The sequence below is a fragment of the Lichenostomus cassidix genome, chromosome 2, assembly GCF_008360975.1.
Source record: "Lichenostomus cassidix isolate B80296 chromosome 2, HeHo_3.0, whole genome shotgun sequence".
In the NCBI taxonomy this organism is placed as follows: domain Eukaryota; kingdom Metazoa; phylum Chordata; class Aves; order Passeriformes; family Meliphagidae; genus Lichenostomus; species Lichenostomus cassidix.
In genome coordinates, this window is record NC_139482.1 from 52,724,691 (window position 1) to 52,868,869 (window position 144,179).

Here is a 144,179-nt window from a genome sequence, read left to right on the forward strand (position 1 = left end):
GAATCCTTGCATGGTGTGGCTGATGTTATGATCTGTATTTGAAACAGGATAGGTTATGGAAGATCGACCAGCACTTTTGAAAAAGTCAGCTAAATAGCAGGATATCTGCTGGGCAAATACATCCGTGTGTCCCTTTTGTGACTGTTACTCATTACTACACAGTTTAAAATGTGTGCATCAAGAAAGAATCTGGGTAGCCTTATGATCTAGCTGTTATACATGATGTGCCTTGTGCCCTTCCTTGACTCAATCATATAGATTTTTAACCATACATACATCATAACAGCAATTATTTGACTCCTCCTTTGGAAAGTATTTCTACATATGCATTTCAAGGGACCTCCAACATTTAGTTCAGAAAATGTTCTTAATCCAACATCTAAAGATCAAGTTTCTTAAAGTCTGCAAAAAGCTCGATGTAAATACTACCTAGAAACCCTTCCTAAGTTAGTGGAAGCAACAGGATATGCGGAATATTCTGGCTTTTGTTTCTTGCTTCAGTAATGGCCACTTTTTGCTCTTCAACACATGAAGAGTTCCTTTAGCCGGGTGAGGCTCGCTGTGTGTTGCAGAGCATTACCGAAGAAGAATGCTGAAAGAGTTACATTGCATTGCCTTTCAGTTTTTGTGCATATAAATCAACCTTAGATCATAAAACACAACCTGTAATAACAATCACAAATATTTAATAAATTTCTATCTAGTTTTAAAACCTGTTCAAATACTTTGTACCACCCACAAAAACATTTGTAATAAATTGCAAAGCAATAAAAATCACATAACACATAATTACTGGCATTATTGTATACGCCACTATTTTTTTTTAGGAGGAGGAGCTGGGTAAAAAGAGGAAGAGGCTGGGTTTAAAGAAAAAAGGAAACTTTTCAATTGTATTTCCTGAGCTAATTAATTATATGAAATTTTAAATAATAAATTTTAAGCAGTGCTTAATACAGAAAAGGGCTTTTTCAAACAGTTCTCTAGGTCTGCTTCTGAATGAGTCATTACTGATCAGTAGGATTCTCTTAAGTGGGGATTTACAGTAAAAGAACCAAAACCTATTTCCGTAGAAATTAGTGGCAAACTCCCACTGACTTCAACAGAGGATTGGCCTGGCAGACTTTCTAGAGCCAGGGATGGAAACATAAGGAAAAGTGTTAGGATTTTTTTCTAATAAATCAGCAAGGATTCTTTCAATTCTATTTCCACAGCTTTCAGCACATTTTATCATTGTCCTAGTTTGCACACATGAATGAGGCATGTACGTGTAAATGGCTTAAATATGTACAAACACTAAATGCATGCTTACATTTGCACTATTGTAAGCTCCTTCTTTCTTATCTATAGCTTGCGGTGAATTTGCAAGAGTTGTGTGTTAGTTTGTTTTTAAGAAGTAGTTTACTGGCCACTGTAAAGCTATTCTGTTGACTCAAAAACAGAAGAAGAAGCCAGTTCTATCAAGCAAGGAAGAGACGAGCAAGAGAACAGAACACCTGTTTTCAGGTGAAAATATCAGCTTTTGTGCTTAAAATAAGGACTGTGCTAATTGGAATGTAACATTTGCAAAGCACCAGAAGTGACTCAGAAGCATGAATCTTCGTGTGGTTGCTGCTGTTGTTGTTTTGTGTTGGTTGGTTGGTTGGTTGGTTAGGGTTTTTTTGTGATTGAAATCTAGCCTAATTCCCACTGAAAATTACAGGAACTTAGGAACTTGCACACCTCTTGGAAAAAGACTCAAAGTCTTCTGAATATATTACACATGAGCATTTCCACATTTGAAGTAAATTACCTACTCAGTTTAGAAAAAAAATCAGCTATAAGCTTTACTTATTAGGTTAATTCGTTGTCAAAACCTGATTTATTCCTTAATAAGTTCCCTGATAATTATTACTTACCAAACATACTAAAAAATAGCAATTTCTTTTCAAGAATCTCAATTAATCTGATCAAAGGTATAATATAGGAGAGATTCAAAACATGGTAAGGATTTACGCAAGCACTGTTAGAAATGCTGCCTCTGGAACTGGATACAATGGAATGGGAGTTGCAAGACATGGCTCAGTGCTTCTGGAAATGTTCTCACTGTCTCTAACCTGGGTTCTGTTTTGCCTAGGATTTTCTGAGATTTAAGCAAACCAGAGTAGATCATGTTTAATTTTGTAAGTATATATAAAGGATTTAATACATCTGTATATATATAGACATAAAAAAATTAACTATCAGAAAAACTGGCCTTCATATACACATACATAAATTTGAGATCTTTCTAAAGCATTGTCTTGCAAGGCCTCGTTGCTGGGTTGGTTCTTTTACAAATGGGGTCTGAGAAGGAGCTGCTGGTACTGTGAGGAGTGGGCAAAGATGACTTGCAGGCTCAGTCCCAAAAATGCTTCTTGGCTCTGAATTCACAAGTGGCATTCAGCCCCTGGGGTGTGGTGATGTTACTGAGTGGAAGAGAAAAAGGCAGCAAGTGAGACCAGGTACTCAACCTTGTCATGAATGTCCTTGTCCCTGGCAGATATCCCAGTACCTCTTTGGCTCTCAGGAAGACTTCCACTTGCTTTGGAGGGTAAACTGATAACTCACTTGAAGGGAAGCAAACTGTCATTACTTCCCTAAAAATAGGATTTAAAAGAGCTCAGTATGTGGAACTTCGCAGTTTCCTACTGTCTTCTTTTTCCCTAATACAGTATTTCTGTCTTTAAACCAATGCTTTGAAAAATTCAGTTAAAAAAAAGTAAAGCATGAAATTAGAAAAATATCTATTTCAATACTGCTGAAATGCTTTTCTTGTCTCTAAATTAAAGTCCTGCAGGTGAAAAATGCAAGAAAAACAATTTGTGGCATTTCCACAGGCAGTCACAAGATCAAGTAAAACAAATTGTGGATGAAGGGAGGAACAGACTCTGCCAACTGCAGCAGCTGAGTTTGAAAGTTACATTCTTCCACCAAGTACTTTTCCCATTGTTAACATGTGTACCAAGGCATTTGGGGATGATATGCATGCACTGCACACAGACAGTCACGGGATTAAGCAGAGCCACTCACAGAATAAATTAGCCTCAGTGTTAATCACACAAACCTGGCATGCAAAGAAATTACAAGTATTGGCCTCCACATAAGGGTTACATTCATCTTCTAACAATAAACATTGTATGCATGCATGGAACATTACTTGTAGATCATTCTGGGATTACCAATGAGCAAGCAGTGGGTTGACAATGTGGTGAAACAAAGAAAAAACCCTCTGCTGAATGGTATTAATCAAAACATGGAACCAAATTTTTAACAGACTGAGACAGAGGAAGCAAATTGGAGTTTAGTGTACACTTGAGATGCAAGACTAATGGTCCCAGAGCAAAAACACTGAGTCCAAATATCTAAGCTAGTGAAGGCATATTTAGACACCTAAACAAAAATGGCTGGATCTGCTTTGTCACTGAGAACCTGCTCTTCCCAGTGAAATCAGTGGGTTTAATGGTATAGCTCTAGGAGCACAGGTTTGAAATTTGTAAATATGACATGGAATAAATAATGGGGAGAGCAAAAGCTGCATTAGCAGATGCACTAGTGTTTGCCATACCAGTGTCCTGCAGATGTTACAGAGACGAAAGCAATTTTCCACGATAGATGATATATCCAATACATATACAATTAAAGTAATGGGAAACAAAATGAGAAATGGGGTCATGCTCATCTGCTCTTTTGAAGATGTTTTTTCCATAGAAAGAAGCAGCTGAATGCAACTGTCATTTAGTTACATCAAAACAACATAACATGTGCGAGCGAGGGAATCCTGGCACAATAATTGGCAGGGTAGCTGGTAATGTGCTGTGTGCTGGACACTGCTGCCTCTCTTTCTCTCCACCTCCCACATCCCCCACCCCCCCCCACCATACTTTTCACTTCTCAATAGGAAAAGTGAACTCAAAAGAAAGCTTCCAAAACACAAATAAGAATTGTTCCCTGGATGGTAAATACATGGGATGTATGCAACAGATTTTATACCACTGGGTATGGGAAGATGAACAAGTCACTGAAGAGAAAGCCAGTATGTTGGACTGACAGCACACAAGCTGCTCTGTAGTAATAATCCTTATGCATCCTGCAGGACACTGCAATAAATGCAAAATACTTCACCTCTCAAAGGATTTGGATGCCTAAAGACACTCTATCTTCATGGGTCTAACCTGTACTGAAATCCATGGGAATCTGGCACATGAGTGCTTTTGTAAACATTACTAGCTCTCCACCTGTAACTTTATGTACCTGAATTCCTTTGAAAAACATGACCTTGGAGTGCAGGAAGGTAATGAACCATTTTCATACTTGTTTCATTTGATGCATGTAGTGCATATAGGCCATTAGGAAAACTATTAACTTGCTTGCCACTGCGGGAGTTTCTGGTCCTTATGGCCTCTGCTGCTGGAGGAAAAGCAAGCAGCTCCTGGGGCAGGTGAAAAGGATCAGCATCCTATTGCATTTGGCAATACAGCTCTTCTACATCCACCTGCATTAAGTCCTTCTGCCAAACTATAAGCCCTATTTTTTTCCTGGTCCAGTTACATCTCCCAGAGTGCAGGTGGACAGGTAATATAGTAGACTGGAATTTCCTCAAGTTCAGCCCTGAAATCAATATGCTCCAGTTGTACCTAAAGGGGCCAGATTTTCCAAGTTGAGCAACTCTGGCTGAAGTCAGGGGACTGAAAGTCAGTCCAACAGAAACTTTGGGATGTGAACCTCTGAGAGAGATGTGTGGGTTCAACCCTCCTCCTTTCATAATAAGACCACTGCTATGGGGTTTGGGGATCCCTGATTCTCTATGGAGTAAGCTCTTTGCTAATGTTTCCTCTTGTTCTTTTCCCGTACAATAGCACTGGTGCTTGCCTTTAAGCAGTGCCTTCCCTTTTGAGCAGTGGAGAATACCTGTGAAACTACAGACACACCAGCACAGATGAGATGACTGGCCCATATAGTTTTCAGTCAGTGTCTAATGGAAGTCTCATAAACAGTATTACAAACTTCTGGGTCCTTGTTGAGGAATGACAAATTAGGAGAGGAACTGGAACAGGAGGATTCAGAAGTCTGAAATTAGTGTATTTCCCACTGCAGATATACTTTTCCATGATATTGTGCCTCACCCAGCTCTGACACTGCCCTCTCAGACTAACACTCTGTGCTAAATAATATTAATATAACAAAAATTGTGAATGTTGCATCAATTAAAGGCTTCATAGGTATTACAGCTAGCACTTATCTTTTCTACTCTGACATAGAACTACAGGACACTGAAAGATGTGACCTTAAAATTTATTCATTACTTTATATTTTTGGAGCATTATTAAATTGGTATTGCGTCTTATGCATTTAAACTCCACTATATACAGCTCCAGTTTAAACCTTTCAATTAAATATGTAGAAAGAACAACAGCAACAACAAAATACAACTGTTGAGAAGCTACAAAACCCACTGAAATAATCACCTTTGCAATGAGAATCCTTTAATTTCTCCTTTAAGGATATTAACTAAGCCTTTATTGTACTACATGTACACCCCCCCAAAAAAAAAAAAAAAAAAGATGTAAAGAAGTATTGCATAGATTATTTAAGCCTGAACCTTACTGCTAAATGCACCTGTGGTCACAAAATGCTGCATTTAATTTGATGGTTTAAGAAGCCTAAGTACAAGGAGATAGTAGCTAGTTAAGGGCATTTTAGCCTTCCTAGTTACCAGAGGAATTTTATCTCTAAGAATTTTGGCACAGATAAGGAAAAAACCCTCCTGTCTCCCATCTCTTAAGCCTGCACTTTAGCCACACATCCATTCCCTCCCTATCTATGTGAAAGCTGGAAGACCACAGTGTCTGGCAAAATATTTAATGATAATAATACTAAAACATTTCCCACTGACTGAGGGAACTACAGAAGTAACATATAGTGTGTGTAGGCCTCTGTCCAGGAATAATAAACTATAGGTTTCAGTCTGGTGGTGAAAAAGATCTCAGATAGCAGTGAAACAAATACATTTATCCGTATAAGACTGAAAGATAGCTGTGCTGGGCCAAACATTAAGTGATAATTACTAAGGATAAGCAAACCCTGTGGAGCCAGGGGTTTTGTAAGCAGCTCAGGCTTTTAATATGTTTTGGAGTTAGGGTTTTATAAAATACTAGGCTTAGGGAAAAAAAATTTGGAAATATTTGGAAAACTCATAACTTTCCTTTTCCTGTCCCTACTCCACTGCTTCTGTTGGAATAACAGTAATGGTCATGTAGGTCCCACAAGGAGAGTAAAAATATGGGTGCTCACCTCTAGCCTCTAAATGCTGGGCACCTTACAGGACACTGAGGCTGATACACTGCCTCTTGCACACCCAAGCAGCTCAGAGTGCTCTTCCCCCAGCTGAGAGTGGAGAATAACCAGAAAACCTCAAGGTTCTCAAGCCTCTTAGTTTTTGTCATACCCATCGTGATAGTTGGCATTTCTTTCTCAAGGTCTCAGCTTCTCCAACTGGCTCATTACCTAGTAATCTTTTTATTCTTTTAGGAAAAAGAAAGAAAAGATAAAGAAATTAAACCAAAATCTAGGTGCCACATCTTCTGGAAGGAGCTGTCCTCTCTTCTCCACTCAAGAGGTTTGCACTGGTGATTGTACCACAGATCTGCACAAAATTATCATGCTACCTATAGGCATATCAGAAAAACAAGTCCTTGCTTGGCTTTTTGAGTCCCACAGAGAAAAGAAAAAAACAAGAGCAGAAGCAAGGAAGTTGTGCTGGCAGCAGCTGGGAGCAGGGAGTTACTGCTGTACAGAGATAGCCAGCTGTCTCAGCAGACAGCTCCACCATGCCAGGTGCTTTGCCCTCACCCACTGTTACCTAGCTTCACCTCTCCTCATTTGAGGCCACATCTGGAAACCTCACTGCTGTTAGTGCGGCTTCATTGCACAGTGGTAAGAGGCTGTACTGAGAGGAAAAATGGTGTGTAGAGCTATTGTAAAAATGCACATTTTTAAGAGGTAGTTTGGACAGCTGCAAAAAAAAAGTCACGTAAATCATCACCTGGGGAGATACACAGGCCTTTATCCTTCCAAAATCTCTTGTCTTCATTTGCTGTGGAAAATGCAGCCTAGTTCTGCAAGTGGATGCTTTATTCTTTGTTTGTTCAGAGAGAAAAAAAGAAAAGAAACCCAGGCTTGCTCTGCTACATAGAAGACTTTGCCACCCAGCCTGAAATTCAGCTGCAGCAAAGGCACAAAGGCAAGGTGTCTTAAGACAGTGAAAGTCAAGGTGCCACCATATACCAGCATAAACAAATGCAGACTGGCTTTGCTCTGAAGTAACCAAGCCCCTGTTTTTGAAGGTGACTGATATCTTGAAGAGCCTAACAAGTCAGTTTCATACTATTGGCATGGCCAGAAACACTTTGCTCAGAGCTGCAGCGGAATATTTTGGCATCTGTACTCCTTTCAGTTGTAAACAGGATGCATTTACACTGCATGCAGTTCATATTCCCAGGCAGCAGTGGCTTCAGTGGCAGCAGCAGCAACAGCAGCCAGGACTTGGGCATAATACTTTTACTCCACTGCCCTCATTTTCACTGGCTTTACTCTGCTCCACCATCCAAAAATGAAATGGAGTTAGTGACTCCTGAAAACAGACCTCTTGAAGCAGATGTATGTAGCAACGCTTTCATTGTAGAGTGGACAAGCTGCCATTACTTCTTCCATTCACAAATGAAGAAATGTGAGGACTACGCTTTATGTCCACAGCAAAACTGGCTCCTGAGAGAATGAGAAGAATGGGAGAACTTTGCAGAAGTTGTAGGGTGCAGTTGTAAGAAGTGGGATCCACTGAAAATACAGCATTTTTCCCCTCTTCATAACTCAGCCAGAGGGAAGTGTTCGGCCACTACTAGGAATTCATACATTGTTAATTCAAGACTTCCTTCTCTTCACAGCAGCCCAAATTGGCATTTTGCCCCCTTTAAAGGGAAAACAAATCTAATCCTTTTGGAGTTCTGTTCCTCATTTCAAAAGTGTTTGAGTGGGTTTGAAATGAAACAAAATATGTCTACCTCTTCTTAGTAATTACAAATTACTGGAGCTGATTGGAGGAAGAAGTGATTGGAGGGCACATTACATGAACTCTGCACAGATTGCATGAAACAAACCTCTCTCTGTGAAACAATGCAGCTCAGGGACCTCTGATTTGACCATACTCCCCTGAAACACCAGGCCAAATATATCACAATAGTATTGCTGTTTTCAAAGGAGCTGAAAGATGCAATCAGTGCATTTATCAGAGAGTATATATTGGAGTCTGCCAGTCTGAATTTTACTTGAATTTGTACAAATTGGGTGTAGTGGTATTTGAATCAATTATCTCATGTCAGAAGAAATGAGATACAAGTCAGAAATAGATTCTAGAAATAAACCCTCCACCACTCTGCTTTGTTTTCTTTTCCCCCTGCCCCTCCCCACTGTCCCAGGCTGAATCAGAGAATTCAGATGATTGGTATCTTGTCACTAGAAAAAATAGCTGAAAACTGCTTCTGCTGAGCTGGATTAACCATGGGAAAATAGCCAAGAAAACCAAACAACAATCAGGGAATCTGGAAGTAAAATTCTCCTATCTGAGGTCTCAACACTGTCTGAAAAGGGCGCAAATCATCCCAATAATTGTGTAGATTGCTTGAATCTTTCTTTAGTGATGCAGCAATGTAGATGGAGTGTGAGCTAGAGAAGAAAGTCTGGAGGAGGCACCAGTCTGTTTGCATTATATAGTCATAGCTGGAGTTGACTTGCAGCATCTGTGAACAGGCTTCTCCTAATAAAGAGCTTCTTTAGAAGGATAATGAAATCCTGCCAATTTAATAGCTAGGATAGAAGTGATGGGGAAGCAATGCTCACACTGGAGAAAGGTATGTGTTTTAGAAGAGAACAAGGCAGTGTTTCTGAATAAAAGCAATATGACACTCCACAGGAAAGCTGGACTTTTAGACAAATAGTATTGCATAATCATTAAAGAAGTACAAAGGAAAAATGGATCCAGAATACCGAGCTGACTGCAAGGATTAATAAGACAAAGATTTGTCTCTTTCTCATATCCCATGCTTTGGCTGGGAGATACAGGAATAATAATTGTCATGATTTTAGGCAGAAAGATACTGTGGACAGGTATTGGGTTTGGGATGAAGGTCGGGAAAGTATTTTACCTGGAATTAAGAAGAGGGTAAGTTAGATATGTGAGTTACACAATGGACTGTTCTGGTATCCATATGTAACTCTGGAGACAAAAAATATTCTCTAATCAGAAACAGCATTATTTGGGAGACATGTGATTTCAGTTTTCAGGAGAAAATATCAAGAGAATCATCCTCAACCCTGGGGAAATGCATACAAATGTCAATAGGACTGAAACTGTCCAAGGGGAAAATCAGAACGGTGACAGCAATTAGTGTGCAAAACAAGTATGTAGATGCAAGATAAAGAAGCCAATGACTCAGGACACAGCCAGACTGAAAATCATGCCTCAGTGTACATACTGTGGGAAGAACACGAAAGGCAGAAATTAACATTCTCAGCCACTGAATACAAGTGTAGGGTGTAGCAAATCTTTCCCAGCATACAGACAGCTGTGAAGGAAAAACAGCTTTCAGCAGATGAAGAGATTGTAAGAGCACAAGAGCTATCAGGATTTAAGGAAAGATTGGGAAAACTAGCATTAAGGTTGGGGATAGCATTAGGATTTGTAAAAGAGCTCAGTTTCATTGCCAGATCCTGCAAGACTCACAGAGCTAGTGGAAAGCTTGCATCACCAGCACTGGCAAAAGGCTTGCTTGGGAGATAATGGGTCAAAAAGTTATGGTATAGCTTCAGGAGAGTTTTAGAGATGTGAAAAGTAAAGATGCAAAAGAGTGTTATTATTGCTACCTCCTTCAAGACTTGCAGGAACAGAAGAAGGAAGAGTGAAAGACGAAGATTATTTCTGAGGCACATTTAGTTTTGACTACAACTACAGTAGCAGCTTAAACTTCAAAATGACAGTGTCTGAAAAGCTGTGCTCAACCCTTTATTGTGTGTCTTTCAAAGAAAAGTGAATTGTTATTACTGTCCCAAGTTAAAGGGACATATGAAGCTCAGGATTAGAATCTGGGAGAGCAGGGACTGGCCAGTATGATTTGCTCCTTGACTGCGAGCTCACCTTGGTGAGGAAATTGATTTGATATGACAGGTGAAAGCAGCTTGTGGCTATGGCTGAATCTTTGGCTGTTTCAGATCAGTGATCACAGCTGATAAAGACATGTAGAGCTTGGATTTAGGAACAAGAATTGGCCTTAGAAAATCAAACCAACAGTCCTCATGGCTCTGAGAATAATCATAGGGAGATGCCTAGAGTATAAAACAGAGTAAGCCTAATAATACACCCTCAATATTCAGCCATGAATTTAATTTTTTTATCTCACCTCATCTTAAGCACATATAAACAGTATCCACAGGTCACCCAGCAAAGGATTCTGTGCCTTAGTTATCCTATCTGAAAAGAATCAACTCCCTCAGTATTCTGAAACATGCCTCTTTCTGACTTAATTTGATTACCCTAGGTTTGCATTGAACAAGACAGTGAACAAATGATCACAATGGATCCTTTCCATTCTGCCAAAGGTTTTACAAATCCTTATCATATTGACCCTGTACCTTCTCCTTTCCAGAACAGAAATGCCTAACTTGCTTATGACTGGGCCTTGTGTAGCCCAGTTCTTTTACATTTTTATTCATAAAGCAATGCTGAGTATCAAATTAAGTAAGAGCTCTTCAGCTTTCCAAAAATAAAGGGTTAGGTTGATACTGCTTTGGAATAAGAGAATAATGTGCTATTGCAGCCTCTGGGTACCTCTCATGCAACCCTGAGAACTGGGGTACAGAGACCAAGAGAACTTGTGGCCATGACAACCTCTGTCCCTGTGAACTTTGCAGACCTAAATCTCAAAGCCAGATCTCCAGGGACCTCCTGTTGAGTTTCCACACTTCCTGCTGCCAGGGGACAGAGGAAATAGAGGTGTGTCTGGGCATCTTATAGCAAAGAACAATAACAAGAACAAGTTGGTGTGCCCTGGAGAAAGAAGTAATTTGTTACTGCCTGAAAAAATGGCCTCCCATGACAACTTGAACAGATCAAAATAGGAACTAGCTAGGAAAGATAACTTTACTCCCTACTGCATGCTCAAGGAGCAGCTGCAGCATCCAGTTACATGTTTGTCCCTATAAAAATCAACCTTGGCCGGTATTTCTGCATAGCCAGATATGTGCCTATGGGTTGCTATAGTAAACTTTACCTCCTTCTCCCAGCTGCTCTCCTGCTGCCTTGCCTAAGCACTTCTGGGGATGCCTAGGGACAAGATGGCACAGAATAGCAGCATAGCCAATGTGTTTCTGGCAAGAGTTGGGATTAGGAAGCAAGGATCTGCTTTCCTTCTTGACCCTTGGATTTTCAAAAAATCAGGTGAAGGATACAGCTTAAAAATGGGAGTTTGCCATGTAAAATGCAATACGCTTGCATGGTAAACTGTCTTGGATTACTGCCTTAAGGCTAGGGTTTGGGTCAGCTCAAGGGTTGCAATTTAGTACAAGGAAAACTAGAATGAAACACAAGCCTCAGTCTTACCTCTGCTGGTAAAGAAGGATAAAGAAAGCAGTCATTAGTATGGAGAAAGGATGTGTGATTGAGTTTTTCTGCCTAGCCTCTGACTGAGCTCAGCATGAACACTATAGTTAGGAACACTCTTAAGAAAACCAATAGAGCTAGTTCTTAATATCAAACCTTGGATTTTCAAATAACTTCTTTTGAGTTGCAAGCATCTCTTTCAGGTGCTTAGGATTTATAGGACAAGAGAAGAAGAAATATAAATTGAGGTTCATTTCTCAGTCTTGCACATCTTGCTATGATAAAGAGGGAATGATGTAGTTAGCAGGAAGAATTAGTTCACAACTAACTCCTGTTTTCTCTAAGGGTTTGTGATTTCTGTTTCAGGACAAATGGTTAGGTATATTGATAGAATTTCATTCAGAAAAGAAGTGAAAATATTACTCTTAGCATCTTACAAGTTGTGCCAGAGTCAAGTGTTCATTTGGCAGAAATTATTTAAGTTTTGTTTCTGCCAGGAGGCAAACCTCCCTTTCAGGGCTGAAGCTGAGGGGAAGAAAGTCTCTAAATAGTTTTATGTTTGTGCCCTGCGAATCATAACAGGTAAGATGAAAGACACAGTTAGCAGGAAGAAGAAAGTAATGAATTATTTCAGCACTTCAAGAACCTGTCTTTTGTAGTACAAGTAAGGTGGGGAAGAGGAAGTCTAGAACTCCAGGGACTTTCTTCTGGGAACTAGACTACAGGACCAACATGAGGTGAGTAGCCTCCAGGCCAAATAATTTGTGATTAATTTTATGGTTCACATGAGTTGCAGATTGTTCAGTCCTAGTGTGTTTTAATCTAGTCCCATCTGATGAGGCATAAGAAATTTGCCATAACTTCTTTCCCCCGATTCACTTCAATGCAACATCTTACCATTTTAGCGACTGTTAAGATTCAGGAACAAATCTAGCTTCACAGTTTTCATTGGCTAATGAAAGGAGAGGCCTTAAGCCCATGACAGGAATCACACTCATCACAGAATCACAGAATCACAGGGTAAGGTTGCAAGGGACCACAGTGCAGTCAGCTGGTCCAAACTTCTGCTCAAGCAGGACGCAATCCTAGAGCACATGGCACAGGATTGTGTCCAGACAGTTCTTGAGTATCTGCAGTGAGGGAGACACCACAACCTCTCTGGGCAATCTTTTCCAGTGCAACAGTAACATTCTCCCCAATGTTCAGGCGGAACTTCCTGTGCATCAGTTTCTGGACATTGCCTCGTGTCCTGTTGTTGGCACTACCAAGAAGAGCCTGGCTCCATCCTCTCAGCAGCCCCGCTTCAGGTACTGACAGACATTGATAAGGTCCCCTCTCAGTCATCTTTTCTCCAGACTGAACAGGCCGAGCTCCCTCAGCCTTTCCTTGTAAGACATATGCTCCAGTCCCTTAATATTCATACTCCTCTGCTGGATTCACTACAGGAGCTCCACATCACTCTTTTTCTGAGGAGCCCAGAACCAGACACAGCACTCCAGATGTGGCCTCACCAGGGCTGGGTAGAGGTGCAGGATTACCTCCCTCACCTGCTGGCAATGCTCTTCCTAACACATCTCAGGACACCACTGGCCTTCTTGGCCACAAGAGTTCATTGATGGCTGATGGACAGCTTGTTGTCCACCAGGACCCACAGGTCCTTCTCTGCAGAGCTGCTTTCCAGCAGTTTGGCCCCCAGCCTGTGCTGGTGCAGAGGTTATTCTTCGCCAGGTGCAGGACCCTGCACTGTTCTTTGCTGAACTTCATTAGTTTTCTCTGCCCAGGTCTCCAGCCTCTCCAAGTATTCATGAATGTCAGCACAGCCCTCTGTCAAATCAGCCACTTGTCCCAGTTTTGTGTCATCAGTGAATTTGCTGAGGAGGCATCTGCCCCTTCATCCAAGTCATTGATGAACAAGTGACACAATATTGGACAAAATAGGAGTCAGTACTGAAGAGGATACAGAGGATGGCAAACTTTTTTTAATCAAACCTAATATATAAAATATGTATTTTTCTCTGGAGCTATTCCCAGCATAGTGATTAAATTAAAAGCAGGCTTCCTGTGGACTGAGAACAAGCTGCACCTGCAGTTTCCACCATGATCACCCAAGACCAGCTCTGAGGCACATCAAGAAGTGCCCATTCCTCTGCTGCCAGCTGAAGTTGGCTGATTTGCTTGATCAGAGAGTCACTGATACACCAGTTCATTTTTTGGCAAGAACTCCCTGGGGCTGTGCTCTCCCTCAGGAAAGAGAGAATCAAAACATTCCAAACACCTAGGCTTTTCCTCAGAAAAAATCAGCACTGCATGCACGTTTCCCTTATTGTCTCAGTTCCCAGAATGTTATCGTTCTCAGAACGATAACGAGAACCCAAACACAGCTGAAGACCTTCCACTGCCTCCTCAGTGCCAGAAGTTTGCCCGCAAGCCTTCCAGCACATGTGGTTTTAACCTCCCCTGTATGGAGGCAAGTATTTGTCTTCATGTTTTATAAGGAGGAAAAAAAAATAATATTCTGGAACTTTTTTAATTTGTTCAATATTGAACCTGACAAAATAGCAAAGTATTCTGTTAATTATGGGCTAGTAGAATTTCTCTATAAAGTTTAGCCACAGATTTTCTCACTTTCTGAAGTTATTTGTAAAGCTAAACTAAATTCTAGCATTCAGGACAACTTATATTCAAACCCAACTGAGAAGGTGTCCTTTCCCCTTGCCAGCATAGGGAAACTGCTGGGTTAGATTTAGCACTGACAGTAGCATGGACTGAGTATTTTAGGTTGCTGTTATCTAGCAGGTCCTATTACAGGATGGAATATTTGCCATGCTCAAGGACCAAATAGTAGAGAAAGTACTGGAAGAGTCTTTACCTATTCTTGGCCTTTATACTAACATTAAGACAACAGTAGCATTTGGAATAGGGAAAGTTTCCAAGCAGGAGACAATATGAAAGAATATTTTTATTATTTTTCAAGTCCTGCAGAAAAAAGATGGTGGAAGCTTAGCAAGAGCATGTAGGTCAGTATTCTTGGTCACTTGGAAATAGTGTAGATTAGGCCTAGGGTTTTGAAGACAAACTGGTTTTCTGTAGATCGCAAGGCTGAAGAGGATTGTTTCTATGTAGGTACTAGAATAAGGATAATGTCAGCATTAGGTATTTCATAATAGATTTTTCAGGCTAGTACTTTCAGATCTAAAGAATATGGCAGCATCTGCCCAGGCTGCCTCTACCTATTTTGTTTCCAGCCCTGGAAGATTCTTGCTCCAGATCTTTTCTTTTCTCATTGAAGAGGAAATTATTTGGTTGTAAAGCCAATTCATCAGTTCGTCATTTTTTATACCCAGACCTCCTCCTAACTATAACCTGCCAACTTATCACAGCCACAAGACTAACCATTCCTGCCACCTAGTTGCAGTTGCACTTCTAACCTTAATAACATCAGAAATTATCCTTACTCATCCAGACTTGCTGTTCATGGGCTAGCATGGAAATTTACAGCAGGTAACTATAAGCCATTATTTTTCAATTTCTGATGTCATCTACATCAAGTCTAACCAATGATATCTCTTAATTTCAACACAGACTAAAGATACTTTGTTAATTCAGGACTAGGCATTGGTTTTCAGGTTACATTAAAAGTTAGGGTTCAGATTAGTTTTTGGATGGCAAGGACTAAAGATGTAGTCTTATTGTTGGACACTGCATGACTTGTAGAACTAACAGCTAGACTAACAGAGACAAATGGCTTGTGATTAATTCTCTTGCTTTTAGGGGTCTCTGGACTATTAACTCTAATTTTAAGGTTAGGGTTCATAAGATCTAGGTCATCAGAGCTAGATTTATTGCTGGATTCTGCAAAGCCCAGAGGGCTAGACTGATGGCTTGAACAAGAATGAGCAAATGATTTGTGGTTTGGGGCAGTTAGGCATGAGTAGGCCATGGGAATAATGTAGCAAACAGTTCACACAGATGCCAATTTTGGCCTCAGCAAAGATTTGGGCTTGTAGCATGCAAATGATAAGTTAAAGTGTCTTTTACATTTAATTAACCTATCACCAAAAAAGGTTTCTAGGAATGTATCAGATTAACAAACTTAACCAGACTTACTTCCAGTCTTCTGGAAATACAACACTGTTATGTAGGTAATGTAAGACAATTAATTTACCAGTTCACTAATTCTTATTCAGTGCAAATTATCAGGAAGAAATAACTACATCCATATAAACAAGAAAATTTAAGAATGCAAAGCTTGGTGTCACTGATAGGTCAACCCATTAACAGCAGGTCAGCTCAAATCATGCAACTAAATCTTTTTCCTTATCATGAGACAAGAACAAGAATAATTTGTTCAATATTCTCTAAGATAGAAAGCCACATTTCAAGAAGACAAAAGACCAGATGAAGCCAGAAATTACACCCCATGTGGAGCTCAAAGTCTGCCCATGATAAAGTCACTAACAGTAGTTCTATGAATGACATTAACCATTACAGCCAAAACCCAGTACAAAATAAACTAGTGATCTAATCAAGACAAAGCCTTCAAAGGAAGGTGCAAGGGTGCTTGCTACACAGTAGAATCCTGAAAAGATTTCCACTACCCCAGTAAGGTGGGGAGTTACTACCAAAATTTCTTTGGGCATAAGGGCTTGGTGTCCTTGATGTTACTGTTGGCTTGAGCTGCAGAACCTATTGCCCATCACCTGACTATTTGCCAGCACATTGGGCATTTGTCATTAGTCTCAATTTTATTGCCAGAAATGTAGCTACTCAAGTTTTCTGACAAGAACTAAACCTGTCATAACTAGTAGTTCACCATAGTCTTGTTGCAGTAGGCAAAGGTAACAAGAACAGGATATTCAGTGAATTCCACAGGAATAGTCACAACCAATTTCCAAGCAAATACCAAGAGTTTAATGTATCTGAATGCAGACAAGGGGAAGCCAGACATCTTCTGATCTCTGAGAGATACTGGTCAGACCTGAGAAAGAGAGAGATAAAAGCCATGCCTAGACCACCAGACAAAAGGGAAAATCCTCTCATTTACATGCATGGCCCTTTGGTTTTCTGGCTATTGCTTCCTCCAAACTCTGCCTTAGACAATTAACATACAAAGATACCACACAGGGGTGGCCCCAAATGGACCTGGAAAAAGAGTAAGAATATTCTGAAGTGGCTCAGTCTGTGGGGCAGAGAAGGCAGCAGCTTTGAGATGGGGGTATCTCACCTGCACAGCTTCAGGACAATTGCAAGAAAGAGGAGGGGAAGAGCCAATTAAAATTTTTCTGTCATTTTCCTGCAGTTTTTCTTCCTTCCTGGAAGCTTTCTCCTCTGCTCTGACAGGCACTTGAAATGAGGGCATTCAGTTTGATCCCGCGGTGGCACAGGGATAAGAAGCTGACAGGACCAAAGGTTGTGTGTAGGTCGAAGGTCTCTCTTCTGCAGCTATCAGATGGCTGCCTGCTCCTTCCCATGCCTGCTTTTCCCTGCACAATGGTAAGTTGAGTAGAGCTGTGGGGATAAGTGCTGGCTCTTGGGTTGACAGCATGGTTAGGTCTAAATTTCCTCTTTTGGAATGTTTTCAAAGATACTCAGCTCAAAGAAGGCTGCTTTGGGGAATAGCTATGATGGCTATGCCTGAAGATTTAGCATAGGTAGCAGATGCAAAGGCAGAAGACAGTGAGGAAGAGACATCCTATGGCTTTGGGAATAGAAATACAGAGAAACAGGTAGGAAGTGATGGTAGGAGCTGGCAAGCAAATGTTAGGAAGGTGGGGGAGAGGTAAACTGGACAGGCTCCAATCTGCTGGCATTTGAAGTTGTACACAGGAAGATATTTATGTTTGTTATTCTTGAGATGGGGCCACTCAAGATGGGGTGAAAGGGTCTGCAGAAGACCAGAGAGGTTGTATGCATAATGGCAATGAAAAGGGAGTGGCAGAAATTAGTACAGGAGGAATGGGGACAATGTTATGCAGACTTGAAGAAGTCTGCAAAGCTGGCAGCTCAGAGCACTGCTGTGAGCACTGGAGAGAGACACATTAAAGGCTCAAAACCAAACCACCATCTGTATGAGCTCCTTTAAATTCAAGGATGCTATCAGTTCACCTTTCAATACTAGCTGGATATGAAATCCCAGTACAAATTGCCACAGGAGGAACTACTGTCTGCTATTCCCAAACAATTAGTAAATCTGGTAAACATGCAGAGCAGGATACCAAGGGTGACAGAAGTTGTGGTCTGGCTTCCATCTAAGGAATGATTAAATATGGTAAGACCCTTTAGCCTAGGAGACAATATGATAGATGTCTGTAAAATCACAAGTGGCATAAGCATGGTAAATAAGAAACAACTGCACACTACTTCTTGTATACAAGCCAGAGGGCATCGAATGAAAAGCAGGAAGCATTTTTCAAATAAAAAGGTAGATTTTAACTTCCTTAACTCACAGTAAAGCTAGCTAACCCCTTGCCACAGGATGTTGTGGGATACCACAAGTTAACTTGCATTTAAAAATTCATGAGCAAATTCACAGAAGAAAAATCCATCAGAGCTATTAAAAACAAAGGCCCCATCTCTGGCTCAGGAATTACCTGAGCCACAAATTCCTGGAGCCTGAAGTGTATTTTGAGGAAGTCTCACTATATTTCCCTCTTCCCACAGCTTTCTTCAGACATCTGACCTTGACCATCCTCAGAAATGATACAGTGAGTTAGGGATACCTTCAAGCTTAACCCAGCCCATTGTCATGGACAAAACGCAAGAGATAGAGAAAAACATGAATATTGCTATGGGATAAAAGCAGAAAGTCCACCCGTTACAATAAATGGAACCAAGCCCAGTATTTGGAAATGCAGAGCTTTAGCCATCATGGAAATATGGTATGCCAGTACATGCAAAAAAACATGAAAACACCACCAAACAATAAAGGGAGGTCAGATAGGATGGAATCAGGTCCTCCACCAGCAGCAATAATTCAACCACATAGTGGGAGTTGCATTTCAAAACCAATATATTTTAACATCTGTGAGACTTATGACGCTGTAATAAGCTGGCAAGACAAGATTCTTTGCCTCTTCTGTGACTTATGTGCTTGTAATGTCTGGCCTCAAAATCAGCAAGTACTGGCACAAAGAACATGGCAACAACAAACGTATTTAAAAGGAAACATGTAGACATGTAGTAACCTGCATGGAGCTCAGAGGGTGGAATCCGGGCTGCTGCTGGTTAGGGGGAGAGAAAGCAGCAGGAAAGTCAGTATACACTGGAGGGATGCTAGCTACAGCTGTGGTACAGCCTTTATGCTCATCTCTCTTCTGCCAGAAGCTTTTCAGTAGACTTCTGATACTCAAAAAGTTCATCCCAATTCCTAAGCTAATACATACACATGTATGTCATATCAGTGAATTCTTTTGCCCCAATTTTCTTTAGCTTGAGAACTCTTCCTTGAAATCCAGTATTGTCTGCTCCCCTTCTCACTGCCCCCATACCTTCAAACCAGCTCCACCTCTTCACATGTATTTATACAGATTAATAATTTCCTGCCTCAGCCTTTTTTTCTACCAGAAAAAGAAGTAAAAGCTGTTTTCATTTTCTCCTATAAGACAGAAAAGGTTCTAGTTTAAATTCATCATTCTTTACTATACAGGGCCAGAAATGTACATGGTGTACCCTTCTTGCATCTGGCCTGTGATTTGTAAGTATTATTAATTCTTCTCTATCTTAACTGAAGTTATCTTTGACATAGTTTAATGGTTTAATTTGTTTTTTCCTGGCCTCTTTCAAATGTCATGAACATTTGTTGTCACCATGTAACCCAAATCCCCCGGCCTTTTTCCTCCTCATGCATAGGGAAATTGATGAGTCCTCAGCCTAGAGCAGAAATTCCTGTGCATTAGCTCTTCATGTGCATGATCTCACAAACAGTCCAGTCCTGAGTGTTGTGTGATTCTTTGCATAAGATACTTGGATCTCTCCTGTTTTTGACAGTGCTTTCCATCTTGAAGTCAATAACAGATTTTATTAGCATACAATTAATTCTGAGCCAGTGTCATTAATGAAAATATTCAAATAGCTAAGGACCAAAATAATCTTTGCAAATATTTGTGTGTTTTTTCTTGCCAGCAGTCCTTCACCTGTGAGCACCAGCCATTCCTGTGTACCCTTTTGCCACCTTGTTAAACCCTGTCTTTCTTCTTAATCCATACATAATGTAGTAGAAATTGTCAGTGAAATACACACTTGACAAAATCCACAAAATATCAAACACAGATACAAAATTATCCTGGCATAATACACCCTGAATGCAACTTAGTTATTTCTCCCACCATTTCTAATTGTCCATATCTTTAAAATATAGACTAAAATGCTGCATATTGAGGAGGTTAGCCTAGAGGGGATGTAAATTCTCCAAATCAGATTTCCTTCCTTTCAGCAGCACTAAACTTGTGCTTTCATTTTACTAAAAATATTAAATATAATTTTAGAGTAATGTGTAATTTACTCTTGTTTGTTACCTGGTGCTTGTCTTTTTACAGTGACTTGGTACTTGTCAGGCACTTGTCTTTTTGCCTGTGACCTGCAGTTTCATGTGCCAGTATTCAGAAATGGAGATTATCCACTCTCCTCACTTGAATGTAGCATGGATTTTGAATTTTGCTTCACATCATTTTGGTTTCTCCAGGTCCCCCTTCCTTCTTGTCAACCTGCCCACCATCACCCATATATGAAAACTGAGATATTTACTCTCTTTTTTTTTGATTATACTTTGAGAATCAAATCCCTGCCATATCCTTAGTATTTAGAGCATTCCAATTTCATCTCCTTTCTTCTCTTGTTCTCTTTTTATTTCTATAGCCAAAGAACTTCTTGCTGCTTCCTTTAATTTTCTTTTCAAGGTTCAACTCTCTCTGATTCCTGGCAGTTCTCACTTTCTCTGTACACTTTCTGAAATCCAAGACATAGCTTTCTTTGCTGGTCAATTCTTTTTTCCATCCCTTGTAAGCTCCCTGCTTAGTCTTAATATCCCTTTCGAGATGGTTATTCATTCAGTTGGAGCTGGGGCCGTCTTGCTAAGTCTTTTCCACCCACTTTGTTGGGATCCAAATTACAAAAAGTTTTTAGTTTTGACTTGAGAAATTCCAAACTTTCCCCACATTTAAATCCCTGTATTTTTCATGCCAGTTGACTTCACTAACCAGTTCACTTAAAATTTGTCATATGGATATTTCAGAGTATATAATGTTACATAGTGCTTTATGTGTTAAAAATACAAGTACCACTAACTTCAGTTGCAGCTGTGAATGCTCAGCACTTTTGCAAACCAGACCCTAGAGTCTCCTGTCAGGACCCCAGAAATGAGGAAAACACAATTAGTGACCACCTGTGTAAAAGTGTGATGCCTGGCAAAGCACAGTGACCGAATGGTAACGGGAAAGGGAGAGAATCCAACTGCGTGAGCCAGTATTCAATTAACACAGCCATATGACTTGTTCTTTTTCTACCTGCAGGTACCTTACACCACTGTACATCTCACTGGGTTTTTTAACAAATGAAGAAAGAGTACTAAAGACACTATCTTGCCCCAGTACTCATTCCTGATTCACTCCCAAAACAGGTCAGTGTATAAATGGCCTGTGGAGGAAAAAACCCCAACATAACAAAAAAAATCCCGTGTGCTTGCAATTTATGATGGCATCAGAGCAGATTTTTGGGATTGGGAAGGGAAACATAATCATGATTGCAAGGTTCAGAGTGCTTTGGAAATGAAAAAATTCCCAGGTGCTTAAATTAAATTTTAACAGTATTATCAATACATATTTTTCCTTGCTTATTTTTATGTTTTCTGAAAGCAAAGTGAAAAAACAGAAGTTCCATCATGAAACTGCTTGTAAGCACTGCACTGTCAACTGTATGAATTTTCCACACAGGTCTAGGTAATTTAATTTAATGGAGTAGCTTATAGCAATAGGTTGTTGACCTCTTTATTGGCAACACTGAAGTGGGATGACACACACTCTGCTAGCATTTAAACAGACTTTTGCTGACAGCAGAGAAACTGGGAGCGGACCTAAATATCACATGTACAATTCCATGTTCCTCAGCTATTTGTCTATGCCACGTCAGCATTACCCCTCCTGTCTCACCTTCTCTGACACAGCTTTGCCTTCATTAATCTCTTCCCTCAGGCATCCAAATCTCTGCCTTGGGATCCAGATTTCATCTTTCTCATGAAACCTTTCCAGTCACTGCTCTCAGCACATCTCTCTCCTTGCCTAAAAAGTCTAAGTCCTCTGGGTGCTTGTGCATGGTCCCTTTCCTTCTCCCAATCCTAGTCTTGCTGTTCAGACAGCCTCAACTCCCATTTCAAATTGTAGGTCCTCATCTATTCATTTTTGCTGCTCTATGGCAACTGTCCCTGACCATTTACCCTTCTTTGTTGCTATGTCTCCCTTTTCTGTGTTCCAACACATAAGATATACACAGTGCTGTACCCACCTTGTTATTACCAGTTTGCCCTCAAATCTTTACCTAACCAGCTAGCTCTGGTTCTCTCTGCTTAATGATCTAGACTCCTCTTTAGCACACTGCTCCCTCTCTTTCTTCCTTCCTCTGTCCAAGTATGTTCTAATTCTGTTTTCATTTGTCAGCCAGCACTAGGTTCATCCAATCTATCACCCACTATCACTTTCCTTCTTTCTCCTGTTGTTTCCTGCAGTGTCCTCATCATTCTTCTGCCCTGAAGCATTGTCCCTTTCCACAGATAGTTGGAGATTTTCTTCTTAATCTCAAGAATGTCTTGTGACAGTGATTATGACAGATCAATTTACACATCCAGGATCAAAACATTTATTTTAATCCATTTTAGAAGTTTTTCTTTTATGCCCAGTATATATCCCAATCTTCAGATAATGTTGTGATGCTTGGTGTTCAAAAAATGTGCATTAAATCCTCTACTTCCCTTTTAAATACATCTCCCTTTTCTTTCTCCCTCTATTCACTGAGATGGAAATAGCTCAGCCTCTTAGCCACACAGGATTTTTTTATGTCTGTTATGTGAATACAGTGAAACAAACTTAGACAGAACATAAAGAATGGAAAATTGGACATCTAAATATATAAAGAAACTAAGGTATTGCAAGAGAAAGAGAGGAAAGTGTTTTAGATGGACAGTTTACAAACCCACAGCACTCTCAAAAGTGACTGCTGCTCCATGGATGTACCTGATCTGACAGACAGCTGTTGTATTTGGTAACTCCATGTTTCAAATAAAATAGGTCACCTCATACCAGTTTCTAACACTTTTAAAGAAATGTTTTATTTTACATGGGTTGCCTTGCAAGTGCTGTCACACTAGTTAGGGTGAGATGTGATAGACTGCAGCATTACTCAGTCTCATTCATACCTGCTATCCAGAATTAGCTTCAACAGTGCCACAACCTATACTTGATTTACTGCCTCTTGCAGACATGGGGTTTCCCTTGACGTACAATCTGCCTATTTTGGCTTTTCTTGTAGTATGAGTTGGTATGAGGAATCCCAGCTTTGAAGCTAGCATGAATAGAGAAAACACAAAAAACACAAACCACAAAAAACCCAATACTGATTTAAGTGTGAGGTAACTAACCTACCCTGCATAAGCTGTGCATACTGTGAAATGACACTATCCCAGCAGAATGCTGCTTCTGCAGAATCCTGCAATGTTCTAATGAAGACAATCTGCCAGAGAACAAAGATTAGCCATGCCTGAGACTTTGGCGGCTCAATTCAATCAAACAAATTCAAAGGCATGTTGGGTGGGTAATTTTGGAGGAGACTATTACTATCACTAATGTAAGCCACACGGCAATATTTCAATTCCAATGCTTTCATCTGATGATAAAACAGTCTTTCAGGAATATAACACCAGAAAAGACAAAAACTCAAAAGCTAAATGTCTCTGTAGTGATTACACACCCCTGTACATTGAATGCTGTGGTGGTGGGAGTTGTTTCAGAGAGATAAAACAGGGTGAAGGGGGGCTTTCTTTTCTAATTACTTTATTTAGGAGTTAAAATTGTCATTCTGTTACTGAGTAACTTAAAACCTTGAGCTCTCTGTACCTTTGGATGAAGACCAAGAAGCCTGAACACTATATCCATGCAGCTCTGATTAGCTAGGTCCATGCCTGCACTGAGAATGAGACATGTTTCATAATAATTTGAAATGGCTTTTTCAATGCTGAGTTACAACAGAGGTTAACCACCTGAGAGGCAGAGAGTGCTAGACTGCACTACAAATTTTGTTCAGAAGCAGTGGCTAAGTGTGGGCTTGGTTCATCTGGTTGGCTTAGCCATGAGGAGCCATCTTCAACCGGGTTTTTAAACATGCCTCCAACCATTAGAAGTGGAGTTAATCAAAATAGGCCCAAAGTCTGTTTGCAAGGTTTTTGAACTTAACCATTTTCTCAATAGACCATCCTGGTCTGAATTTTGAGTTCATAATGAAAGCTGAAACCAAGACAGTGCTTGGTGGTTTGGGATTTGACAGAGAGTATTTCTCATGGCCCTAGTTATTGGATAAGGAAATACAGTATGGCTGTGTCTACAAAAGAGAACTAAATCCCTGAAAACTGGATTGGTAAAATTGCAGCAGTATTAAAAAAGTATAATGTGAAATGACAGACTAAGTATTTTTCTGGTGTTTCTGCAAAAAGCCTGCACTTAGGATGGATATGGCACCATTTCAACTGCACCGTCCTATATTTGTCTCACCTACAGCTTTCATCACAGCTACCTGAAGATCTGACTTTTGGATGAATGAGAAGGTCTTCCAAGAATCCAGGAAGAACTGTGGAAGAGCAGACAGTACTCTTGGGAAAGAAACACAAAACTTTGATAGGTCTGTTAAAATTTCAGGAAGGAAATGAAGGTTTGATACAACAGCCCTTACGTGTCTCTTGCAGCCAACCCCATGCAAAGTTGGTGAATGGTGGTTATGAACTGAAGCACAGCTCTTGTGCACAAATAGTAACAGACAGGATACAGTGCCTCAGTTCTTATATCTGACATTAAATATAACTCCTAAACAATTAATGGTCATTTCTTCAGGGTTTGTAATTAACTTGTACCTGGCATAACAGTGGAGATCCTCCTGTGAAAGGGCACTGTGGATATCGTTGGACACTTTCCCAGCTGTTGCTTTCTATAGCTTTTCACAAGAGACAATGAAGTCAATGGACATCATTAGCTCCAATTATCTTCAATTCAGGGTGTTAGTTCTGATAGAAGAAAACAAATGTATTTCATTCTCTAATATCTGTTCTGTTTTGTTCTGACTCCAGCTTTATAAAGTACATTTAAATGGAGTCTCCCTCTCCTCCACCAATAATTTAGAAAGCATACTGAAGTTATATTGATCAAAGGACGGATCAAAGGATCAATTTGGCCACAGCCAGCGAATAAAGAACACTGAATATGAGCCAGATTGGCTGGTATTAATTAGCTTTGTTCTGTGGGATTCACTGAGGTTAGGGACAACCAGGTGATAATTGGTCTCTAGAACCCTATGCTGATGCCTGCAGATAGAGTCAGATGTGTAACTCCCCCAAGCAAGAATGGGATGTAAGTGTGTAAATCTATGCCTTATGATGAAATATATCCCATGAAAAAATCCAACTTCTATTTTGTGCTTATGTCATAAAACATAATAGGAGTGCAAATTTTAGCTGGAAGGGAACTTTTATGACCTAGTTATAAATCTGTGCTAGGAGCAGTTTGCAATTGAAACACTGACAAACTCTCAAGCAGAGTGGTGCAAGTGGGTGCTCCAGCAACATCCCCTCCAAATTCTACTCCAATGCAGTCAGTGTGTCTCGTGCTAGCATTTAGAATCCACAATGAAATAACCAGAACAAAGAGGATAAAATATTAATTTCTGAATTAATGTCCCTCTTCAGAAAATAACCGTAGAAACAGGGTAATTTTTTTACTAGACTGTTACTAGTGGTTCATATGTTCTAACAAAGCTGTCAAAGAGAAAGCAACATATTCCTTCAGGTATATATAAACAGGAGAAGGGGAGGAGTAAGAAATTGGTTACAACAGTACTGGTGTGACAAAGAGAAAGAATCCTGTGTTGCACTTAGAGACAATGAAATGTTTTTTAGATTCTTTGCCTATTTCATTAGAGTGTCCCATCATTTTTTACCCCTCTTTGTCTGTTTCATTGCTGTTTAAGTTCTATTTCTTGGTTTTACTTTTAGTTTCCTTTAAAAAAAAAATTGTAGACTTGACGCTGAATGAATATAACAAAACCAAGTTTTAAAAAAAATCTCAATGTTAACATCTTTATCATATCAAGGTGCCTTGATCAATGAATCAGTCTTTTTTTTACAGTTTGTCTCCTGTGTCCTTTCCTGGCTAAACTGCTCCTAAGACAGAATGACATTTCTGTTTTATAAACCCACTGATGGAATTAATGACTGTGCTTATTAAATAGGATTATTGGAATTTCCCATCTCTCTGTTTCATAGTAGCACTCCACCTCTGCCTGTCAATCATAACTTCTGACTCTATCTCATTCTGCTTTTTTAAATGAACTAAAATGTTTGGCTTGGCCCTGTGCCAAGAATAGGATCATTCACCAACTTGTAATAACATATCCTTGGCTGATGTTTCTTAGTAACATGTGTAAATAGGAAAAAACAGTTGCACTGCAGGGGTTTAGCTTGGCCACTTGTGACTACAGTTAGAGAACATGGGAAGAAAATCAGTGGTCTTTCCATGATAGCTGTCCAGTTCAACAGTGAGCACACAGTACAGACACAGCAGTGCAGACACAGCCAAAGTTAACCACTTTCTTCACTCAGCAGCAAGCTAGTGCAGCACATCCCTTCTCTGCTAGGAACCAGATGTGCAGCCTTTGCCTGGAGCCGAGGTGAGGAGCTGAGCCTTAGAGAGGAGTCTAGCAAAAACACAAAGTCTACCGGAATATTCCTTGTGATATTTTCTATTTACCTCTGGCAACACTGAGCTTTTGTTACAATTACAATCACATTTTGGGATTAATGACATTTTAAGTGGTTTCTTGGTTGCACCCTCTGGGTAAAAGCAGAATGTTAGTGTCACCATGAGAGATGGGCTAAAGCTGTGAAGTTTGGGCCAGGGTTTGGTTCTTGGATAAGTGAAAATGTTTGAGATCAAGGGTTTTACTCCGACCATTACATAAATGGGCTGCCTTTCAGCTTGGCTTAGACTTTGATACTCCTAGCAACTAAAGTTCAGGAACTCATGAACTGAGGGCATTCAGATTCACAGAACAAATTTGCCCTGTGCGTTTTGTTGCAGAGTAAAATGGAGAAATGGGAGGTTTGATATGGAAATAAAACACCAAGAAGCAAATACGTTAAACATATGAAATTATCTTAAAACTATTTTTTCTTCCAGAATCCCCAGTGACTTTCGTTATTTTTACTGGTTGCTTCAGATTAAGTTGCGTTAACATAGGCATTCTGCAGTGCAAACAGCTGCAGGCAGAAAACTGTTATTCAGGCAAAGAGAAAAAAATACTACAAGTGCAAAACATTTCACTTATGAGGTACCCCATACACATTGCTGGTACAGCAACTGCCCAGCTCTGCGCTGGGCATACTAAATCTTTCCTGCTTCTGACTTGGTTCTTTCAGGACCAGCTACACTGCCTCAGCCTCACAGAACTACCCACCCTCCTGTCTGAAACCTGTAAGTGGGGAAAGCTGCAGGCCACATACCATAGCTCCCCTCTTCAAGGGCCAGGTACCTATGCAGAGGTATGAATTCAACATTTTGGAACCACTGTAGTCAGTCTAAGACCATGTAAAAATAAGGCCATGTAAAAATAACAGGTTTTCAAAGGAAGAAGAAAACCTAAACTATATGATAAAGATGTTTAAAAAGAGCCTTATCTGAGGTTTTTCCCTCCTGGCATCCCTGTGTAATGAACCCTCCATTTGTAACAGCAAAGAATGTGTCATTCCCTTGCAGCTCAGCATAGGGATAACATATCCCTGATCTGCCCATAAGATTTAAACACGACATTGTATAGTTTTCTTCATTAAAAATTTCTCTTTGTCTCTTAGTGACATGAGAGAATTTGTCTAAAAATGATCGAGTACAACAGGGCTGTGTTTCAAAGGCCAAATGAATGCACCATATACTGGGAAGAATCCTTCATGTGTGGTTTGGTGGTTGTGTCAGGAAATTGGCAGACATGGCTCTTGGGAATTGGAGTTTGATGAGATGCTTGTGTGCAGCAAAGTAGATTTAAGGCAGGTGGAAAATGAAACAGCATTCAAAAATTATGTGGCTGGATATCGTTCTTGCTGTGCAATACGACATGAAAGCACAACCTCTGGACTGGTTCAGGATGAAGTACTGAACATTTTGTTTTTCACATAAGCCTAGCAGAACTTTCACATAACTTGTATATGTATATATAAGCAGGTGGCTGCTCTATTTTTCACATACTGTAGAGTTTCTCATATGGGAAACTGGAAAGTAAGTCCAGATTTTGGCCCACGCTGTGGCTGCAAAACTGGTTTAGCAGCATATCCAAATATTTCCCTATCATGGATCTACCAATGGGAGTTAGATGGACATTCATTTCAAGTCAAGCTAGGGTATGCATGAGGCCAATCTCATTTTCATGTGGGGTTAGTCTGAGTAGAACAGATCTACAACTGCCACTGCCAAAGAATATAAAAATCTCTAAATTTTTTTAACATTCTGTCTCCACTTCTCTCTTATTCTTTTATATATTAGATCCAAACTTTCTTTTGCAAGATTATGGATTTTATTATATATTTTTAGTTATAGTAAAATCGAGATAGTGCATTGCACTGCACTATTACAATGTAAGAAACAGTGGCAGTAATTACAAAAAGCTCACTGGCTTAAAAGCAATAACAATAGCTGGAGTTATCCAACTGTCCCATATTCAATGGATACCTCTGAAGATGATACATATGATGTGGTGTGAACACTGCAAATATAGCTACCATTATACTAGAATGGAATTTTTGTGCCATTAAATCAGTGACAAGAAGTTCCAAGTAAGTTAGTAAGAGTGCCCAGCATAAACTGCAGGTTTTCAGAAGCTAGACAGAATACATTTAAGCTGAGTGCTTATCCCTCAAATAAATATGATGTACTTTCTGTGAGGGACAGCACTGCTGACTCTTTTGAGGGGGCAGATATTTTATTCCAGCAAGGCTGAAGCTATCAATCTAGTCAAAGTTCATTACAGCTGGAAGAAGCTTGAGCAGGAAAATAGGATTTTATGTGACAGCCTATATACCCTTCCTCACAAATAAGGCTCCGCCCATATACATAATGACATTTATTCATGTCACCACATGCACTTCTGCTATACACACAGCACTTTCACACGAGAAAAGAATTAAGACCATGTAAGCAGCAAAGTGATCTTAAGAACGATGTCACATATCTGACACCTTTGTCTTTCATTTCTCACCATTTGTCTGATTCATGTAACTGCCTTAAAACTTGGAATTCAAACATGATTTTAAGGGAACCATGTAACTCTATTACAAGGAGATATTCAATGTTTAGATAGCTGCTTGGCATTTGACATAGACATCTTCAAACAGGCAGGACTAATATCAAGGCTCACGTGTAGAATTTAGAATGAATCAACAATGTTGATTCACTACTGTGAAAAGCTGATTTAACCTTGACCAGAGATACTGGAAGGGAGCCTGTGTGAATTAAGGCAGCAGAGATCAGGGCCAAATCCTCAGCTGGTAAAACTGTCAGAGTTGCGCTGAGGTAAATGGTGTTAAATGCCCACAATCAAATGGGACAGTGCATGTTACATTATCAAACAAGGAGTTTAAAGTATGAAAATGCAGATAGGAAGCACAAGAAGAACAACTGGTTTTCAGAGCAGGAAAAGCTCCTATTTATTAAATAAGGGCTAAGGACATGGGCAGTAAACTTCCCTTTATTTGATCCATTATGCTTTAAAATCAAATTAAAACCATTCTTAAGGATACATGAAACAGTTAAAGCCACAAGAATGTCGCTTGGTTGGGTAACAGTAAGGCAGTAAATCAAATCTTTTTGTAGGCCCAGTGAATGCAGGGCAAACAATAACTAAGCAGACAACAGCAGCAGAGCTGCATCCTTTGAACTGGACACTGTAAGAGATATATATTGTATTTTACAAAAGCAGCACAATAGCATGCTGCAGAGAGCATATGGAAAGCTAAAACAAACAAACAAAAATTCTGGCTCCTTTTTACTTTCAGTCATGAAAAACCATGAGGAAGTTGAGATACAAGGACATTACAACTGCTTTCAAACAGGCCACTCTGCTACGTGAGGTCAGCAGTACTGCAGCTATTTACTTCAGCTGAATCAGGGTTTGGCACACTGGTTTTAATTTATTACATTACTGAAGTTGTACACTGATATAAATCTACAAAAAGAAAAACTGAAATAATGCTGTAGTTAATCAGGCCTAATGAAACAATGGTCCTCTAGGTCAGAAACACAGCTGTATCTCTGATGTTAGGGTAAATACTTGCTCAGCTTTGAAATTAGTTAAAAAGATTCTTGCTAGGGATCATGTACAGTGAGGCTAACCAGCACAACCCTCAGATCTATGTGATATGGAAAAAAATGTCTCACAAAGAGATGCAAATCCATAATTCTAATGATCCATCTGCCAAAAAAAATTCCATTGATTAAGCACTTAAATAATAAAAATTCTGCCTGATAATATGGATGAAGCCCAACGCCAAAAATATTTGCAGATTTATAAACCTCTTCCTACAGCCTGTGCCATAGAACAGCAATACTTGTGCATATTACTGAAGAGGAGCAAAACCACACATGTGCCATCTCCCAGTGTCAACCAAATCACTCAGGTATTCTGACTGATCTGCTGCAGATACATTTAAAAAGCTCACTGATGAACTTCCTTCAACAAAGAATTACCTACACTTGCAGAAATTATAAGGTATTCAAAATAAAGGCTGCTGAGTTAAGTCAGTATTAATCCCCTCCTAAGCACTCTCAAATTCAGTATCAAAGATCCCTGAGGAATGAAGGAAGTGATGGATTTATAATGGCTGATGATTTAGCTTACAGAAGAGTTTCTAATTTGATCCTATTGAAAGACACAGGCAATTTTTCTGTATAATAGAGAAACATACGCTGGTTGAATAAACACCAACTACCCAGGAGTCAAAACCAAGCAGAAAGAGCTGATGTACAACAGCAATTTTTTTTACCAGTTCAGACATCTTTTTGCTGCAGCATACTCCTTATGATGCCCATAGCTCATTCCTATGGGAGTATGCTGACTCCAGCCTCAACAATCACTGCTGGGTTACCTCCTTCCACATCACAATTGTCCAGTCTGCCATTGCCTGGCCTGTGCTTACATCCTGGGAGCATGTGAATGAGGTCACTCATGCAATCCAAGCTTGAAATGCTCTCAAGTCAATGGCTGGCACACTCTGCCCTGCAGCACGCAGCACACTGCTATGATGAGGAGAAAAGCTGAAGCAAATACACCACTTTGAGAATGACTGAAACTCTCCCTAACATCTGTGGGTGACTTCAACCATGGTAAGCTACAGAAGAATGTTCTGCACTTACTGAAGATATTCCTGTAAAAAGTAATATTTGTGTTGCATTGAGACACTTATAGACAAAAAATTCAGCCACCAAGAATTCTGTTAATTTATTTTAAAATATTTTTGGTCAATCTACCTTGTTATTTATGCATCTCTCAAAAGAACAGGTATTTTTTGCACCAAAGGCAGTGATTGATTTATTCCAACATCTCTCAACAACACTGCATCCACCTTTTGCTCCTAATTGGAACACAAATACTATGCTTGTATTGATACAGAGAATTTTGGCAAGTTGTTTCAAGCTTTATTGATGCAGCATAATATTTTGCTTATATAAATTAACTACTTTCTAACTGAAGAATGTATTTTACAAACTTTTTTTTGTCCTGAGGTACAAATAGAACACAGATATAGAAAACAATTTAACTTCAGAAGTCCTGTGCTTAGCAAGCCAATAAACAGATCTACACCAACTAAAAATAAAACACATTCCTTTTCATCCCTGAATAAGAAAATTATCACAGAGATGTGTTTCTCTCCTTTAGCTTCACACTAATTAAAATCAACTGCTTTATAAGGACAGAGTAAGCAAAGGGCATTTGCCACAATCTTGGCATCTGAGACAGAAAAAAACAAAACCTTGTACTGTCAGAGGGAGAAATATGATGATTTCAGCAGTTTAAGGAAAACATAGTATTATAGGTATTGAAAAAAGTTAGCAAAGGGCAAGACAAATTTTTTTTTATGGCCTGGGATATATGCTTAGATAAATGACATGATAGTTCCAAAGAACACAAATGAAAAAAAACTGCTTCAAGTTCATGAAATGACAGACTATGGGAAAAGCATGAGAGAATTTGACCTAAAAACCTATTTCTTAGAATATGATTCCTACTCTAAAATTCAAAGGGAAGCCAAAACTAATAAACAATTATACAGTGTCAATGCTTATGCATATCAAATCATGATGTGCAAGGCGAAGAATATCAGCAGTTCAAGTTACTAAGTGAACACCCAGTGAGGTGTATCAGTTGCTCAAAACATTTCATGGGACAATGAGATGGCTGAGAAAGGCTGTAGCAAACTCATTCTCTTAAACACAGCACAAAAGGCCAGTAAAGATGTGTGACTGGATCCAACTGTATCTTTGGAGTGCACCACTGAACAGGACAGGTTTCTTCAGTGCTGATAACACTGAATGTATGAATATGGGTATTGCTGCTCAGGTCATAAATATGTAAGTACAATAGTGCATTTACAGTTGTGTTAAACAGCAAAGAAAAAACTCTGTGAGGAACGATACATCGAAAACTGTCCCCCAGCTTGAGGGTCACAGCCACAATGCAAAGCCAGACTGTCCACCTGAGAACAGACCAAAGATGTCTCAAGTCAGAAGGAAACATCACAATGGGGTTAGGCTTTCAGCCACAGACAGTGGGCATGGCTGTCCCAGCTGCCAGTGTGGGATACTAGTGGCTTCCCAGCTAGACAGCAGTGCAAAGCAAGAGGTGAAACTTGCTGCAGCTTGAAGGGATCATAGACGATGAGAACAGTAAAGTACAATTCAGCAGATAGGAAAGAGTTCATTCCTATTTAAGCAGAAGCATAATACAACATTGAGTTTGCTGAAATGTACATTTGCTATTATAAAAAGGGTAATTGTCGCTGTTGAGCAGCTAGCAGAGAAAAAGACCCGGATTCTCAGCGTGGCATGAAAAGAGAGCTTTATGATTTTGATTCCAACTTATATAGACTTTTCAGAGTTCACCCAGATTGGTCAGTCAGAAACTTCCCCCTAGGCCTGATTGGCCAGGCCTGAACTGCCCAAATCTCGAGACACTGTTTTTAATAACATCCAAACTTTATCTTTGTTATAAAACACAGGAGAAAGTTCTCATGGGAAAGAACTGTGCTAGCCACAGGTAATAGCAGCTCTAGCAGGTAAGAGGGTGTAAGAAGAGCACTATGCACATATTTGCATTTTCCTGGCCCACACTTGTTTCCCAGAGCCAATGCGTCCCAAGAGGTGGTGGCAACTATCAGGAGACTAAGTTTCACTAGCAATAGAGGAAAGAGCTCATATAAGTAAGTTCCTTTCATGCCTTTACCCCTTGGACAGAAATGCTGAGATCTGAACCATCATTTTAATTTATTTCAATAAGTTTTGATTTAAATTCTCTGCTGGAATACTCTGGAATAAATTCTGTTTGGAAATGGAAAAATGCCAGGAGGAATGGGATTATCTGTTGTGATGTAGTTTTTTTTTTTTTATTTTCCAGGTAAAATCTGTTCCACTTCCAACCATCCCTTTGATGAAAATTCAGTCTTGAGTGTTGCAATAAGCAACATATGTTACAGTGAAACAGAAAAAAAGTCACGTGTCAAACATTACACTAATGACTTTAAGTTGTTGCCATCTACTTTCTGTATCCTAATCTGAGTAAAGTAAGTTTAGTGATTGCAGTCCTGTTCACACAGCACAGAAATCTCCATGAAAAGCACCAATCTCCACAAAATGCAACCCTCTGGCTACACCTGGTAGGGAGGTCAAGTATTTAACAGCCATCTATATTACCCTAAGGTCACCTCCAGATAATCCTCCTCCAAAGCAGGTTAGAGAAACAGCAGAGGAATTATGAGGGAAAATGTATGTTAAGCACAATTTTCTTTTTGAACACACAGCTGAGGTTGGTTTTGCTTTTTGTTAGCCAAGGACAACAAAAGCCATAGCTGTGTGATAAACATTTTTTTGAGCAAGCTGGACAGAAATGCCCTTTAAAATTAATCCAAGGGGGAATAAAAACTCTTTCACTTAGCAACAGCCTCTTAGTCCCTCGACCCTTCTGAAAGTCTATCCCTCCAAAAGAGGTGCCTCTAGTCCTGTCTGTTCCTTTTGGGCTGTCAGCTGGGAATCATAGCTCTCAGCTAATTTCCAGTATTTGGGTACTGTTTTGTTATACAGTGGCACCAGCTATTCCCACAGGTCCTTCAAGGGGCCACATGCACTGTTATACTTCTTCATCCCATGCTGTCAATATAACTGTCCATATTTCCTACAATGGCAAGAAAATTACTTCTGAAAAAAGAATGCTTATGACCCTTCTGTATTTTAGACCATAAGTAGAACCTTGTGTCCCAATGGGCATTCAAAGAGCTGCTGGGCATGGCTTCTTGTGAAATTTCAGGGCACGCAGTTCCTTCAGCAATCACATCTGATACGGCTTCAATTCGCATCTGCAGAAGTTTAACACATCTCAGATCTTTTTGACAGCACTAGAGTTTTTGCTGATGTCGAGAACATTTTGCTGCTAGCTTATATTCTTTCCTGAGGAAGCACAGAAAGACAAGTCAAAGCTTTAACTCTTCTAAGCTATTATTTTTATTTTTCTTTTGATACACATTTTACCCATAGGCATCTTGGTTGCTGGCTGCACTTGCCAGTTCCACAAGTACTTTGGAACCCTTCTCAAAGGATTCTTCTTCTGAAATCTCTGTTTGCAGAGAGTTTGCTGAATAAAACATGTTAATCTTTAATTTCTCCTTGCGGTCTTTTCTAGGAATATGTACTATTCCTACATTCTGCAGGCTACTAGGGTATGTGGGATACTACCCACAGCACCACAACACACACTGTGTAGTCTAGTTCTTGAGAGAGGAGGGCTGTCTCTGTGACACTCTTCTGTGCTATTATACCACATCTGAAGCTTAAAGTGCTGACATGAACTTATTGAAAACAAAGGAGAGATTCACAGGCTGGTAAAAGCAAAAACGAATCTGAGGAGCCTATTCCCACACCCTAGGGTGGTACCTGTGCTCACAAGAAAATCTCTTGCTTCTGTTCCTGTCTTTTGTGAAGAGGGACAGAAAGAGACTAGCTGCTGTGATCTACAACTGAAATGCTCTACAGGGCAAAGGAGTGGTAGGATAAATGCTACAACAGACAAGCAGGCTCAGTCAGCACATTGTTGCAGGCAGATGACGTGCCAGCAGAAGAGAACAGCACTCCCAAGACAATTGTGGCTGGCCCACAACCTCAGTCTATGTCAACTCTGTGGCCTGTAAGCCAAAGGTTTGCTTTTTTCCCCACTCCCTTGCATACCACATGGCATCTCCAGCCTTACACAATTACTGACTTCTCCCTGGATCTTTGGGTGAGAGAAACGAAGTTGAGGGCAAACTACAGATAGCAGCAGACAGTATGCTAAACATTCAGACTGAGAGCTGAACAGGGGTAAAGGCTTCTCTGACTCTGAAAAACACTCCTGCCTCATTCAAACCAGCTTTCTTGAACCTCCTGCACATGTGACAGGAATCTGTGTCCAAGAACAGAGCAATTCCCTTTTCTGGCAATCCAGGTACTTTTTCACAGCTATGTAAATGTTGTTCCTTTTTACTCATGCTCTCAAGTCTTTCCTGATCCCTGTGTCAAATGACTGTGGTTGTTCATGCAGTTCCTATTTTGCTGGAATTCATCACTTATAAGAGGCTGAAAAATTCCTTGTGAAAGTTTGAAGGGAGAAGAAAAGTCTCCACTGGATTACAGCTCATTGAATGTAGCAGAAGTTATTTAAATGAATGAAAATTGTATTTAAACCCAGACTGCTCTGCAAGACAATTACTTTCACTGCAAGATCATTACTCTAGCTATTGTGCTGTTTTAAGTTACGTGTCCTCTAATGATGGCAGGATATCCAAACCATGAAATACACACAATCGTTTATAAAGCTGCTCTTGAACAATCTTCCATGTACACCAATATGCAGCTTGCTTTAAATTCCTCAGGTTAGCTGGACTAGTGACTCTCTGCAGCAACACAGACTGTTAGAATCAGGTGTTTGGAAGAGCCCATAGTTCAAAATGATTCTTCATTCACAGAGAAGGAACGAGAACTAAGAGGCAAACCTGTGCTAATGCCTATCTCCATAGACCATCAGAGAAGGAGCTGATGGAAAAGAGCTAAATAATCCAATCTTTCTCCTGGACACTAAACAACATAGCTAAAAGAGGGAAGAATTTTAGTAGGTGGAGAAATGGGGAGGGGGAGAGTATGATAAACTTGACCACACCAAGTTCTGAGTGGTAAGCAACATCCTACAGGCAGTAGGATTCTACCTACATAAACCAGGGCGTAGAATAAAGCTTCCCTTCCCTTCCCCTTCCCCTCCCCTTCTCTTCCCCTCCCTCCTTCCCGGGCCGTAGCCCCCGCACGGCTGGCCCGCACCAGGAGAGGGCGCTCGGACACCAACCAAGCGCGGGCGTTGCTCTAATGAGCGTTCCCGGCTAATTAGCGCTGCGCTGTCGGCTCCCGTTCCGCGGGATTAGCTCGCTTGCACGCACAGCCGCCTGCAAGCAGGACCGCGGTGGCCAGGGCGCAGGTCACAGGCGTGCTGGACTGCAGCGACTGCGGGTCATCTTTTCGCTTTCTTTTTCACTATGCCCGCCAAATTCTTCCCCAAGGCAGGGGAGCAGTAAGGCCATTCCTTGCCCTGTGATGTTCCTGGGGACTGTGAGATTCCTCGTTGAATCCACTGCTGCTCCTTTCCCAGTGTGCAGTAGCTACAGGGATAGACGCACTGGAAAGCCAGAGCTGCTCCTGCACTAGTAACAGCATGCCGGCTTCTGTTCTTTTGGTACGCCTCGCATCCCACCTCTCCATTAGACCTGGCATGTATCCTGAATGGCGAGGAGGCAGCCAAGGGGCTTCTGGAGCGCAGAACCCACACCCCACCCACCTGCTGTGTCAAGCTTTGGCCTCCCGTGGTGCTCAGGATGCCAGAAGCATCTCTCTAATGCCTGCACCAGGAACTAATGTGCAGAAGACCTTGCCCACGAGGTCCCTCTGCCTCCTCCCCCTAACCCATAATCTGATCCATGAGGTCTCACACACCAGACAGAAACGGTGACATCCTGTGGCCCCCCCGGGTCTAACCCCAGGTATAATTCCAAAGTTGGCCTTGCTTTGCTCAAGAAGCTGGGCAGTAACCTCCAAAGGTCCCTCCCAAATCAAATGGTTCTGTGATTGTCAGTGCTGGGTAAGTACAGATAAAATATCCTTATTCCCACTTGACATTGCAGAAGAAAAAGTTAGAGATGGGTAAGTCAATTTTCACCTGATCATACAAGGACTGGGAAAGCTTCAGCCATAGCAGACCCTGTAAGGTGAGAGCCTCAGCAGATCACTGCCTTCCTCTCTACACTGTCCTGTTTGCATTTTTTTATGAGCTCTGTAAACAGTGTGTGGGATGGGTTAAATTAGATTACATACGGGTTACACTCCTGGATTCACTGTATATATGAACATCAGCTTAACTGATGGTGGATATCCATCCTGTACGAAAATTAGACATTCACTGATGGGCCAGCTAGACAAATGTCTAATTTGAAATGATCAAGAAGTTTCTTTCAATGCTAGCAGGTGAAGGATTGTCCCATTGTGTCATTACAGCTGCTCACTAGTGAGTCTGCTGGCTCACTCACTCTTTCAAATTCCACTACCACAAATTCAGAACTGGTTTAATGAAGTCCCTGATTCTTCATCAGTTTGCTTTTATTGCAGCCTGGTAAAAGAACTTGCCCATAGCTCTCAATTTGATCATATAATGTGGCTAGCACAGGTCTTTCCCATGAGAAATCCTTTTGTGTTTTATAAATAAAGGTTTGGATGTTATTAAAAACAGTGTCCCAAGACTTGGACGATGCAGACCTGGCCAATCAGGCCTAGGGGGAGGTTTCTGACTGACCAATCTGGGTGACTTTTGAAAACTCTATATATATGATGAAATCAAAACAATAAAGGCTTTTTCCTTCTTGCCACTGAGAACTGGATTCTTCTCTCTGCTAACGGCTCAACAGCGACAATATAAGTGTATATTTTAAAAACAACATTCTCCGTGCTCAAACTTACTTTTATGTTATTGTGACTATTATGAGGAGCCAAATTTAACTTGAAAGTGGGTTAGCATATGCTAAAGAAGGTTGGTTTTATTTTGTTCCTGCAACTGCTCTGACAGTATGGTGAGAAGATAGGCTTGACCTAGTGGATGCTGCTGTGAATTTGCACTTGGACTTCCCAGGAGTCCCTGGACAAGCTGTGTACCACACTTTGGTTTTCCAGCTGCAAAATGCAGCAAATAGTTCCCTGCCTGGCAGGGTCAGTGGGACTAAAACCCTGCTAGGATTGCAAAACGTGTAAAAGTAACATCGGTGAAGGCCATATAGGTGCCAAGAACAGATATCTATCTACATATTCAGACAGCTACAGACTTACTGTGACTCAATCAAGTTTAAACATTTAAAGATAAAAGCTGCTATTTCAAGCTTCTTAGTCTCAAGGAAATCCATAATAAAAACAAACCATCAGCACAGAAATAATTTGGATTATTCACACTCAGAAGAAGTGCGAGAAATCACTTGTCAAGGTCACTTTTGAGACATTGACAGACTGAGGAGAAAACAAAAAAAATCAAGCGTATGAAATCCATGACAGAAAAAAGACATTGGATTAAAACTTCTTACCCCATTACTTATTCAAATGCAGAGGTAAATCCAGTGTTTTATCTCTGGCTGAATACTCTTGCATGCTGAAAGACTGAAAATTGAGTTTGTACATAACAGGCCAAACTTATCTTTTTTAAAATGCCTTAAGGAACTGGTCTGGGGCATAGATTTAGTCCAGAACATTCACTCTGGGTAAAAATCAGTTAATCTTAAAAGCACTGCAGCCCCTCATTTGCCATACATTGCTGGAGTGTCAGGAGACAACTGTCTCATAATTTACTCTCTCCTTCTCAGTTCTCAGATCCTGGTCTAGTTCAAACTGATAAATTAGAAGAATGGCTAGCTTTTAACTCCTGGCTAGAGATTTTCCTCCCAAGTGCTGGCCCACGGGAAGTTCTTGTTTCAAAATATGCTGGAGTGACACTAGCAGAACCTTTCAATCAAAAAGAAATTTTGATCCAGCAAAAGTGCAAGACTGGTCCTATTGCCAGCTCTCTCCCTTGTGTCGAAATCTTAAAAATGCAGTTCCTTGTACAGACATCAATAAGCACTACCACTGACCCACAGCCTCTTACAACAAGCATAGGCCTGAACTACAAGATTCTGCTCTGGATCCAAAGTCTACCCTGTGTCTCTCTAATTCTGGATTTAGAGATTTTTCAGCCACAGTTGTAATACAAAGAGTCACTGACACAGTCACAGAGACATAGAGAAACATGGACTTTCCTGAGTGGGAACTCTCAAACATGTATAGGCTTAATTGGATCCTTACCCCCATAACTAATGATTGACGGAGCATTGAACTCAGTGTTACACACTACGTGTAAAATGAGCTCTTCAGTACTACCCTGGCCTTGCTAACTAACTATATTTTGTGTGTGTGCCTGTCTGATGTGGGCAAGCTGTACACCCACTGGAAGAGATTATGGTGGTAATTCTGCATCACATACTAGCTGCAGAGAAGGTCTGGGACCTTTCCTTTGGCAGATTTGTTGTTCTCCCACTTCTGCATTTCAGTGAACCCCTTTGGTCTGAGTCTTCCCCCCTACCAGGTTGCTTCATTCCTCTGCGTCAGGGTGCATGTGTGTGTTACGTAAAGAGTGTGGGAACATTAGTGTGGAGTCTTTGTGCAGCAGCTAAAGTGTCATATATGTGTTTTGCAAGATATGGAGTGTTTCATATGCAAGTTATTAGCAAGATATAGAGACAGATAAGGACACGGATATAGATAAGCATCTGTATAGTTTTGGAATATTAACACTTTCCTGTACAAGGGGTAATGCATTCTAAATCTACTAATACCGGAGAAGAGGCAAGACATTGTTCTTAGATGGTGTTTGAGGGGTGCAAACAGTAGGTGAGCACTTGGTTTGGTAGGTGGAGCAAAGCACTGTTATTCAACTCAAAATGAATAAAATATAGTCGTGAAAACCTTTTAACCAAGTATGACACAATAATTTCTCATCCTATTATTTTTTAACCTTGTACTTCACTCTTCACTTCTGCATTTTATTTCAAGTAACATATTTTTCTTTCTTTCTTTGAAAGAAAATGGAGATCAAAGAGCATTGTAAATACAGAGAATCTCTGTTACAGAGATTGCCAGTTACCTTTTGCTGCTGCTACCCTTTAACTGTAATGAAAACGTGAGAACACAGAACTGGAAAGGACCATCTGGAACCATCTGTGAACCATTATCACACTGTAGGCTACTATGAATTAGATGTTTAATTACAACCGTGCATAGAACATCTACTCCACATGTCACAGGCCATGAAACAGTTCCTATGTAACACAATTAAGAAAGATGATGAATAATAATAATAAGCATCCAGAACTACAGTGCGCCATAGAAAGAATACAGCATCAAGCATCATCAGCATCAAAGTACTGGGAGCTATCATCATTTTAGGGTAAAATGATTGTGAGAAATAAAGCATGAATTTTGCTGTAAGAAGGCAAACCCAGAAACATCCCAGCATCCACTATACTGACCCAGAGGAATATTTTTTTTTACTTCAAAACTTTGCAATCCATTTAGCTTGGAGTCTGTGAATCAGATTCACCACCCACACACTTACAGGAGAGGAGTTCGTGATGGAAGCATGTGTTATTGCCTGTAATTCATCTCCTTTTCATTTCCCCCATCAATAGTACTACAGTCACTGTATTTTAGCCATCAGGAGTGTCTATAAAAGATAGAGAAGCCCATGCAGTAGAAGAGCAACCCTGAGCCAACTCACATGACCTGCACCTATACTACAAAGATCTAAGGATATTGTCGGAGTGCACTGATCTGCTGCCAGTGGCATTGTAAGGGAAATACAAGAAGTATTTGAGGCTGTGTTAAAGGTATAGCTGAAAAAGACAGTGCATCAAAAATGCTGCCGTTTTGTGGGCAGGGCTGAAAAAAGGCCTTTCTTCACATTCATTCCCAGTAAGTTTTCCTCAGAGAGTGTGACCTTTTCATCTAAAAAAGAAAAGTAATGGCTAATGGATTCTTTAACTGGATGACTTTAGGGTCTGGGAGGTTATCATCTAGGGTTAAGGACAGACTGAATCCCCACAGCTTCAGTTTGCCACAAACTTAGAGCTTAAAACAACTGACATGACATAAAAAAAATTAAAAAAAAAAAAAAAAAGAAGAAGAAGAAGAAGAAAAAGCAGTCCACAGCTTCTTTTTCTCTTCTCTTCTCTTATCCTTATGGCCAATCAAGAAAAATGTGTTCTGTGTAAATGGAAGATATTCCATAAATACATTGAGTGGAGTTTACAGTATCCCAAAGGGGCTATTCATCAACTCCGACAAGAATATGCACTGGGAGGCCTTCTCAAAATTAAAAAAAAAAACCAAAACAAAACCCAACACAAAAAAAGAGCTATCCACTTATCTCATCATTTGGTTATCTCTGATTTCAAGGAGTGAGTAGAGAAATGTCAAGCCTTCACTAGATTTTTAAAAGGAGCTCCAAAACCCAATGTCTCTTTTCCCCCCTAAGTACAGGAGAGATATCCAACAATTTCTACAAGTATTATCTAGCATCAAAAGTACATTTTAATTACTTTTACATTACATGGGATTTAAATAATATTTTTGTACTCATTTAGAAAAAGCTATTAAAACCCAGACAAAGCAATTCAATACTCCACTGACAGGCAGTCTTAAATACCATTGGTATGTACCAGTGTCCATTCTGCCTGAGCAGAATTTTTGTAATTAAATTTAAGATTCTTTAGGGACTGTAAAGTGAAAAAAATAAAAAATCGGTCAAGGTTCAGTCTTATGGAACACTAAACATTTTCAATACAGATTGCGTATCCTCAGTTTTATCCTAATCCAAATAAAAGATGATGGTGTTCAGTATCTATTGGAAGACTGGAAGTGCTCAGCACTTTGCAGGGTTAAGTCCCCCAAGAATACTGACAAGCCTTTAGAAAACACTCTAATAATGACCTCAACCATGACCTGGAGGGACTATTTCTTGTGAGGCCAGAGATAATTCAGCCTCTGTGTGAGTTCACACTTGAGACTTCCCTGACCAGAAACGGTCAGGTTGTGCAAATTACAAGTTAATGGCCAGGTTTCAAGATACAAATTACTGTCTGTTAGGAAGCAAGAGTTATAAATGAATTTTATTTGGAGTTGAACTACGGTAAAAAAAAAGCATACTCCATCTGCTATGCCACTGTTCTCTGGAGACTTCCAGCTCCAATTGAGAAGGTCTGGAAAAAAAGAACCTAGCTATATTGACTCCACACTATATTAGAACTTTTGCATTGAATTGATCACTGATCTGTGGAACATGCAAAGAATGCATTTACACATTTTAAATTTCACTGAAGTTTCCCTTTTTGTCTGTAGAGCAAAAGGTGAAACGAAGCATGCAAGTTAAAGAAATCAACTCAAATTTATGGAAGTTGCTATGACAGTTTTGAAGCCATCTGATCCTTCAATGATCACAAAAGTAACCCAGCATTATGGCCTTCACTAACCAGATCCTTTATAGTCTATGTGGCCTGATGGCATTTATCCCAGGGTACTCAAAGAGATGGCTGATGCCATTGCAAGGCCTGTCTCAATGGCTTTTCAGTGGTCTTGGGACTCTGGAGAGGTCTCAGTCAAATGGAAACTGGCAAGTGCCTCAATTTTCAAGAGGACCAAGAGGGAAGATCCTGGTAACTATAGGCCTGTTAGTCTACAGTCTCACTTCAGTGCCTGGTAAAATTATAGGAGAAAATTAATCTGGAAGTTGTTGAAAAACACTTGAAGTAATTGGTCACATGTAGCATGGCTCCATGAAGGGAAAGTCCTGCTTGTGAAACTTAATTTGGTTTTATGACAAGGTTACCCACTGAGCTGACCAAGGGAAGCCACGTGTAATCTTTTTGGATCTCAGTAAAGCTTTTGATACTGTCTCTCACAGGATCCTTCTGGACAAAACATCCAGCCCACAGCTGGATAAACACATCAAGCAGTGGGTGAGCAACTGGCTCATGGGTCAGGCACAAAGGGTTACAGGGAATGGGGTGACATCAGACTGGTGACCTGTCACTAGTGGGGTTCCACAGGGCTCCATCCTCAGCCCTGTGCTCTTCAACATCTTCACAAATTAGATGGATGCAGGACTGGAAAGGATACCAAACAAGTTTTACAATTATACTAAATTGGGAGGAGCTGTTGACTCCCTCAAAGGCAGAGAGGCCCTGCAGAGAGACCTGAACATATTGGAGAGCTGAGAAATCAGCAACCATGTGAAGTTGAGCAAAGACAAGGGCCAGATTCTGCACCTTGGACAGTCCTGGATGTATGGACAGAGTAGGCAATGAGATGCTGGAATCTGGGGGTCCTGCATGGAGGAAGTTGAATATGAGTCAGCAGTGCCCTGGCAGCCAGGAGGGCCAACTGTGTCCTGGGATGTGATCTTTTCGCCTTTTCTAGTTGAGCACAAATAGCTCAGAAGTGAAGGATGACAACTTCTAAACATCACATCTCTGTTGTGCAGAAGGACTTTTGTAAGAATACCAAGCAGGTAGAACTATGATGGAAAGTTAGATCAGCAAGATATAACTGTCAAGCAAGAACTGGTCAAAGAGGCAAGACTGAAGAAAATAATTTATTGAAAGTATGCTTAGGCTGGGAACTGCAATGACTGCAACTGGGCAGATATCTGGTCTTTCTTGTTCTCCCAAAGGCATTATACCTATCCCAATATTAATCATTCATCCTTTGACATAATGGTACATGTTCTGTCAAGAGAAAGAACCTCTTTTCCATCAGTCTTCCCTATTTACACAGAGACCTTTCATCTAATACTGACCCATTCATATCACTCATATCACTTTAACTGGATGCAGTAAAGAATGGTGGCACTGCCAGAAGACAAATTGCTACACTTTTATAGCTGTGCTTGTATGATTAAATCTCTCAGAATCAGAATACTACAGCATATAATGAACTTGTATCTTGTCAAATGAAAGGGACAGCCAAGTGACAGAAGGTAGTGGCTTAATATGACACTGCATTATAATGCAGTTCTGGAGAATAAAATTCAATTGAAATTATTTGGATGGAAAATGTTTGATCATATGCAAGTTTTTTCCCAGAAAAAATGTTGACTTGGCTGTGCTGAAGCTTAGTAGAAAAGGACAGTTTTCCTTTATATCTTCCCTGGGAAACAAAGACAGAAAAAGCACCTCCAATTTCTGTCCCAGCAGAAGTGCCAATCATTCAGAAATTGACAAATGGGGTTTGAAAACACTTCTCAAATTGCATCAATAATGATAATATGAACATTTAGGAAAAAAAAATGGTTGAAGTAATAGAAAATTTCATAAATATTTAATGAATATTTTATCCAGGTTGGTTTGTTTGTTTGTTTTAACTTAGAATTTGACTTTTCTTATTCTGTTGCAGCTGGGTAAATTTTAAAATATTCTAACAGCTTTCATGCCTTATTCTTTTCTGCCAGTCCTGAGGACTTCTGTAGACCCAAATGATACCTTTCTTTTACCAGGGATTTGTATATCATAAAACAGAAAAAGTAATTTCAAAAAGGCTCCAGATCTAACTGGACAGATAAGGATACGAGAAGAAAACTAGGATTATGTAGAGAAGCTTTTACAGGAAAGGAACTAAGTATGCATGAACAAGACTGCCTTTTGGAGATAAAGAAGTCTGAAGTTAATATTGAGTCACACAGACCTCATGAATTTCCTGACTCCTTTTGAAGAAAACAGCAAAAGGTCCTTTGTTCAATACAAATAATCAAATAACAAGAATTTTTGCTGTGCAGAAAGGGTGGGATAGGACTCAAGATGTGGCTTCAACAATGACCTGAGTGTGTTACTTCAGTTTTCAAGTAAAAATGCAGATGTTGAGCTTAAAGGGCGAGGTTATAGAGTGAATGCAAATGAGATTTTGTAATGGATACCTCTGAAGCAAAACCAAAACTGAAACAGCTAAGCATGCTCAAATCACAAGGTAACTGCCACCCTTTTTTTTCCCTCTAAATTGGCCTGTTAAACAGTAAGCCTGGTAACAATCTGTTAATCAATCTGTCAAGCTGTGGGAGCACTGAATTACTGGCAAAGTTTGAATGTGGCTGCCAGAGATAACAGGGGGAAGTGTGATCCAGGCAAAAAAAAGGACATTTGAATGATCTCATGAGGACTTTAAAGAAAGAGTAATTGAGGGCATGCAGCTACATGCAGCTGACTAATAAAAAGTGAAGATTTTCTTCAGAGGTACTGTGTGACAGAACATCCACAAATCTTTCTTTGATTTTGACAACAATTTCCTAGAAAAGCAAGATAGTTCGTAGTCAAGAAAACATTTTTTATGATGCTACAACAGAAATTATTAGGAACTGTAAAAGGAATCATACTTAAAATCTCAGTCATGTCCCAGAACAGAGTATGGAGAACTTTTGATATTTTCAAATCTTCTCCTCTGTGGTGAGTAGGACTTCTTTCCCAGTGATTTTCTCAGGAACAAAATCTGGATATTTTAATTAGAGTCTTCAGGAACACCAAGAGAATACGGTGCAGTTATGGTTGAAAATGGGACCTGCGATTAGTTAGAATTAACATGATCTTTAGAAAAAAAACCTTTGAAAGACAGTTACAAAGGCCAGAGATGATGGTTACAATGACATTTATATTACTGGCAATCTAAGTTGTCATCAGAAGAGACTTCAAATCCTGAGTACAAAGAAGAAATATCCAAGAACAAAGATGCTAATCAGGAATGATACCCAGCTTGGCAAACATTATGAATGCACCAGAATTAAAAAAAAACTCTGTCCTAAAAGGTAAGTTTAACAGGTGGAGACAAATCCATCTATTGCACAGTACTAAATATGCCAGATCTGATAGCACTGAACACACAACCACTGAAATGGAAATACGTGAAGTGTGACCACAGCTGGTGGATCTCACAGACCTGTGGTGACAGCGTCAATGCCTCTAACAAACTCCCTTCTTGACTGGCATGAGGGATGGTGACCAGCTTACAGTCTTCCCAGTGGTCTGTGCACTTTTCTCCCTAAGGTCTCAGGAGTTGTAACAGCTTGGGACACCTGGTGAACTCTAAGAAGCATGATGTCCCTCTGTGCAATCTCTGCCTTATGGCACAAAAAGACTATTTTCAAGAACAGCAGAAACATGTTTTCAAACAAGTATCTCTGGAGAGAAGACTTCACAAGGGCTCAAAAATAATAAATGAATGTCAGTCTGAAACTGAAATAAGATGCAAAGCCCTTGACAAGGAGGCTTTCACAAGAAATGTGACAAGAAAACATTTAGCAAGACACCATAGGAGGTGAGGGCTGCTGTACTGGCCTGGTGCACCTTAATGTGAAAAAAGGCAGTCTCAGTCATCTGTTAACTGTGTAAGATAACTAAAGGAAGTTAAGACATCAACAGTGGGCTTCATCCACTTGAATGCTACCATGCAGTGCTTCTGACTGCTCTGGTCTACTGTCACAACCATTAGGAAGATGCAGAGTGCTGTCTCCCTAAATCTGCCCCTGCTGCTTGGTTGGAGGGAATGAGATGTGGTATCTGTGGTGTGTATCCAGGCCAAAGAAATTGTGCTTAAAAAACACAAACTGACAGAACAATCCATATAGACATGCTTGAAAAGTGTACCTCCGTTCTGTTACTTCCCAACACTTAGGAAGTGTTACTTCTTAACACTTGTGAAGCACTTGGATTCACACACACAAAAAAATCATACTCACTTATTGATATATAGACATATGTATGCAGATGTAATCATACATGAACAGACATTCTTATAACTTATAATGTTGCTGGGTAGTGCATTATACTTTTCAGCATGATGCTAATGCACATTCCAGTATATTATAATGTGTAATGCCAATACTGAAGTGAGGTCATATGAGTTATCAAATCTAGGCACGTTGAATTTTATGAATAAGCACATTAAGTAATTCCAGAAAAATTATAACCTGGGTAATTCCCTTACAACTGCCTATATTTTCCTTGAGATTTGAAATGGATACAGAATTCCTTATTTCCTAGGCTAAAGCTTTTTTGGCTGTGAATTTAATGTTCATGAAAAATGCCAGATTAGCAGCCTGGAGACCAAAATCCCCTTTATGCACAGAACATAGTATGTTACAGGTAGAAGCAGTGCAAGTTCTCTTCATTCTTCCAGTAATGCTGTTCAAACATGGCCAATTGCTTTTGAAGGGTTATAGTATATTCCACAGAATCACAAGGAATCATTGCAAGACAGACTTGAATGAGTCAGGCAAAATGGTATATATGACAAATATTATTATATTAAATATAAATCAGCCTTGAGAAAGATGGATATTTTAGACATTACGGCAACTTATGGTTAGCCTAAGTGGACTGGAAGATTAAGCATGATCAATTGACATGAGGTTAAATGGCCCTTATCTATAGTAATGTGTATTTCTCAAAATCATCTTATTTCATGGGCGTTCTTTAGTGATATGATTTTCCATTTTTCCTTAAGCCCTTACTACCAATTAAAATTTGTGTTTCTGCTAAAATACTGAGCAGCATGCTATTTCAATAACTATAAATTAGATGCAGAAGAGTGCAAATAATTGGTAAGGGAAGCTAAAAGTATTAATGAAATTCCATGATCAGTAGATGCTAATTGCAGAAATAAATACTTCTAGTCCCAATTAACTTATAAATCAGGCATAAAAGGAACACCAGAAATACATCAGGTCAAATTCTGTTTGGAATTTTTATGTCAGCAATAATGAAAGAAAAAGAGCAAACATGCATTGTAACTATTTCTGTTCTTTTTTTTCTGTGAAAAAGAAAATGGGAGACTGCACACATGCTTTGCAACAGATTATTTTCAAGTTTAGCAATAATTACAGATATTATTTGCCATAATGTACTCATGTTAACAAAATGCAGGTCAAATGCATTTTTGCAAACATTTTAAAGGAGCTGACTTCAGTGCTCTGTTATCATTCAAGTGCTGATTTTTAATATTTGTAAAATAAAGCAAAAATTCAGATAATTAGAAAAAACCCACTTCTTTTCATTACACTCTGTCTGATTCCTAAAAGTTCAGTTACATCAAATAACCTTTCCTAAGTTTAAAACAAGTACAGAAGAATTTACTGCACAGTGGGAGCAGCTTAAAATGGTGCAAAGAATTTTAATTCCACTGAACCTTCCAGTGTCTCAGCATTACAATCTGAATATATAACACGGAACATAATTTTTATTCATTACTGGTAATTGCTAAAAGCAGTGAAAGTTTGGTGTCATAGTAATAGTAATAAAGATCACTGTCTTGGGTTACAATGAAAGGCATAACCAAAAGTATGTATTCTACCACCATCTCCAGAAGCTGTTAAAATAGGTGGGGCAGTGTTCTTTATCTTCTCCATGACTCAGGCCTGATAACACCCTCGGGGGAAGCAGCAGCCACTCTGGGGTTTGGGGGGCAAACTCTGCTAATGGGCCATCAGGGTCTCACTGAATGACTCAGAATTATATCTTTCCACTGTGAGATCACCTGCCCTGAGGGGAGGAAACAAACATTCCTACCTGTATATATTTGAAGCTTGGAACACCACAAGAGCACTACCACTGGATTCCCAGAGGACAAGAGCTCAAGAACCACCACTGCACCTCCAGTGAAACAACAGACCCTTCTACAGGATCATCTCTTTGACAGAACCACATCCATCACTCCAACAGGACTGCTACCACCACCACCACACCGACCAACAGGATGTCAGGTTGTATTCTGCCTTTGTCAATTTAAGCCAGTGTTTTTGTACTATTGCCTTTACAGTAATTTTCTTATTAAATTGTAGTTCTGATTTGGAATCTCTCGCAAAATATTTGTGTGGAGTTAATTCCTCCTGCTGGTTTGCCTTCAAACTAGTACAATCACTTAGGCAGAGAGCACAACTGACTGTGATCTGTATAGCTGACCTGTCTTAATTGCTAGCCAAACTTTGCAAGTTCTGCTCAAGTGCATTACAGGTGCCTTAGCACCGTGGCGACCAATGCAATACACCTTTCAACAGAGAATACCTGTCATACTCACAGTAAATGGCATTTTGCCCCAGAGGAAAAAATTAAGAGGTCACATTAAATAAACAAAATGAGCAAAGCTCTTTGTATTGTATTGCAAAGGACAAATGAAGTGGTGTTTTTTCTGTCTATCAAAGTATCCTTTTATGTTTGTTTGCTTGTTAGTTTTTTGGGGGGTGGTTTGTTTGCTTGGCTGGTTTTGGTGGTGTTTTGTTTTGGCTTTGAAGGTTTTGAAGTAGGGACTCAAAATCATAAAGGTTCCAGGAAAAATACAAGAATGATTTAACCTAGGGAGACTGTTCATTGGTGAAAAATGTACGAAGCTCAAATGATTAGCATTCCAAAGAGAATGTTTGTATGTAATTTTAATGATGGTTTCCAAGTCTCCACAGTAAGAGAAGGCATCAGATAGTAAAACATCTCTAACTAGAAGACAAACATGACAGGCTGTCTAACTCAAAGTACTGCCTGTGTTTCCTTCTCTGGTGTGAAAGAATCACTTGCCCTAATGAAATAATCCTTGTTTACTACCTAAATTCCTCTTCTCAACTGCACTTCTCTTGAAGGCATTTTTGGCCTGAAAATGACTGAAATATGGAGGCAAAAGTGAACGGCAGAATCTGTCTCTTCCTTGGTCTTAGGCAACAGGTCAGCAAACACTGATCTCTTAGCAAATAACTAATTAAATTTCTGTCAAAAAATCAACAGTGAAAAAAAGCCCCTGAAATTTAGCTTATTTGTTTTTTTTATATAGATGTACAAGCAGACAAACATTTTATGTTATCCAAAACAAAAGCATGCAGAAAATGCATAGTGGAACTTACCAGTGCAGAAATCATCAGAAGAGTATGAGATAGCCTCTATCTGAAACCCTTTAATACATTATACTGTGCATGATGATGTTTTACTATAATAAATACCACAAATGTTTTATATTACAAGTGACTTCACCTTATATGGATCCCCTGGAACGTCCCAACTTCCAGTTAAAGATGTTCTCTTTCATCTCCAAATAGATGACACCTTCAGCAGGTGTTTGAAATAGGCAGAGACTTGTAGCCTCATAAAGGGGAAAAAGGGCATGATTGGTCAGACTTGGAAAGTAAAAGTTGGTAATTATTTTCACGTGACACACAAGAGATGTTATAGAAAAGCTGACTAAAACTGATTATGACTTAGCCAGTCCTCTTCAACAATGATGTCACTTGTTTCTTGCTTTCTATAAAGTTATGATTAATAAAAGGGGAGGATTATTACAGTAATTTACTCTTAGTGGGCAAGGGGTGACATCAACAGCAGCTGAGCAAACTGACCAAACTTCGTTGTGAGTTGCTGAGGGGTTTTTTTCTCTAGCAGTGACTAACAAGGGGCTAACAGCATCTGACAGCACAAAGGGCCCTTAAAAAGAAGGACACTTTTGGTGGAACTTCTGAATAGGAGTCACAATTTTAACTCTTCTGCTTCATTTTACAGTTGCAAGATGTTTCTTTTGGCCTGCAGAAAGCTCTTCCCTTTCTCTGTTAATTCAATGAACAAACACCCAGACTCAAAACTGGTCAAAAGCTATCCCATTGGTCTTTTCAACATAAATCTCCATGATCCATATTTTCTGCCTTATCCCCTGGTATTGTGATAACTTTTTTCTTCATTCCAAATTACAGAACATTTTTACAGCAGCTTATGCATCTTTGGAGCATGGATTTTGCCAGCAAGAACACAAAAAAGTTAAACATACTATGCAGACTGCTGAGCCTCTGGTCCATCTGTGGGAGAATGCTGTGTTTAATTACATTTTCGTTTTTCAAATTGATAGAGACTTATAACAATCCTGTTTGCTATTTAATGTCTGCAAATTTGCCCTCCCTAAAATTAGACTTGGCCACCTGGAAATATTTACCAGCTGAATTGAAATGCTCATTTGAAAGGACTACCAGTGTAAATTGAATTCTTACCCCTGTGGAGTAACAGCACTTACATTGTGCTGCCCAGGATATAACTACAGGGCATTCTGAGAGAAGGTCAGATACTTTTAGCTCTTTCCCTCAGACTAACTTTTTTGTGTGAGGTTTACAGCTTTTGCACTGATAATATATAGGGCATATGACATTACTTTCAGCTTCTCTGTCCCACAGGCACCGAGAAAACAGTTCCAAAGGGGAGCTGCAAAGGCTGGACATTATATTACCAAAATGTTCCCCAAGATAGAACAATTCAAATGCCTTTTCTGAACATTATTAAACAAAGGACAGAGTGTGCAAGCTAACCACTTACTTGTCCAAACAGTAATAACATTGTACTTCTGATTTTTACAAAGACTTCTTGAGAGGGAAACAAACAGAATTTTCTAAACTGAATCAGTGAATAATGGTCCCAGTAGTAGTATCTGGAAACTCAGGCAGAAGATGAGCTGAGAAGTACTACTGATACTGAAATGGTCAACCACAGATCAGTTAAGTGTATTCTAAATATTTTCTGTCTGAGGCTTTGTGCATCTTCGTGTGTTTTTACAGTTCAGAAGTAGGTAGCAACATATTTTAGCAAGTGGGAAGAAAAGTTGGGGAACCACTGTAGGTTCCCATTTTCATTCTGACCACAGACTTCTTTGGTAGCCCTGAACAGCAATTCCCACCTCATATACTCAAAGTTAAAAAAGTGACATACCTATTTCAAAGGATTAATGACCAATCAGCTGATTTCTGAAAAAATCTATATACCAAGTATTCATGCTACCAGAGGTCAGTCATTTTTATCCCTTATACTTAGCTTCACTTTTCAGCTAGAACACATTTAAAAGACAAGTTTAGATTCTGTGCAGTTCATACTGCATTTTAGCTACTATTGAATCTCAGAATATGCTTGGGAACAGCTAACTTTTTTTTCTGGGATGACCAGATTATCAGCTCATGCCTAAAAATGTCTTACATCTGTAACTCTGGTAATTTATGTCCAAATATGTCTATATTTGTATGTCCAAATAGCTCATTGTATGTAGAGATCAGGTATTGAAATAGCTAACTGTCCCTTAAGCAGTTATTTCATGTGTGTGAGCTGCAGTGCGCAAATGAATCTACTGGGGTAGCTTTTACATGAAAGAATCACCTCCTGACTTTTACCCCTCTTTCTGAGTCAGATGTCATCCTTCAATTCCAGCATCACAGCCTGTTTCCCCTTCCAGATGCTGACATGCAGCAGACTTCCCATAAGTGTTAGGACACCCGGCCATACCTGGACAATTCAGACCAACTTTGCAACTAGACAGCAGAGGCAGTATTTCCCAGTGATTCAGCTTTGAGACTATAAGAAAGCAGTCTAATGTATACAAAAGATGTTTTCTTAACTTTTCATCTTAACCAGAGCTTGACGTGCTACTTCAGCATCACTGTCTGAGGAAATGTTTCCAATTACCTGTGATCAAAGTTAACCAATAATCTGATACAGTTTTTTTGCTCTTAAAAGCACTCACCAAAATGACTGCGAGGTGTCTGGATTGAGTTTTTGTATATGACACTTTTCTCTGTTCTAGAGCAGCAGTTCAAACCCAACCTGTGTCAGTTGTGATTAAACGTGGTTATTCACAAGACTTCCTTTTGTCTGTAATAGACTTCCTTTGAAATTGGTGGCAAGAGATGAGCTTTTCTGAGAGTGACTCAAGGCAGAAACAGTTAGATCTTACTCTGAATCACCTTCAAGAACTTTCTTCTTTCCACAGCATGGAGACAGGAGTGCTTCACTACCATGTAAGGACACTTCCTGAGCAGTCCCACTGGTTGAACATGTAACCCCTTTTTCTCATTCCAACATTGGCAACAGTAGATGCTATTTGGAGAGAGAATGTGAGCCTGGCTGCGTTCCGCAGGCCTATCCCTTCAAGCTCCCCAGCATCTGCAATTGTCATAATAAGGACGTTAAAAGATGTGTCCCTGCCTATTCCCTCTGGTAGTTTTTAATGGACCTTCTTGAGTCTTCTGATACTGTCTGCCTCCACAGCCTCCTGTGTCAACAAATCCCAGAAGCTTAGTCTCCATTGTGTAAGCACTGTATCTGTTTTAAATCTTCTCCTACTAGTTCCAACGTGTTCCCCCTAGTACCGCAGGATTTGGTGGATAACAGTTCAGCATTCACCTCATCTACCATCTTCACGTTTTTCTAATCCCAAGCATGTTCTTTCAGCCTTCCCTTCTCCAAGCTGCCCTTCAGTTTCTTGATTAAGCAGCTGCTCCAAAACCTTAATAGTTTTAGTGTTTCTTCTCCAACTCTATGATGTCCTGCTTGAGATGTGGAGACCAGAACTGCTGACAACATCCACCCTGTGGATGCACCATATATATAGTGGCAAAATGGCACATTCTGTCTTGATCTCACAATATTCCTAACAATACCTATTTTTTTGTCAGCTTTTTGAACCATCACTGCACATTACTTTTTTAAGTTTGGAGACCTCTAAATGATACATCTAAGACTTATCTCTCCCTGGTCTCCTCATGAATACTTACCTGAATGTCACTTCTATATTGGCTATTTACTGATTTGCATGAAAGGATTCACTTCTTTCAGCTCAGCTCCCATTTAAAGCAAGACACTACAACAGGCAGCTCTGCTGAGTGTCTCCAGAACTTGTTGAACTGAGGGCATGAGCAAGTCTCTGTATCCAAGAATGTGGGTGAAGAAAATTGTCCTGTGGCTGTCCTTGCTGTTCTTCCCTGTGAGCAAGCAAATTAAATTATTGTTCAAAACTGTCAATTTGACTCTGATCACGTGAGCTAAATTCAGTTTAAGGGTCAAAAAAAAGAGCTAGAACTAGCCCCCTCAAAAAAGAATCTGCTTTATGAGAAACATCTGAACCCTTCTTTGTTGTTTTTATACTTCCTAGATGCTTGGTTAGTGTCCCTGAATGGACAGCTTCAAAGGAGCAATTAAAAAATGTGTGCATAGACACACAGTTGAGCCCTGTTTGCACACAAAAACTTTATTCTGAGCTACCTTATGTCACCCCATTTAGAGGAGTCATCATGAGGGCATGACACCAATAAGCAGACAATGAATAAAGAAAATAACTGTTTATAAGTTCATAGTTGGCATACAAAAGTTATTGAAGAGGAACTGATATTTTAGGCAGCTGGCCATCACTGCTGCCTATCAACCCTCTGTTCCCCCAGCTGTTACTGGGTATAATAAAGCTCGTTTTAAAAGCACTTCTCCAAGACCTATGAGCTTGGCAGGTACTATTTTGTGCTTACTGATAAACGGGCTTAAACCTAGTTGTTTCTGCACATTTTAATCTGTAAGTAGACACCAGGCAAGGAGGTATTTAACTGTCTACATGTTACAGGTCCCACCTGCACTGAACTACAAGTATAAAATTTCAGCCATAAAATGTAAAGTCACATGAGAAAATTTAACAGAATTGAATTAGCAAATTAAATCCAGATTGCAGTTTCTCATATCCATTCCAAAAGTTCGGCTTCATGCTACCAAGTAAAATCTCAAGTGCTATAACCCCAGATTTGAGGAAAGATCTGAGATAAATTCTCAAAGCATATGTAGGTTTACATTTGAACCTGGAATCTCAGCGTAATCTCCAGTGCTTGTTAAAATAGTGTTGGGGCAGGTGGTATATGCATAGGGAAGGGGACCAGCTGCATTATGTCAATAAATGATGACCATTCATTGTACTTTCCTCATGTCCCTACATGAGGGGAAATGTTCTCTGTAATTTCTTGTGTTTCCCTCAAAATAATAATTGAACCCAACCCATCCCTCAGATTTAACCTGGATCTGTCATGAAAATGAGTCCAAACGTTATTTTAAATAACCCGCTTGAAAACCAGTGACCATGAGAAACAAAACAGCAGCAAGGCCTTGTTTGTCATTTTTAACCCACAGATCTCAGAAGATATTGATCCTTTCAGCTTTACAGATGGGGACATGAGGTACTTGTCCTCAGCAGTTGATAGTAGAGCCATAAAACCCAGATTTCCTGGGTCCCCATCTAACACTCTATTCAGTAAACAATTGTAAGCAGTCAGGCTTCTTCTTAACATTTTCACTGCAGAATGCTATCCACAGGGATTTCCTCCACAGGGAATTCACAATGACAAAGCAGCAACAATGAAGAAGATCAAGACACACTTTTTAATTCTCTTGTTGGTGTCCTCAGTATTTCACTTATGTCAATTCTCTGCTGGTTACTCTCACAGATGGGAATATCTGCTGCTGTGTGACACTGCAACTTTTCCCAATGGCCTGTACATGATGACTACCTTGGAAGAATTGCCCGTGTAACCTCTTGTTGAGTTCAGCTCAACAAAAAAGGAAAGCTTATGAGCTTCATTCAATTCCCTCCCACACACCAGCAGATTTATAAGTAATCAAAACTTAATACGCAAAATGTATCTCCATCATTGAGGGAGCTAAACCAAGATGAAATTGGACCTTTCATACAAGAAGAAAACTGGGATCTGTTTTTAAAAGGAAAAGCCAAAACCCAAACATTAATATGTAAAAGTTAAATTAAGCAAATAGACTTTACATCAGATCTTCTACTGATGTAATTCAATCTCTGAAGTCAGAAGAGCTACACCAATTCTTAGTAACTAAGGGTCCAACGTTCCTCTTGCAAACACAGTCGTAAATCTTCCTAAAATCCACGGGCAATATTACTTTGGGAAGTACACCAGTGAATAATCATCTGAACAGCTTTTACCTAAGACATGATTTTTTGTTTCTCTTTCCACCCACCAATGATTATACTTATCCTCAGAGTCAAAGCTTGATTCAATTGCCTTCTGCTCCCACAGTCAGCACTAAGTTCAGTGGCATCAAGAGCTGGCCCTAAAAGCTAAGACATAACAGGAGTCTGTAACTTACACTGTTGTGTGTGCTGTGATTTGATTAACTGTAGTAAAAGGAACACAGAACAGAGAATGCAGGGCTTGTCAGAGAAATAAACCATTTCCCATTATTCTGAAGTTGGTCCAAAGATGTCTTTGATAAAACTCCACTGACTGAAGTACAATTACATAAGAAATTATTTTGATGTATACTTTGAACAACAGTCAAACTTTTCAACAGCATGCAAATTAATTTAGTGGACTTTCAGTAGGAGTTTTAATTCACCTGTAAATGTTAAATGCTGCTCCAAGTTAAGCCATAAATTTTTCACTCTCCTTGGAGCCAAATAGGATCTGTCACCTGGCGGTCCTTCCCTCTGGGGTTTAAATCATTGACGTGACTCTAATCATAATCTCCAAATATCTTTGAATACAGCATGCCTCAAGATATTTTACATATTACAGAACTGTTTCTCAAGAAAAAAGATTCCTTTTGCAGTAATGTACTGAAAAGTCACCTGTCAAATCAACAAGCTCTGTGAACAACTTTAGTGCTTTATACTGCTCTCTCCAGTTATAATTTAACTCCATGCTCTCTCTATAAATTCAAGAAAATTCTCTTTGTAAATAGGTTTTTCCCAAGTGAAGTTTTGAACAAGCTCTGATTATAACACATATTTGTGTCATATCACATCACACTAGTAACACCATCTATATCACCTGGCTCATGTATTCATATGACTTGACTTTTATTTTTAAGTGTAAGAAGGCAACACGTATGCTAAAATAACATGGACATGAAATATCTTTGTGAAAACGCTCTGTTCCGTGGGTTGGCAAGAAAAAAAGATCAATGAGTGACATGTCAGAAGACTTAGGTATAGTTTTGAAAGAAAATTAACATACTTGCTTCTGTTAGTCAATTGACTTTACATAAGGTTCTTGTAAAACAGAACTGATCCTGCCCCCCTCTAGAAAGTGTCATCCATCAATACTAAAAAAAAAGCAAGAACTTGTAAGCTATTATTTACCCTATCCTCTAGACCGAGTTCTTATCCTCAGATGAACTTTATATTTTTACCAGCTCACTAATTATTATTGAAATCACTGACCCCTCTAAAGAGCACATAAGCATTTGAGTTAGTAGCAACAGCAAGACCAGCCTTAATTGGTCCTCTTACATAAAAGCAGAAACATAAAACTTCTAAATATAAGTTTCTGACATATCTTTTCTTACTATTACAGGAAAATTAGGTACAACAGAGTGAAATTCCAGCTGATTTCCACAGAAACCTGTGCCAATGTGTTTTCTAGTGGCTGCTCTTCAAAGCAGGGATGGAGACGGACAGATATGGTTGTATGCAATTTGGGAATACAAAGAAGTCAGTAAATCACACATTATCCACTGAGTGAATAATGAAGTGGTATTGGGCCACTTTTTAAAAATGTTTCGTAAGATAAAATCCACAATTAGGAAAAAAAAAAGAAAAAGAGAGAGACAGGTTGCTGGAATACTAACCTTTCTTTCTCAGTCCCATTCCTTTAGTTATTTCTGATCCAGCAGGAAAATAAAATATGCCTCTGAGCCAGCAAGATAGGCTTAGCATCACTGCAATGTTTTATGTGGTCTCAATTGGTGGTATCAGAATTTAAATTAGAAATCCCAGTTTCACTAAAGGAACAATGATTATCTGGACTCTGAAGCTGACAGTAAAAAAAAAAAATCAGAAAGAAAGAAAAAAACCAAACGCAGCTACAGTCTTTCCCAAGAGCAATTGCCCTTTCTGGCAGGAAGGGGTAAAAATAGAGGCAGCTCATTAATATGGCTTGGCAGTGCTTAATGGCAGCTGGTCTGAAGAGTTAGATCAGTGGGTCTTTCCAGCAGTACTCCCGGACCACTGCCAGCAGGTGTTGCTGTGTTCAACAAAATGAAAACGAGTGTGGGGGGATGGGGAGAAAAATATTTATAAAGAGAGAAATAGGTGTGAAAAAAAATTAGTCACTGAGTAAAGCTTTCATTAGGCCTTTGGTAAAGCTATACACAAACTCCCCGAGGCAATAAGGAGCATGCTCTGAAATGAATAATGCTTTTCACTTCTCCTAAACTCCTTTCAGAAGTTATCCTGCGCTATAAATCACATACATGCTTGCTGTGCTTCACTCGGTAGCTTTCTCGTTTTGTCACAGACCACACACTTTGGCCCCGGGGATCGTGTGCCCCGCCGCCGCAGTGGAGCAGTTCGGTGCGGCTGGGTGCTGCCCCAGGAGGGGTGACAGTCCCGTCACAGGCGGCACACGGCTGCTGCGAGCAGAGCACTGAACCTCCCTCCAAGGAGAAGAGAGCTCCGGCACTCCCAGGGCAAGTTTTCCATTCTCCATAAAACCAATGCAACGCAAGGTCTCTTGCTGAGAATATGTCTGCTGCCAAATTGCAACAGGCACTGCACTACCAGGACGCAACTAATTTCAGAGTTTTGGGATGTCAGTTAAAACCAGACTCAGCCTGGTCCTGAGAAAAACAGGAGTGCAAGGTGGAGAACTCCTTTGCCAAAACTTGGGTTTAGGATCCCCACTAAAAATAGGGTCCTGAGACTAACTAGGTATATATGTGTTCATTATCTATTTCTTGAAGAAACTGTCTCACTGTTCCCGAAAAAAAAAAGAGGGGAAAAAGAAAAAAAAAAAAAAAAAAAAAAAAAAAAAAGTGCTGCTCTTTGTAACAACTGGAACCACCAAACTCAGATTGTAGGAAAGCTACTGAAACCTTTTTCACTTTTATTATATGCATATTAAATGCATATAAAAATGGGAAACAAAACAACCTATCTGGTCATATGTTTCCCATTAACTTCTGATTTTTTTCTCATTCTACCAAAGCTGTTGTGCGAATATAGCACACACACCAGTTGGGATCAACACTTCTATGAGGACTCCCTGGTATCGCTGTAAATTGAAAGTTTGAAATCTTTCTTCTCTGATCCAGGTCAGCCATATTCCAAGACAGATTAAATTTACATTGCCAACAGGACATAAAAATGCAATTATAAGTACGATTGAGGCCAAAAAAAAAATCTGAAGGATGGGGATTTTCTGGTAATCAGTGGGTGTTATGAATGAGTAAAGACTGCATGATCATGCCATTTGTCATAAACGGTACCACATAAAGACAGTTATTATATTTGTTTAAGAAAGGAGATGGATTTTGGATTTACTTTTGACCTTTTATATATTATTTCTGTACTGCCTAATTGGCATAGTTATTTCTGATTTTCATTAATGTAAATTGAAATAAAAATTGCTTTTTATTTTATTCCACAAGTGTTAATACCACAGTTGCAAAAAATGTGACCTGTCATTCATTGTAATTTATTTTTAGATGTCTAAACTGTTTTTAATAGCGTGATGCAATCTGCACGTCAAGGAGCCAGGAGACTTGGACAGGAGAAATATGATTCATTTTTTTTAAGAGCTTAAAAGGGATTCCTAATTTAAACAGAAGGACATATTTATTCAGAGATTGAATTTAAAAAAACACATCCACAGCAAAAGAATTCTTACTCAAATGCATTTTCCTGAATTTGAAAAGAATCCAAATTTGCAGAAAGATTATCTGGTATATCCTTAAGTATCTAAGAAGAAAACAATTTGCAAAATAATAAGTATCTGGCAAATACTGCAGTTGAAATAATAAGTGTTATCTACATCTAATAATATCTGTATCTAGCTAAGCAATACAAGTTGGAGTATGTATTTCTGACTCATAATGTTTGCTTTGTCTGATTTTTAAGTTCTATTCTTTAAATGGATGCAGTGATCAACACTATGTATGACTCCTGTCATACAGGAGTTTCATTAGATTACCAGAAGTATGTCTCATACAGGAAAAAGTCAGTTGCTGATGTAACAGGATTAACCAATCCAGCACAGTGACCGGCCCACTTTTGACAGACGTTATATGTGAGTGTACACATGAGAAGTACAGTATAAAGCTTCGCATTATAAATACCACAAAGACGAACTTCAGCAGTTCTTAATGCACAATACAGCAGTCTCCTTCTGAGAGTCAGGACTAGAGAGGTAAAACTTTCAATCGGCTTTTTTCTTTTAAAACTGAAACTTTTAATTCCTGTGCATGCTGTAGCATACTGTTAGGGTTAAATGGAATGAATGCATAGACAGAGCTTTGCAGCTCAGGTAATTTTGTAGAAAGAGTCTGAACCACCATTTCTGTATGTATTCAAACGCATTTCTCTATGTATTTTTGTACATATATGTATATACATGTAAGTACAAATGCACTATGTATCAGCGGTATTGGAATACTCACTTTTAGAAAACCGGATTTGAGAAAGTTATGCTTTAACATTAAATCTGTCATCTTCATGACATTCAAGTAAAATATGCTTGAATATGTAATCTCTATGTAATAGAGATTGTATGCAATAACTGTATCTGTAGTATATGGCAAGCAACGTATACCCCACAGCAAGGAACCCAGACATACTTATCTGTATTTTATATTGATTTGTGCCTATCCCTTACTTTTCATCAGACACTGTTGGGATAGGTGCTATATTAGAACTATAAATAACTCCTTTAATTATGTCATCTGTTAGTACATCTAATCATGAATGCATATTTTCATCTGAAATTATTTTTTCGCCCAATTAAACTTTTAGTTCTATTTCAAGCTGACTTTCAGACTTCATATAATTACAACAGACTTCGGACTGTTCACAAGATCCAAGAAAATTCAACGTATTATAGTGAGGTTTGTGTTACAAAGATGTGTTTATAAGAATGGCTGCAGGGTTTATAATGCTGACAGACCTGTAAGTGTAACAGTACATAACAGTATAGCAACTGAGGTCAGTAAAACACAGATGAGGGGGTACTGCGGATGCCTTATAACAGTAAAAGACTTATAAAAGAGCTTAATTGAAAAGGACTTGCAATATATAACATTTGTAAGACTTTAGTTGATTGTTCAATTATTTCTATGTGTTTCATTTACTGTAACTATAATTTCTTGCCTGTCTCTTAGCCATGTGCCTGTAGTCATCTCAGGGAAATTAGAGACCTTTCAATGCTTATATTTATAAATTACTCCTTTCCATGGTGAAATACAATGGTTGACAGTAATATACTGGGAGTGGAATATTTGCTGGGTAGGAGGTAAGCACATCTGAGAGGTGTGTGAGAGAGAATGAAAGGAAGGAAAAGAAAGAGGGTGAATGCTAAAAGAGAAGAAGCTGCTCTAAGAAAATCTGTACAAATTAATGCCTGGAGGGGAAGAATCTCAAAAGTTATAGTTATAGCTGTCATTTTTCCATTACCAAATTCAAATGTAACCAAGTTTGCAAACTTCAACTTTGCTAGGTAAGGAACAGAATGGAGAGGATACAGAATGTAAAGGCAACCTAAAGCCATTGCAGTGACACAGGGAATGCCTTTCCACTGCAGAGCAAAGCCCTCCCAGGCATAAACTGACAAGGGGCTACCAACACTGGTTGAAATTCCTGCTTCTTGTAGTGCTTTAGATTTCTTTTAATTCCCAGTGTCTTATTCTAATATTATGATTGCTCTGTGTGATTTAAATGAATGAAGTAGTAAGTGCCTTCTAATAACAATGGGCCAAATGTAGAAGATCTTACTCAGCCTTCACTCAGACAGAATTATTATTGGCATCGATGAGGGATTTGCCTGAGTCAGAAGCAAGTATGATTTGGCCAGATGACATGTAACACTTTTCACCTTCAAAGCATTTTTCAGGCATTGCTTGATTAACCCCAAACCTAAATATATCTGCCCGAGAACTTCCAGGCACAGACTAGCATAGAAGTAGAGATATTACATGGCACTACCATGGCATATCATATATATGTGCTGTACCCACTTCTGCTTAGGCTTTCAGTGCCTGACTGTGCATTGCAGCTGGGGAGTGTATCATGTATTATAGAGACCTCCAAACAACTGTACTATTTTGTGCCTGTCAGATCTTTTGCCAGTGTTGATAACCCCCAGCATTTAGAAGTGAGCAGAAAAGATTTTTCTTCTACTCCAAGCAGAATAATGTTCTGTCCAAAATATTCAGAGCCTCTGCCCTCACCCCCGTCTCATTCACAAACTATTTAACATCTCCTGCTATCCCTAACAATACCAGTCAGGACCAAGAGCAAGGTGCTCATTAAAAATGTCACTCTTTTCATTCATTCATGTTTCCTCTGTTTAGTTAAGCCAGTGATACTGTTGAAGGAATAAAACAAACAAAACAAAAAAAAAAAAAAGAAAGGGAAAAAAAGGGGGAAATGACAGCTAGGGGGGCGGGGGGAGGAGAGTCAAACAGAGAGTAAAAAAAAGGGAAAAAAAGGAGTAAATTTACAGGAATGAGAAGATATTTTAGAAAGGGGGGAGGGAAGGAACCACGAGTAGTGATATTTGAAGAGAGGTGTGTGTTAGGGGAGCAATGAGCATAAGGAAGCCAGCCTGCCTGTTCCTCCCCCTTCCTAATCATAGCCTTTACTCACAGACAAAACTCCCTCCCTCTCTCATTCACTCACTCACTTTAGGCCAATCCGTCCTCTCTCTCTCTCTCTCTCTCCCTCTCTCTGTGTCTCTCTCCTACTCTGAGACAGAGTCAGAACTCTTCTCCCTGACAGCCACAAACATCTACAGCACTTATTGCATTCAGAGAGGGAACCTGCAAACAAAACTTCACAGAAAACTTTTGGTTCTTGTTCCAGAGAATTTGCTGAAGAGAAGGAAAAACAAACAAACAAACAAACAAACTAAACCAGCCCCCAAAAAAACTGCTCGTGAAGGGGGAGGAAAAGCAGGGCCTTTTAAAAAGGGAATCACAACAACTTTGCTGCCAGGATGCCTTTGCTTTGGAAGAGAGGATTTCTGTTGGTGCTTTGCTGGATTATAGTGAGGAGTTCCCCAACCCCAGGATCCGAGGGGCACAGTTCAGTCACTGACTGTCCATCATGTGCCCTCGCCACGCTCTCAAAGGATGTGCCCAGCTCACAGCCTGAGATGGTGGAAGCAGTAAAGAAGCACATACTGAACATGTTGCACTTGAGGGACAGACCTAATATCACCCAGCCAGTGCCCAAGGCAGCACTTTTAAATGCCATCAAAAAACTCCATGTGGGAAAGGTGGGAGAGGATGGTTATGTGGAAATAGAGGATGATGTTGGAAGAAGAGCCGAAATGAATGAAGTTGTGGAGCAAACCTCAGAAATCATCACTTTTGCAGAATCAGGTGAGTGCTTGAAAAACAAAACTGTAAAATATCTTTTGTGTCAGAACTGAAAAATATCCTTTGTGCCAAAACTGCAATTAACTTATTTTCTTCTCCTCAGAAATAATGTTTTCTGCAAGGTTGTAGGATGAGACTTGGGGGAAGGGAGAAGGAGGAATAGGATGGGGGGGGGGGGTAGGACTCTGAAGGAATTTGATTTTTCTGACCTAGTCTTGGCTGCAGATTACACTTGCTAAGCACAGTCAGTCACACAGGGAGGAAGCTGTCTTAGCAATCTTGAACATAAAGTCAGGCTGCAGCAGGGTCCTCCAAACTGTGTCTGTAAAGACAGGGTACTAGCAGTAAAGTGCTGGACTGCAGAGTTGATGGTGAAAGAAAAAAGGCTGTAGCCTTTCGGGGAGTTTATCAAGACAGAAAGTGAACTGCAAACTACTTGAGAAACAACCCTTTCATGTAAAAATTATCGTGGAAGTTATAAAATCAGATGAAGTAGCTTTAAGTTTTAGAAGGGAGAGGGCTTTTTTGTGGGTTGTTTTTTCTTCTTTTTTTGTCTTTTTTTTTTGTTAATTTAACACAGCATCTTCGGCAATAAAGAGTTGCAGGGACTGTCAGATGACTTCAATAGAACTGGACAAGTTGCTGTAGCTGATCCAATTTGTAATGCAGACTTCTGCATACTGGAAAAAAGATTCTGTTCCTAAAACTCTCCTGCCAAAAAATGCAACCTTGGTAGGGTGTATTTTGAACTCTTTCACAGTTCTTTTCCCCTTAACTCTTAGACAGTAAGAACTCAGAATAAATATATTTACTAAGTAAAGTCTTAAGATTCACTGCTTATAGGAAACAGCTCTAAAGTTGTACTTTACAGTCTTATTTCTACATGAATAGGACCAGAATCCATTTTAATTCAACATATATGTATCTGCATATATATCTGTGAGTGTATGTATGTTAATACATGCATCAATAGAAGTTACTTGCAATAAGTCTATCATCTAACTAACAGCAACTTTTTATGATGCTGTCTAGCCAAAGCATTTTTCCTGTTGCCAAGACGGTTTTAAAAGAATGTCATTGTTTTGTTTGGTACAGCATATGGTAGGCAAAGTATGCAAAGGAACTCCAAGCATTTTTGTTTAAAAGTTTGCTGCAGCAGTATAAACAATTAAGACAACACTCAGAGTTTCCAGTCCTGAAAACCTGTTGACTCAGATGTTCTGATTGCAGGGAAGCCATGCACAAGAAGTGTGCATGCTTTTAAGTGCTGACATTCCTGCTGGCTGTCTGATTTTCAACTGTACAAGGAGTCCTTGCCTTTGGAGTCCCAATATACACATTATCAGATCTTTCAGCATGAGAGCTCAGGCTTTTCAGTTTTTCCATCCCCTCCACTTCCAAAAGCAGGGAGAAGGTGTCAATGCCAGAGGTCATTAGAAGCAGGGGTAGCTCAACATTAGTTTAGATGAATTTATAAAAGCAAGGAAACCTCTAAGCTATCTATGAGCCGGATTCCCCACCTGGTTTTCAGCAGCTCGCTCTGAGCACAGTGGAACACATATGGCATGAACAGTGGTTTCTCTTCACTGTGTGAGTCGCAATCATTTGTAAACACATTATTGTCTCTCCTGAGCTCTGACACAAAGGAATTTGGAATTTGATATATGCCTACTCTGTACGACACCCTCCAACAGCGGCAGCTCCCGAAGCCATTGGCTCTCGGGGTCACGTGAGCAGCAAAAATCATGCCATTGCCCACACACTGGCCAATCATGCTGCCACTGATCCCCCGCCACCAGCCACCAACACTGACACGTCACTCGGCTTCATTTACATAGCGTTGTCCTACTGCTGCTACACAAATTGCTTGAAGAGGACTTATGCTATGGAGCTGCAGGATGGGGGCATCCACTGTGTGCTCATGCCTTCTGCTCCCTGCTGCAGTTATTTTCCTTCATACTAAGCTGACTCTGGAAGCCCAGGCAGGAAGGCTGCTCTGTGCCTTTTTTCCATACCTGCTACTCTTTGATTTGGGACGAGGGAGGGACACTTAGCAACACAGAAGCCGAGCTCTGGTTTGGGCTTATAATGAAAATGATAAATCCACTCTGTGGAGTAACTTCAGATTACTGAAACATATTCTTCATCTACAGCCATTCATATCTGGTGACTTGCTAACATCAGAGGATCTACCATGTTTTACAGGTGCCAGTGCTGCAACAACTTAAGTAAACTCTATCTGAGATGCTTTCGCCTCATGCATTGGTAGTTTTGCCTGTCAAATATTAAACTGGGGTTTTTTTCCTGTTAAGGAAAGTGAGGCAAAAACAAAGGCAAGTGACATGTCATACAGGAAATATGAGTTAAAAAGACAGCAATAGAATGTAGCCACAGGGACAGTCTCCACTTTTCATTCTGTGGGAACTGGGAATAGCATGAAGTTTAAACACCAAGCAGGAGAATGAACATGTTGTGCTCACAGCCAGGTTAATGTGTTTCCTGCTTTTAATGTCAAACTCACTCTGCCTCGATAGAGGGCAATAAGAAATCAATGAAAATGAATGAAAACATCTCACATTGTATCAAATAGAGGTCTATAAAAAGCAAAATAAGACCTCAGGATTCTTGTTCCTTTGGGTATGTCTTGACATAAACCAGCCTTTCCCCACACCTTTCTGAAGCCATATTTACTACATGCCTTTAAAAAAAAAGTAGTATTTCCATCTTTCATCAGCCATATTCTCAAACATACAAAGAAATGGAGTGAATGAACAAACAGTGCCCTGTGCATGTGGCTCTGGCCTGAGACTGCTATATTCTAAATTGGACCAAAATTCAAACAAGCACAGACTTCAGACAATTAGAGGGGAAATAAAAGCAGTAAACTAGTCTGAAGCACAGGTGTAGTTATGTCCAGGAAATCAGCAAAATAGTTGGCAGGTAGTTTTCACAGCTAACAAATCCAGACAGATCTCTGCAAAACTAATGACTGTGAGTATTGGGCAAAAGTTTACAAATGCACCCTACTGTCCTTTGGCACTCTTACAAGCAAAACATGAAAATTACTTTCTACTTGCATATCAAACTAAGATTATTAATCTCGATTAGTTCTGCTGTGAGGGTAGCTGTGCCAGAGCTCTGTGTGTCACTTCTTGGTCTTAAAAATAGTTTTTTGAGGAGAGGGGTCATACAATTTTGTGACAAGCAAAGCCAACAGGTTTGATAACAGAGATACTCGATACTTATAAATATGATTGGCTACTAACTCATTCATTATTTTAAGTACACACCGTATTAGGCCAATCTGGGATTTTGCCAACTGAATTTTAACATGGCAACTAAACTACCAATGAAATGGGTTGCTAACATCAGCCCCTGAGAAAGTGATAGAAATTACTGGATGGAAATACTGAAATCTAAAGGTTTATCATTAGGAGAAATGCCAGGAAAAAAAAATAAGAAGAAAAGTCTGACATCTATTTAGACCACTTCTAATATTTTGTACCACTTCATACAGAATTCAAGGTCAACTGACTTGATGATGTGATGCCTTCTTTCATGTGCAGATTGATACATGTGTGTACATACTCATGCCTTTTTGAAGAAGGCACTGACCCTATACAGCCAAGCTGGCAGTTCAGGAGAAGAAACCAAAGGATGTATCGCTTATGTATTTTGAATAATTTCAACAATTTTCTTTTGAAAAGAACTGTATTTTAGGGTACAGGTATTCATGCTGAATGAAGAACGGCCACGAGAGGGCACACTGCAAAGGCTTTTTGCTCCACACGAGGCAACCTTCCTGCAAACTCTTATTTTACCTAATTGGAATCTGAATCCCAGACATCTTTATGCTTATCTGTAGCTGCTCTGAGGGGAGCTCGTTTCTGTCTTCTAGGTTATTTAAAAGGCAGGGATTCGCTGGAGTGAAAAGTTGCAAGGAAAATAATGCAGGAAGGAAATAGGCAGAGGGGGAAAAGATAAACTGATAGATGCTAGAAGTGCTGGAAATCGAGAAAGATCAGAAATTATAAATATTATTTTTTACAAGACACTGAGAAATGTGACCATGAATCATCATCTGAGATTATTTTCTAACTTTTTTTTTTTTTTTTTTTTTTTTTTTTAATGCAGCCTCCTCGGCTTTTAGAAAACAAGCCTATTTTCCCTTGTTTTTTGGGTTTTTTTTTCTGTTTTTCCCCCTTGGCATACCAAATCAAAGGTTTCAAGTTTAGAAAATGAAAGCAAGTTACTTCCAGAAGAGGAAAGCGATTCCGTTTCATTGTATCAAAATGCAAGAAATCAGGGAGGTTGGCTGGTTTAAAGAACAACCTGAGAAAGTGCAGATGAATCTGGGAAGGTGGGAACCAGTTTAGAAAAACATACCTGAGAGAGACAGAAAGTACTGTATGTGTCCAGCTCTGTGTGTAGCCATGCCCGCAGTTTTGTATGCAAATGCAGTAGAGAATATCTGAATATGTGTTTGCCTATATGTGTGTATAAGCACATATATGTCCTTAATTACAGGTATGCCAGGGCAGACATGCTTATATACCTGTGCCTGTACCCACACCATTCCTGCAGATAAGAATGTGCATTCTTGTGTTTTCCTCTGTGCAGGATATACCTACCTTGCATACATGTAAGTGATTCATGCTGAGGAGTTCTTATATCCATATCTATATATAGAGATATGCCTATGAGAAGGCAATCTCATTTAATGCAACAGAGCTTTGCAACATTGATTTAGGATTGAAGCTTAGTCTACTGGAAGCAACTGGAAGTTCTGTTATTCATTTCAGTGGGCTTGGGATTTGGGCCTTAGTGCACAGAAATTAAATATTTTCATGAAAAGAGATGGGCAGCCTCTGATCCACTTAATTTTAGAATTTACATCAAATTATTACAAGTATGTGCAAATAAACTGCCCTCTAAGAAAAATACAAAGACGTGCTATTGTTTTTACCTTGGAATATTTTATTGGTGCTAATGACCCTAAGCTTTGCTTCAGCTATTTTAGACGTAAATGAAGAAATCAAGTTAAAAAAACCCTTCAACTAAACAAACACCTTTTTTGTTTCTAAATATTTAAAGCCATGTGGGGGAAGGGCTTTCAATTTGGAAAGGACTCAAAGCTGTGGATGTAAAGTGCTTCCCTCCTAACAAAATAGCAGAGGAGAGTCAAGGTTCACCAGAACTGAATTATTTCACATTCTGAATGACCTTGTCAATGCCTCTTTGGGTTAACTTTTCAAGAAAAGGTATTTAAATAAAGTTGCTGCTGCTTCCCCCCCCCTTCCCCCCATGAGTGCTTGGGCAATAGTTATTTTTCCTGCTTTTCTTTTTTGGTTTATTTTTTTCCTACAACAAAATCTCCCTTTTCTGGCAGCAAATGGTAGGTGAGCATAAAGATAAGATATTTATTAATTGTTCTATAATTTTGTCCTCCTACTGTAAGTGGCTACCGTAAGGGAGCAGGAATGAAAGTGTGCAACCTGGATGACCAGCCACATATGCCGAGTAAGGAATAATCAGAATAAATCATTTTCCAGTGATCCATAGGCTGAAATGCATTCACAGAAGTGGCCACTGTCTAATTGTGGCAATAGGACATTTGCAATAATCAGTCTGCCTAGGGGATAATTGCCAGTCGATAACACTAAATTCACTGAATAAATTCTACGCTACAAAGAATTCATCCAACTCCAGTGGTCACTCATTAGTAAACATTTTGAGCAATTATCTCTCAATAACCATGCTCTTCTCTTCTCTTCACTCTCTTTAGAGGAACCTTTCTAGTAACCTATTTTTTTTTTTCTGTCTCCTGGGGAACGGAAATGAGAAGTGAAGGGAAGGATGCTTTTGAATGTAATTACAGATTGGCACGCAGTACAAATTCCCCCAAATCTAAACATAGGCAGTAGTAAAGCTAGCAACTAAAAAAGGGGAAAAAAGCTTGCTTTGTATGGAAAAACAGTTCACTTACAGTATAATGTAAAAACGTTTCAAAATTAAGCGTCGATGAAGCATAGAAATTTAAAGTGACAGCTCCTTCTTACACACTGAGTATTTTTCAAAGGAAAATAAATCCTGTGTATTAAGAGAAATTAAGAAAAAGCCACATTATAATGTTAGAAAGGATAATCACTTTCACTATGATAAAAGCCTTAATAATTTTACAGCATATGGTTAAAAATTTTTTAAATATTATTTTACTCAAAAGAAGAGACCCTCAATTGTATATCTTAGACCCTACCCAGTATACTTGCTCGAACTAACAGGGCTTGATCTTGAATCCTGCTGCAAATTGCAAATAAAAGAACTTTGACTGCATAGTTAAAGCCAGATATACTGAAGGAAGGATCCTTAGCCTCTGAGGAAGAACACACTGGAGCTGCAGATTCCTGCTGGAGCCCAGCACGAGCTACCCCACGCAAGGCTGCTCCTCCAGTCCCCCTGTGCCTGGGCCCTCAAGGGTTCTGCCAATGTCTCTACTGGATCCTGTGTCATGCCTGTCACCCAAGTGCTGCTTGGGAACAGGTGCTGACCACAGAGTCCTGTGCATGAGCACTGGCCAGCCCTTCCAGAGATGGAGAGGAGGGTACCTGTGCAGGCTCCCCTCTACTTGCACGTTCAGGATTCTCCCCTAAAAAGGTGCGTGAGCACTAGTGAAGAGAAAAACAGATATGAGCAAACTCCCATGCTATATATACTGCTGCACTTTCTTTCCATTCAGTAACTCCTTCCATTAAACCTTTTACCATATATGCACTACTTCTTAGCGCTTGTATTTTTAACCATTTCTCACAGCATTTGCTGGTGTCATTCTCCATGCTAGACTGCTCCTTTGGCATCACAGCCACCCTCCTGGAAGGGACTTTGGTTGGGAGTAAAGCAGAGACATGACCTCTCAAAGTTTTGGGAAAAGGAAATGAGGAAAAGTAATCAAAAGGGGCCCAATGTAATCCCTTGTCTCCTTTTTCAGCTGCCTTCTGCTATGATAACAATCCAGGCTGTTGACATCGCTGTTTATATGAGTGTGGAAGTGATGAAGGCACTATCACTGTTGGACTGTGGGTCTTTCCACAGTAGTCAGGCAGGAGGAGCAGGATGATTAGAAATGGAAAAAGACCCTTGCAAATCAGCTGTGGCAAGTGTAAAGGCAAAACAAAAGGGTAAACAAAATGTAATTATGGAAGTGGTACCACCCTCAAATTTCAGGAATCTTCCTTTTACCTTCAGTTTGATGAAAAGTGTATATTTTCAAAGCTTTGATCCTGACCATTAATTCAGATCTAAAAGGAAAGGCTGCTAAATCCCTAAGAAATATATTGAGAAAATTAAATACACAGGACTTTTTTCCTCAGAACACTTGAAGAATTTATTCTATTGTAGCACTGAACCTTTTAGAAACAAAGATCCTGTTATAAAGTGAATGTGTAACCATAATAAAACCAGATCCTAAGGTCTCAATTCGGTTTTAGCACAGGCTAAACTCTGATTTCAAAATGAGCTTGTCTGAGAACAGTGACCTCTTAAAAACTGCAGGATTCATACCATTTGTGCTGTGTGATCGTAACAAACTAGTTGTGAATGTGGAGAGAATTCAGAAAAGCTTCGTTTTTTCCTAATGTGAAAGCACGCTTTTTATCCTCAACCTTGCACCATTCCCAGTCTCCTTCTAAAAAGAGCTATGAAAGGGAAAGTGTTTTTTAATTGCTATAAAACCTTTTATTAGCTATGCAGGTTTCAGGATTTTGCTTCATTCAGAAATATCAGGCTCAGATAAGTTTCCTGCATCTTTTATCTTTAGAATCTTAATCCGCCCTTTGTTTCTGAAAATGTAGCTAATCACATCCAGAGAGGCTGTTATTATAGCTAACAACCTTCGAGGAGGCTGTTATCCCTGTATAAGGACATGTCATAGGCTACCTTGCTCAAGCTCACTTCGCTCAAGTAAAGAAACAGCAAGAACTCATGTACTTCCACCGTACTGTTCAAATAGTTTTAGTAATGAGAAAGAATTCAACTTTCACACATAGAGGAGCATTTGAAAAGCTATTTAAGATGGTTCTGGAGATCCTGTTTCTTTCATATAGTATTTGTCAAAAAGAGTGCTTGCATTACTGTGCTTCTGGCCAGTGCATAAGGTAATTTGAATATTTGCTCTTGCAGATATGTCATTTCGTAACTATTTTCAACTCCCACTAGCATGGAAATAGCAGAATGTGAAATATGCATGCACTAGCACTTAACAGCATTAGGTTATTCTTTAATGCAGGGCTGCCTGGCTTTTCAGATTAGATGGGTCATACAGCTTCTTCCCCTGTTGAGACAGGTCTGCACACCCTGCCTGCTTTCTCCAGAGCAGATGACCGGACCAGTTTTTTTGTCCATGTCCAGCACAGCTGATCTGCTCATACACCCAGCACAGTTGATTTGCTCATGCACAGGGCCCCTGCTAGTGCCAGAACTGCTATCTGTGCCCAGCTTGGTTTCTCAAGAATAAAAAGTAAGTCTTGCAATTCCTAGCAATGTATGCTTATTCCACACACCAGTCTTATCTCTAGGGAAAGAGAACATCTGGGAAGAGACTGCTGGTGCCAGAACACCTTCTGCAGCTTGGTCTAAACCACCTTTTTTTCCACCAAGGTTTGCTTGGGTAGAGGCAGCAAGCAGAATGGGTTGGACGGAGAGTCTTGGTGGGCAGAAATCCACTCTTGGCACATCACCTGCCTTCAGGTTCCCTTGAAGCCCAGGTCCCCCTTAGAAAGGATTTATCAGGACTGTGCTGAGGAAAGGGATAAGCTAAAGTTAGAAGCTTGCTTTAGAAGAGAGAGACAGGCAGAATAAAGCCACAAGCTGGCTGGTTCTCACAGGCCTTAAAAGTATCCATTCTCATAGAGAATACTCTTTAAAACATCGCTGAACACAAGGCAACAAGTGTTTTGGACCAGACTTCCTTTGGGCTGGAGGAACGTCACTGTACAACTCCTGATGCTCTGAAACTGAGTCAGGAGTGAGATTAGTGTCTATCACCTGACCTCTGCGCGACCATAGCTGGAAGCTTTAACATAGTTTGATTTCCAGAATGGAACAAAAAGGCATTAGCCATTCAGTCATTATTGAATGAATCTCAATTAAAAAATAATAGAAGAGTAACTCCATCATGCCTCACAGTACTGGTACAGCTTGCTCTGTCTTTTTTATAAGCTACTTCCTTTTCTAGAGCACAGCCCTGCTGGTCCATGTAGCTCCCCGAAGAATTAATGTAACTCATTTTGGAGACTGGAATCAGTGTCTGTGAGAAGCAGTTAATGCAAACCATGTGTTTCCATATCTCAGTGACAGTTAAAGTCTACAATTTTACACTCTCACTTAGAGGAAAAAAAAGCCAAAACACTGTGCCCTTTGGACACTGTAATTCAGAAGTGTCTCTCTCTTTGACCTGAAAATGCCAGGAGGGAATGCTGAAGGTGTCAGTGCCAGTACTTTACAGATGAGAAAAGCAACAGGTAGCTCAAAGGGCAGCATAGCCTGCCAATAAAGTTCAGAAATCAGCAACTCTTGAATTTGCAAGTGAGCACAAGGTAGATGTCTCTTGTGATTTGCTCTACATCTGTCTCACCTGAGAATGGGTGAGCCAGGAAATGGTCAGGGAGCCCATACTAGTGAAACCAGTTGCAGTGGGAAGCAAGCAGAAGAGCCTTGCTACAATGAGGGCAATTTTTCCTGTATGTCTCCAGCTACCTCTGTTTTGATCACCACTTGCTGTCATTAGGGTGCAAAATTCTGGTTCACTGACAAGAAGAATTACTGCACAGAAAACTGGGCAAACAACAATGGGTAATGAAAAATTGATAATTATGAATATTGGTTCTTTCTCACTAAGGTCAGATACCTGTACATTGCAAATCTGTTATCCCAGTCCATCCTGGCCCCCATGCTGAGAAGGAACAAAAGACATCATCAGGGCTTTTTTCTTTGTCAAGAAAATAGAAAAGCACCTCTCTTGAAAAAATAATATCACCACCATCCCCCAGTTAATTCATTCTCTCTTAACTTCTTCATGCTCTAGTGATCAAATCATTAAAAAGCCCTCATTATTCATTCCAACTTCTGCCAGGGATATGAGCTCTGTATCTGAGAAACACCTCCTCACCATCACAATCATCATCATGACATCTCAGCAAGTTGATACAATTATGCCAGAGAACCATCCCCATAATTATACAGTTCTTTAGCTCATTTCTCAGTGTATTCACCATTACTATAATCACAGCAAGTACAGTGTGTTAAATTAGGAACAGGATCTACAGCGAACATCTCACAGGATGAAGAGTCTGCCTGCTGCAATTCTTCCATTCTTTACAATATAATTCTGCAAACTTCTTAAATCTGAGGCTCATATTTCAGCATGTGTTTGTTTTTTAAACAATTAACAGTTACAACTCCTTTTCAGATGCATATGAAGGATGTCTTTTTACAAAAGAGAAAGGGCAAACCTCTTTCCCACATAATTTCCGAAGTATTGCTAAAGAATTGTCAGGACTGGACCTCATTCCCTAACCAGCTATTAGGTACAGATTTTTATGCATTTGGTACATATGGACTGCCATCATAAAGCATTTTTGCCTTTCAGCTAACAGTGATCACAAAGACAGCTTAAGCAAATGAACTCTTAGCAGCCACTGATGCTTATTTGCCATGAGATGCTTTACATTAATGACCATATTGCTACTATAAAAAATGCTCTGGTTAAAATATTATGCTGGAAAACAACAGGCAAATATATACTTTTCTAAAAATAGAATTTTCACAGAATACAAACTGAGGAGGGGGTGAAGGAAGGTTAGAACAGAAGAACCATAAAAATTTAAAGAGCCAAATAGGAAACCTAGGGCACTTCATGCCTGTGGCAAAAGTAACCGAAGTCTCTTTAACAGAATGCAAGCAGACATACTAACAAGTTCTTCCTGTCTATTTTCATTTACCAAATCAGGCACAGCCAAGAAAATGTTGCACTTTGAGATTTCCAAGGAAGGCAGTGAATTATCGGTGGTGGAACATGCTGAAGTGTGGCTCTTCCTGAAGGTCTCCAAGGCCAACCGGAGCAGGACAAAAGTCACCATCCGCCTGTTTCAACAGCAGTGGCAGCCAAAAGGCAATTCTGAAGGAGCAGAAGACATGGAGGATGTGGGGCTGAAAGGTGAAAAGAGTGAAACTTTGATTTCGGAAAAGGCAGTGGACACCCGTAAAAGCACTTGGCACATCTTTCCTGTCTCCAGCAGTGTCCAGAGACTCCTGGACCAAGGCAAGAGCTCTTTGGATGTGCGGATTGCCTGTGACCTGTGCCAAGAGACTGGAGCCAACCTGGTGTTACTGGGCAAGAAGAAGAAAAAGGAAGATGATGGGGAAGGGAAAGAAAAGGAAGCTGGAGAATTCACAGGAGAAGAGGAGAAAGAGCAATCCCATCGGCCCTTCCTGATGATGCTTGCCCGCCACTCAGAGGACCGCCAGCACAGGCGACGGAGACGAGGCCTGGAGTGTGATGGCAAAGTCAACATCTGCTGCAAGAAGCAGTTCTTTGTCAGCTTCAAGGACATAGGATGGAGTGACTGGATCATTGCACCTACAGGATATCATGCTAACTACTGCGAAGGAGAGTGTCCCAGCCATATAGCAGGTACATCTGGATCATCATTATCTTTCCACTCCACTGTCATCAACCACTACCGCATGCGGGGTCATAGCCCCTTTGCCAACCTCAAATCATGCTGTGTGCCCACCAAGCTCCGGCCTATGTCCATGCTCTACTATGACGATGGCCAGAACATCATTAAGAAAGACATACAGAATATGATTGTGGAGGAGTGTGGCTGTTCCTAGACGCAGGTGCGCTCAAGACCCTTCTTGTTGAGAGGAAAATGTATCAAAAGCCCAAGAAGTGGAAAGACAAGACACTGTATAACCTTTTTTTGAGTGAAACAATCATCAGACATATAAGCAAAAACAAAAGAGAGAGAGAAAAGAGAGAGAGAAAAAGAAAAAAAAAAAAACTTACAGAGGATCAGAAAAGACTTCAGCTATAAAAAAGGAAGAAAACTTCATGAAGCTGGGCTTGAATAAGACAGGTCTGAATGGTGGTATGGGTTGGGGATTTCCCCTTCCTTTCAGTATGCTCCTTATCTTGTTACATAGTATACTAAGCATTAGTTACTGCCAGGGGAAGGAAGTTCTGTTCCCTCTCTTAGTTACCCATCAGTTCAAGCCACGGTAGCAGTTCACCTAACCTGCAGCAATTTGGACAGAGTCCAAAATGTCATTGAAAAGCCATGTGTATGATCATTACAGTCACTGGCGCTTTCCCCCCACATTTACAGAGCAACTGAGTGGGTGTGTAGTGTTTGTATATATATGGCTATGTATTTATATACATGTCTCTATATGTACAGACACAATACGCATACATACACTTAGTATTTTTCAAGGGACAATAGCGTGCAGGTGTATACACCTTCTTCTTCCACACTACATTTACAAAAAAAAAAAAAAAAAACAAAGTAAAAAGGAAAAAAAGAAAAATGAAGAAAAAAACAGAACAAAAAATGAAGAATAAAAGTTACATTCTGTAAAGGTGCTTCTAATGTTAGAACTATGCAACCTAGATGGTTTGAAACTGTTTACCTGTGAGAGAAAGAAAAAAAAACAGAAAGACTTTTTTTTTTAAATGGAAGTAACTTGTTTTAAAAAAAAATCTTCAGTGAGAGATACTTGAAAGGAACATGTTTGTCCATTTACTGGAGTCAAACATTTCTATATTTTGTAAAAAAAATTTTTAATCGTTTACTATTTGCACTACAATGGTGTCTGACCTGTCTAATCCTTATTTAACAATTATTTGCAAGGGAGGGTGGTTGGGTGTGGGAGGGGTTGAGAGCTGCACTTATTGTGAGCTATACAAGAACTGCTACAGCACACAAAATAGCTATTTTTATTATTATAATAATTATTATTATTTTGTACCTTAAAATGAATAGACACATACACCAAAGACATTTGTGCAAGCCTCTAAAAAGTCTGTCTGTGGTTGGTACCATTCACCTGTAATGAGTTGAATTAAGAGTCAGTGGGTTGATTAAATTCAGGCTAGAATATCTGTTAACTACTTAAATTCAAATAGTGCCCTCAACAGAAAATTGCCATTTCAAGTAACGTCTTACTTGAAAAAAGAAGTAAAAAAAGAAAAAAGAAAATCCGTGGAATTTGGATCCAAGGTGCTTGGATCTGAGATTCATCTGAGCTTAATTATACTGTTTTGTATGTACAGCACTAAACTTGGCCCCAATGCACAGCAACTGTGCATTGTAGGGAAACAGCTTTGTCCAAGGGATATACATACATATGTATATATTTCTGTATGTATATATGTATGTATACACAAGGTATAAGCACTTCTGGCTTCATTTTACTGTTCTTAAAACAATGAATGTTTGTGTGCAAAGCACAGTATGTTAAAAGATTGTTTGTTTTTTACTGCCAAGTGAGAGGCTATATGTTCAAAATAGTATTTGTGCAAGAGAAACCTAAAGTGCTGGTATACACTTAAAAAGTGTTGACGTAAAATTGCAAGCAACCTTGGGCCCTGTCCACCTCTGCTCCTGCAAATATATAGAAAATGGCAGTTGTGGTTGGATTTCTGTATGGAATTTCTTTGCTGAAATACTGGCTGTCTCAACCACCACCTTCTAGCATGACAACTCTTAATGCGTTTGTGCATTACCTGTAAGACCTAATTTTCAGTGTCAACACCTAACCTGAAGGGTCCAACCCATAGGGCATAGGTAGATAGTTGTTGTTTTTTAAAATTTTTTCTGTCATATTTAAGAATGTTAAACTTACAACATTTGTCTTTGGGTAGGGGGAGATGATAAGAGGGAATGGGAGAAACCTTTAGGCCCTGTTTACACTGAGCTTGATAACCCTGAGCCTGAAGCTTCAGACTCTCATAGGTTTGCCGAACCAAGCCTCAGTTAGCTGCGTTCTGATGGGACAGGCTTCTAAATGCCTCTCCTGGAAAGAAGCACTGACATGGCTCCTTGTCTTGTTGAGAGCACAGTCTGTTACAAAAAGAAAAAAAAAAGAAAAATAAAAAAAGAAAAATGATAGCACAAACTAATCCAGTCACACTGGCTAGGGATAGTGTGTTAGCACCTTCATGGCGAGAACCGTGTTTAAACAGTGTAATCAGGGCCTTCATTTTTTGTCAGCCAAAACTGTTTGTGTGTGCATGTGTGCGTGTGTGTTTTCTGCGTGGTGCATCTGTATGTGCGCATGGGTGCATGTCTGCATTTGTATGTATCCATGGAGATAAAAAAAAGAAAAAAAAAAGCAAGAAGGAAAGAAAGAAAGAAAAAAAATGCCCTTTCCTCTATTGAATAGATATCAGCATACATGCTTATAGCTAAGTTTTCTATCTAATTTATTCCACAATATTTAGATTGCATAGTACAGCTAATGGGTTATACATTTATGTACTTTTTATAAAACGCATTTTTTTACAGACTTGTTTGCAATTTGCAAAAAAAAAAAAATTAAAAAAATATAATTGGTTAAACACTAAATTTGTCACTAAAGTGTTCTGTAAAATATCAAGGCTTTCTGATTTAAATTATTTGCAGAAGTTTGTTGGGTTTTTTGTGTTTTCTTCCTGGGGAAAGGGAGGGATACCAAATGCTAGTAGGAAAACTATAAAAAAAAATAAATGCACAACTAATTTATCTTTATAACTTAGACCAAGTTCCTGGCCCTGCATATTTGAAGCATGTGGCAGAATTGCTGTTGATTTTTCTAGAAGCGGAGCCAGGCTTTGGAACAGCAGGAGCAGGGACACAGTCTGTGAGAGCTGTTGAGGAGAGTACATTTTAGTTCACTGGTCTTTGTAATTGGCCTTAAAATTGGATGCCCTAGAACCCTTATTCATATCATTAGATGTCCCAGAACTGTTACTCATGTCAATAGGCCCTTTGATGTCTACTGGTCTCCTTAGAAAAACTTAGTAAAACTACTTACATGAGCAAAGGTGTGCCAGGGTGAATTACAGGTTCCTTTTGCTGTGGGCATTGTGAAGGGAGAAAAAGGATTCTGAATGAATGGCACCATAGCCAACACTGTTTAATCTAATTATTTAAAGGAGGCTGTTTGCATCATGGTGGATGTCTGAACACAGTGGTAAGGGAAACAGGTGAGATGGCTCAGATTGATACAAATTATTCTCAACAGTAATTAGAGAATATTTGAGACCTGAAATCCCAGAACCTTCCCCTAGATGACAATGGCAAAACTTCCTTTGGCTGCTAGCAAAGTAGGTTTAGGCTCATGGTTTTTCTGTCGACAGGTGAAACAGCCTTTAAAAAAAGAATTCTGATCCTGAGTTTGATAAAAAATTTAATGTGGTGAATAGGGATTGGCCTGGAAAAGATGAAACTTCGAATTGAGGAAAAAAAAATAGGATTTTAGATATCATGAGTGTCTTTCATGATAGATACGCCAGAAACAGAAGAAAATTTTCAAATCAAGAAGTAACTGTTCCCAAGCCCTACTTTTCAGCTTTCATTTGTGTGTGTATACTAGTCACAAATTTTAAAGATTTCTCCCTCCAATCTCTAGAATCAGTCATGGGGTTTTGATTTGTGGTCAGAGTTATTTAAAGTAGGGGGAAATGAAAAACTGTACGATAAAGTAAAATAAGAAATTGGGATGTTAATCAAGACTGACTGATTCCAGCAGAACACCCCGAATCTGATAATTCAATTTAATTAAATCTGCATGTACTTAAAATAGCATTGGAAATTGTTACCATATTTAAGCAGTTGTTCTAGGGCATGCAGCCTCAAAAATTACTTCTCCTTTCAGGTATGACTGTACCAGAAAAAAAAAGAAAGGCTCTTAACTACTAACACATTCCTTTACATATAACCTACTGACTGTTTATATTGAAAATACATTTTCAGTATATACTTAATCACAGAAATGTATTTGTTTAGTACCTCCACAATCTTCTTGCTTGACAGTTGACCACATTTGGTTGCCTTTCCCCATCTCCATGTCAGATGCTCACTGGATAGAAAGCCTAAGAAACTGGCATAAGTGCATATTAAGATGTTTCTTTGTGAGAGCTGAATGTATTTGTATTCTTCAGATTTACAAAAGGAAATGCTTACAGATGCTTGTAATTATTGTGCACTCATATGTCACAGAATACTGGTCTAGTGCCCAAAACTGTAGAACTGAATGAAATGGGAGTTTTGTCATTGACTTCACCAGAAACAGTCTCTTACCAAATCACTGCAAAGTAGGGCTCCATTACATATACCTCCTTTTTTTGTATTTTGCTGAGAATTAAGCTGTCACATTCATTTAACAGTGACACCACAAGACCATGTGGAGGCTAGCAGCAATATCTCTTAGGTAGAGAACTTCAGGCATTTGTAAAGTCTATCTGCAAAATTAAAAATTTATGGACTATAGTTAGCCATGTGGAATTGTGCCTTACTCTGTAAGTAATGCCATTGATTTTCAGAGGATCTCCTTTCCTAGAAAGTTACCAGTCAGCATCAATAAATTGAGCAAAATCTGTTTCTGAAGTGTAGGTAGATATGATGGAAATGACTAAGTTCTTTAACTTAAACCTCATGTCAGTAGTGTGCATCAGTATAAGAATCAGATGCCAATCAATTTCCTTACACTGAAAAAAGCTTTACTCCCCATATGCTCTCACAGCATTTCAAGTGGAGTAAAACATTTTCAATATGAGTAAATAAAATCAGGATTTGACCTTTTGCGAACAACTAGAAGCAAGGTTTTCATGGGCAGAAACAAGCAGCACTTCTGGGTTATATAGCTATTTATTTTTTGAGATATAATGAATCTGTGTTAATTCTCAATGGGTTTCTTTGTATTTAAATACTTTCAAAAACAATACATTGACAATGGGTTGAAGATATATATATACATATGTATACATACATATTATATATATGTCTACAGTATATATATACACACAACTATATATATGTATATACATATATATAAATTATGAAAGCCAAGATATTATGAAGCCTATTTTGTTTCTATCATTTTGTGTTTTGTTGTTGATATTATTATTATTGTTATTATTATTATTTTGCATACTACATGCAGTGCTTTAACCAATGTCTGTTCGGCTAATGTAATTAAAATTGTTAATTTATATGAGTACATTTCAACTATGTCAATGGTTTCTTAATATTTATTGTGTAGAAGGACTGGTATTTTTTTTATTTACATTATGTTTAAAGAGGTAACAGTTTGATATGTTCTCATTTGTTTATTTTAGAAGTTATTTATTTTCACGGCATTCCGTCTGGTATTTTGATATTTGGAAGGCATGCTACCTATACTTTGTACAGTTAGTGGGCAGTATTCAGCAGCTCCCAGTAGATTTTTAGGCCCTATATTAAGTAAAAAACCTATCTGGGCTTTTTATTTTAGATCTTTTCTATTGGTTTGCCAGGACCACTCAGTGCACTTATTGCCAGACACTCTGCCTGCGTGACCAATTTATTCCTACTGTATTTACCCAGGACAGAGGACCAAAACCAGCTCTGGTGTAAGTCCAGTGACTTCAATGAAGTTATACCAGAGATGCATTTGGCTCACAGAGAAAATGCTTGTGCAAATCAATGCAAAGAAAAGGCAGAAAGAAAGAGTCTTTGCATTTGGAACGGGATTTCAACATGTTAAAAATGTTTGGATCAGCTATTACATTATTTTACTTTGTTCTTTTTGTTATTTTGCTCTTTCTTATACAACAGCAGCAACAACACAAGTGAAATAAATAAAGGGAGTTTCACCAAGCCTTGTGTAATTGTCCCTTAATATGCATTCCTTGTTGGGAAATACAGGGGAACTTGGGAAATAACATGTGGGTGCCTCTTTGGACTGAACAGTGTGATATCTTTCTCTTCAGCATGAATACGTTAAATGGACATTAGAGTTCATGGCCCAACAAGTAATGGAATTTTAGGTTGTTCACTTCTCCTTGTGAAACACATGCAATACAAAAGCTAAAGCCAATTGCAATTTCCCTTTGCCTGCAGACTGTGAGGTCTTCAACTATTATCACCAAAATTCCCTTGAATAACCCAGAACTAGATGCTTACACAGATAAAAGGAGAATTTTCATTACTGTGAAAAAAAAGTTAAAAGTTGGAAAGCTGTTGGTTCACATGGGTTAGTTTATAAAGTAATTGGTAGTCAGATTAAATGATCAAAGAGGTCTGATCACAAGCATCTGATCTCTGATAATTTCTCTAAGTGAGAAATTATCTGAATACTCTCATATTTGAAAGTAGAGTGAATTTATGAACAGTTTTCACCTGTCACTGCATTCCTATGGCGATAAATGGACTTCTGCGATATTCCAGTGGGGTGAGAATTGGGAAACAAGAATTCTGAAGTTGATCTTTCTTTAAAGAGATTATTTGCATGGTGCTCAAGCATAGGCCACCACAGCTATCAGCAGGCCTTTAAATAATTAGGCACTGAATGACTTTCTATAAAGGCTGGAGAACTGAATTGGTTTCCTCTTACTGAAAATATATTGAAAAAAAATCAATGCAATCAGTGCTAGAGAAAGCCTTTGTTTTGGGTAGAACTAAGATATATTTGAATATTTGCTTCTTTCCCTTCATTATGATGGCTGTTTATACAGTTGGACTCAACAATCTTAAAGGACTCAACGATCTTTACAACCTAGATGACTCTACGATTATTATGGCCAGGAAAGAAAAATCCAACTGGATTGGGAAGTTGCTCTAACAGAATAAAACTATAAGGGTTACTTGATTCCAACTGCTAGTGTATTAACCTGGTACAACTGAAGTTTACACTTCAGGTGTAAAATGGAACTATCCTTTCTCTATCATGACACAGAGTGCAGTACTAGATAGGGCAATACAGATTTTTTCCACTTTCTATCGCTATTTTATTTCCTTTTTACTTTAAGAATGCTGTTGAGAACTGTTGCTATTGTACAGCCTTGTTGAAATGCTCCATCTGAAAAGAACTGTGGGGAACTAAGAGCTGCCTTTTGCATTGGTAGAACAATCTAATACTGAAAAAACCTATCCTAAACAAATTAGATCAAGTTACTTAAATACAAAGGCAGATAACACCAAGTGATTTGGGAAAACAGATACATGGATAGTTTCTACTCAGTGTGGATTTCTAACCTGAGAGGAGTGTCTTCCCACTACTACTTGAGCTATTGAGTCGCTGGGTTAGTTTCAGTGCATATCACAATTCTTCCCACACTTGTCACTGGGCTAAAAGAGTCAAAGTTTTGGTAGTTCTCCAGCTGCCCTCAGTGATTCATTTCTTACTTAAGTTTGTCTGTCTTTTGGAAATACAAACACAGACTGATTTTAAGTACTGCCTAGCGGTCAGAGTGACTGTCCTCCCTTATGCTGCTGATGGAAATATAGCACCATGATCAAATCCATGGCTTGCAAATACGTGCTGCCCAACTTCTATGACCTCTGGGTGGTTCACAGTTTCAAAAGAGCTGTATTTGTCTCATCTCTCCTGTCTACTATTGTTTTTCATCAGCTTTGGTAGAATTGCATTGACTGGAAAAATAGTGCAGGAAGACATTGTCTGCTAGAGAATCCCAAATACTATCTGCAGAACAGAGTTAAGTGAACAGTGATGTTTCCCTTTCCCCTCCAACAGCCAGTGACTATGAGCACCCGAAGTAAAAGGGTTGGGAGAAACATCCACGTGGCAGGATCCAGGTATCTTTGTCTTATGAGGACTGTGAGAGGGAATGGGTTTATTTTGTCTTTGAAAAGTGGACATGGGCAAATTCAATCCACTCTTGTAAGACCCCACCTAGAGTACTACATTCAGCTCTGGGGACTTCAGCATAAGAAAGACGTGGACCTGCTGGAGTGAGTCCAGTGGAGGGCCATGAAAATGGTCAGATAGATGGAGCACCTCTCCTACAAAGACAGGTTGAGAGAGCTGGACTTGTTCCACCTGGAGAAAAGAAAGCTCCAGGGAGACTTTAGGGCAGCCTTCTAATACATAAATGGGGCTACAAGAAAGCTGGAGAGGTCTTTTACAAGGGCCTGTAGTGAAAATACAAGGGGGAATGGCTTCAAACTAAACAGGGTAGATTTAGATCAGATGACAAAAAAATTTTTCACTGTGAGGGTGGTGAGACACTGGCAAAGGATGTCCAGAAAAGGTGTGGATGCCCCATACCTGGAAGTGTTCAGGGCCAGGTTGGTTAAATGGGGCTCTGAGCAACCTGGTCTGCTGCAAGGTGTTCCTGGCCATGGCAGGGAGCTGGATGATCTTTAATGTCCCTTCAAACCTAGGCCATTTTATGATTCTATGAATTTTTTAATATATCTAACTCATTCAGTTCCTGGTGCATGAGAAAATTACTATTTCTGAGAAGATAGAAATGTATTTTAACAGAGTTATGGCTTCCAGAATGTCATATAACAGCAGAAAAAACATTTTAGCTTTATTCAAACAAGAAAAACATCCAGATGAAAGTTGGCAAGAGCTGTCTGCTCAAGGGCCCCTCTAGGGATCTCCACTAGTATCTAGTAGAGATCCCTAGAGGGGCCCTTGAGCAGACAGCTCCTCCCCAACTTAGACACACAGAAGAGTGCCTCTTATGGCTGAATTAGGATGCAGTTGGCTTGATCTTAATGAAGGCAGATGGGTGTTACAGACCTGGATGGCTTAACTGAAAGCAAAATCAAGTCCTATTTTCCAAGAAAGATCACTGAGTATAGAAGAGCAGATAGTAAGGTGGTAGAAAACATGTACACTTTACTGAACTATATATGAGAAGTGATCAGAGTTGAATGCTTTTGAAAAATGTGAAGATAACTGAAATCGGGGTAGAAGTAGAAAAATTCCAGCTACAGAATGCAATTTCACAGTCTTTCTACAGAAGGAGCCCATTCAAAAGTCTGAATCTTAGCTCTCAGCGGAGTTGTGTGCCTTCTTCACTGACACAGTCCTTCCCGTAGTCATTTCAGCCTCAGAAATGACACAGTACAGGAAGAAGACACAGCACCACTTTCAGACATCAGGCAACTCATTGCTTTTGCCACCATGAAAGTGTACAGAGGCCACAAATGTATTTGAAGTCTGGGCAGACAGATTGGTTAAGAAGTGACATATCACACTATTTCTATTTTTTTTTTTTTTTTTTTTTTTTAGATTTCTAGCAGATGACACAACCATCAGAAGCAACTCAGGCCCTTCCCAGCAATGGCAAACTACCTTAGTATGAGTCAGGTTCAAATCTGGCATGCTTCCAGATGCATAGTGTTTCATGCAAATCCTATTCCTTTCTCACGCTTTCAGTGGGCAGCCTGGTCATTTGCACATAGCTCTTGTGGTGAAATTGTCTCTAGGCTTAAACTACAGGCTTTGCTCCATTCCTATTTCTATAGCCAAAGAAAGTACCCTCAGGCATAGGAGCTTTATGCCACCCCCACATGTCTGGACAGGAAGAAGGGATATCAGATAAATAAATTAATTATGTCAACAAATAAGAGACATTCTCTGCAAATAGAAACTCCAAGTCCAAACAGGAGTAGCCCAGCACTAGACCTGCCCTGCCAGTGACCCACCCAGGTACTGAGAGGGTCTGTAGAATCTGAGGAAAAGTAGAGTGTCGCTGTTGAGCCGCTAGCGGAGAAAGGACCCGGGTTCTCAGTGTGGCAAGAAAAGAGAGATTTATTATTTTGATTCCAACTTATATAGACTTTTCAGAGGTCACCCAGATTGGTCAGTCAGAAACTTCCCCCTAGGCCTGATTGGCGAGGCCTGAACTGTCCAAATCTCAAAACAGTGTTTCAATAACATCCAAACTTTATCTTTGTTTATAAAACACAAGAGAAAGTTCTCATGGGAAAGACCTGTGCTAGCCACAGTAGAGGGACTGCAGAGAGAGGAAATGCAGCAAGAGAGGAGGGCTTTCAATTACCCCCTTGAAGTAACAACCACATCAGGATATGACGCAGAGATTTTTTTTCTGCCACAAGTGGCTTCTTCAGGGAGCATCTAGACAAGAAGAAAAGAAGCAAACTTCTATGATCAGTAATAACCCAACTCAATAATGTATTATCATAATATTCTGAAATGGGAAGAAGATATGTAATACTTATTCATCTTTCTACCTACTTCTGCTACAGCAGAAAAAGAAATTGCAAAATCCCATGAAGACTTCAAGAAGCTAAAAGGGACAGTTGAATATTTCAAAGCAGCTTGCAGACTGTTTAAGGATACTGCAGTAGAGTTACAGTACTGAAAAAGAGCCCAAAAGCCAATATGATGGGTCAGTAGAATAAAGTTATATTTGAGAAAACAAAATGAACACAAATGTCAGTAAATAATTCTAAAAACAGATAAAATTAGAAAAGAATGAGAGCAGCCTGAAAAATCCATATCTAAGAATGAGCTAAAAGATCAAATAAGATAAATGACAATAAGGGTCAATGTTGTGCTTGCTGTGTGGAAAACCTGTTTCATTTCTATGAAGGAATTAACAAGCTCATGGAAACCACCCTGTCCACTGATATAGTCAGCTTGGATTTTCAAGGAGGAATGTACAAAGACAACTCACTAACTCTTCCAAAATAAACCAACTCATCATGGAATAAAAAAGACAGCACACACACAAGTAGTAGTTTTAATTAAAACAGTTGAAAGAAAAGGAGAGATGTCATTAGTGCCTGGCTCTGCATTAAGGACAGTGCTGTGAGCATGAAAATCTGGAAAAGGGAATGAAAAAGGATGGTGACATGAAGTTGTTGAAGAATTTCACAAAATAATGAAAGAGCATCTAAGTATCAGTAATCAAAGAATCATGGAATGGTTCGTGTTGGAGCGGACCTTAAAAATCCAATTAGTTCCTATCCCCCTGCTATAGGCAGGAATGCCATTCTCTAGACGAGGTTACTCAAAGCCCCATCCAACCTGGCCTTGAACACTTGCATAGAAATGAGCTGCATGCATAGAAATGAACTGTCCCCCAGAAAAGGGAGTTGCACCTTATAATGACCAGTGTGAGCTAAATGTTCATCATCAGTAAGAAAATCAAGCTGAACACTTTATTAAACTGGTTGGTATAGCTGGAAAATGCAGACATAGTTTTGAGTATTGAAAGAGAATGGCAGACTTTGGGGTAAAACAGAAACTCTCGTTTGGTAGATGTCAGAGACTGGAAAGAACATTTTCTCTCGAGATATCTTGGGATGCTTGGAATGTGTGTAGGGCATGGGTCAGGTTTTGGTCTGGTGAGGTAGTGGCCTGACCCCCCATATGTCTCAGCTCTGCAGTGTCTGTCAACCACGGCACACTGGAGACAGTCCCAGTTCTGCCTAAACCAGTCCCTGAGTGGCCATGAGACAGCAAGCCCTACCTGGGAAGAAGGCCGAGGATGGGCCAAAGCCTTTAGAAGCCTCACCATGAGCCAAGCGTGTTGTTCTTTAATCCTACCTTCATCTTGGAGTTTTCTATCCATTACATTGCTGGAACCCAGGACTTGGTAGCTGTGTCTGTCTTTCTGTATCTTTCCTGTCATTCTGGTTTTCTCCCTTTCTTTTTTCACAGAATATAATATCAAATGGGTTTAAAGGTTTTTATATTGAATGGGCTAGGTCTATGCTCTGATATGTATTTTATGTTGTACTAAATCACTTGCCAAAGTTCTTTGATTTTCTATAGTTTGGCAGGAAAATTTTGTATGATTTTTACCTCTTGAGAATATCTGGTCAGTATTTCTCCTTTGTGTTTACCCAGAGCAAAAGAATGTAGGTTTAACCCCTGGATTTAAGTGGCTGGGGTGTAACAGTAGGTCAAGACAGCAAGTAGGCCTCTCTTTTGTTCCCTCTGAATCCAGCTTATTTAAACTTTTCCCATACGATTTCCTTAGAGGGACAGAGAGAGGGAAGAAAAATAAGACATAAATTTTAGGTCATCATGTTTCTAATTGGAAAAGCTAATTGCTGAGTCTCAGTTAGTTTTGTCACTTTTACCTCAGTATAATACCACACTTCCTCTGGTATAATAACATAGTGGATCAGGTTATGAGAAAACACTGGTCCTCTGTGGACAGAGACAATTCACTCTACATCACAAGGCAAGAACACATTTATGCTGCAGTAAACCATCTCTATCCTGATGCAGCCAACTGCTTGGTGGTTTGGAGTTTTGTTTGGGTTTTGCTTTTGTTTCTGCTTGTTTGTTTGGGTTTTGTTTTAAAATATATATTTTTAAAATCCCTTCCTGTTAAACCACAAAAGTGTATTATCCTCATTTTTGAGCAGCTACAGACTGTGATGATTGTCTCTGAGCTTTCTTCAAAAGCCAGTCATATTTCCTTCAAGCTCAAGTCCTCCTAGCTGTTCCAATGAATCCCTGGGGAGACAGACCCATGGGCATATGAGCCTATGAATGGCCAGGTGTGCCTTGCTTCATTCATGCAAAAGCAGCAGAAATCATGTTGTTTACATCATTATTCCCAGCCTACATTTTCTAAAAAGAAAAGTAAGGGGGGGGAAGCAAGGCAAACTAAAAGATGAGGCTAAAACCAAAACTAAACTAGTCTTCACAGCATTTCCACATAAACAAAATTGTTTGACAAGATTCTTTTTTTAATAAGGAAAAGGAGGGAATATGGGCTGAAAAGAAGTGGTTGCAACTTCAAAGATAGGAACACACCAGTGGGTAATAAATATTTATAAAATAAGACATGCATCAGCCTGCCACATACGCTTTCTACAAAATGATATATGGATGACTAAAGTGTGATAAAGAAAGGCAGAGTAAAGTAACACAGACCCTAAATTTAGACATGTGTAGATTTTTCCGAATGTTGCATTTTCAAGTATATTTTAAAAAGGCGAGGAGGGAGGGGAAAGATGGTGTTTTTGTTTTTGGGTTTTTTTTTCAAAACTAAACACAACAGTTTCATGTCTTCATTTTTCTTTTTTTTCTTCCATTTTTAAAAATTTCCCTCAACTTCCAGCCTTTGTTCTTTTGTGTTATAACATGTTGTTATTCTCAATATGACAAAAGTTGTACGTTTATTGCCAAATTGGTTAATATATTTTATAAAAGAAAACAAAAGACAGACCTTTGACTACAAGGAGATGTGGAAGTTTGCTTGGTGGTATAGCATGCTACATCCATAAATTACAGCTAACCCCTTTCCCCGCCAACTCCTGCCTGTACACCCATAGCAACACATTCCCTGCCAAAGCAGCTGAACACACACCACCACTTCTGCAAAACCGAAAGGTACTGTTTTCATTTTCTAACACTCTCCTCTGAGATCAAATTAAGGCTTTCCTGGTGCATTTAGCAGAATGGTGACCAGATCTCTGTGCTGAAAGTTCTATGTCTCAAACCCGGCCCCCAAAGAATGACCTTGAATAGATTCTTATTTGTTTCTGATAGAAAAACAAAAGTTTTACTGTTATTAATAACTGTGATTCTTGCCATGCTAACATAAAGTCTGAGTTCCATTTTTTTTCTGTGATATATGTTTACCTTGCATAATGTGATCTTTTAGACCTGAAATGTGCTTGTGCAATGCAAAAGGCCTGGCAGTGTTACCAGGGGCACGATTTGAAGATGACAGGGTGGTGCAAGCAGACAGAGGCTTTAAAATGTAAGATGACCTTCACTGGTTGCAGAATATGATGATGGTGTGTCAATAACTCTAATCATAACACCCTGTGCATATTGGGCTAACTATTAGGAAAGTATAAGGAAAGACAGCTTTTTAACTTATAAAATGAGCACTTCTGCAACAGAAACAACTGTCAGACAAATATAGAACCTTTAAATGTCATTTTTATGCTCTTTTTTTCCAAGTAATACTACACCTTAAAGTACAGCAGAACATAATGACAGTTTTAAAGAGAAAAAGAACAGATTTGATTTTAAAGACTAGGTATAGAAGTGAGTCAGACCTGATCTTAGCGACACCAGAAGATATTTGGAGTTACTGCATTCTGATTACTTCTGATATAGTCCAGTATGACTGAAATCAGCATCCAGCAAACTCTGTAATAAAGAAGGGTAGAAATATCCTTCATTACGGAATACTTCAACACAGTCAAAAAAAAAAAAAAGAAAAAGAAATTAAAAAGTAAGAAATTACGTAAAGCAAAAAGGTACACAAGCACAGCACAGAGCTCCTTGAAAAGCTGATGTCTGACCCAAGCTCAGGTACTTTCAGCCAATGTGAAGAGAGGCACAGAAACTCAGCTCCGTCTGTTAAACAAATTCCCTAATTTTGAATTACTGCAAGGATGTTCAGTGTGTTATTGAAGAAAACACTGGGGTACAACGAGCATATAAAGCTACTTACAATGCTCATCCTGGCAATGCTTGTATCAGGCAAGAGTGAAGAGGCAGGAAATCAGAGAAGTATTCTAAGATATAGAAAGCAGAACAAGACAGATTTTTGAAGTTCAGATCTAGAAGTAAAGCTGCATATAAACTTATTTGTTTAGATAGAAAACTACATGTGACTCTATTCTTTGTCCTTGCAAGCAAAGTGGCTATGGTGCTTCCATCAAAGGAAGTGTTTCATCTACTAAGGTAGTTGTTGAAAAGTAAAGGGTTTCTTGCTTTAGTGATTGATTTAAAGGTGGAAGGACACAGAACCAAAGCATAGATTGCCACTGAAAGATAGAAAACATACTCCTGAGTAGAAACATACTGTTTCAAGCAGTTCAGTTGACAAGCTAAAATATGGCATATAAATAATTTAAAAGATGATTCAGTAAAATAGTTTTATAGAATAACAAGTTCACCTAATCATAATTCCTGAAGATTAGGAGTATTTGGCAAAACTTGTTTTGGAATGTTTTTGTGTGATTTGGCATGAAAAGGAGAAATGGTAGAGATTGCAGCCACAAACAAAGCCCTTTGCTTTGATCCATGTGTGTTGCACATCCATTCCAAAAAAGAAAGGCAGGGAAATATAACCTGCTTCAATTTGCCTGCACTGCTTTAGTTTCCAGTATCACATGCCCTTTTATAATTGGGCGAAATGATCTTTTGGTAGTGGGCAGGAATTGCTTTTTTCTATTGCAGTTTTAATAACTGCTACACTTCATGAGAGGGCACGTTCTTCAGCTTTCCAATAATTGTATGCTGCCTGTACCTGTTATCTCTAAATGTGCTTTAATCGGTCTCCATAAAAATACAAATCATCCTGTGTCATCAAACTTTGTAAGAACTGTTTCTGGCAGCAATGTTAACATTTTTCTTTACTCGGACTTCAAGAAATGGCTAGTCTAATAGGACCTAGAATTATGATAGGAATGCCTGGTATTTGCTGTTCTACACTCACTGTATTCTGCTCATCTCAGCTATGTGACTTGTTACTCACTTTTTGACCTAAATTATTATGCAATCTTACTTCATGCTATTTTAAAATTACCTCATTTCACCTTGAATACCACTAAGTAATGACAGTTGAAGTAATTTCTAACATGGTTTGTACTTAGTTTCTGGAATCTATTCAGGTAACAGGCCATACCAATGTAGCAGTGTTATTATCTGACAAACTGAAATCTGCTTGGAATAAGTCTGAACAGCTAATTTGGACATCTGAAACAATCACAATTTTCTAAGGATAAGTAGTGACTGAACAAAATTTGTAATAAATATAAAAATATTATTTCAGTATTGGCTAGCAGAGGGATTTATGGTTTTTTTAAACCAGAAATGTAAAAACATTATTTCATATCCTTTAATATAGAGACTGCAGAGAAACTGGTGAAAAAAGTTATGTTTAATAGTATGGTACTGTAATTAACAGTAGATTTAATCATGTAAGTTGTGAAAACAGTTATGGTGAAAATACGCTATTATGAGGTGTCTCAATACCAGAGATATGGGCTTAATACTGCTGTCCTTGCCAAGTCTTTTTCCTAAGAATTCCCCCTGAGCTAGGCACATGTTTCTTTGTCCCCTGGCTTCAATGGGACAGGATTATTCCTAAGCCATTTTGCAATGTTTAGCAGCTACAGTTTCCCTACACATGGTGCTCAGGGCAAAGACAAAGACAGTCATGGGTGCAGAGGCAGCATGAGTTCCTTGGCATGTTGCTGCAGCAAGCCAGTCAATTTTAGTGACAGCAATGCTGGGCATGGTCCTTCCTGCTGTCATAAATCAATGCTGAAAAAAAAAAAAAGTTTTCTAAGATGGGAGCATGGATCGATGACTGGTATTTTAATCCCCAAGTGTCTTGTGGAGGCAGAAGTCAACACCAATGGGCTAACAGAGACTGGGCTCTTCTGAATATGCAAGAGGGTTTCTTTGGCACTGGACAGAAAGTCTGGGGAGGGGAGAAAAGCTATATACACAGCTGAACCCTCAGGAAACTGGTAATCAGTATGTTAGATGACAACAAGATTGATGCCCTTGAAGAATGGTTATTTGAGGACCCCAATGTGATTTGAATCACGATTGAAAAGTTCAGTGTGGTAGCAGTGACCTACCAGCAGTGACCTAGCAGTGACCTACCAGGCCTCTGTGGAGTTAGGTACAAAAATGCTCTGTGGTTACACATGCCTCCACTGTGCAATATTACGGCACTGCTGGCATTTGCAAAATCAGTACCTAATCCTGCAGCCACACAAACTTCTTGAATGGCTGAATTTCAGAAGCTGTAGAGGGAGCCCATACAGCTGCCAGTGGGAAGTTTCTAGCCACACTGAGTTGCAGAGGGCAAGAACTCAACAGAGCTTCACAAAAATTGAGTCCTCTTAGCTGTTTCACTTTGCCATGGATGTGATCAAAACTTCAAAGCATAAAGCATTCTGTTAGAATAATCTCTATACTGGTTAACCTGTCGCTAGAAAGTCATTTAGGACATCTAAAGCATAGGAATTAGGAACTCCATAGCCCTTTTCCTAAAAGGACTGGAATTTTTTCCAAGACAAGGCCTCTAGCAACAACAAAAAATGTGGCCATTTTTGCCACAGGTCTCACTTGCTTCAACTTATTCAGTACTTATTGAATCCTGAACATGACAGCAAAGGGTCTGAGAGATCTCCATCCAAAATATGTACAACATGACCACGCACAATTAGCTGAAAGCTTCTTTCATATTTACCTTTTAGAAGATGCCAGAGAGAAGATACAGTATTTTCCAGACATACTACCTTTCATTATTATTTTGTAACTCCACATAAACTATGTTTCACTGCATCTGGTAAATGTCTGTGGGGGCAGGATGACTCAGTCACTTAAATATGTAGAATGGTTTCCCCTATTTCTGCATTACAGCAACACCCCAGTCTACGACTCTGAGCAAGTCACAGGCTGTCTTTCAGAGGGTATTTAATGTGAAGTTCTCACTGCTCGCAAAGAAAGATTCCGTGGCACTTTTCACAAAAGTAGGGCTATTAACCTCTCTGACTCAAGCATACTCCACTGTTCATTAAGCATCATGGGAGGAAGAACTAGTTTAGTATTCACTGAGAAGGAAGAGTGCCACCAACTGAACCAAAACCATCACACTTAGCAGCAGCCTAAATATATATATGTATATATGCACAGAGACATATGTACGTTTTCAGTATATACACACACAGTGTATGTTGAACAGAAACCAAGGAGTAATCTAATGTGGTAGTCATAATTCACTGTCTCCTAGATTAATGTGTTACATCATTCAGTGGCAAAACTGACAAGATGTTGCACGATCATGTTTAGTCACATTAGGTATGTTGTAAACCAAATACAGAATTTTCTCTGATGCATTTTCAGCATCCAGGGAGAAATCCTTAATCTATGACTGTAGCCTTAAACTGGTGAATTTACACCAGTAGAAAAATGCAGCAGAGGAATGAGGTCCATGTTATTTCTCCCATCTCATTGTTTCCTCTCTACATAATGGCTGCTAGGAACAACTTTCCTGCTTGGTATGTTTTTCTTTCTGCCAGCTGCCACCTTAAATTAGCCTTGCTTATGTCATTTGGTAGGAAGGATATTTGGGTTCATGTCAGGAGATGCATTTTACATACTTCTGATACTCCAGCATAAGCAGCTGTGACATGTAGGCAACTCTGAACATCCACAACCATCACCACCAATTACCCCCTTTATTAATCTGACTTTACAATGGTTACCCAGGGAGAATTTCACTGTCAGTCTAACATTTCATAGCTTCCTATGTTTCATGAATATATATATGCTGTGTTTCACATTTCACTTGTTTGCTGCCCTCCCAAAAACCAGCTTCTTAATATTAGATGCTTTGGTAATAAGACATAAATCACTTTTTTACGGCTGCTGCACTATTTTTCTACTAACAGCTGCCATCTTGTATTAGGCTACATTATACATGATGAAGAACAATGGAGAGGTGGAGCACGACGTGCAGCCTAACAAATTTATTATGCTGTTCAGCTGATAGGCCTATTCATCTTTCAACACTGGAAGTACAGTAAGTCCTACTAACCCAAACTAACTGCACTCCAGGAAAATGTTAAGAATGCAGATTACATACAAATCAGTAAACTCTGATACTGTGTATTCAGTTTGGATAATCTACTTCTTGATAACGGAGCCGATGTATTTTAGGCATCTGTTACCCTTAGGGTGCTTTTATGGAAAGGCATTTATAATTCAATTTCCAAGCCCAGCAAAAAACTGTATTGAACAATGAAACTGTTTAGCTTGTGGTTATGTTTATACAGCTCAAACACACTCAGGACTTGTCTACACTGCAGGCTGTGGGGTGACACAGAGGTACCACATCTCAGCTGAAATGGCTTATGGCTTCCTACTGCAAATGAACATTCCCTGGACTCACATTTTGGAAGAAGTTAAGTACCCACCTAGAACAATGCAGGAAGACCCTAGGGTGTCAGAATTGCTGCTCTCTCTTGCCTGAGAAGTTGAGCCTCATTCCTGTGTTTTGAAAGAGGTCATCCACAGTCTGAAGCATCCCTAGTCATGTTTATCATTTCAGCGCAGCTGGGCTTCTTTGACACTAGGACATATTTTAAAATGGGCTGTAAAACCTGGCAAACATGAAAACCTGTTTAAAAGCTCTGACCTCAAACCCATCAGGAGTTCTTACAGCTATTTTTATTGAATCCTGAAAATGAAATTTCCAAGTGGAATTCTTCCAATAGAAGAAACAGTCATTTCTATAAGAGAAAAAACTAAGTAATTAAAATATGTAAATTTGGAGTTATAGTATAGATTATTCAGGTTATAATAGCACAGACTATAGAGGATTTCATCAGTGGAACAAAGTTTTAAGAAGATCTTAAAAGAAATACTGTTCTTCCTTTCCCATGCAAAACCCCCTGCAGCTTCTGCAGTTATTGGGAGTTCCTTAAATCACAGCATTGAGACTCCGTATTAAGGAATAAACAAATTCAAATCTTTACAATTCTAACTTTTCCCTAATTATCTTAACAGCAGCATTCATAGTGTGGGGAATACTGTAAACTGTGTGGTAATGTTAATTATGTGCAAATGGCAATTGTAAAGGTTTTAATAGTGACCTCTGCAACTAGAAACCTTATTGATCATTTCTACATTTATATTTAGAATCACATGGTGCTGGCTAAAACACCAAAATCCTAGCCTGGCTTGTACTGAAGTCTATGTAAAACCTGGCCTGGACTCCTGAGGAAAAAAATCTTATTTGTGTGCTTCTCAAAAAATGTTACATGTCTCCTCCTTTCCCTCAATAAACTGAAATGTTATAAGTTGAACAATGATTCTGAATTATTTTAGAGAAGTGTGAAGAAGTCTGATTGAATGAAAAATTCATACAAAGCAATCCATGCAAATTTGAATTTGAAGCATTTGCAAAACAACGCTTGAAAAAAGACTTTGGCAGGTCTTGTATTTTCTGTCAGGATATCAGCACTATTGCATGTGGCCCTCATTTCTTGTGTGTTCTGAGACCCATATACAATAGTCTTTTGCTAGTTCAAGATGCTCTGTTTTTCTCGGTAGTGGTTTTTTTTGTTGTGGTTTTTGGTTTGGTGGGGGATTTTTGTTAGTTGCTTACATGGTTTTGGTTTTTCTGTTTTTTTTCTTTTTTGTTTGTTTGTTTGTTTTTGAAATAGTCTGTAGACTTGGGAAGCTGGAGAGATCTGTTTGGAAATTCACAATGCACCAAAACACAGATTTTGTGCTTTCCGTCTCTGTTACCCAGCTGCACAGATAGCCAAGATTTCCTTACAAGCCATGAAAGTTGTTTCATGAGCCATCAAAAATTTGTACACAGAACTGAACAAGCAAGGGTCAAAACCATGTTACAACATTTGGACAATATCTCTCAAAGGGGCTTTTTTGTGGCACATAGGAGTTAAAGTTCCTGAAAATTTACATTTTTTTGCTAAGACTCAAAAGTGTATTGGACACCGTTATGTCTGGTCAGCCTTGCTGGCTGCAGTAAACAATAAATGAGACCACATTTTTTGTTCTCTTCATCTTTAAAATTAAGTTCACGTGAGCTGCACCACCATAGGTGCTCAGCAAACATGCAGTTACAGCTTGCCACTATACAGGGGTGATATTACACACTCCCTCAGTGCAGCTGTACAAGACCTAGGCATATTTTGCTTTGAAGAGGTTAATCTCTGAACCTTATGAAGTGTTTCAAGTGTTAATGGTCTCTGTTCAGTTCTGTATTGCTTTGAAACAGCTCAGCTTATGCATCTGTTTATTTGAACTCAGATTAGCCAATGCAATTGTTTATTTTTCCTTAACTAGAGCACTAAAAGTCTTATTCTACATAGGTTTAATCATTAATTCCTAAGAAATATGTTTTTTCAGCATAAGAACTTGGAAAAATTCTTCACTTTGGGAAGAGTAAGATAATTTTATCCACATTTGGGTCTTATTCTTTTAAAAGGGGAAGAGAAATTACAAAATCTTGAGACCATTACATACATGCAAAATTATTTGTTTATTTGATTTTTTAACCTAGTGAAATGCATGAATTTATTTAAATTTTGTTTGGATAAAACTTTCCCTTTACACTATAGTCTATATATTTTAATTTGGTTTAGTGCCTGGATGTTTTCTATAGAGCCAAACCCAAAAGGTACATTCTCCAGCTATACCTAAGACCATTTCTAGTTAACCATTTTTTAACCTTTCCAGTTCTATGAAAGGAAGCATCATCAGTATCAAAAAGCTTGCTTTCATTTCCTTACAACCTTTATTATAGCAGAATGAAACTCTTAGGTCAAAAGAAACATTTTGAAATGTCAAGAGGGTTCACACTGAAGTTTTAAAGTAGAAACTTCACAGTTCTCATTTTGTGTTAAGGGGTTCTTTTGTAATTTACCTATATTTAATGAATGTTTAAAAGCCTACATAAAATGCCTTCTGACCCGAAATGACATTTCTTTCAAATTTGTATGTTGTTGTTTGGCAGCAAAACTGACAAATTTTAATTCTGGGTAGACCAAAAGAATTTTTTTATTGTTGTTGATTTTTTGGTTTGGCCAGCATACAAATACAAATAAATAAATCCTTTATACAACACTAGTCTTCAGATATAACTTCATCAGCAAAACTGTCCTTTCAGTTTTACACATGTAAACAACAAGTAATCATATTTGTTTTCACAGGGTTACTTCATACTTATGCAAGAGAAAAAGGAGCAAGATTTCCTGTCAAAATTGTAAAAAAAAAAAAAGGTTAAAAAAAGGGAAGGAAAAGAAAAACAAACCAGTGTAATAGAGCTGCATCTCTCCTGTGTGTTGCTCGACACCAGCTGAAACAAAACTGACTTGAGACTCTGCAGAAGCATAGTTTGGAAGCGAGAAAAATAAATTGAATCCTGCAGCAGTAGAGCAACTCCCCCAGACACCGCACTGGGAGAAATCAGGGGAGTTCCAAGGGGCTGTGGGTGGAAAAGAGCATTAGGAAGAGCCAGTGGGTCTTGGCCGACCTTTGTTAACTTCCTGACCCCCACTTTCCACCCCTGGGAGCTGGGCTCTGGTCGTGGGAACAACACCTGCCTTCCCCAGCCCCATCTCCACAGGGGCTGCTGCCGTGCCACGGGCGCCTGGGGCCAGGAGCAACCTCAGCAAGGGGAAAGCCTCCCGTCCTTTATCAACCCTGCTCCAGAGCCACAGGGTAGCAGTGGTGTGAAAAACTTCTGAGGGGTGGTGAGCAATGTGGTTTATTGCCGAAGATTTTTCTACAACTCCACTGAGCAAAGCGCCCAGCCCCACCTCCTTGGGTAAGATCTCAGCTGATGGGGTTCCATGGACCAGAACCAGAAAGAAAGCTCACAAACAGAAGCCGCTATCAACTTAAACTATGGCCTGTGCCCGAAGGTGTTTTGGGGTCACACGGGTGGACAGCAGAAGTTAACCACATGTCTAATTCAGTCATCTATGCTTATAACACCAGTATTTTCCTTAATGTTTAAAGCCATCAGCTACAGAAATAGATGGGATCTGAACAGCATACACAAATGAATACTGAATACACTTTCTGTATCACACTGTATCTCCCACTGCAGTGCAGAGAACTACAGTAAGTTGCACACATATTTCAATGCATGTGTTCTATGGACTAAAAACATATCCACACTTGGGGCAACATCTGAATTTCTGTCAATTTCTATGCAGACAGATTTTCATCTATAGTGTTATGTGTGCACTCTTGAGCACACATGTGAGTCTGCACACATTTATCTAATGTGCACATTGGTTGTTCTTAAATTCCTATTCAGAAGAAGATCATTTACCCTACAGTAGTGATAATCACATAGCACTTAACATGTCAACACTGTGGTCATAAATGGCCCAGTATCCATACAAAACACAGGCTAGTGACATCACCACCAGCAAATACTTTGGCCCTGCAAGGTTGTTTGCAGGCCCAGGGCAAAAGCTGCAGGGATTTCTGTTCAAGCACACTTTTTCTCTGCTGTCTGTCATTCCCTGTTTTTTGCCCTTCCAGTTTCCTCCTTTCTCCAGCTTACCTTTCCCTTCTGAATAATACAATTGTTACACATTTTTCTAAGTCTATCATGCCAAATCAAGTTAAATCCATATCGAGACATTACCATAGTCCTTTTTATATCTCTGTTGTGTAATATTGCTCTCATTTCTACGACTTACACAGAAAGATTAATTATATTTATTTGTTTGTGTTTTTTTCAACAGGAAACTACTAGATTATTTGTCATCTTAGACAGGAAAGTATTGTGTTATAATGTTCATACACACACATATTTTGTATATGGCAGTATGAGGAGTAGATGCATTAACTCTTCAGCTCTTACGAGCTGTGGGTATTAAAGGCGGAGCAGATAAAGGGAGGAAGCTTGCTGCTACCTCACTTGTGCTAGTGGGCAATCTGGATAAATTAGAAAGGAGATAACAGACTTAAACTATGGACGTGAAGAAACTCCCCTAACCCTACACGGATCTTTATCATTCACTATTTTATAATTATGTGCTATAGATATAGCTATTTTATTTTAAAATGTAGAATGCACTAATGCAAATAAGATACAGTTTGGAACATATGGTTATTCAATACTGAATTCTACATGAAGGTACTAGAACTTGAAGTGGAAAATAATTAATGCAGAGAAAAACTGGACAGGTTGATGTCTGCAGATACAGATTTTGAGATAAACAGTGAAGCAACTCACTGTCTGAAAAATCAGCATTGGGAGGAGGAGGTCTGTCTCTCAGAATATCAGATCTTGGTGGTTACTGCAATCCCTATTAGGTAAATAAGATTTGGATCTGTCTAGAACTATACAAGAAGCAGGAGGAGATGAGACCTCCATTCTGATTTTGATCTTGCATCTTGAGACGTGTCCATTGCAAGATTCTTTTACTTGATACATTTCTTGTTGCACCTACTGCCCCTTCCTCATCCTTGGAAGTGCAGAAGGTGGCAGAGATAAGCACTTGTTTGTGCTCCTGCCTGGTTGCTTGGCCCCTGCTGCATGAGGGCATAGTTCACATAGGCTGTGGTCATTGGTCTGACCTGGGAGTGGTGCTTCTCTTGCAAAACAGAAGATCTTGACAAAAGTGAGTTCTGGAGTTCCCAAAGTGAGCTGCTCTAGGTGGTAGTTAGGCTAACACCATAAAAATGAAATATCTTTTTATGAGCCTTTAGTGAGAAATAAAACTGCGAGAAAATTGCTGAGACTGTTTGCAAGAAGGCAGCTCCGATAAGGTCTTATATCTCAATTTCAGTAACAACATGGAAACCTGCTGATTTATTGCAATGTGTTTTTAGGAACTTTGGGATGCTTCAGGTGGCTACAAGTAATGCTGGAACTTTAAGCAACAAATGCTTGGATGAACTCAAACATTCCGGGTTTTCCTGTGCTTAATATGTTGCATTGCTATCTTGATATGTAATGTCACAGATGGTAATATTAGTCATGAAAGAAGAAAGAAGCCAAGTCCATAGACAAATTAAGGTGGTGGAGAGGCAGAAAGAAAGGAAAGAGAGGGAGCAGTGAATGTCTACAGCAAACAAATTTTATTTTAAAGATTCTTTATATGCACTGAACACCTTCTCAAGATCTGTGTGGGCACGAGTAGCCATAGAAGGCTGTAAATCCTCAACCTGGCTGAGGTCCACTGCACAAAGTAGAGTAAGTAGTGTGGTGAAAACACTTGGAAATGAATAGATTAACTTAATTTAACAATGGGCAGTTGTCCCACAAATTCCCATGCAAACCAGTGGTGGCTTCTTCTTTTTTTCTTTTTTTTCTTTCTTTTGTTTGTTTGTTTTGGTTTTTTTTTGTTGTTGTTTTTTTTTTTTTTTATTATTATTAACTATGCAGCCCTTCTCCAATGAGAAGATTTAGAATGTTTGCATCTTATCTTCTTTGCGCTTTTCTAGTGTCTTTTTTAACCATTTATGTATAGTTCATGAAGAGCTTAAGGGAAACACTTAGATAAACCAAATTGAAGTATGAAAAGAAATAATAAGGCAGTGACTGAAGGCACGAATTAACAGACAAGTTGTAAAGCCCATGAAACTACATCTACTCTGTGGAGTTATGGGGAACCTCTTCCAACTCAGCACACAACATGCTCACTAGGGTTTTTGCTTGCTAAGTTAACTCTTTCCATGAACGGAGGAAGTGGAGCCCATGTTAAATGAGGCAGCAGACTTCCATGAAAGAAACACACCTCAAGCAATTTCTAAGGTCAAATTTGCAATACTATTGAAATAAATTCAAGTGTAGAACTGCACCAGTTAAATTGCCCTTCTCTTCTCTGAGTCACCTAAATAATGTTCAGGAAGACATTGAGAAAGATAAGAATTGGTACAAAAAGCTATGAATTGGTACAGCTTAGAAATTTTGTGAAAGAGGAGGCAAATATTTCACCTGTAGTAAATGCAAACAGTTTGTCCAGAATTTCTTCTTAGAAACAGATTTCCCACCTTGCTTTTGCACTTGTTTGACTTCACAGAGTTTGGAGTATATATCACAACCATTTACAAGAGTTTGATAGTTGAACTCTTAAGAGGGAAGCACAGAAGTGGGTGTCTCACAAGTGTGAGTAAGGCAATACAAGTGACCAAATCTATTTTTAGGCTGAGATGTAGGGAAAATTTCCAACACTGATTTTATTGTGCTGTGGAATAGAGCCCTCAAATGAAGGGGTAGGTGCCTATTAGCCTGAGATGGAAAGTTCTATATGTTGAGAGTATACTTTCAGTGGCAAGGAAATGTATCATTTCATAGGACTTTTCCATTTCTATGATACAACTTGGGGTTGTTCCAATGTGTAAAGTAAAAGGAAAAATACAGTGAACTTCTGCATCTCTTTCATAAAGCACTTGATCTATCTTGGCATACACATACATATATATTGAAGCAATTTTGTTTTAAATATTTTACTATTTAGAAGGACATTTGATCATTCTCCAGAGACTGGAAAAATATAGTGAATGCAGAAATAATGGCAAGTGTTACTTTCACCCTTTAATGCTATTTATTTTATAATCCAGACTTGACAGTCTTGCTGCCCTGCTTGAATTCCTTGAAAAAGAAACAGCAAAGTAAGTTGCATTGCACATGATGATTTTGTAATCTTCCTCATGTTTGTCATATGTCACTTTCATACTCTGTATCTAATGCTTTTGTACAGCCATAAAGCAACAAGTCAGATTTTCATTTATTACTTTGTTTTATGCTATGTTTAAGGATTAAGATAGAAACTTACAGTCACTCCTCTGATACAGCAAGAGCTTGAAAATACATAGAAATTTGGCCCATTCAAAGCTTTCTATTTAATTGAAAGTCCAGATGGACAAACTTTTTCAAAGATGCAGAAGAAGATCGCTATTTATTATTTTATTAACTTATTTTATTATATTATTTTATTAACATTTAGCAGAGGCATATTTTACAGAAATAAACTCAAAGGGTTTACATGGTAACAGTGATTGTTTCTGAGTGATTTTTGGGCAACATATACTTGGTCTCAGCCTTCGTGAAAACAAGAATACAGGAAAATTAATCTTTGGTCAGCTGCAAGTGAATTGCAATTAAGTAACACAACATAGAAGTCCATTCCATGGGGTGGTTTTCAACCTGCTAGATGCATAGGTACAAAATTTGACTGTTCAATGCAACAATACCTGAGGATCCCTGCCTCCCGATGTTTTCTCTGATTGAGGTAATCTGTACAGTTGGGCCAACTGAGATATATTTTCCCAGACCATCAATCTTGTTAAATATAATTGAACACTAAGAACAAAAAGCATGGAGGATTCCTTCTGCTTCAGGATAAACTTCAATCCTTGGACATAACGTTCATTTCTGTTTAGGATTATACTTCTTTCTGGTGAATAGTTAGATTTTAGAATCTTATTTTTCAGAAGAACAAAATGCTTAAAATGCACATGGACAAACATTCTTATTCTCCTTCACATTAGGATGTACAGTTTGTAAAAACTGAATTCACACACACATCTAAAGATGTGGAAGGGTGGAAAAGAGTTTTTATGAATGGATATCCAAGCAGTGCAGATTTTATGAAAATCTCTCAGGGGAAAAAATGAAGAAAAAATATGAAGACAAGAAAAAAGAAACTGTAAAAAATAGGAAATGGTTTTGACCACCTTGTCAGAAGCATTTAATGTGTTGATGGCCAGCTGACTGCTTAGGTCAGGTATGGGGAACATGGTTCTAGTACCATGGATCCCAAACCCTATAATACTGTAAAACACTGTAGATGGGTATTTAATTAAGTTAAAAAATAGTCCTCCTACTGTAGTTTAAGAATGAATACTATTACAGTTTTGAAGATTTGGTGCCAAAATTAACAGTACATGTCAGAGTCCTGTTAGAGAAGGTGTTCTTACAGAATGTGAAATATAGTTATTCACTGTAAGGTTTACTCCAGGTAGTAAAGAAGGTTAAATGTTGTCTTTTTGACATTTCAGGATTTGATACATGTGAACAATATCCTAAGGATTTCACCTTTAATGTTCCAAGTTATAGATAATTACCTTCTCTTGAAAGAGATTTGAGCCTTCTGTTTAGGCATTTGTGTTTGTTGGTGAGAATTCATCCCACTGGTTAGAATATATTCGTTAAACAATGGCTTTAAAGTATACATAAAACAAAATAAAACAAAAACCTCAAACCTCTCATTTTCTACTTCTTTATTTTTCCTTTTTTTTTTTCCCCTGTTGATCCAGAGAGCAGTATCACTTCATCCACTCATTATTTTAAGTATACCTGGTCTCAGACAGATATGGGTCCTTCTCTCTTCTTTGGCACTTCTAAGATTAAAGATCTATTTTGTTTATCTGGCCTGACAGTCATAATCCCAGAGAAAGAATGGCATCACCTCTTGATTTCTTCGCTTTATCAGCATCACCTTGAGGAACAATGGAAAACATGAACTATGAACACATAGACCAAGGAAAACTTTCTGAACTTTATATCATTTATCAACTCACCTGTGATGTCACAAGAAGAACAGACGGATTGCACAATATTTCTTGTTGACTATTCTGACAGCCAAAGAGGTCAGTTTCAAGCCCACAAAGCTAAGCAAGAAAGATACTTCTGCATGCAATTCTTCTGTATATGTCTTATAGTTTTTCTTCTCTCAGCAGACAGTACATGCAGAGATAGGACAAATTCTCCATCAGAAGCAGGAGAGTTCCTCTTGGAGATAAAGGTGATTGTTCTTGTCTGACTTGGGTGGGAACAATGTCAGACACTTAGAGTGTTGTGCTGGACACTTAATGTCTGTGGAAGAGGCAGTGCCCAAAGATCTTAATGAATTGTGTCCTGAGAAGTCTCATTGCCTTACTGACTTCCCACTCCTTTTTGATACCAAAAACAGTCTGCCAAAAAGGCTCCCTTTTGCCCATGTTTTTTCCTAGTGTCTGGACTTTTGTCCTTCTCCACATCACAGATATATGGACCAGACACAGAAGGAGGGAGATAACCTATTCCAAGCAGGTACAGCAGCATATTTGGACCAATACTGTGAGCATAAGGCCAGAGCAGTCTGTAGTAACACCTTGAGAAGGACATACAGTAGCTACTAGGCACATAAACTACATGAATTGTATCTTTTATGTGCATCAGGAAAACTCTGCTGTTCTTCCCTATAGAGAACAAGGAACCACAGACTTTTAAGTTGTGTTGGATAAATTTCAAGTCTGTAGTTGTTTGACTATTTTTTATCAACATCCTAAGAAGCTAGACTATTTTACTCATTTCTCTAGCATGGATAGCTGGCTTTCTCTCACTAAGAAAAAGAATTGCTTTGACAGAGTTGGACAACTGTCTGCCTAGAGGAATCATCAGATTTGAGGTTTTGTTGTTTCAATATTGATCACTCCTGGTCTAGTCTACAAAGCTGCTAAACAAAACATTGTATAATCAGACTCTTCCTCCTCTTACCTCTTCCCTCTGCACTCAATTCTCTCACTAGATTGAACAAGAGAGGAAAACTAAGCTAAGAAAATGCTCTAGAAAAATGTTGAAGACACATTTTTGGCAAAGAACCCATATATTGCATGTTCCACATGGCTGCTTATTAACTAATGGGCCTAGCTTGGATTTGAGCAGGAGAATGGACTAGATGACCCTCTGAGGTCCCTCCCAACCTGCATTAGTCTGCTGTTCTATGTGATACAAAGCCCCCTGTATTTCACAGAAGAAGCTGGTCTGTGTTTCTCCTGGAGATGTCAGTTTGTGAAACGATTCAGCAAGAAATGTGAAAGGTTACAGGAGCTAGCAGGTCCAAGGCCCTTTGCAAAATATTCTGGCTTTTTCCACCCACAAGCACCCTCAACCCCTGGAGAAAAAGATGTGGAGAAATACAGTTAGAGGCACAGCAGTTGATAGAGGCCCTAAAGATATCAGACATGCCACAAGAACACAGACTTAGATAGCTTTGGTATCTGCATTGTGTGGCAATTCATCCATGCATTTGGGTCCAACCTGCTGCACTTCTGCCCTGTCACATGGCCTTTTGCTAGAGAGGGGCTGGTTGACCTGCAGCTGTGGCTTCCAACTCTCTTTATGTCCTGAGGGGAGATGAGGGCCAAGGAAAACCCACTTGGCTGAGGCTGTCAGCTGAGGGAACACTATCAACAGATCAGGGCCAACCTCCATGCTGAGACTCTCAACAGAGGAGGAAGCAAAAGGCATACATGGTTCATATGCTTTTGGCTTTTCTTGGACTAACTTGATCCCTGAAGTCTGCAGGAAAGCAGAGCTGAGGAGGCAAACTGCTCCAAAAGTCAATGCTGCCTGGGGACTTGGCTAGGAATTAGACAGACATGTTGCAGAGCCAAAGTGTAAATCTAAAATTTTGAAATAAAGTTTGGAATTTTCCTCAGAAAACTTGTTCACCAGGAGGTCTGGCTGTAATGCCAATGCTGAAAGAGGCAGAAAAAACTGGACTGAACTTCAACAAGCAAGATACTCCCTGATTGCCAGTGATTGACAAGCCTGGCTTCAGCCCCACTCCTCAAGCACACCAGAACAGCTAAAATAAAAAGGCATCTACTACTGAAAAATACAGGAGTTCAGTGGGTGGTAAGTCTGCTTTTCACTCAGGAGCCCCTCAGGAGTCAGTTAGGAGCAGCATGGGTCTCAGTAGCAGCAGAGGCTTATACAGTTGAGAAAACAAAGTTGAAAACAAACAGCTGCATAATGTATTGCAGTAAGGCTTTCACAGCACAGAGATAGTGGGTCATAAACAAGTCCCCCAGTAACTGGATACTATCCAACAAGGCACAAGGCCTAAAAAGAAGTATTTGTTTTTTTACTCTTCATGAGATGAAATGCACACTGCAGGAAAATCCCGTGCAAATCAACATAGCGTCATGGAAACCACAAGACCATCAATAAAAGTAATAAATGGAAAGGGTTATAATAATATATACTTAGCATTTTACATTTTCAAAGTGCTGACAGCACATTAATCCTCAAAATATCCTTGTGAGGGCAAAGGCAGCTTTAAAATTTTGAGGTGGGCTTGTGAAACAATTTTTGGTCTCAAATTGATCTGACCTGACTTCTGCTCACTAACATCATACTACTCAAAGTTAAATTGGAGTATTTTCACACCAGATAACATGATGCTTCATTGTTTCTTCTCCTCTGAACATGAGAAGCAGAGTCCAGTTAGTGTTTTCTAGACTACATATTTATGCCAGCAGTGTAAAACTGCTTTCTACAGTCAAGTTTTCCTCTCAGCTTGTCTAGTGTTTACTATCACAGAATATTTTTATTATGTTCAGTCACTCAGTTAACTTTTTTCTCCATTTAAATAACTATGCTAAACATAATTGCCAGAAATTCATATACCAAAACATGCAGATTACCCATTTCCAATGAACTGAGAGAACTGCCTCCAAGACAGCCAGAAAGGAAAACAAGAGAGCATAAGTTATATTTTATAACTTCAAAGGGCTGCTTTTATCTTCCACAGATTATTTGTTCAACTGCAGTGTTGAATTAGCTCTGCCTCTCCATAAGCTCAGGTCAGGGACAGGGGATGGGGAGTGCAGTCAGTTGTTCAGTTTGTTGCATATTTTTCCTCCTATTTCCAGTTGTTTTCATTGGGGTTGTGATACTTCTACTACCTCTGTTACTGTTCATGATCTGAGTGAGTCAAAATGTCATAAATACTGTATATTCCTGTATAGCTGCACAAGATGAGTTTCATTAAAATCATATGAAACAAAGTAGATGGCTATAAATAGAGGATCTGTGTCAAAAGCAAAAAAACTAGGAAAAAGAAATGAAAAAAGGAAATAAAAAGAGTCCAAACTTATGTCTTCAAGAGAAATTATAGAAATTACTAATCAAAACCAAAACTAGGAGAGGTGAGTTGGTGGCTGCAAAAAGACAAGAGGAAGAAAGAGTAGAGATTCAGAGATTACACAGACAATGTACTTCCTAAATATATGGAGTAACTGGCAGTTCAGTGGATATGATATTTGGCCCAGCTGTATGCTATTTTATGTTTGGCCCATGTAACCACAAAACTGAATGAGGAACTACTTGAGAAGCAGGTTTTCATAAATATTGAGAACAACAGCACGAACTGTTCAAAACTCTACTGTGTATAATAACAGAACAAGAATGCTCACTACAACTAATAGGTAACTAAAAAGATTTTAAAAAATAACCCCATATTCCCCCAAACAAAAAACATTCATGGCAGCACAATGTGAGATTTCCTAATAAGGACAGACTTGCTAGTGATGCTCTTTTTCAGCATTTATTGGGAACATTCTGGGAAAAATAAGTCTGAACTAAGCAATGCCTTTCTTTAGAATCATGGACATACATTGCATAAAACTGCCATTGACCAAACATAAGAAGAATGCTTAAACAATACATTGGTAGCCGGAATTGTGGAATGAATATGTGCCGCCAAACTGTGGCACAAGCAGATATTTTGTGGAGGCTTATGGGAGGCTCATGCATGGGCACCTAGGAGACGATGGAGAGTGCAGTTAAGTTCTGACAGATCTTGCTAAGGTGGAGATTCTTAAATGCATCTGCAACATCATGCAGAAGATTTCTAACAGATATCTGTGTTGGGTCCCTCTATACTGCTTGACTAAAGAGATGAAATCAGAGCTGAGAATTAATATGAGATATGCAAAATCTTTTGAAGATAAAGTCCTCAAAATGACCGAATCACTGCTTCATTAGTAGTGATAGTAACAGGTTAAAGGTATTTGAGATGACCAACCATTTCACATCAAGTCTTGGGAAATCACCTCAGTGAGCAGAATCCAGCAAGCTAAATGTCCTGACAGTGGCCCAAAATTTCCTTTCTGCTGTCAATCAGATGAAGAGCAATGACAATTTTGTCTGCACACAGACTGTAGTAAAAGATTTCAGTCACCCAGGCAGATGTCAGACAATAACTACTGTTCTAATTACTCCAAACTATGAGTTCAGAAGTTTGGGCTGATACATATAATATGTTTTGCCATTGTAAGCTCTCTCTTCTGCTTATCTTTATATTTTATGCTTATTACAGTGGTATTCCTCCTAGGCTACTCTTCCCAGAAATCACTCTTGCCAAACTCCTAATGATCCATTCATCCTGTGTCCTGATGTAAAAATCCTCATGCAAGACATGATAAACACTAAGGCAATTAGCTGCACCACCTGCCCCATTCCACCTACTTGCCTGATGCTACGAGAGACACCATCACATCAAGTACAAATCTGGATCCAGACCCAGACCAATAAAACGCCCTTTCACAAACTTCCAATTATGTTTATTTTTGGCTACTGAATAGGACAAACTTCCTTCTTGCATCCTATTAGTTTATCTAAGGAAGTATTTAAAACTTGAAAATAGAAAAGCTTCTCTACAAACTATCCCTGAAAGATGAAACTTTAAAAAAACACACTGAAACAAATAAATTACAGAAAATCATGTGTTCTTCAACCATACTGGCATAGGGGAAATGCAGACATTCCTTTGTAAAAAAGTACTTCTATTTTGTGGCAAAACTGAGTATATAATTCATGCTTTCTACTATTTAAACCTTAATCACTGTACATAATGCCTATGCATATTTGAAGATGTATGTTGTCGGGGGGATAGAAAAATATAACCAATGAAAACCAGACATTCCTTGCTTCAAGATGGAAGTACCCATTACTGCTTTAAGAAGGAACAATTGAAGATCTTCCTTGTCACTCTTCCTACCTAAAAAAAAAAAGCACAGCAACACCAACTTGTTTGCAAAAAAAGTTGAATAGAACAGAAAAATATACGCATGTAAGGCAAGTGTAGGGTCTCCTACATACCACTTATGGTAAAAATATGGGTTTTACTGCACTTTGTGTTCCTACCCAGTTATTGCTAGCATCAGTGAAAAGACTTCCACTGTTTTAAGAGACATAAATCTGAATCAGGAAAAATATTTTAAAATACAGAGCTTTAAGAATTTGCATACTTTCACTGATTTTAGTGAGAATCTATAAAAAGCATTTGGCTTCCATGTAAGAATCCTGCTAGCCAGGAGCCATAGTGAATTATTTCTGTAACAAAAGAATGTAAATAATACTCATATTAGGCTGAGTACTGTAAAATTCAGTGGCTATTCTACTGCAGGCTAGCTAACATAAGCCTATCAATTGTATTTTCAATACCTTCTGGAGAATCTATGTGTGTAATGCCATTTAGATTTACGTAAGAAGTACTTAAGAGGATTATAACTGTATTATTTAACATAGCACTTGTAAATACTGGAATGACAGCCATATTACCTTTATATTTCTGTTACCATGGCACTGAAATCATGAAGCAAATTAAAAAGCTCTTGTGCTAAACCTTTAGGAAAAAATCTACCTCAAGTGCAATATTTACTTTTAGCACTTTACAAAAAAGTATGAGCTTAGTACTTAGCACTGTTGAATCTGAAAATTTTGTTCAGCAACCAAATCCAAGGGTTTTTTTCATTGAAAGATAGTGGGAAACACTACTTTCACACATAAACTTTCTTTCATTTCCTAACCATAGGAGAGAATTACATGAAATGTATACTCAAATTGTTTAATTTTTGCAAAATCTTCTTATATTATTAGTTGCCAAAACACAGTAACTGAAATATTTGTGTATACAGTGCTAATTTTTGTATAAATCCTTTTGAAGACTAATTCTAAATTCACTCTCCGGGAAACTTTCATTGTTGCATCTTTTTTCCATTCAATTAAAATTCCTCTCTTAATATCAAATTTAGACCATTTCTCTAATAATCACTAGGAAATGACTGCACTCACATTGAGGCCAAGGAAGTTGGGCAGCAGAACGGAGGACAACTGTGTCCAGTGTTGGATCACACGGTCTTCCCTTTGGACCAAATATCTTGCAGATGTAAATGGAAGAAAAGTATAATTTTCATAGAAAATTAGAATTTTAACAAAATTATTTGAATTATTAGAATGGTTTGGGTTGGATGGGACTTTAAAAATCATGTAGTTCCAAACTCCCTGTCACAGACAGGGATATCTTTCCTAGACCAGGTTGCTCAGGGCCCCATCCAACCTGGCCTTGAACACTTCCAGGGATGGGTCATCCACAACTTCTCTGGGCAACCTCTCCCAGTTTCTCACCAACCTCACAATTAGAAAAAAAAATTCTTCCTTACGTCAAGCCTAAATCTACTCTCTTTCAGTTTAAAACCATTGCCCCTTGCCCTGTCACTACAGACTAAGTAAAATTTTCTCTCTCTGTTTCTTATAAGCCCTTTTTATGTGTTGAAAATACCCCAGTAAGGTCTCCCAGAGCCTTCTCTTCTCCAGGCTCAACAACCCCAGCTCTCTCAGCCTGTCTTTGCAGGAGAGATCCCTCAGATCATCTTTGTGGCCTCCTCTGGACTGTCTCTAAAAGGTCCATGCCTTTTTTTTTTTTGCTGGGGACCCTAGACTTGGATGCAGCCCTCCAAGTGGGCTCTTAGGCGAGAAAAGGTATTTTCCCAAATACCGCTATGCAGACACTGTATCGGTAAGAGGCTGACAAAGACACCATTCATTCTGTAATTATTAGCCAGATCTGAAAACAAAAAAAAAACAACCTTTTTTATATTTGTGGTGAAACTGTGTGTGCTCCATCTCCTTTAATTGAGACAGGTTTTGCCTAACTTATTCTAAACAAAGTGTTCTATAATTCATGATGGATTGTTTCACAAAACCAAGGAAAATGCAGAAGGGATGTACCCTCCTGACCAGCTCACATCATACAAAACAACCTTCACCTACCAACATCAACAGTGTTATAGCTTAGCAATATTTGTCCCTAAATGTCTGTCCGGCATGCAATCACCAGGCAAGCTGCGCCAAGAGATTTTACTCCTTTATAAATATGAATGGCTGAAAGGAAAATGTCAACAATAACAAAAAAATCCATGCACTTTCTACAAACTGGGATAGTTTTGCAGATGACGTAAATCTTTTGTTATACAGTGGATTGCAATTATCTAAACAAAAGGATTACAAGTGCCAACTGATTTTTGGTAGTAATGCTGAAAACTGACAGAAGTTTCAGTAAGAGATTTGCCAGCTGGCGCAATAAAGAAGGGAAACCCCTCCAACAGGCAGCACATGATAGAACTCCTCCCTCCCAAAAACACAGAATCTGCAGCACTTACTTGGGACTTTCTTTTCTCTTCCTTACATTGAGGCAGCCTCCACACCTTATATTCAGATCCTCAAAACCCTGCTCTTGCTATAGTGCTACAAATGCAGAACAATTATGCTTGTGTGAGTGAACATCGAGATGATAACTTGGAAGAGAGGACAAACTGAAAATAGGTTGTTTTCCTGATTCAAGAGCTCATAACTTTATCTTAAACCAGTTACTCAGGGCAAAATAGCACTTTTGTTCCCCGTATGCATCCTGTGAGATGACTCCCACTATGATGCAGCATCACAGACAGCCCAGGAAACTCTTGCAAAGCATTTGGAGCTACATCAGCAGAGCAAAGAGTGGCATGGATCTGCTTAATTTCAGAAAATGGCAATGTTGGAATTACAACGTGGTGACAGGACTCATCAGAAGAATTTATTGCCATGCTATGGGCCTGTGGCCTAATGAATTGGAAAATGTTTGCCTATGTTCTCTGCTTATGCTCTAAATTAAACTAACACCTTTTATTAAAAATGACGATTTTATGAACTGAAATACATGACATGCTATTGCCTGATTGATAATACAAGTTTCCTTGTAGTTCTATATATATAAAAAAAACCTTTTCTTGGCATACACAGGGGCTGTAAGTTCTCCACATATCAAACTCTTATATCCTGAATAGTGTATTCAGTGCACTGCCTAGACTGTTTTTATGTAAATCAACAAGTACATTGAGTAATGCTAGGAGGACTGTAGTGCTAAGATGGTATTCCAAAAGAGAGATTGACACATTCTTATCTGTTTACAGTGCCTTAAAAAAACAATAGCCTCTTGCCTATTCTTTTATATTCCAGCTGATCGTGTAATGATTTAACATTGTTCCAGTTTTCAAGAAGGGCAAGAAGGATGACACTGGAAATTATAGGCCTGTTAGTGTCTCTGCAGTGACCAGTAAAATTATGAGGATTATCCTGGGAGGGAAAATACCGGGAGGACAAGTCAGCCGTTGGTCATAGCCAGCATGGCTCCATGAGGGGAAAGTCCTCCTTGTTAAATTTAATTTCCTTTTATGACGAGGTAACCCACCTGCTTGATCAAGGAAAGCCAGTTGATGTAATATTTTTGGATTTAAGTAAAGCTTTTGATACTGTCTCTCACAGGATCCCTCTGGACAAAACATCCAGCCCACAGCTGGATAAACACATCATGCAGTGTGTGAGCAACTGGCTCATGGTGTTGGGCTTAAAGGGTTACAGTGAATGGGCTGACATCAGACTGGTGACTGGTTACTAGTGGGGTTCACAGGGCTCCATCCTTGGCCCTGTGCTCTTCAACATTTTCCTAAATTACTTGAATGCAGGATTCAAAGGAACAAGTTTGCCAATTATAGCAAACTGAGAGAAATCGTTGAGTCCCTCAGAGGTACGGATGCCCTGCAGAGAGACCTGGACAAATCACACGGCTGGGCAATCAGCAGCCCTATGAACAAACACAAGTGCTGGATTCTGCACCTGGGTTTGGTTAACCCTGGATGTACAGACAGACTGAGGAATGAGAGGCTGGAGAGCGGCCCTGAGGAAAGGAACCTGGGGGTCCTGGTCAATGACAGGTTGAATGTGAGTCAGCAGTGCCCTGGCAGCCAGGAGGGCCAAACATGTCCTGGGGGCATCAGGCATAGCATTGCCAGCTGGGCAAGGGAGGGGATTGTCCTGCTCTGCTCTGCACTGGGGTGGCCTCACTTCGAGCCCTGTGTGCATTTTTGGGTGCCACAATATAAGAAGGATATAAACCTACTGGAGAGTTTCCAAAGGAGGACTTTGAAAATGTGAAGGGCCATTAAGTGAAATATATATGGGGAGTGTCTGAGGTCACTTGGTTTGTTCAGCCTGGAGGAGATTGAGGGGAGACCTCATTGCAGTCTACAAACTTCCGAATGAGGGCAGACACTGATTTCTACTATATGGCGCCCAGTGATAAGACCTAAGGGAAAATGATGAAGCGCTGTCAAGGGAGGTTTATGTTGCATATTAGGAAAAGATTCTTCACCCAGAGAGTGTCTGGGTACTGGGACAGTCTCCCCAGGGGAGCAGTCACAGCACCAAGCCTGACCGTTCAGGAATTGTTTAGACAATGCTCTCAGGCACACTCTTGGGGTGTCCTGTGCAGGGCCAGGAGTTGGACTTCGATGATCCTTGTGGGTTCCTACCAACTCAGGATATTCTATGATTCTGTTATTAGCTGCTATTATTACTTGGGGAGCTTTAATGCTCTTTAATGGAGGATAACAAAACTTTGCCTATGCACAGTCCTCTGTTCTTACCCCATGCCACTAAGAAGAAAGCAGCAGGAACTGTGGAAAGCTGCCCCTGAATGGCTCATTGCAGCATCTGCTGGAGATGATCAAAAGAGTAATGCTACTCTGCAGTGTAAAGAAATTATTTGATAACACTCCCTCTTAGCTTGGAGAGACAGATAGCAGCAAGAAGAGATTTAATTCACACTTCAGAGTTTCACAGTTGTGTTCCTCTAATGAAGTGGTCTGACTCTGTTAGCTTTTCTTGCTAAAAAATATAAAGACTGATAGGTCATGTTAACAATGTTATCATGAGGGGCTCAGTGATGCTATAGATGTTCTCTGTCTGAGATTTTGCCTAGAGCTGTATTAATCTAAATAGTCAAGTAATAATAACCAGCCAGTTACATTCTAGAGTGGGCTAAAGGAAAAGTGAAACCAGCAGCATTACAAGTCATGAAAGATTCATTTTCTAAATTCCTATTTCCTTAAATAGAGTCAATGAAAATTCTTGCAAGAATCAATTCACATCAAGTGATAACAGGGTGAAATGTTGTTCTCACAGAGAACAAAATGATCCCGTAAATCTCCAAGTATCTGTGCTAATTTTGAAGTAGCTGCCAAAACCTCTTAAGCTTCCTGAACAAACTGTTGTTACTTACGGTATGCATGTCCAGTGCTCATGCAGCTTAACCTGGACATTCCACAGCACGGGCACAAATAATCTCTGATCATAAATACTCACAGCATTCTTCTGTGTTTGCTGCATACTGCAGGTATGACAGTAAGAAAAGCACACCCCGCATAGAGGTCTCTCAACATGGGAACTCTGTTCCCTTTGTGAGCTGTCTTCCTCCCCTCTCTGAACTGGTTGAATTCAGGTTTTTTCGACCACTTTTTGTTTTGTTTTTCCTCTTCTCTCCTCTGCCCACAACCAATTAGTGGTTCCTAATACCACTTTAAAGAAAACATTTTCATTTTCCTCTGCACAATACATGCAGATATGCAGACCCACTCATCTGTCATGATGGTGTTTAATGTGTTAATGGTGTTTAAATTGGTGATGTTATACCAGTGTAAAGGTGATGTGAAAGGGCAATTTGGCTCAGTCTAGTCTTCATCTGTTCAAGCTCATACTAGCACACTGAGTTCCAAATAATTAGGAATTTCTCTCCAGCTGGTGTTTTGGTAGAAAAGGTGGTTGAGCAACCAGTCTGGATTTTCCTACATCTGAAAGAGTCTGAAGATGCCTTGAACATTACATACACTTTCCTAATATGTTTTCAGTGTCAGCTATAGCACAGCAGTGGGTGGAATGACAAATAGGTATTCTTTGGGAATGAATTGCCACTGTCAGAGTTCAGAGGAGTTCAGAGCATTAAATTTATATTTATTTACTGGTGCTTTTCACTGTTTACCAGGATTTCTCTACTGCCCAATCCATTCTACTATACTCAGAGAAGAATTGTTTTGCTGCCAGAGCTCACTTGGACTTTATCTTCTACAAAGTTTGCACTTTGCAGTGAATACAGGGAATACAGGGACTTTTGAGTAATATTTTGCACATTCAGGTTTGACTTCTGGTCCTGTTGGTGATCTGCTGTGCCATCTTTCATGAGGGTTTTTCGGAAAGTGTGTGAAGCGCAAGGTTAGTGAGGTGTGTTTCACGTAACTTAATGTTACTAATTAGATTTCTTTTTAAACTAAGTGATATAATTCTCTTTAATATGTTGTGAAGCAGCAAATGTATAAGATGTCAAACTTGCTCACCTCTCAAACTCTCCTTAATAGTATATTCTAAAAATAAGAAGGGAATATAAGGGCTGAAACCATTGAATGGAAAACTTAGCATGCTATTACAGAGGCTTCTGGATATTATAACTCTATTTCCATTGGACTTGCTTCCAAAAATTCAGGTGGTTTCTGTTAAGAGCTAGAGCATAGTGAAGATTTCTAACTTAATCATCTGAAAGACTATTTTAAAGAATGACTACATTAACAAGTATTACCGGCTTCCTGCTCAGACTAAAAAGAATTTATTCTTTTAATACAACTCACTCCAGAGTTGGATTTTTTCCTGTCTTCTGCCTCCTCTTCTCTTCATTTCCTTGGGTTTCACAAATATACAGTAACGATTAGTTATGACTCAGACCAAGGTGGTTAACACTGTACTATTAATAAAACCTTTCTGGGGAATTATAAACTACTTTTGCATTCACAGAGTACATAGGTAGCAATATTTATCCATGCATTATTCATCAGGAGATGATGAGCTGGATAGGGAAGATTGTATTAGTGTGGATAAATTAAGAACAGATGAATACCTCACCTTAAAAATCAAACTGCACATGAATTTTTTTTCCCCTTTGGAGTCTTTAAAGTGTTCTTTCCCCTTTTTCTCCTCACCTCTCAGTTATTTATATAATTCTTATAATGTTCTCTCTGCATTTCCAAGCTTCATTTAATTATAACATTATGGGAGGAAAACTGAAATAAGAAGTATCACCATTAAAATCACAGTAACAACAGAATTGCAGAACACAGAGGATATTTTAAATGCTTGATTAAAACAATTCCCAATATTGTTATTTGCACTTCCATCATTTATCTGGAGGGAAAACTGACTGAAGTTCATTGCATGCTATCCAGACATAAAGAAATGTCAAGAAACTGTCTCCATAAATATATTAGAATACTCCAGTGGAGCTAACCTAACTGTGAGCCACACATAACTGTGGCTCACATAGACCTCTCACATCACATCTTTGAATGCACAGAACATAACTGCACATGAGTTCATATACAAGTACTGAAATGGCACTCCTTAGATGATAAAGAACCAATATTACCACAGGATCATTAAACACCAGCTTCAGAACACTGTAGCTTAGTGGTGAAAGAATGTATTCAGACATGTTGTCTCATACACAACAATGACAAAATTCATATTAATTTAAATGATGCTCAGGTCTCAACCCCAAAGTGTCATTAGTTGTATTCAGAGCATGGCCTCAAAGGGGGTTTACAGTCATCTTACTAGAGCCACACATACAAGGAAAGACCCCAAAACTTCCAAATCTCAACCAGCTGAGACAACCAGCTGGTTTAAAATGGCGTTTAACAATCCATCAAATAGTCATAATATGCTGTTTCATTTAATTTTAAATAAAACGGCATTAGATCTGATGAAAAAAAGTGGCAATGCTTTTCATCAGCTGTAAAATTTCAGTGAGAAAATGGCCTGTGTTTTCAATAAACATTTCAGCACAGTTGCAACTCCCTGATTCAAATATTTGAAATATTGGTGAGGCTTTGCTATTTAAATTATGGATTTCACAAAAGCACCAGCAAATATCTGAATGAAAGTTTTTCCATTTCCCAAACATGTCTAACTGCCACACTGTAAAGAGAAGTTTGCTCACTTTCTGAGTTTTATATAACTAAAAACCTTTCTTTATGTACTATTGCTGGGGTAGGGGGCATATCTGGAGGGGGAGGATGAGAAGAATGGGATATTAAGAAGAAATTCTGACATCACAAGTTACAGCAAAAGAAAAAGGAGGTACTGCCCATTTTCAGTTCTTGTTTATTTTTCTTTCTTTCTCATAACTAACTCAGTTCAAAAAGCAGTTCAAAAACAATCCTGTATTGAAACGATGATGTATTTAAAACTGAGTGGTTTTCAGTACAATTTAATGGAAAAAGTATAGGCTTGATTATTATTAAGCTATATGTATAATTACACACACACACGAACACATGTACACACCCCTTTCTGCGGCTTGGAGCAACTGCAAAGGACAGATGGACTTGGGAGGGGTTTCACAAGCACTGCAGAAGGTCTCATGTACTCATTTGTTTACACCAAGTATTTAAAAACACATAAATCAGCCACTTCAGGGCAAGCAGAGCAAAAAAAAAAAAGAGGAAGTGCAAGTAAAACACATTGTACAGAAAGCTAATGTATCTGCAGTAACATACAATAAATGTGAATAATACAATCTGTTGTACCTCACGCTGATCTTTACATCATTTTATCCTGCTGTGCTTACAACGACTTTATAGAAAGTCTCAGAAGGAAAGAGATATAGCAACAGGAGTCTGAAACTTTTTTGCAGTCCAAAAAGGCCATAGACAAAGAGTTCGTCTGCTCCTCTGACATTTACGTAGAGCCTGTGATTCAACACAAGAAGAAAGGTTCCTAAAACAGACTTGGCCCATTGCAGCACACAAGGCTTGATAAGAACTGAATTGTATCAAGGAAAGGACAGAGCTGTGCTGAAGAGTGGGGCTACAGACACTGAGTGAGAAACAGCATCTGAAAGCATTCTTGAGGCGATGTATGAGGAAACTTTGAACACACAGTCTTTTCCGCATCCCAGAAGCCTTTTTAGCACTGGCCTGTGTAGGAGGAGACACATGTAATTCCCAGAGAGGCTGGAGGTCTTACATTTCAGTGAACAGCTCTCATTTATGTAATCTTTCAAGAACAAAGTTTACTGGCCAATTCTCAAACTCTTTCCTTCCACTTAGCTCCTGGCAGCCAGGACCTTGGTTCCTGATGATCCAGTAAGCCCCTGGAATTAATTTACTCTCCTTAAAGAAAGCAGTGGTAGCACAAGGACAGGTCTCTCTACCTGTTCTATGCAAACACAAGTATCCTGTACTTCAAAAAACAGTGCAATTGACCAGCCCCCATCTTCTTTCTCTCTTTTGTTCTTCCTTCTCCAGATGATTTCTTTTTTATATTATTTTCTATAAATACGCCCATCTGTATGTGTTTAAAGATGCTGCACTTCCAGGGCTTACTTGGATTTCTGTGGCAGGGTGCTGCCCACTCCAGAAAGCAGTTGTTCCATGTGAGACCCTCAGAGAAGTTTGTGGTGATCCACATATGAAAATGCACATTCTGCTTTTAGCTTAAAGACAGCAAGGTTTATCTAACCATCAAATTTACAAAGCCATTTTTTAACATTTGGTGAAACATTTATGTAGTCAGTCAAATGTATAAGTACATGAAGTAGTGCAGGAAAGGATCTAATTATCCCAGTTAGTGGCTGGATTAATTCTTCTCCCTTTTTGAGGGAAATAGCTTCCACTAAGCTTGAGTTCCCACATTGTGAATAGGAAAGAAGAGGCCTGAAAATTTTACACTTTCACAGTATACTCACTACTGACATTCTACAGAGCTTCCGAATCACAGCCTTCATGTGAAGGCTTTTTGGGGATAAGCTTTTTTCTTTCTATTCATTTCTGGATAGCTCATTTGAAATTGTGCAAAATCATCTTTCCCCAGGCAACAAAAATAAATCAATATGCTATTCACTCCCAATACTTTTGTACAATTCAACAATCCTCAACACTGCTATTGTGTGTTTTCACCAATATAAAAACACTTTTCAGTAATGATGCCACTGGTAAACATTACACTTCTTGTAAGTTCTGAAGTAATATGAATCAAGGCACAGCAAAATTAATGGCATATTCAGATTCAAAGGCTGCATTAAGAGATATTAGGCTTTAACTACCACTGTGCTTGTAGTTCAGCTGAAGCAAGTTTGTGTACTGACTTTAACATGACCTTAATTTTGCTTAAATGACAAAAGGCAGGCAAAGCTTGCATGCCAGGCTGATCTGAATGCAGAAAATCTGAAAAAAAAAGTCATACAACTTCTGTATTTAAACATGGTCTCAATAGCAAAGCTGTTACAAACCCCAGAAACCCTGGACAACCCTACTGCTCTTCTCTGAATTCAGTCTTCTGTATTTCAGCACAGGCCAGATGTAACAAGAGGGAAGAGCAAAGTTTGTACCACTGCTCTGCATGATGAATTTGCATAATGTTACAATATGCTAGACAAAATTATCCATTATTCATTGCAAAGAAATTATCCAGTCATTCAATATATGCCAACAGTCAGAGCAAAAATATCAGTATCAAAATTTCCTTAATCCAAATCACTATTAACTTCATTATGTTCTGTCACATCTTGAAGAAGCTGCATTTAATTTAATGAGCTGTTTCTATTCCATAAATAAAGAATTTGAGCAGCAGCATAACTGTAAGACAACACAGAAGACCCTAAGGCGGTTTCTGAAAGCTCTCATAACCACTTACATTGTACAATACTATTCACTCACTGCTATTCATTGAGCATTTGTTTATGGTATCAGAGCTTTAAAAGGATTCATACTTGGGTTCATGTACAAGACAAGACTGTATTGCTTAACATTTAAATGAGCAACATTTCTTTAACAGGAATGGAGGTGCAATATCTTATCTTTCACCTGCTTATTTGTTCCCTGGTTTTCTAAACATAATGGCTCCATAAATTTGCTGGCCTGATCTGCTGAGAAACCACAATGGATTGACCTTTCTTCAGATCTGCATGTGCTGTCCGTGTCCTCCACTGATGTTATACTCTCAATTTTCCTCCAAGTTTTTTAAACTTTCCTACTTTATGCTTTCTATCAGCTTCCTTATAAATTGTTTAGTTAACTTGCAACTAAAAAGCAGTCTGTGTATTTAATCACTGCTTCTGATCCTTCAAAGCAAGACATATGGAGAAAACCCCAAATAAGTGTCATGAAGGTGCTATTTAGGGAGTGATTGCATGGTATCTGGTAGGCTTGTTACGCTTATGGAAGTCCCCTGGCAATAGCTACACTTTATTCAAGTGACAGAAAGAAATTAAACCCCTGTCTTTCCAGGGACATCCACAGAACACTCCTCACCATGGGTGTCAGCTGCAGTTTTGGTCTCTGACGCACACTGAACAGAATTTAGCAACTGATAGGCAGAAGCCAATCTCCACAGAGAGAAGAGTTTATATTCAAATTACACCAATTCATTCTGATAACATTGAAAATGCAGGATAGTCAAAGAAGTGTGATCCAGTGACATGCAAGCTATAAAAAGGGCCTCTTTCACTCTAACGGAAATGGAATCCAAGTAGCAGAGGTAGTTTAACACCTACCACAAGTCATTTGAAGATGCACTTAAGGAGCCCTATATTTATCTGATTTATAGAGTGTTTAGTGAAGGAAATGTTGGCTACAAAGTACTGTGGGATGAGATTCGGGTGCTTAAGTATAGGCATCTGGTGCCATTTTAGGTATATCCTTATGTCTGAGATATTTGCAAAATACTTACAGGAGACATCTGAACAGACACCAAATATCTAAATGAAACACCCAGAAATTTACCTCAAAATGTGTAAAATGCAGAATAATGGGAGTATTAGTAAGAAATACTAATTTCTTACTAAGAAGTGAGATAAACCTTTTAAGATGAATAAACAGGTGAATAAACAGCTTAGTTAGAGTCCTCTTGCTTCACTCGCTTGCTTAGCAAGTTACTAGCTTGAAACCTTTGAAATTACATAATGGGCACAAAAAATGGGAACCCACTTACTTTGTGCTAGAACCCAAATTATCCTTCAGGTTCATAAGCAAACACTTAGAAGTTGCTCATAATAATTCCATTGCTGTCATGAACTAACAGCTCAGCTGATTACACTAAAAAGTCTATTGATCATCATCAGACTCACCAAAACCTCCTTTCCAGATGTCAGAACATTTAATTAAAAAACAAATTAATATGCGTCATTATCCATTTCTATTCATAGTTAACGAGAGAGAGCTAATTCTTATTTTAATGTGAACAGAGCAGGAGAGGCATGAGAAGGATTCACATGGCTATATGTAACAATATCTTGCAGGAATAACAGCTATGCTGAAAGCTAGAATTATGACTCCTAGGAATTTTGGAGTACAACTTTGGACCCTGATAGGGAGCAAGTGTGGAATGGAGTAGCTGGAATATTTCACAAGGTAACTGGCATCATGCTGTGGCATAGATGAGGAAGATGGACATTAAATGAAAGCAATTAAAAAGCACTGCATTCAGATGTACGACTATTATGCCCACACTGCAGGAGACAGCAGGAGGCAGTGAATCATCCAACATTTAAATCAACACCCCCTTAAAACAAAATGTATTCAGCTCAACGTGGGTATCTCCAATGGGCTCCAAAAGTTCTGACAATGCGTGGCATGGGTTACTCACATCTTGCTCTGCGCCCATAATGCAGCCACCATTTAGTAAGCAACTTGATTCAGAGGCATAGAGAGTTTCTGATGAATCATAAAATGCTCAATGTCTGATTTAAGGGGGTTTTGTCACCACTGTAGATTTTCTAGTGCTAATTTTATGTAGAAAAGGACTTTCAGGGACAAAGTGATGATAGGGTTGAGGGGTGGTGGGGAGGAAAAAAAGAGAAAGGAGAAACAAATTCAAGGGTCTCGGAAATTGACATTGTAAGTGCTGTGGCAGTAGCATGTATATTTTTTACATTTTTGCTTTTTATTTTTTATAAAGAAGTGCATATTGAGGAGGCATTAACCAAGTTGTTAAAAACCTGGCAGAAAAAATGTGTCAACAAAACTCCTTTATTAATCATGTTCTATTAAAACACTTTGAACGATTTCTATGGAAACAGTAGGCTGTTACAATGGGAAAGACCCAGCATAGCTGAAATTGTCAATCTTCCTTTCAGCAGTGGACTGGCCATAAATAGAGACTCAGTGCAGCAAAATCGGTATCACTTGGAAGCAAAGCCTCTAGTAAGGGAAGCACAGCAATGTAGGAATGCCTAAAATCCAAGACAAAGAAAGTGATTGCCTCGCCAAATAGCAATAGCACCATGCTAACAATAAAATATTTAATTACACTGCCTTTTATTTTGGAAGAGTGCATTGTATGTATCAGGCTGTATCAGGATATAGCATCTATGTGGATATACCAGAATAGTTCTTGCTTGTAATATTTTTTGCACTTGGAGGTAACTTCTCGTGACAGAAAAAGAGGGATAGCTCACAGATTGCCCATTTTATTGGTTCATCTTATAATTGATTACACTCCACACCACTCACGATAAGCAGTTATCTGATGCCTTATCTATGTCTTATCTTATTACCTTATATATTACCCTATCTTATGCTTTAGCTACTGCCCACTCATGCCTTCTCTTTGACTGTACCAATTTCAATGTAATTTTGAACTCTTCTATGTGCCTTTCCCAGTGCCCAGAGTAGAAGCACTTACATGGATTTTAAAATCTGTATTCTTTAAAAGATTTAAAACCAAGGAAGAGATGCTCTTGCTCTTTTCAGAAGGTGCTTCAGAAGTTATGCATACACCCCTTCCCACACTCTTCCCACACACAGATCCTATGACTGGAATAGCTTCTTCCTAAATCATGAAATATTGTAAAGGCTCACTTTAAATCTCAGGCTGTTAATATCACCAAAATCTTTAAACCTCTAAACCATATGAAAAAGAAAATCAGCCCTCTTTCTATGCTCCACTTCTTTAGCAATGGATGTGGAGGGCATATTGGTCCTTATTACCAACACGCACTTCAGTAACTTGTAACAAACCAGGTTCCAAAATGCTTACAAAAATGAAGTTTTTTTTCTTCCTATAATTTACGAAAGGATGCAAAGAAGCACGGAGACATCATCACCATACTTTTTATGACTGTTTCTTAAATTTTGCCTCTGAAATTCTGGATGGCCACCTCTTGCTGGTTTTGCACAAAAATTGGGGTCAAAGGATTCTCTTGGTGGCAAGTTGCGATAAATTAAGCACTGACTCATTGGTGATACATGAAGTAGAAGCTACTGGTCTTGGCTATCATAATGCTGCTGTGTTAGATTGGTATCACTTCCTCCTTTAGTCATCAAATATATGAACTACCATCAAATAATAATGAAAATTCACTGTTTTTTCCCATGTTTCCTATTTCACAAGAACAAAATATATTCCACATATGGACAATGAAATCTGAAGGGCAATGACATAACTTGAATGAAATGTTGCCTGTTGCTTCTGATTGTTATTTGTTGACAAGTCCATTTATTTAAGTGTGCCAAAGTAATAATAAGTTGGAATCTAAGATAGGCATTCCAGAACACATTATTGAGGAATGCTGTGGGCAGCATTGTGTTTCATGCCCTGTGTTGCCTGTTGTATCAGTAATGAGTTCATGACTAAATACATTTTTGGGCATTTGCCAAACTAATGTGATTGTGAAAGACTGAGGACCACAGGAATGATGGCCTGATACTACAGAGCCCAGCAATGTAGAAGGTTTTTGCTAGACCAGTAGAGGGTTTCTCAGTAATCATCTGTAAATTATGCAATTACAGCTGATTAGCATCAAACTCAAGTGGACACAGGGATTGAGTCAACACCATACAATCACACTGCACAGAATAAAACAGCACTCCATTACATTAAAATAGGACTTCAGCAATAAGGATGACATATCTACCCCAAAAGTAACTATTTTATGACTGACACCTTTTTTATTTTTTCTTGCAGTGTCATCTCTCAGTCACTTCATACAAAGATTAAAAAAAAAAAAAGCTTGGAATTTATACCCTACTTCGGAAAAAGTTACAATGCTCAGATGCTTACAAGGAGACATAACATCCTGATCCTATAGCATCCAGAAAAAAGTATCTCACAAGTACCAGCTCCTTGTGAATTTTTTGGGAAATCTGCCTCTAGCTGCAATTGGAACCATTGGTTTAATTTTCAAAAAGACCTAGTGTCTTATGCTTCATTTGAAGAGGATGGAAAATTCCTAAGGGACAATACCTTCCAAAAGCCCTGCTTCTTTGAGAATGCTTTGAACTGTGTATCCTAAGTATGACCCATCTTTACATAACTACTCTCTTTTTAAAACAGCCTGTTTTCTGGTTGCCAATTAGAACACTGAGATTTTTAACTATAGTCAGAACTGAATGTTAAGATTAGTACAATCAGCCAGTAAAATAAAAATCACTTTCAGGCAGGAATTTTCTTTTTTAACAAGTTAATTAACTTGTACCATGGCTAAATTAGGAAATTTAGCAGAGATGCAATTCGTGGTATTAAAAAAAAAAAAAAAATTACTGCATAAAATACTTCTTATCGTAAAAGTATGGAAAATCATAAATGCTTCTGCCAAAAAAGAAAGCAGAAAAAAATCACCATTTTATCATTACTAGAAATGACAGGAAGTTCTGAAAGGTTCAGATGGAGAAACACATTTCTGCAGTGAATTATATACCAGCCTTTTGACTTTTTACACATTACTCCATCAGTCCGGCCATTCACTGGGTGAAACTGCTCATCAGTTTCAGGTTCACAAATGACAGGAACTATACCCTGTCCAAAATATAAAATCATTAACTTAAATATAACAGCATCATGAAAATTGTCTTGGGTGAAAATCTCTTCATTTCATTGTAGGTTTAAAGAACAAAAACATGCAGAAAATAACAAAGTAGTAACAGAATCTGTTGTGAAGACTTCTGTCTGTAGGGAATGAGTTTAAATAAATGTTAATCTCCAAAAATAATAGCCAGGGTGCAATTACTTGCTGGCAATTCTTCCTAAGATGACATATGGCACCACTCCTGACATCACATGGCTAACAGTGCTATATGATTTTGTTTTGTTTTTTCTTGTGACATTACCAGAAAGGGGAGGGTTTCAGTGAATCACACTGGATGCACTACCTCTTTGATTTTCACTCACTGAGAAGCACTGGTATATCAACATGGTGAAAATGTCTTGCTTACAGTTTTATGTTATTTTTCCAAATCATTGTCCTGACTTGTTTCCTAAACCTTACACTAGCTGCTTTTAAAATGTCATTTTAGCATGTGTCTTTCATTCATAAACTCAAAAGCATGGTATCTTTTAAAAAATGTAATCCTGACAAACTGATCTGTTTTAAATTCTACTGTTTTTCTTGTTGACAGAAAAATACATGCCTCTCAGATGGAACTACTGAGTTAAAGTATTTTATTGTGTTAATAGCCTTCATATGGGTAAAGGAAAATTAAGAGAAATATATCTGTGCACAAAGACAAAACCAGTAATTGAATGTCTCAGTGGCAAAATGAGAACTCTTTGAAGAACATAGGACCCATGTCAATTTTAGAGGTACTTTAAAGTCATTCTAGTACAGCTGAACTTATGAAACCTGTGTCCTTACACACGTCTCTTTTGTCTCCTAAGGAATTTCCCCTTGCATTAACACACTTCCCTCCCATTTTGTCGCCACCTTAGATGGTGTCTCTTATTCACCAGAGGGGACATGTCACTTACCCAGAGAGAAAATGGGGTCTGAAAGCCTTGTCAGATGTCACAGCACTTGTTCTTCCTGCTTCATCCTCATTGCACCTTCCTTCAGGGCTCACTACCCAGCTCAGCTGATCACCCCCAGAAATCAGCACAGACAGACCCATCATTGAGATGTCTATTTGCCTGCCAAGCCTGGCTGGACATGGCCATGAGTTAAATGACAAAAACTGTGGCACGAAGAGTAAAGGATGGGGAAGAGCAGAAAGCAAAGAGATCTGAAGATTGACAGGTACAGATAGACCAGTTACTTAATTCTTGTCTCCTTACAAGGATAAGGAAATTAAAATAAAAATTAGATTAAATAAAATTTAGATTAAAATAAAAATTTAGATTAAAAATCTAAACCAGTGAGGGAATGTATCAGAAGTGAATATAATCTACAGTCACAGTATTAACAGTACCCAGCTGTATACCAGAAGAGATGAACACATTTCTTAAACCTTTGTCTCTCACATAAAAAAAAATTGTGAATAAAAATTAATTTCTTTCTATCCAGCTTAATAAAAAGGTATCACCTGTAACTCCACACGTTAGCTTGCCATGAATTTGTTTTAACTCACTAATAAAGGATTTCAATATTGAGAACGAGACTGGACTTTTTCCCTGTATTGCTCAAAACCTGTTCCAGATACAGTCTGAGGTAAGGAATAATTATCAGGGTGTAATTGACTGATTGTATTTGGTAAAACATTTAATTGGAGGTCAACATGGAACTGGGGCAGGATCTGAAGTCTCACTGCAATCATTCCAAGGCTTTTTGCACGTACATATGTGAAACTCTTGATGGCTGCTTTTCTTTGAGAAGTGTCCCTTTCATCAGTCAAAGACACTGTGCAGGAATCAATTAACATGCAGTGCTTTATTCACTAGAGATGAAATTTTGGAATATAAACTCCTCCAGACTCTCTTAAAAAATCTGGGACCAGTTCTCTATTAATCTATTAGGTTCATGTCAGGCTTTCCTTCCTCAGTAAACATCCTCAGTGGTGTGCTTAGTAACCCAATAAAAAAGAGTAATTCCAGTCTGCTTGCATGAGTATTGGAGAGCGCTGAGTATGGGAATGTTGGAATGAAAAAACTGAGAGTATGAAGTAAAAGTATGACAGGAGTGGCTATGCAGAAGTACCAAAATTCAATTACCAGATGGTGTCAGAAAAAGGAGGTAAGAACATGGAAAAACATTCCCCAGCAGGGCTTTCCTGAAGATCTCATGCTCTAAAAAGAAGATTGCAGAATTCCAGAAGGTCAGTGCAGAATTCATACTGGTTTTGCCAACAGAACTGTGAACATGTGTCCAGGGACAAAGCATTTACACAAAGAGAAGGTGTTTTAACACCAGTATTTTCAGCACCATCTTCCTCCCCATTAGATAGGTTAAAACATGAAAGCAAAAAAAGTCCAAATCAAACAAAACTAAAATATCACATTTAAAAGCCTGATTGATATGAACTGTAAATACTCTTACAAAACTTTTTTTTTAATTTTCTTTTGTTTCATTTGCAGCTCATGGCATACAATTTATGTATACGGGCTACTGCTACTCTAAGAGCCATTTACAATTTTACTACAATTTTAACAGAAGTAAATAGTCAAACCTTTTGACTGTAAACCAGGGAGGGAGTCAGCCAACACTGACTGTTCTTATAACCCTGCCCCCTTTGTTAGCAATAATAGACCTTTGGAGGCAAACCACCCATGTATTTGGTTTTTAAGATTCACTGTGGTGTTGGCTTCTGTGTGACCATTGTAAAACACAGGGATGCAAGGTTCAGTGTTTACAAAGACCACTTCCAGCAGCTTGGACATGACTTTCTCACTGTAATTTCTGTGATGCTACTTCTACTCAGGCATTTGCCCTTTGATTCAGTAGTCTTGAAAATGTGTCTGTTGCTCAGCTTCCCAGTTTGTTTTCTCAAGTTGAATTAAGCATGGTGTAGATGTGGTATTGAAGAGATTGCTCAGTGTGTTCAGGACAGGCTGTCAAGTTGTGATGCTACCATAGCCCTGAGCTGGTTTACCTGTGTGTTGCACACAGGAGAACATGGCAAGAGAGATTGCCACTGCCTCAGGGACAGCCTGCAGAGAAGCAGGAGAACTGTGAGTCCCTGGAACCTATTTCACTGTCTGTATTAGCTGCTTCTTTCGGGTTAACAGGATAAGCCTGCTGAGCTCCAAAGAGAACACCCCAGGTTTTGGGCCACTTTGCCTGACCCTGCCTTGCTGCAGGGAATGAAGAGCTTGGAGATGCATGGGACAGGAGAGACAGAGGGCAATCACACCCTGCATATTTACATGGCTCCTTCTATTCAACCTTATGCAAGTAATTTTGCTTTTTTTCCAAGTGACCATTAAATGGACTGTTCAGTTTTCTGCTTTACAGGCTTTTCATTTCACTCTTCCTGAGTTATTTCCTTCAGGGAGCTACTATAAGCTTTATCTAATAATGGTTGTTACAAACTTTATTACTCTTAAAGTATAGATCCTTCAGAAAAAGGAACTGCTTCAAAAATGATAACAAAAGTCAATAGCACAGCTCTTGCTTCCCAACAGTGATAGATTTCTCAGACAGCTAGCATTAGGATTATATTTTCTGAGCCTCTGGCTGCAGGTGATTACCTTTTTTTTTTTTTAAAGGGTGAACAGTTCAGTCATTGTAAAAATAAAGGGAAAGAAGAAAATTCCACCTTAGGGGAAAAAAAAGGGCTCTTTTCCATTTCAGAACAGCAAGACTTTCTAGAAGCAGCAAGAAAGTAGAAACCTGGGGTGGAAACAGTCCCCAGAAAGAGAATCTCACTTTATTTTGATTTTGTCTAACTACAACACTTTGAAAACCCGATTTTGTGCTTTTACAGTAAAATAGCTGTGACTTAGAGCTTCTTCCAGGAAAATTTCAAGTCAAGCAAAGCTCTGTACAAGCACATACACATTTCTAACTTAGCAGCTTTGTGAAGAATTTAGTAAGAATACATGGTAAAGGAGGCATGAATTAGACATTACTTATGTATAGATATAAGGCCTTGGGAACACCTCTTTTGTGCTCCATGATGGCTTGATTCCAATTCCCTATATTAATATTTCTCTGTTTCTGAGAGGGACAACTTGTTTTGGTGCCGTCTGCAATTAAAATTGATTTCTTCAAGGCCTCATTAAAGCACACCAAATATAGAAACAGCAGGGGCTTAAGTAATTTTTAAATATCTGTGAGTCCGTTGTACAGAGCTAAAAGTGAAGCCTGTCTGAATCCTAATCTGCATCTCAAAGTTTATCAGCAGGTTTTTAACTTCCTTAAAATTTCTCAGTAAATCTCACAAAAGATCTTTTCTAAGCTTTATGAAATACAAGTCTGAAAGTTTTTCTGTGTGGGAACATGCTTATGGATTTCACATTAAGGCAAACCAGAAAGCTCTCAACTCTACGGGGATTAATAACCTCGCAAAATAATAGACTGTCATGTGTATATTATTTACATGACATAGTACTTTCCACTGAGAGTTCAATCACGGGAAGAAAACAGAACAAGTGCAAGTGAAATATTGTAGGAAAGAACACATGGCAGCTAAGGAGTAATAATTCCTAAAGCAAGAAAGATGAAAGTTATTAATCAAAATTGTTAGTCTCTTCCTTTTTCCCCACTCACTTCAAACTACACAAGTTGATAAACTAGTAGCATGTCAGCATAGAAAAGAGGCTTTCAGATTTTATCACCTGATAGGATATAGAAATGGATGCAGAAGAAAGTTTAAAAGGGCTTAAGTGAATGTTTCTCCAATTTACAGCTTCTTCCAGATTTTCCTCATGTGGAAATTCACTTGGAAATTTCCAAAGATATAATTTTCATCCTCCTACACATCACCTCTCATACAGTTCACAGTTTGCAAGAATGTGAGGGACTAAAACATTATCTGACATTGGTAATTGCAGATATCCCAAAGCGAAGCACATCTACTTACTTTTGGGATTGCAGAAGCCCATGCCCACTCACTCTACCCCTGTGAGACAGAGCAGTTCAGGAGTATGCAGACAAGAAAAATAAATTATGAAAAATGAGTTTGCAACCTCAGCTGAGCTGGCCAGTGTAGCAGAGGAAAAGCACTAGGATTGAATTATGGCACTGATTTGCTCACTACTGTGTTACAAGCTCTTAAAGCAGTCCAAGGAGGAGAAAAGAGGGGATAGTGTCTGCTTAGTTTTTCTAGAACAGTAATAACATGAACAATGAAAGCCAATAAATAAATTTTACTTCAGCCTTTTTGTTCACGTAAGTTTTTTGTTCTTCTAACACGAATTTTTCTACTTCAAATCCTACCAGTTTATTATCTGCTTGCCACCACACATATACCAGTGTCCATTCAACTCAAGAAATCCTAGTTTCAGATTCTTTTTTTTTTTTTTGAAGATGAACTGACCATATTTGGTTTTGATTACTGGTCTTTGAACTTATTTTGTTTAAGTGCGGTCATTTTCTGAATATATCACTCCGTAAATATGTCACGGTAGGGTTTCATGTTTACTGTTTCTCAATGACTTCCAGATCAAATTTATTTGGTTTGAAACCAAAAAGATGGTACGAGTGCTTGGGTTTGGGCTGGGGTTTGTTTTGGTTTGTTTCTTTTTAGGCATGTGAAGGGGAATGGAAACGGAAGCAAGGTTAACCAGTATTATGCTGTCAGCCATGTCTCTGAAAGTTAGGCTGTCTCATGCACCCTCTCTATGGCAAAAGATTTTGACACTGGGATTTCACTAAGGAATCCATTTGTGATGTGCGAGAAAGCATACCATTCAGTTTGCTCCCCACAAGCCTGCAGGCACTCCATGGGCAAAGAGATTGAAATGTAATTACAAATTTACTCTCACAAGTCAAGCATACATATGAAAGTGGTAATACGCAGAGGGAACAGATCTGTTGACTAAGAGCATGCCATTTTCACAGTCATTTTTCTGACTGTAACCACACTTTAAACTCCAAAGTTCTGTTTTTCTCTGCTGGGGCACAGCAGATGTGAAGCATTTAAAACCTTTTAACAGGACACAATCTACAGCTAAATGACAAAGCCCTGACAAAATAATCCTTACATTTGTATCCTTGGAATTTTTAATGTTCTGTGACAGGGTCAAAAATCGTGATAAATCAAAATTTTCACACTGAGAAATCCAAAACAACACCAAGTTATGACTCATTGAATGGTAAGCAAGGCAGATGTCTCCATGTAGTCTGTTTTGAACATTAAAAGTTTTAAAGATGGAATTTAAAAAATACCTCAGCTTCCCAGCTGTATTTGCCCACCACAATCTAATGGAGGAAGAGACAACATACGGGGTTTGGTTTCTGCAAAATCTCAGCTGCCTTCCTGCTGATACTCATATTTCTTCACTCTTCAGTTCAGGGTGGAGTTTACCTCCCCTCAAAAGTGTCATGTATTATACCTCTCTTATGAAGTGAGGTCGTGGAACATGGGACACTGCAGAAGATGGCAGCATCTTGCTAAAGCAAATATGCCAAAAATGGGTTTCTGCAGGAGACAGAAATTGGCAAATGAGAAAAAAGTTCCTCTATCTGCTAAAAAACAAGAGACTGTTTTAAGGGCTCACCAGTCATTTTTCTTGACCTAGCAGAATACCATGGGCACTGCAAGCATCATGTGTTACTCTGTCTATGACAGTTATTCTTTTTTAAAGGTAATAGTCCCAGATTCCCATTTTACAACACACCCTGGAGACACGAAACAAATCAAACTATCCATATTTTGCAATAGTTTCTTGGCATGATGCATGTAGTAATTAAAAAAAAAATAATGGAAATTGCTGCCACGATTTGCAGGCTTCCTTAATCCAGCTATGCTATCTGCAGCACCTCCAGGCACTTGTCTTGTTCTCATAATACAAAATTAACAATACCATGGAAGGACTTGAGGGGATGTCTGATGATGATGAGAACTTAGAAAGGAATGCCAGTATGAAAGCTTGCCTGGTGTTTGGTGCTTTTTTTTTTTTCCTTTTTAAATTTTTTTTTCCTCCTGTTGTTTATTTATCTAACCATTCTTTTACCAGGAAATATCACATGGACAAATGAAGTCTTCTACTGTGAAGGCATCCCAGCCAAGTAGTACTAAATTATTTTAACACAAAATTAATTAAAACAAAAACATTTAAATGCTGCAATTCTAAACATGGCCTTCAGCTACATACATGCCAAGCTACAGCAATTGCAGTGCAATAAATCAGTGTGGGATATATACTAGTGAAGTAAAAACCTGATTTTTGTCAGGACAAGGGCAAAGCTTTCTTAAATATTTTGAAACTGCAGTCTTGAAATGATCAATTATTAACAGACAGCTGCATGAAGGCTTCTTGGTTTGTTTTGTTTTTAATGAAATTTAGCCCTTCATGGCTGTATTTCGAGTTGGTAACTACCATTTGCTTCCAACTGGAATAACCCAACATGTTACTTTCTAGTTTTCGAATTCTTGTCCCATTCTATTGCCCAATTTTCTCCCTAGTACTCACGTCACACCTTTCAATGGGAAAAGTGCACAATATCCTCCCAAACTAATTCTGTATGTCATTTTTATGAAGACTGAAAAATCGAAATAGTGTTATAAACTCTCCTATGAATACAAAATTCAATGTGTTTCTTGTGTTTCTTTTGTATTGGATACAAAACTCTTTAGCTCATTCATATAAGAAACATCATCACACCATAATACCTGGACTTGGAGTATTCAACATTTTTTTAAAAATGTAATATCATTCTGGGGAGGTGCTTGAAAATGCAGGGAGGTGGGCTGTGGGGGCATGCAGAGGTGGGGGGGAACACAATCATTTAAGAGCTACCTACACCTGTTTTTCTAGCTTATTGCTATTTGCATATTAGTGGCACATTTCTCCACATTGGTTTGCTGCCCATCAAAGTGTACTGAAGTACAACATAACAAGTCACCCTCCACCTCACACTTTCTGCAGTTTCACAGAGTTCAAATCTCTACCGAGAAACATACTCCAGCTATATAGCTGTTGTTTAATACTAATATTTATCCATCCGGTGGTGTACATTGTCTCCCTCTTTTCACCTCAATGGAATATGAACACAACTCCAAATTCACCAAAGAACCTGTATGATGACAGCCTCAGCTCATCTTCCAGACTTTCAGAGGTCTGCCCTGCAAGCGCTCTCTGTCCAGCTCTCTAAGGTGGCACTGGCTCTGCCTGGATACCCATTCCCTATAGTGAGACTTCAGCTGCTCTCTGTCAGCCTTGGAGGAATCTGACAAGATGGAGCAGGTCCAGGAAGCAGGCAGCCATGGACCTCCTTCATCTGCAGGTGGAATGGCTGTGAATCCACAAGCATGCTAGCATCCCCATGATGCTAGCTTGTTTGTGCTTGGGCTGTCTTTGAAGCCTACAGCCAAGTTACAGAAGAGATCACCTTTCCCCCTATATTGTCCAGGGCTTCGTCACCCAGAGCAGGCAAGGGTGCTCACCAAAAAATCCCCAGCACCTCCAATATGCTTCATCTTACAGTGGACTGGAGCACTGGCTCAGCACAATCCTAGGATGCTGATCAATGTGGGCCTGTTTGCAGAAGCCTTTACAAGAAGGACAGTGGAAGTTAGGGAACTAAACAGTTAAAATCAATAGCCTTTGATCAAGACTATTTAATGCTCATGTGTTTTAAAACTCCATCAATACGCATTCCACAAAAATAAATTTCTGCTATTATTCATGTGCTGTATCTGCTCTATCTTAATTAAAGCAACAGATTAAACATAAAGCAAATGGCAGGCAATTTAACCTTCCTCAGCAAATACTGTTTGTCTTATCATGTAAATTATGAAAACAGACCTAGAGAATTTGGCGCGGGAAACTTAACACACAATAGGATAAATAAAGCTTTAGGAGAGAATACCAAGCAGCCTATGATTAAGACAAAAGGGTGAAGAGTTGGATAACATGCATTTGAACTACCAGTGTCCGTACTGAGACTGACTACCTGAAGATTTATAATAATTTATTGCTGTCTTGCTCTGATGTTAATTGATAAAATATAGAAACATGAAAGCCTGAAATTTCCTGAAATACAGATTTTAATTTTATTTTAAATTTTGGCACTTGACATCTCTGAATAAAGGATGTGTGAATTAATTCATCATGTGGATTTTTCAAACCCTCTGACATCACAAGTTTGAATAAAGTGTTACTGGTTTCTAATTGCAATCAGAAAAACATACAAAGAATGGGACAATCAAGACATCATGGAAAGAGAAAAAAATCATTTAGCATATAATCAGAGTTCAGTGGTTAGCATATAAAAGGAATAAAGGCTAGAAGGAAAGAGTAAGAACAAGTTCTGTGAAGATAGAACTCAAGATTTCTATCATCCACTTGTGACTGAGTCAGCATATGGCCCTTGATTAAATTCCTAAAATAACACTGACAACACTGTACTTGTTCCTCATACTGCTATTATGAAAAGCAGTTCTGGCATGAACTATGACTATGAGGCCCACCTTCAACCCTAACCTGTCTTAAACAAAGTTACAGTACACCTTGTAGCCACTTTACACACTCACATTCTCCACCTTATTTTCAAAATCTGCTGTCTGAACATGTGCAGCCTTACAAAAGGGAATCTTCAAGCTTCTCTGCCATGTAGGCAACACCAAATTTTGCCATTCTGTGGGTGAAGAAAAAATCAGGGCCATAATGTCTCAAGGCACCAACTAGGATACACCAGTAGCTTGGGACAGACAGCTACCCAAACCTAACACCAGGGAGCTCGGTCTCTTGCACAGACTCATGTCCTTCAATAAGGACAGGGAGCAACCCATTACCAATGTGATTTTGCTGCCTTCATGAGTCTGGTTTCCTTAAACTAGAGCCTACCTTGCTTGAGCCTGAAGAGAGTCCTGCCACAGAGATGCTCTTTCTAAGAAGTAATGGCAGTTAAAAATGTTTTGTACTGTATTTAGAAAACACCATCTCGGAGCAAAAATGCCTCCACGACTATTATGAAATCTTCTTATGTAAGAAAATCTCCAACAGCCAAAACCTGAGGACTGGGGGAAAACAGCAAAGGCATGCCTCTCAGGCAGGATCCATGCTCACCAAGTGAGGGTTAACCCTCGCTTTAATAACTACAATTATGGTCTCTGCTACTGCAGTGAGAATCCTACAGAAGAATGGCTCTGTCTTGCAAGATTTCTGCAGCAGCCTGGATGCAACAAGCAGTCATGAAGAAGCAGCCCTTGGTGGAGAGGTGGACCAAAAGGTAAAAGACACCCTCTGAATATGTCAGAGCACACTGACTAGCTGAGGTGGCCAAGAAGCTGCCATAACATTATCAGCTGGTAAACCACACTGGGCATGTAGAAATTTGAAACTACAGATGGCTAACTGCTTCCTGCCAGACACTTATTTTGCAATGCAACATATGAAAGCAGCCCTTTACATTGCAAATGTCCTATTTTATGAATCTGAGAACACAAAAACAATTAGTTGACTTTTTTTTCTTAAACAGTTTTGGCTAGAACTTGCATATAAGCAAAAAGCATGATGGTCACATCACATTATCTTAGAGTAGCAGTAGGACAGCAGAGGTCAGAGCAGTGAGGCTTTTGAAAAGGGGGTTTTTAGTTGTCTCAAGTTGATCCATGCCAAGCTTCAGAGGTGGACGAGGGTATGATGGATTTTTCTCAAGGTTTCATATTAGTCTTCAAAAAAATAAAGGCAGGCTGCTGAGTGGAAAGTTTCTTGTGGTATCCCTATACCTGTATACATATATCACTTATGCAAAATGAGAACCTGAACTGCCCATAGTTAACACAGTTGCACTATTCCCATACACTCCAGGGTTTTGATGTGGTATTGACTTAGAGGAAACCACTGCCATAAGCTCATTTGACAGATGACTAAACAAAGAGAAGATTATCATAATTTCATTTGATGTTGGTAATTAAAGGTTATGGAAAATGAAAGACAATGCTCCCTTGCAGTTTGGAGACTAAATAAAAGCATATATAGTTTTACAATAGATGCACTTAAAATGGCAAGACTTCATCTCTTAAGCCTTTATTTCATGCATAATTTATGTAGATATACAGAACTGTTTTTTTCAGTAGAGCAAATGGTTAGGCGAAGAACTCTTTAACGTAACAAAGCAAAAGGAAAAAAAATGGACACCATGTGCAAAATCCACAGTTCATGGCATCTTAACTCTTTCGTCCTGTACACTCCCCCTGCAATCAACTTTTATCTGAATGGGCCAGTGAGCACTTAATTATTTTATATAGCAGCTGACAGAAGCACATCAAATACAATCCACTGATGGAGCCATATAAAAAAAGATTTCACATGCTTAGGGGCAGGGGTGGTATTTGAAAGAAAAAAGTAATGTCTAGCTTGCAAATGGTCTAAGTAATCATTATATGCATTTATTTCATTAAAAGGAGAGACATTTTTGTTTTGGTTTCTTTGCTCTGTTCCCACTTCCCACCACTGTCTTTGAAACTCTACAGACACTGCATTTCTCTTACTGACTGGACATTTTTGAAATAGTACCACTATCAGGTAGATCAGATTGTTGGCAAAAGCTTTGGCACCAAAGAGACTCAACAAATAAATTGCATCACACTGACCCTGTACTAAACAGCAACCTTATGTGGATAACCTCATGGGAATGGAAGTTGAGAAAGAGCTATTTCAAGGCCTCCAATAACTTAATCTCTGTTCAGTTCATAATGCAAAGCCATTTCTATTTCCTTTGCTCACAGTACTAAAGATTTTTTGGGATACAGTAATCCCAATAAGATGGGGAGGGCAATGTGGGGGGTAGAGGTTTGCTGGAGGGAGAGGAGATCCCACTCAAATTATGTTCCATTAAAAAAAAATCAAAAAGAAAAAATAAATAAAAGGCCAAGTTTTTCATCTTGGAAATTCTCAGCCTCAGTTATGTGAGTGCAAAAAGTAATTTTTATTTGAAGAACTAACACTCACTTCTTTGTTAAGAAAACTTAAGGCACCACCCAGCAGACATGAAGGCTCCTATGTTATCAGCAAACTATTTCCTGGGTATATGTTCACCCTTTCCATGTAGCTTGCTTATTTTTTCAACTCAACCCAACTCAATTCAATTAAAAAAAAAAAAAAGGCAAAAAGGCAGTGCAAACAAATTCTGTAACACTGTTGAATGATCTGTGTTTTGCTGCAACAACTCCTATGTTGATGTAATGGAAATTTCATAGGTGTCCAGTTTTGCAAAAACAAAATTAGACAAATGCCAAGGGGAGACCTATTGCAGGCCTCATGTGTTCTTTCCAAGGGCTCCGCATAGTGCTGCTGTCTACAACCAGCTGAGAGAAGTCCCTGGGAGGCAGAGACAACCTGCACAGCTGAGCAAAATAACTTGGGTGAAAGAACATGAACCCCCATGCCCCTATTAACATTTAACCTAACCCCTTATCCACAAATGTAACACCAGTTACGCTGCAAATTCAGTGTTGCAAGCTTGAGTTCTGCAGAGGAATATGCCTGAATGATTATGCTCTCTGTCCAACTGCCTCTCCTCCCAGTTTTTAACCTTTATGTTAGTCTGAACTATGTTTTGACAAAGGTGCAAGGTGGTAGGACTTGAAAAGATATCAGATTCCCATAAATGTCTGGAAAGCTAAGGGTGGAAGGAGAGCTGGACAAGAGTCTGGTCATGCCTGCACAGCAAGGACACCCACAGCAGCTCCAGAAGCTCTGTGCTTCATGCCCAGAGGATTCTGCAGCATCTGATGCCTTGCACTCCACTGGAAAACACTCAAGGATGCTAAAGAGATAAGGGAAATCCAGAGAGGGTAATGGATACAGAGGGGTCAGCTGCAAGGGGTGTGATAATAATATTGGTTACACTGTGGGAGAGCCCCTCAGGAATACAGGGGAAGGGAGACAGGTTTTTACTGTGGACACAGCTTCCTTAGTGCCACAGTTCACGGAACAAATAGTCTTCTTACTGAATTTGCCTTATCCCTCAAGAAACCTTTTTGTAAGAGCAATGGGAATGGTGAGGACAGAAGATTATATAAACATCCAAAATCAACAGCAGACACCTCATGCAGGAAAGTATACTTTTCTATAAGCCTGGGGGTCACTTCAAGTAACAAACCAGACAGTGATGTGACAAAAACTTAAATCCTAGAGAATAGAGATACATGGCTCTGTAACAGGGCCATATGCAGAGGGATGAAGCAATTTTCACTGCCCAGCATGGCTGTACAATGCTTGCCAGAAGCTGCAATGCTCAGGGATCTTCTGCCCCTGCAGCTCCAAAATTGTGGATCTCCACAGCATTGTCTGGCAGCATAACCCAGTGCTTGCAGTGAAGTCCCCTCTACACTCCTATACATGAATCTTACCGTTTCCCAGGAAAGCAAGGCAGAAACCGAGCATACACTGGCAGCAAGACACTGCAGTCTGCTCTGCAGTCTCAGATTCATCCTGTTGGAGCAGCAGAGCAAAACCTCTGGAGAGGGGTCAGGCCTCAGGTGTCAGGGAGCTGCGCAGACCTCGGTGAGCTCACAGCTACAGATGGCATAAAGAGCAACATTAATACAAAAAACAGGTGGTGGGCAGCTTTTTCAGTTCTGATTTGCCTTTGTGGGGGAAGGGAAGTATTGAGAAAGATGCAGATGACTTCTGTCCCCCTGCAGCTCTGACTAAATCTTCTTTTCTGGTTTCTGACTTCTTTTAAAATACAATGTACATTTTCATGAAGCTGCTCTTGGAAATCAGCTATTCTGAATGTTACTGTATATGTCAAAATACAGTACAGTGTATAGGCTATGTTAGTTTCTATAGGACTGGAAGGAAAGATGAAGTAGTCTTATGAGAGAGGAAGCTTTTTTTAACTGGGAGTTTAGTCTATGGACTTCACAGATCTAACCAGAATCAACCAGTCATGGCTTTGGTATTTCATCAAGCCAGAGCTTTAAACACACCTTTGCATTTCACAAACTTTTGTCCTTGAGAAAGTCAGCTGTCCATGACTACTGTATCCAGACATTTAAACAGATACCCAGTCCAAATGCAAAAAAACCCAAAGGGCAGTTGTGATAGAATAAATGTTTTTCTCTGTAGCTACCCTTTGCAGTGTCACTCGCTTTGTGTCTTTAAACTCACTGCCCTGGTAAGGCGTCTAGCAGCCAATAAACAGAGACCAGCATTTAAGAGAGCCTGCAAATGCAAAGTTAGCTTTGCTTGAATATCTAGTGAAAGATGAGCCCAGGCATCCTGCCATGGTAAAGTAAACTAGCAGACCAAAACAAAAATAGTTTAAAAGTTTACCTTCTGGAAGCCTTCTTTACCCTTGGCAATGCCTTCGTATTTCAGGGTCTTTTAAGCTGGACTTGTCAGGCTAGGAAGACCTTTACATAGTCAGTAAAATACTCTCTCATAAGACCCTGAGACATGATAAGGCCTCAAATCTCAAGTTTCAAAGAAGCAATGACAACAAAAGATCAAACAAGCAAAAGAACAGAAGACTGGGTTCAGAAGATGAGCCATGAGGAAAAAGTACAATATGATTAACATTTTTTAAGTATCAGTGAAAACATTCAATTCCAAGAACGATTTTCATGCTTGTTTTCAAACACCCCCCCCCCCGCCAACAGATTTTTTTTCCTTCACTTTGCACTGCTCAAGACAAGGATTTTCCCTTCAACCTCTTTCATTCAATCTTCAGTAAAATGTCAGCAAACAATTGTCATTTGGTATCTGTAAAAGATAATGCAGGTGGAAAGGGGAATACTGAAATCCAATACCTCCCTATAAAAACCTGCTGTACTATCAACACCAGATAACTTCCTTTTCTCTGCTAGAAACCTGACCTTATACATACACTTACTAGGATAGTGGTAAGGGAATACCTATCTAGCTTGTTTGGGTAAGTTATCAGCAGGTTTTCCTTGAGAAGTTTAAGAGAGAAGTTTTTTGGAAAGTAAATACCTGACACAACTTTCTAATGGTACCTTAAGAAAGCTTTTCTCTAGATTTCAGTATGAAATGAGTGAGGTTGCAAGACAGTTATAATGGGTCCTGCTCTGAAGTGCTGGGCACTAAGAGGCAGTAAGGTCAGTACAGCATATTCACCCTGAATAATTTGAAAAACAATCACCTCGACTTAGCTTTTTCAGCACATCACATGATCAAGCATTCCATTTGTCTCTTCTGTTTGGAAATACATTCTCATTACAACTGCACTATAGATTCTAGAGTGAATGTATTATTTACAAGATGATTTAAGAGTAAATTAAGGAATCACTCCAACTGATCAAAAAGTTTTGAACAAAAATACAGAGAAATATTTTTTTTAAGTACCTCTTTGGAAGTTTGCTGATGAAGGAAGTATCTTCAAAAAATAATTTTTTAAACTCACAGTCCCACGGAAAACACAGGAACCACCTGCATTAGCAAGAAAATCAGAATTTGTCCCTGAATGACTCTACTGGAGTCCATGCTGTCACCCTAAACTAGATGAAATTCAAGTTGGTCACCACAGCAGTGCTGTTTCAACAGCGGCTCCTTTCACATGTCAGAAACATCTGGACCACAACAATGTCCCTACTACGTAACTTCTGATCTTTACATGCTTTGGAAATTTTCAGGGGTAAAAACTATTTTAAAAAACTATTTTACACCCTGCTTTTGTTCTTAGACATACATTGAATTGGAGTCCTACTAATTTAAGTATACATCTCTTATATGATAAATGAGCAAAAGAAAATTAAAGGTATACTGTTACAACACTGTCAGTCCTGCAACAAGGCAGGATCATGAATTGTAACATCCACATGCAATCCCCAAGCCTGTGTTCTGAACTATAAAACAGCTCCAACAATCTTTTCATCTTACACAAACATCTATGTGGGTCAGATTTTAAAGAGCTGGAGTCAGCCTATGCAAAGCCTAGAAGTAATAAACACATTTAACCAGGAACTGTGAAATGTCCCTCGATGGAGCTTTCCCTCTCTGGTTCCATCTGCATGAGTGTTCCACCTGGTACCTCTTTTCTACCTCTTAAAGCACTGCCATTGGTTGCTAAGAGAAGTAGTGGAGTTTACATCTGTGGAGACTTTCAAAACTTGACTGGACACAATCTTGGGTGACTTGATCTAAGTGATACTGTGTGAGCAGGGTTGTCTTACCAGATGATCTCAAGAGGACCCTGCCATCCTCAGCAATTCTACCTCACTCTCCTCTTACAGGGGAAAGAAGGGGAACACAAGGTAGAAAGCAGTTTCCTGCACCATCATGTCTAGTCCCCCACTCTCAGAGATATGACAAGCAACTTTTGTAGCCACATATTAACACACCTTTGTAACTCCACCTTCTCTCTCAATTGGAAGACGCAGTGCTGTAATAGTCAGGAAATTTGACTTAATATCCTGCCTAAATTTATTGTAAGTCAATAATGATAGATTCTCTGGCCCATCTCAGTCTTGCATGATTTTTTATTTTCCATTTCATTTATCTGCTGCACGCATTTTTAGCAATTTCTATTACTTTACCATTTTTTTTTGTAGCATTGGGGAGCAAGGCATATGATCTCCTTAGGGGGTGTTCAGAAAATCTTTTAACAGGAAAGCAAGCCTTTTTATACCTTCCAGTTGGGTGAGGTAGGTGCAGATTGGCTGCATGCCTGTCATTCAGGTGCCTTCCCATCCAATCACCATCCAGTGACCACACATCTCACTGACCAATCCCTGCCTCTTGCAGGAGGCGTCTGGGTGGACCCAACAGCCATCTCCCCCATCACCCCCTTCTTTGTTTATTCAATGAAAACACAGAAAAATGTGAACAAATAATAGAGAAACAATCTTTTAAAAACACCAACATGAACAATAGCGGTTTGCACACACCGTGAGTTTGCACACACCATTTCACATGGTGACCTGTGGAGACACAAACATAACCTCTGCCTCATGTTCATAATGTGCCATGTAGGTCCCCTGGCTCCCCCTTCTTCTTTTTTTAAGCTGGGCTATTATCATTTTTAATAGTGCTCTGGAGAACTAAATTGGCAAACATGTTAGCCAGTGCCAAGTGACATCACAATCCTTCTCTCCAGTGTGTGTGCTTGCCATTAAAAAAACGAGAATAAATGTATTTAACTTTGTAAATAACAAAAAAAAAAAAGGAGGGGGAATAAGAGGGCTCTCTAAATGACTGGAAAATCATTTACAGTATTAGCAGTCTCTGTATTCTAATTAAAATGTGATTAGGGCTTCCCCCATTCACACTTTTCTGTGGCTTTGGAGCATCTGCAGCGGCTTCTTGCCTTTCAGAAAAATCATGCTAATATTTGTAAAGGATTCTTGTAAAACAGTGAAATAAATCAGTAAAAGGTTGGAACTTCAGAGTTTAAAGGTATGGTAAACAAAAAAACTGTCTTTCAGATCTGTAACTACAAGAGGGTAATTGAGGGGAATCACTGCAGGTGATGGAAGTTCAGGATGCTTAATACAGGTGTGCTCCTTTCCCCATAATGTAATCTGAACCAATAACACCAGGTAACACAAAAAGCCCCAATTTAGTGGTGGAAAGACAGTAACTTCACACAAAACTCCAACACAAAGCAGACTGGTCTTGAGCTTCAAACAAAATATTATAATCCATGCAGTCTTACTTATACACTACACCACTGCAGTTTTGCTGGTTTTGCTGAATATATCCATAAATCCATCGTCAGGGGTTTATGTTGCAGCGGCATTTTGTATATAAGCAATTGCTTAGAAAAGTCTGCAAGTGCCGTTTGAAAGTTAGTATCTTTTGACAGCAGTCCAGACATTGTAACATGTAGGTTTATGTATTAACATGTTAATGCAATAGTTCTTGCACAACTCAGCTGCAGTGCTCAGCGTGAAGCTCAGCACCGCCACTGCGGTGCTTCCTGATGATGTCACGGGGCAGAGCTGTGTCTCTCTGTGTGGCTCACAGCCTGGTCACTGCACCCACTGTGCCGCCGGCATCTGGCCACCCTTGCTGCCCCTTTTTGCCACTGGAGAGGCGTTTGCTGCAACATTATCTACCCAGCAATGCTGTGCTCCACCATTATTGCTCTGCAGGAAACACAGACCTGATTTCCAGCAGAGCCATGCGGTGGATCTTGCCTCACCACGCAGGGAGTACATGTCCACCTCCCATCCCACATCTGAGGGTCCCAAGTCAAAAAGATCGAGTGGGTCAGGATCATATTCACTAACCTCGGAATTGTAGGAATTAGGCGCAGGTGGGGTGGATGGCTTTGGGGAACACGCTTCTGAATCCACAAAATGGCAACTCACACTGTTCTCGAATTCAAGATGGCAGTTCGCGTGCTTTTCGGTTTCAGCACGCTTTTCTTTAAGAGCCGCCATGACCAAAGTGATTTGCCCCAACCAAGTGAGTCTGGAAACACTTCAGAGACAAAGTCAGAGAAGGGGGTATTTGCTTTTATTCCGTGCACCAGGTGCGACGGGGGGAGAATTCTCTCCTCCAAACATACACACCTCAGTACCTCCAAAGACACAGTGTTATAGGTAGAATTCATTAATATTCATCACATTCCCCAGAATAGGAGGGGTTATACAAATCATTTCTCAGAAGTCATTAATATCATTAGCATGTGCACCACACATGCTCTGTATGTCCTGGTGGTCTTTGGAGACCCACAAAGACCCCTCCAGGATGAAGGTCCTACTAGTCTACATCACAATGCACTTTTCACCTTTCTCTCTGGAGCATGCATAGTCCTTCATGGGATGATTCAGCAGTTTCTGTGCTGGCTTCAAATGGATTCTTGACCCTCTTATCTTGATAAGATCAAGGGAATCTTGTTTTTCTAGGTTTTAGAATCCACGTATTCTATCTCTCAATAGTTAACTTGAGTTACCTATTTGACCACTTCTTTCTCAGTAGAGACGTTGGTATAAGCTTTGAATTCCCCATTTCTGGTGATATTAAAAACTCCCATTGCCTGCCAGGTTTTAACATGCGTGGACATCCGGTCCCACAAGGTATGCAACTTTGTATTGGAGATGTCTTTATGCTTCTGATGCAGGACACTTTTCATAAAATCCAGGTTGTGCCTTTGCTCCAGGGATATTCCTTCTCCCATTCTTCCCTGGCACTCACCTGAAATACAGGTGTGATGCGTGCATCTTTGTGTCCTTTCCTGGACCTCCTTTTCGTGTCATTTAAATCCCTAAGTATAGCAGGGAGGTGCTACCATTACAGTCTATTTCCTTGCCCTGCATTTCATTGGTCCCTGTATCAGGCCGCCATTTGTAGCACTGGGGAGCAAAGCATACGATCTCCCTAGGGGGTGTTCAGAAAATCTTTTATTAACAGGAAAGCAAGCCTTTTTATACCTTCCACTTGGGTGGCGTAGCACCTGTCAATCATGTGCCTTCCCATCCAATCACCATACAGTGTCCATGCATCTCACTGATCAATCCCTGCGCCTTGCAGGAGGTGTCTGGGTGGATCCAACAGCCATCTCCCACATTCTTTAGACT

At 39.2% G+C, this 144,179-nt stretch overlaps 1 protein-coding gene and 1 long non-coding RNA gene across 2 annotated transcripts; one reads left to right on the forward strand and one right to left on the reverse strand.

Moving 5' to 3' along the window:
- Positions 1–888: 888 nt before the first annotated feature.
- On the reverse strand, positions 889–82,868 carry LOC146441375 (uncharacterized). Its single transcript, XR_014849874.1, has 3 exons — positions 82,709–82,868; positions 79,484–79,574; positions 889–2,444 (listed from the first exon to the last, which is right to left on the reverse strand). It is a non-coding gene; the product is annotated as an uncharacterized LOC146441375 (long non-coding RNA).
- On the forward strand, positions 60,130–81,331 carry INHBA (inhibin subunit beta A). The gene is made up of 3 exons (XM_085051570.1): positions 60,130–60,250; positions 62,917–63,437; positions 74,437–81,331. Exons 2-3 carry the CDS (start codon positions 63,050–63,052, stop codon positions 75,321–75,323), a joined length of 1,275 nt encoding a protein of 424 aa, XP_084907696.1. The 5' UTR covers positions 60,130–60,250; positions 62,917–63,049; the 3' UTR covers positions 75,324–81,331.
- Positions 82,869–144,179: the final 61,311 nt, after the last annotated feature.

Excerpts from the sequence above, each read along its gene's own strand:
- INHBA (XM_085051570.1), top strand. The coding sequence starts at position 63,050 with ATGCCTTTGCTTTGGAAGAGAGGATTTCTGTTGGTGCTTTGCTGGATT. Across the intron at positions 63,438-74,436 it reads CATCACTTTTGCAGAATCAG|GCACAGCCAAGAAAATGTTG; the intron begins GTGAGTGCTTGA and ends TTACCAAATCAG.